This window comes from Stigmatopora argus, chromosome 1 (assembly GCF_051989625.1).
Source record: "Stigmatopora argus isolate UIUO_Sarg chromosome 1, RoL_Sarg_1.0, whole genome shotgun sequence".
NCBI lineage: Eukaryota > Metazoa > Chordata > Actinopteri > Syngnathiformes > Syngnathidae > Stigmatopora > Stigmatopora argus.
This window is the reverse complement of record NC_135387.1, coordinates 17,999,539-18,122,098: the sequence shown is the minus strand read 5'-3', so window position 1 is coordinate 18,122,098 and position 122,560 is coordinate 17,999,539. Positions and strand designations below refer to the sequence as shown.

At 39.8% G+C, this 122,560-nt stretch overlaps 9 protein-coding genes and 2 non-coding genes across 13 annotated transcripts; 7 read left to right on the top strand and 4 right to left on the bottom strand.

Moving 5' to 3' along the window:
- Window positions 1-925: 925 nt before the first annotated feature.
- Window positions 926-30,564, bottom strand: LOC144077667 (cilia- and flagella-associated protein 47-like). 2 transcript variants are annotated; one of them, XM_077605571.1, is made up of 67 exons: window positions 30,096-30,564; window positions 29,403-29,560; window positions 29,182-29,297; window positions 28,687-28,825; window positions 28,379-28,463; window positions 28,146-28,286; window positions 27,900-28,069; window positions 26,861-26,961; window positions 26,355-26,584; window positions 25,620-25,830; window positions 25,125-25,353; window positions 24,864-25,016; window positions 24,605-24,764; window positions 23,809-23,905; window positions 23,498-23,714; window positions 23,173-23,417; window positions 22,951-23,081; window positions 22,507-22,629; window positions 22,309-22,440; window positions 22,164-22,241; window positions 21,119-21,266; window positions 20,931-21,010; window positions 20,685-20,865; window positions 20,527-20,612; window positions 19,594-19,810; window positions 19,304-19,508; window positions 18,355-18,466; window positions 18,150-18,250; window positions 17,833-17,933; window positions 17,616-17,729; window positions 17,307-17,526; window positions 17,156-17,227; window positions 16,897-17,034; window positions 15,237-15,318; window positions 14,420-14,515; window positions 14,115-14,301; window positions 13,923-14,020; window positions 13,558-13,674; window positions 13,276-13,410; window positions 13,022-13,134; window positions 12,745-12,895; window positions 12,248-12,336; window positions 12,076-12,162; window positions 11,903-11,946; window positions 11,675-11,814; window positions 11,149-11,254; window positions 10,624-10,853; window positions 9,912-10,047; window positions 9,630-9,757; window positions 9,303-9,368; window positions 9,057-9,200; window positions 8,643-8,816; window positions 8,395-8,506; window positions 8,251-8,304; window positions 8,079-8,176; window positions 7,821-7,996; window positions 7,141-7,248; window positions 6,602-6,713; window positions 5,163-5,267; window positions 4,857-5,013; window positions 4,680-4,763; window positions 4,243-4,369; window positions 3,808-3,986; window positions 3,553-3,712; window positions 1,878-2,039; window positions 1,296-1,464; window positions 926-1,219 (listed from the first exon to the last, which is right to left on the bottom strand). In XM_077605571.1, the coding sequence occupies exons 1-67, from the start codon at window positions 30,237-30,239 to the stop codon at window positions 1,058-1,060; spliced, it is 9,123 nt and encodes a 3,040-aa protein (XP_077461697.1). In that variant the 5' UTR covers window positions 30,240-30,564; the 3' UTR covers window positions 926-1,057. The 2 variants fall into 2 exon arrangements, with proteins under 2 accessions (XP_077461697.1, XP_077461705.1); XM_077605579.1 differs by lacking the exons at window positions 27,900-28,069; window positions 29,182-29,297; window positions 29,403-29,560; window positions 30,096-30,564.
- A 353-nt stretch (window positions 30,565-30,917) lies between these two features.
- Window positions 30,918-35,297, bottom strand: nufip1 (nuclear FMR1 interacting protein 1). The gene is made up of 11 exons (XM_077605593.1): window positions 34,954-35,297; window positions 34,211-34,281; window positions 33,633-33,737; window positions 33,507-33,569; window positions 33,356-33,432; window positions 33,187-33,279; window positions 32,792-32,964; window positions 32,575-32,709; window positions 32,239-32,492; window positions 31,436-31,781; window positions 30,918-31,320 (listed from the first exon to the last, which is right to left on the bottom strand). The coding sequence occupies exons 1-11, from the start codon at window positions 35,276-35,278 to the stop codon at window positions 31,061-31,063; spliced, it is 1,902 nt and encodes a 633-aa protein (XP_077461719.1). The 5' UTR covers window positions 35,279-35,297; the 3' UTR covers window positions 30,918-31,060.
- A 379-nt stretch (window positions 35,298-35,676) lies between these two features.
- Window positions 35,677-40,366, top strand: nop58 (NOP58 ribonucleoprotein homolog (yeast)). The gene is made up of 14 exons (XM_077605549.1): window positions 35,677-35,862; window positions 36,471-36,547; window positions 36,856-36,908; window positions 37,152-37,276; window positions 37,366-37,502; window positions 37,696-37,760; window positions 38,050-38,330; window positions 38,518-38,644; window positions 38,831-38,994; window positions 39,077-39,211; window positions 39,516-39,577; window positions 39,657-39,802; window positions 39,893-40,005; window positions 40,074-40,366. The coding sequence occupies exons 1-14, from the start codon at window positions 35,818-35,820 to the stop codon at window positions 40,116-40,118; spliced, it is 1,575 nt and encodes a 524-aa protein (XP_077461675.1). The 5' UTR covers window positions 35,677-35,817; the 3' UTR covers window positions 40,119-40,366.
- Window positions 38,371-38,452, top strand: LOC144087360 (small nucleolar RNA SNORD11B). Its single transcript, XR_013304711.1, has one exon. It is a non-coding gene; the product is annotated as a small nucleolar RNA SNORD11B (small nucleolar RNA).
- On the top strand, window positions 38,678-38,760 carry LOC144087355 (small nucleolar RNA SNORD11B). Its single transcript, XR_013304704.1, has one exon. It is a non-coding gene; the product is annotated as a small nucleolar RNA SNORD11B (small nucleolar RNA).
- Window positions 40,367-41,262: 896 nt separating the features above from the next.
- On the top strand, window positions 41,263-44,916 carry wdr12 (WD repeat domain 12). The gene is made up of 13 exons (XM_077605561.1): window positions 41,263-41,472; window positions 41,647-41,741; window positions 42,136-42,230; window positions 42,308-42,414; window positions 42,488-42,603; window positions 42,982-43,136; window positions 43,204-43,249; window positions 43,321-43,406; window positions 43,486-43,626; window positions 43,732-43,837; window positions 43,916-44,048; window positions 44,547-44,619; window positions 44,715-44,916. Exons 1-13 carry the CDS (start codon window positions 41,432-41,434, stop codon window positions 44,790-44,792), a joined length of 1,272 nt encoding a protein of 423 aa, XP_077461687.1. The 5' UTR covers window positions 41,263-41,431; the 3' UTR covers window positions 44,793-44,916.
- Window positions 44,917-45,169: 253 nt separating this feature from the next.
- ical1 (islet cell autoantigen 1-like) lies at window positions 45,170-50,350 on the top strand. The gene is made up of 13 exons (XM_077611242.1): window positions 45,170-45,322; window positions 45,993-46,024; window positions 46,108-46,261; window positions 46,366-46,438; window positions 46,527-46,650; window positions 46,717-46,915; window positions 46,988-47,113; window positions 47,209-47,307; window positions 47,374-47,456; window positions 47,842-47,888; window positions 48,195-48,473; window positions 48,545-48,640; window positions 48,716-50,350. Exons 2-13 carry the CDS (start codon window positions 46,017-46,019, stop codon window positions 48,829-48,831), a joined length of 1,404 nt encoding a protein of 467 aa, XP_077467368.1. The 5' UTR covers window positions 45,170-45,322; window positions 45,993-46,016; the 3' UTR covers window positions 48,832-50,350.
- A 515-nt stretch (window positions 50,351-50,865) lies between these two features.
- On the bottom strand, window positions 50,866-59,818 carry fam117ba (family with sequence similarity 117 member Ba). Of its 2 annotated transcripts, XM_077605522.1 has the most exons (9): window positions 59,625-59,818; window positions 59,358-59,445; window positions 55,625-55,868; window positions 54,143-54,226; window positions 53,731-53,841; window positions 53,349-53,492; window positions 53,062-53,272; window positions 52,515-52,635; window positions 50,866-52,423 (listed from the first exon to the last, which is right to left on the bottom strand). In XM_077605522.1, the coding sequence occupies exons 3-9, from the start codon at window positions 55,643-55,645 to the stop codon at window positions 52,198-52,200; spliced, it is 918 nt and encodes a 305-aa protein (XP_077461648.1). In that variant the 5' UTR covers window positions 55,646-55,868; window positions 59,358-59,445; window positions 59,625-59,818; the 3' UTR covers window positions 50,866-52,197. The 2 variants fall into 2 exon arrangements, with proteins under 2 accessions (XP_077461648.1, XP_077461640.1); XM_077605514.1 differs by having other exon boundaries at window positions 59,358-59,818.
- A 733-nt stretch (window positions 59,819-60,551) lies between these two features.
- Window positions 60,552-80,154, bottom strand: LOC144077614 (bone morphogenetic protein receptor type-2-like). Its single transcript, XM_077605489.1, has 13 exons — window positions 79,180-80,154; window positions 70,704-70,886; window positions 69,994-70,161; window positions 68,223-68,330; window positions 67,964-68,055; window positions 66,986-67,216; window positions 66,199-66,313; window positions 64,878-65,038; window positions 64,643-64,790; window positions 64,397-64,533; window positions 64,075-64,247; window positions 62,674-63,998; window positions 60,552-62,257 (listed from the first exon to the last, which is right to left on the bottom strand). Exons 1-13 carry the CDS (start codon window positions 79,259-79,261, stop codon window positions 62,004-62,006), a joined length of 3,177 nt encoding a protein of 1,058 aa, XP_077461615.1. The 5' UTR covers window positions 79,262-80,154; the 3' UTR covers window positions 60,552-62,003.
- Window positions 80,155-84,773: 4,619 nt separating this feature from the next.
- On the top strand, window positions 84,774-112,516 carry LOC144077646 (dedicator of cytokinesis protein 9-like). The gene is made up of 52 exons (XM_077605535.1): window positions 84,774-85,022; window positions 86,953-87,069; window positions 88,313-88,402; window positions 88,769-88,851; window positions 89,575-89,644; window positions 89,927-90,022; window positions 90,424-90,558; window positions 90,868-91,042; window positions 91,306-91,355; window positions 91,510-91,584; window positions 91,653-91,793; window positions 91,891-92,238; window positions 92,319-92,401; window positions 92,608-92,730; window positions 92,805-92,884; window positions 92,978-93,165; window positions 93,519-93,584; window positions 94,069-94,161; window positions 94,307-94,418; window positions 95,259-95,377; window positions 95,539-95,625; window positions 95,834-95,923; window positions 96,012-96,127; window positions 96,211-96,280; window positions 96,368-96,493; window positions 96,755-96,826; window positions 96,911-97,057; window positions 97,170-97,253; window positions 97,332-97,443; window positions 97,513-97,688; window positions 98,282-98,386; window positions 99,328-99,409; window positions 99,781-99,899; window positions 100,046-100,160; window positions 100,672-100,738; window positions 100,815-100,862; window positions 101,254-101,390; window positions 101,847-101,962; window positions 102,555-102,692; window positions 106,575-106,757; window positions 106,841-106,954; window positions 107,418-107,633; window positions 107,724-107,781; window positions 107,906-108,012; window positions 108,300-108,422; window positions 108,802-108,915; window positions 109,089-109,235; window positions 109,429-109,639; window positions 109,972-110,162; window positions 110,467-110,567; window positions 110,663-110,801; window positions 111,608-112,516. The coding sequence occupies exons 1-52, from the start codon at window positions 84,906-84,908 to the stop codon at window positions 111,704-111,706; spliced, it is 6,171 nt and encodes a 2,056-aa protein (XP_077461661.1). The 5' UTR covers window positions 84,774-84,905; the 3' UTR covers window positions 111,707-112,516.
- On the top strand, window positions 110,663-121,297 carry slc15a1b (solute carrier family 15 member 1b). The gene is made up of 24 exons (XM_077605501.1): window positions 110,663-110,801; window positions 113,629-113,753; window positions 113,894-113,922; window positions 114,081-114,165; window positions 114,314-114,455; window positions 114,532-114,651; window positions 114,723-114,822; window positions 115,452-115,542; window positions 115,625-115,708; window positions 115,901-115,983; window positions 116,079-116,165; window positions 116,383-116,472; window positions 116,601-116,645; window positions 117,748-117,780; window positions 117,859-117,947; window positions 118,423-118,504; window positions 118,601-118,717; window positions 118,792-118,932; window positions 119,016-119,062; window positions 119,134-119,241; window positions 119,328-119,442; window positions 119,532-119,669; window positions 120,381-120,488; window positions 120,571-121,297. The coding sequence occupies exons 2-24, from the start codon at window positions 113,747-113,749 to the stop codon at window positions 120,808-120,810; spliced, it is 2,181 nt and encodes a 726-aa protein (XP_077461627.1). The 5' UTR covers window positions 110,663-110,801; window positions 113,629-113,746; the 3' UTR covers window positions 120,811-121,297.
- The last annotated feature ends 1,263 nt before the right edge of the window (window positions 121,298-122,560 follow it).

Here is a 122,560-nt window from a genome sequence, read left to right as displayed (position 1 = left end):
GAACAGTTCAGACATGCTTCATTTGGCTCCTGCACGTGCACGTCAAGGACGGCAGGTATTTTGATTTAACACGTGTGTGTGTGTTTGTGTGTGTGTGTGTGTGTGTGTGTGTGTGCGTGTGCGCACACATCAGTCGTCTGATATCGTTGAAATTGTAACAGCAGGATATGAAATATGTTAATGAACTCAAGTAATAAAGTAATAATCAGATATCATCTGGCGCTTGCGCTCTCTCTCTCTCTCACACACACACAACAATCTGTTTACATGCCACCTGTAGTTACATCACCTGTTCATTTTATGATCTCATCCATACATACACACACATGAATATATATACTGTATAATACTATATGCTTATAGTGTACATAAATGCAATCACAGAAAAATTACACAAAAAAGAACTTCAATGAAACGGAATATACAATTCAATATGATGTCTTATTTGTACAAGGGATGACAGCTAAGGTCAAATTTTCTGTTTATTTATAGTCTTCAAATTCTATCAGTGATTTTCCTTTCTAACTGGTGTCACAGTATTAGTATTTTGGATAAAAAGATAGCCAAGGTAGCGACTTTTATTGAAGATGATTTTTCACTTCCAAAAGGTGCCAAGTTGCAAAAGGTATGATTTCAAATCACACAACTTAAGTGACTAAGTAAAAAAGCATTGCTGTTTATGTCTAAATAAAGGGCTCCCATCAATTCAAAGTCTGCGAGCTTAAAGCATCTTCAAAAGAATGATTTTTCCACCAAATATAAAAAACTGAAAAAAAATCAAAGCAAGGTAGTCAAATTATATTTAATTATTCATTCATCTCTCATTCTGACTATCCTCAATAACTGTCATTATACACTGCATTGGAATAGAACCTCCTGGCACCCACTTGCCAATGTGAATAAATCACCCCCCCTCCCTCCCCCCCAAAAAACACGTTCATTATAAGTAGTTATTACTATTAAAATAAGAAAAACTAACAGAGGTTCCCTTTTAAAAAGGTACTACATACTTAAAATTGACTGTACTTCCCCCACCGAAGGAAAAAAAGATTAGGAGTTATTTGCGAAATTTCAGCGGTGCCGAATTTGCCAGGGCCGGAACACGAATATTCCTTGCTACATAGTTGGTTTGGGGTACTGGAGCTGTGTTTTTGGGGCAGGATACTGAGGGGTGAGCGGCTACACCTCTGATGTCATACTTCCACTGCATGCCTGATGCCTATCGTAATGAATGGTTAGTTGAGAATCATTCAACTCTGAAATGAAAGTGGTTTGTAAATCCTGTTTTGGAATACCTGAATGATAAGTCTTGCGTTGTGCCTCTTATTTTTGATGGCGGGAGTGAAGAACACATTGATGAGGGCACCGTTGGAGTCCAATGGTGGCAACATCCCGGAGCTCGGAGTTACCGCAAACTCATCGCTGCTGCCTGGCTGGAACGTCGCAGTAAACGGCGCTGGCCTCCTGACAATTTAGGTTTGAATATTTACATTGAAAATACACAGATGCAAACACAAATTTATAGCCCTTCCATTTTCAACTTCAAAATAAAACATTCTGTATGTTAAATCTTATAATAAGCAGGAAAGAATAACAGGTTTTTCCTATTAATCTTTGTAAGTGGTTGCCTTTTTATATGATGACTTTAGCAACGTTAAAGATAAATCACAATGCCTTATTACTTGTGATTCACTAAAACAAAGTGTGGAATAGGTAAGCAATCAATAAAAGTAGTTAGCATTTTATATTTCCTAAGGGCAGGCAGAACAAAAATCAATAGTTTACAATCATAGACCTTTACCAGATGCTTGTAGTAATTCCTGATATACAGTGAAAAAGGACACAGTTATAGATGAATGCAGGCAGAGATATAGTACCTAGTGGTGCTGGTCAAGTAGAAGCCCACCGCGGATGTTTTGCCAAACTCGGTGACGTCTGTGTCGATGAAGTCATCAACCTGAGGCTCTGTGGCGATGACATCGAGAGAAAACTCCCACATTTGTCCGGACACATGCTGTACCACGAGAATTGCTGAGCAGCTGTATACACATACACAGAGAGGATTAACTCCCAAGGTATCGACTCCTGTCGGAGTATATTGCATTGTGCATAATGGGTTTGCAGATTAAGATTCAAGCCTGATGAATAAATTAATCTCTCAGCAGGAAGCGTAATGCAATGCACAAGATGAGCAGGAACTGGGCATTTGTGGCAGTAATGTTATTTGCAGTAAAATGCTTTAAGAGTACATAGACATTCTGTGCTACATGCTTTATTGCAGACAAGATCCTGGCTGGTTCTTAGATTGGATCTCTACAACTGTGATTTCAAGTTTTGAAAGGGGAAAGGAAGAACTGAATTTGAAAAACTGAAATTACCGTGTGCGGTCGATTGGTCGCCGGTCTTTTGGTCGCGGTCTTTTGGTCGCCGGTCTTTTGGTCGCGGTCTTTTGGTTGCGGTCTTTTGGTTGCGGTCTTTTGGTTGCGGTCTTTTGGTCGCACCGACCGCGACAACGGGCGGCCAAAAGACCGGCGACTAAAAGACCGACGACCAAAAGACCGGCGATAAAACAAGGTAAAACAACGCGGTCTACGCATCAATAAAAGCCAACAATGGCCATGAGCAGTTTCACTGAGCCGACGTGTGAGTGTATAAGAGTTTGTATGTACATGAGTTGTCCCCTTAGAAAGGGATGTCAGTCAGGGTCTTAACAAGTTCTCCAACAAAAAACAATAAAAGTCCGGGAAATTTGGAGCTTTTCTTTAGCCTAATAATTACTAGGGCATTAAGTATGACTAAATAGTAATTCACAGTTTATTATTTAGGGAATTTGAGCAACGATTTAAATGGTAATTATCACTTACCTTCCGGGCGACCAAAAGATCGGCGACCAAAAGACCGGCGACCAATCGACCGTGTACCGAAATTACAGGGGGCAAAATGTTTTTGCCATTGCTCTGTCATTGGTGTCCCTGACTGGTGCCCACGGTTGGCTGGGATAGGCTCCAGCACCACTTGTGAGGATAAGTGGTACGGAAAATGAATGAATGAATTAGTAATTCATTATTTTTTCTAATCACCTCTCAAAGGTTTTGCTATTTGTAATTAAGACGAAATTGGTGCTCCGTCCCTACATTTCTGCTTGTTGTCTCAGGTCAGCAAACCAACTACTTTTGGAAAAAACATTAAAACATAGTGCAAATAGGCTGTAACAAATTAATTCAGGCAAACCAGATGAGGCAAGAAAAGGAATGCTACGTTTACGGGGCGTGTCATCTCTAATGTTACAAAGATGAACACACTGAATGAACACTCGCCTCCTGCTGTATGTCTGTATAATGTAAATCTTTTCTGACTCCATATTTGCTTTCTCATGGAGGGTGTAGAATATTTTTTATCACATTCTGAAGGTGTTGATCCATTATGAAAATGGGTGATAAAATGTCAAGCTGTTAGCATTTATGAGATTGTGTGTTTATGTGTATCTGCATCAATCAAAAGTGCGCTTGGGTGCCTCTTGTCTATGTGCATGAAGCTTTTCTGTGCGAGCACCTGCATTGCTTGACTGGATTGTGGATCAGATTGATGGTAAGCGTTACAATGCCAGTTTCAGGGTCACTTTTTGCTTCTTGGACGCAAGCGGAAAGGCTGTCCTCAGTTTCACATTCAAAACGCACCTCACATTGGAAGTCTTCAACCGTCAAATTGGAAACTGGAATTAAGTAAAAAAAAAAAGTTGAGCAAATAGAACAGGCGTGATAAACACGTATAGAAAAATAGATAAAAATGCATGAATGCATGGCACACCTTTATGTTCACTTTGAGTTCCTGGGACATATCCGCTCAGCTGGACATCAAGTTTCTTCTCCTGCTGGCAGCCGGCCTCACACTGGAGCACGCAGAGTGGTAAGTTGTCCATAAGCACTCTCACGGGAATCCCAAAGATAGGGTAAGTCCAACAGAGGGTTGACAGCTTCTTTCTTGCCCTGTTTAGTAAAGATTAGGGGTCATACTTAACATTTTACTCTTAAAAAAATGTTGAAATAAGCCACACCAATAAGCAGACTGCCTGTCGTGGTAGCATTCAATTATGAATTTCTTAAATATACGAAACAAAAGATCCTCTATGTAATATAATGTTGTCACTTGCAATACTGAGATGGATAATTTTACTATCTGTTTAAAGTTGCAGCCAATGCAGAGTGCTGTAGAGACACACAGATGATTGAAAATATAACCCACCTTTTCCCGCATGTAACTGTGTTGAGGGGTGAGAAAGAGATGCTTAGCCAGACATATTGTTGGTCCATGGACTTTGGTGTGAATACCACTGGCACATCCAAACTGGCTCCCTCACTTATCTGAATACCTGCGATAAATGCATCACAGAAATATTAATTTTCCTTTGGTACGCATATCTGTCCGGTTGCTGAAGTAAGATGTATACAAAAATCATTCCATTTATTTCCAGCAAATAAACATGGAAAATAACTACCATCTAAAATCTGTCTACAGAGGTTAGATTATTGAAATGATGATCAAGTGATGCTCATAACTCAAATCACCTTGACTCTCATATCTTTTTCCCCACTGAAGTATATAATGAAATGACATGCATCCTCTCCAGCATATGAAAAAAAACTATTGTTTTTGTAAAGTTGTTTACATAGCAAACACACCTTCTGATTGGCCCAGAGAAAGGTAAAACACATCCTTGTCCGGAGCCACTGGAACAAAATCAGGGGAAGAACTTGGGTCCTTATCTATTAAAAATACACATAAGAATATGTGATGATGAGCATGTGTGTTTAGGAGTCACAGGGATGAATGTAAATGGACAAGTGGCACCATGTGACCTGTCAGTGTGATTGTCAGTGTGCCTGGGCAATCAGTAGGGTTTGTGAACTGTATGGTTAGGCACTTGCTGGAACCAACTGTGGTGCAGATGCTCAGCGGGTCCTCCCGTCCGGGCGCAAGACCCCGGCCAAATAACAACACGCTCCATTGAGGCAACTAAAGTGAGAATGGACAAGGTTGTCATGATGGCGATCGAGCTAAAATGCACCTATTTAACCAATTTAGTAATGACAAAATGTAGTCAGAATATAGAGAAATTCATCATATTGACAGTTAATTTGTTTTTACTGTATGTTTATAAACACCTGAGTGGAGGTAAAAGTTAACTTTCCTCCTTGGTTACACTCTCCAATAGAAGATGGAATAAAGAGAACCCCAAATTGGATGTCGGATTGGGGTTCCACTGTCAGCTGAAACACAGATAGGACAGGGTAGATCATCTGCAAAGTCAGTCAGTAGCGATTTACTAACTATCATGCACATGACCTGATCACAATGACTATACATCAGCCATATTCATGATGATAAATTGAAAGTTGTTACCAGTAGAGTTCATGTACTGATGAAAACCTAGACCTCTTGGCTCTGTTTTTATGTCTAGTGAAAATCCAGATTGTTTTTTGGGGCTCTGTATACAGAGTAACACTTGATTTAAAAAAATAAAATAAACGTAATTATGCTTATTCACAAAGTCAAATGCATGTTTTTTTGAAAAGGAATAGCAAGAGTGAAAAGGATGAAAGTACCGTATTTTCTCGATTATAACACGCAGATTTTTGCTATATAATTAATTCCAATATATGGGGTGCGTGTTATAATCAATAACTAAAATAAATTACAAATTTTCGATCGAAAAAAGCATTGTCAAACTCACTTTGACGCACGGATTTTACGTCATCTCGTAAAGCCGATCGAAAATCGGAAAGTCCAGACCACCACTGCCCCCCTCTAGCCTCGTACTCGTCTCAGTTCACCCTCTCTCAGTTCAGTTTTGGACATTGTACAAGCAACATGGCATCAAAACGAGCAAGTTATACCGCAGCGTTCAAAAGAAAAGTCATCAAAGTGGCAGAGGAATTGGGCAACAGAGAAGCTGGAAGAAAATTCGATATTAGTGAAGCTAACATCCGTGGTTGGAGGAAGAAGAAAGACTCATTATTGAAAGAAAAAGCAACAGCAAAAGCATCAGGACGTGGAAGAAAAGCAATGTTCCCAGAGTTAGAGAAAGAACTTCTTAAAACGATTGCTGAGAGAAGAGCTGCAGGGTGTGCCATCAACACAGTCGAGCTGCGTATCCTCGCCCTGAAAATCATGAAAAAAACCAACAAGGATTCCGGCTTCAAATCGTCTGCATGTTGGTGCTATAAGTTTATGCAACGGCACGACCTATCTGTAAGAAAGAGAACGTCAATTGCCCAAAGGATGCCGGAGGACTACGGGAAATTTTAGGTGCGCACTATATTCGATTACTGCGTTTTTCCAGATGTTTTTGGCCCAAAATTACCTGCGTGTTATTTTCGAGTGCGCGTTAAATTCGAGAAAATACGGTAGATAAACAAGTGAAAAAACAGGTTGAAAGGGCTGATGGACAATATAAAAGCAACATCAACAATAATAGTTGTCACATGCTCAATCTGATAAAATAAAAAGTAAATAGAATCAATAAAGTCATGTTGTCCAAAGAGAATTGCGAGCAGTGAAATGTGGGTAGGAGGAGAAAGAATAATAAAATAAAAAAACTAACAGTGCTTTCTGAACCGAGTTCTAGCGTGTAGTTCCTGGGATTATTGTTGGACACCATCACCTCAACTGTTTCTTCTTTGGGGTTGACCACTGTAATTGACTGTCTAGTCGATCTGGGGAAAACAAAAACATTAAGAAAACCCCAGAAAATAAAATTCGCTTGTAATGACATGTCAAATTGAACAGAAAATTTAAAAAAGGCTGATTCTGACTTAATAGTTAAATATTGATGTGAATTGTGTAACCTTAAAAAAATTAGAACTTTGGTAGTGGTATAAGTTTAATTTTCAGCATGACTTCAAAACAATGCTTTATTGAAGAAAAAGTACAAAATATTTTAAATAGTCAAAAGACTTGCTCTACATTATGTCCTTTATTAAATTATTTATGAATTCCTTACTATGGTGGTATTTTTAAGTGTGGGGAAAAAAGCACAATAGGTTGTAGGACAATCAGCTTTTTAACTGGCGAATGGTAAATATATAAGATATATACCTACAGTCTGATTGATGTATTGCATGTGTTTGTGTTGTTACCTACTTGCCCAATGGACAGCAAGTCTGTGGGAGTGTGACGACAGCAGAGGGAATAGCATAAAGATCCAGCTGGTACCAAAACTCTCCAATTGATGCAGAGTGGAACACCACGCTAAAACAGATTAAACACAAACCCAAAATAATGACAATACAATTATAGATTAAATTTTTTCTACAGTAACTGGCAAATGGAGGAAATCTCTTGCATCTTTATCCACATTATTTACCTGCGCACATTCAATCACTGGCACACTGTGCTCAGTCACATGCATACCATTGTTTTACAATTTTTCAAGAAATTGTTCCCCTTTGAGTATTGTTACACTTTATTGTCATTGGAAATATATTGCCCAATGTTTTGTGTTCAAACAGCCATCCAACCATTGCCTGTAGTGCTCATCCGCACCAGGGTTGCTGGGTTGCAAGAGCCTATCATACCTGACTATGTCAACCAATCACAGAGCATGAAGAGACCCCAGTTCACACTCACTCACACATTAGAACAACTAAAGCACCCAGTTATTCACTGGGCGGCAATCTAATCGAACATCTTAATGGTAAATAGCACAAACTGATAAATGGCAGGTTTTATTTTTGAGGTCATAACTTCATGTATTTCTGTGCAGTTTTTTAAAGTAGGAAATCCACAGAACAGGTACGGCAGAAAAATACAAAGTTTCTCACCCGCCTTTACGCTTCCCTATTTTTCCAGGGGAAAATGTCACTTTGTAGTTCAGTGTTTCACGCGGGGGGATCAAAATCCAGCCTGCTCCACATAAGTCATCTCCTTCCAGGTCCACAATGAGAATAAGAAGTTCTACTCCTGGGTTATTAACAGGGATCTCTATGGCAACTGAGCTCTAGAAACCGGTAATATTGCAAACACAATATCTGATTAGCAGATTTCTGGTTTCAGAAAGAAAAGTTTCCACTAAATCTTACTTGAACGGTGCACTGCACTTTAATATTCTTCACAGGTGTTTCTGGTTCACAATGTATTTCAAGCGTGTAGAAGACCTCATAGAGTCCGACAATATTTCCTGATTGCATATACAGTATGTACAGCATGGGTATATACGTACATATATAAAATATTAGGGGGGGAGTAGAGTACCTCTGTCACTGTCCCGCTCATTAGTGCGATTGATCTCAATAAATGATAGACAACCTGTAAGAAACATCTGACTTTCATTAGACCTATGCTTTAATTGCTTTCAATCAAATGCTAATCAAATGAACCAAAGGAGGTTAAAGTCACCTGATAGCATTCCTCGTCTCCGTGGCAACACAGCCATGGTGTACAGGGAGCTTTGACCAGGTTTAACCTTTAGCGATGCGATTCCACTGACAGAGGGCAAATCTGTGACCACCTATATGCACGTATAGTACATGTGGACAAACAAAAGCATGTACAAGAAAAGGTGCATCAAAAAAGAATCTCTTTCTTATTTTGAAATCCAGAGGAGCGCATCTTGCTTGCACTTAAGTGATGCCATTAAAACAAACCTGAAGTGAGAGTGTTTTCTGACTGTAGTTGGGTACACTAAATTCTCTGTGAGTGGTCTTGCCAACAGGACAGCGTAGCACTACGTGCTCCACAGGCAAGGGTCGCTCACCCACTCCTCGAATGGTAAAGACATGATCCACCCCGTTGTAGCTGTTATGCAAAGATAGCTTCCCCTAGAGGAGCAGTGATTGTGCTCAACATTTTATACCACATATTCAATTCAAACTTCACTTATAAAATTGAACTTGACTTATTATAGCATATAAAGTTATAAACAAATGAGCTAGGACTTTAATTGAGCCCAGTCATGTAATATACTTTACATATAAGTAAAACCTCATAGCATACCACCAAATTCAAAATGTCGGTACAGTACTTGACTTACAGTAAATTGAAGAACTAGGAAAACCAACCATGACAATGCCTTGTGTAGCTGGATGAAAAGTCAGAGGGTAACAAGCTCTTGTCCCGGCTGGCACAATGAGAACATCAGGACCATAAAATCCATCAGCACATAACTCAGCTTTCAAGGTCCAGTCATGGCTAGTCTCATTATGCTGCAAGAAATGGGGAAAAAGTGAATACCATTTTCCCTTTGTGTCTTTTGATTCAAACACATTTGTATATAATAAAGAAGCAATAGCCGATCAACAGCTCACCAGAGGTATATCTTGTGTGACTGAATGCTGAGCAGGTGAGCTAAAGTCCAAGTGATGTGATTCTCCCTGTAGAGACACGTTTAAAAATAGTAACAAATCACTACCTTTTATTTTACGTTTCTGAGCAAGCATTTCTAAAAAAAAAAACGGACAATCAAACAAAACAGAACATAGTAATTAATAATAGACGACAAATGACAGCTTTTAAAGATCTACTTTGAACACCATGTTGGGAAATATCTGGCTACACTGTCAGTGTTTCAGTAGCCAGAAAGGTAATATTACTAGTTTCACAGATTTGCAAAAGCGCCTTTGCATAATATGTACCGGTGAGGTAACGAGCGCTTCCATCAAGTAGACTCTGGTATCAAAGCAGGACTTTAGGACCATCTGACATGAGAACTGGCCCACACAGTCTGCCTTGAAGCGCAGAGGTATTTCCACACAATCAAGATCTACATGGGAAAATATGATGACATACATGGTTGAAGGAAACTTTTACAAGGAAATGTTTCGAAAAACTGTGTAAATAAATTTTGCAAGTTAATGTGGCCTATAACAAAGTTAACAATACAATCCATTGAGCTTTTACATCACAAATGTGTGTACCTGAAGGATTCTTCCATATGTTGGTCTCTTTTCTTATAGGCATTGTCACAGTGCTGGGTACAGTAAAGTATCGAGGTAATGAAACATCCACACTATATACTACCCCGTTTTTGTCGTCAACATCTTTCATCTGGCTCTATCAGAGGGAAACACATGAGGTCATTCAACAAAATGTTTTCTCCTGCCAAATACGGGAGCATAGTAGGGTTATTTTGATCAGTTTAATTTACAGTAAGCAGTATTAAACTACAAGCCAGCAAATGATTTGCACGAAACCTTGAGTTTGTATATCCAGATTAAATATGCATAAACTGGTGCTGCAAGAAAATATGAATAGCATTATTTTCTGTTCAGAATGAAACCTTTGCCCTCCATCCCAAAATGTAGAAACTAATTCTATCATGCATCTTCTGTCAGCCTCCAAAAAGTAGCATGTACTCATTTTCCTTATGATGAAAACAATTTCTTCCTGGAAGGGAACATGATACTCACATCTTCCCCAGTGTACTACAAATATTGATTGAATTGCTCGAGGTGAGCTGTGTGGGACAGTTCCGTGCTGTTATATTGTTTTATTGGATAGAATTGGTGGGTTTTATGATTGTGACTTAATATTGGTGGTGTTTAGAAGCAGCCAAGTCCCCACTGAATGCCTAGGTATCAAATTCATAGCCCACCACTGTTCCAACATGTACGCAGAGTAGATGTGTACCTGCTTTTTTGAAAGCATGCATGCTGCCATGCTCGCCCTCACACTACTGCTATGCAAAGTGTAAGTCATCATCCGTCTCTGAAGTTCCATGGCACTCATCCTGTGCTGAGCCCACAGAGCCAGGGAGTTTTCCCAGGATGAATTGATCAGGGGTAGGCGGATCAGCTCTTCACATGTCTCTCCGACAGTACAGCGCAGCCGCAGCGCTGATACGCAACTGCCAGGGCCAACTGGTGAGGAAAATAGTAATGCGATTATTGCACTAGGAGTATATGCAGCAGCACTTTTAAAAAATGCAATTAATTAACCTTGGCTAATCACACGTTTTGAGCACTACGCAAGTTCATTTTCACTAAGTACAGCTAATCTTGATTAGCTCCACTGGTCCATCATGCCTGACAGAATAAAATTGGTTGATGCAGTAATGAAGTCGTTTTTTGCTTTTCAAAAGTGTTCACAATAGCAAAAGAAAATGTTCTGCCATTTCTTATTTTGCCTGATATTAGTTGTCTCTAAGTCTCTCACCAGAGTTACCAGGGATGGCGAATATATTTGAACTGTGCCTCACTCTTAGAGGGGAAGGTAGAGGCAAATCTGCAGTAGCCTTCACCATGTAGACCATGTCACCGAGCTGGAAAAACACATACGCTTGTTTTAAATGACTACACAGGAATCTACCGTACACATTATCTATGAGGACATCAAGGACTCAATCAATAGAAATGCTATCTTTTACAGTAGATGTTCATGTTGCCTAATTTTCTTCTATGGAAAACGTTGTGGGAGGAAACCGAAGTTACCGGAGAAAACCCATCCAAGCCCGGGGAGAACATGCAAACGCTACAGTTAGGACCAACCTGGGATCGAACCCGCCGGGACACCTCTGTTCAGAGCTCCATCTCCAAAATGCAAAGTCAGGCACTAATAATTAGTAAATATATGTTGTTGTTTTTTAAAAGTGGTCTTCTTTGTGTATTTTTCTTCATCAAATTGAGAATTTATAGTCGAGTCAGTCAGTCTTTACACAAACGCATACAGGTACAATGCTGACCTGGGGACATGTGAGCAATACGGCACAGTACTTGGTTCCCGGAGAGAAGGGAAGAAAGTGAAGGATAAGTGTGTCTGACTGGCCAGGCTTCAGATTAACACTGATCACTGTGCTGATGAACTCGCAACCATCTCCTCCTGTAAAACACACAAAAACAGCCATCACATTGTCATACCCACTCACATTTGTGCACCCTGTTGATTGTGTCGGCAAACTATTTCTTTCCTGCCATCTCTTCATGACAGCTTCTCTCTAATGGTTTCTTCTCATTCCTGAAACAAAGAAGATTTTTTTAAATCACAGAAAAGAAATAACCACATTCGGATTAAATTATTTAGAAGGTTGAAAAAATAATCTCACGAGTCATCCATAAAATACCATAAAAAATATTCTATCATTACTTGGCTTTGAGTAACGCCTGTTGAACAAGTCTGTCGATTTCCTTTTCCGACTCCAATGGGTTGACTTTTGACTCTATCGTCAACACACTGAAAAAGCAGACGGGAGCAATTGTGTTCAAGAGTTTGTCTGTGGAGCCAATTTATTCAATTTTTTAAAAATCTAAACACTTACCTGAAGTCACCTTGCCCATTAAATGAGTTTGTTATCTGAACTTGAACCACTTTTAGCACATAGCAAGGAATCTTGCATGTGACACTTTTCTAAGAGAGATGGATACATAAAGTAAGAAGGTAGGAATAATATAAATATTTTGTTATTATAAGAGATCCTGTAGATTCAGATTTTTGTTTTATTTTGGATTGATCTACCAATTAGTCACAAACAAATGCTTGTGAGAATTTAGTTAGCCCTGGTGGTTCGATCAAAGATTTATAACAAAGACGCAGGTTCAAATTCTGGCCAATGCAACAAACATGTATGAGGCAGAAATTGTGAAATGGTTGATTCTAGTTCTAGTCACTGACTGGCAATAAAATGTGGGAGAAACCAAAAACCTCATCTTCCTCGAGTGTGGACAGACTATCAGTATTTTTTACTGAAATTCTAGAGTGTTGAGTTTCTCTTTTAACCAATGCCAGTTTGATCCGGTATAAAATGCTACGACTTACGGTGGGTGTGATTTGACTAACACAGGTGTTCACTTTGAAAGTCAAAGTTGCCCCTTGTCGGGCAGAAGTTGAGGTAGATATCAATAATAGAACAGCTTCCTTAGGCTGCAGGAATGAGGAGCAGTACTGGATAGTCAGATCAGTGCTTGCACTGTGAAGACAACACATGTTCTATTATAATTTGACAACAATCATTTTTACCGTACCTCACATTTTTGGGTGGGCCATGACTTTTAACACAAATCATTGGTGTGGGCTTTTGGGAGTTCATATTTACTTTGGAGGAATGGTGACAGTAGAGCCATCGGCAACAGAGAAAAGATTGGCATCCTGTCCTAGAAGTAAAGCCCGATATTTGACAAGGCAGCTGGACGGGTTTTTAAGATGCACCTGCATCACACAAATCAAGCAAACGCATTCAGCTCCTTTCACCTTTAAGCATTTAAATGTTTCTTTCTTTGACAAGACACAGAATCTGGTTATTTTGCAAGTAGTTTCCATCATTACACAGTCATTAAACAATGGTCTTACCTGTTTGCTCAAGGTTCTGTTTAGGCTTCCAGAGAACGAGATTGTATTTATGGGCTTGTATTGGGGAAGCCTCTCATATAGAAGAACACACAACATCAGCAGTTGCACTGGATTGGGATCTGACAAGTCTGTGGGCTGTACACACAAATATATAACAGGTTACATTGGATATAAAAGGTCAGACGCCTGTTCAAGTGTTGAGTTTGGCGATACAGTCAAAGGGAAATTGGGGATTACATCCAAAAGGAGGGGAGAATCTCAGTCAAATAGTAAATGTTGTACCTTTAGATCCATGTTGAGAGAAAGCATAGTTAACGCCTGGACAATAATAATGTTGTTGTGAAGAATTTGCTCCAGGGTGGTACTGGTTGGGTACATCCTTTGAAAGTGGCTTGAGACCTGCAATAAATACATCATGAAAAAAATAGGAAAAACAACCATTTTAGTCATTACTAAAACTTTGGGCAATTGTGATATAAACTTTTATATTATTATTATCACTGTGAGATTTTTTAATCAAGTATAAAGGTGGGGCTGTTTAGGAGGTTGAGAGAGACTATTTCATTAAAGTGGATGCATAAGTGACCTTTTGATAGACATAGCACATTCTAGCCTAAAAATGGGAAAACACATGCACACACACTGACCAGGTATGGGCAGTAGGCAGCAAGCAAAGTAGCAAGAACAAGACCGTCAGCCAAGTCCAAGTCAAAATTGACAATCCAGCGTGCTGGTGGGACAGTACCTGAAATCAGGAAAAACTCTCCAATCAATAAAACAGATTAAGGCAAATGATATGAGCGCTCCATGAGGACTGATTTGATTATAAATACTCGTACCTGAACCCCACACAGTGTCCCTCATGTAATGATAGTGGGAATTCAGCCAAGAGAGAATCATGAGCTCATGACGAGAGTAGAGGTTGCTGGGCAGTGACTGAATATTGGGAATTCCATCTTCACCTTTCTGATAGCTCACTTTATTCAAGTTTGGACTTCTTTCTGATACGCGACACAACACCAAGACCTGGGTGGACGCATATGCAATGCATGGGCACAGATGGATAAAATTGTTTGTTTAAAATCTTTCCTTTTAAATACTTCAACAAAAGGTGAGGAAATCAAGTATAAAATACTTTTTCCACCTTATATATTTGTAGGAGAAAATCAGTCCAACACCGTTTGCTCACAGACTCATAGTCAACATAGTTGAAGTCCACACCGGGCTCTTCCGTATCAGACTGAAATAAACAAACATATTAGTGGTGGCCGGAGCTTTAACAGCATCCTATGAGAAACAACATCTCCCTCAACAATGGTGCTGACGGCCCAGATGTACTGCACATAAACATCAACCCACACCAGAAAATAACATGTTATTGTTGTGGTTTAGTAATTTGACACCTAAAATAGTTTGGAACCATTGCAAAAGCATCTGCTTAACTTTGGGATTCACTAAGAAATTGATGGATCAAATCGAAAATAAGCATGAGTACAGTACACAAGACATTTTTTTCCACGACAAAATGACGTTCGGTCACAGTGCTTGTCCCACCAAAAAAGAAGGAGAAACTCAGCAAAGTTTGCTTAATGAAGATTTGACTCGCTCTTGGGATGAATGAGTACAAAAAGAATTTATGGCAGATCACATGACTTTTAAAATGAAGATTACAGTAAAATGGGAAATTTGAAAAAAAAGTGTTCACCACGATCACTGATGTCTGCAAGGACACAGCATGGCTGCACTATTATGCCTCGATTGACACAGACAGTCTGTCAAATTCCAAAATGTGTGGCTTGGGTCAAGAAAGGCATAAAAATAAATGGATCTTTTTTGCCAAAGTCCATGCGTGCATTCCACAAAAGGCTGTCTCATCTACAACGATTTTGAATTTTATTGTCAATTGAAGACTATTCTTATTCTTATAGTCATACTTTGAGAGCAAATGACTGTGTGACTACCTGTAGGGACCACCAGTGGTTGAATTCTTCTCTATCCAGTAGATACTCAGCTCTGATGTGACTCAAACAAGCTCCCTGTACACTGGGCAAACAATTAGAAAGCAATTTAAAAGACAGCTTTTACAAAATTGTGTTCTATGTGAACCTATTGCTATTCATCAGTTGAATGAAAACATTCATTCTCTGGCCATTGAATTGATGATGAGCTTGAACTGACATTCTAGGGTTTCATTTTTTCCCTCATTGAGCAATATCCACTATGCTTTTGCAGTCATGTTGACAGAACAGTCACGCCTTGCAAAAGAAACGTTGGTGCAAATCTTTCGCCATTTATAGGTAATTGGTCTAACATTGACGTTATTATATTTTCCAAAGTCCCAATTTGTCACGATGGTAATGCCTGATCTCAAGAGAGCTCTTCACACCAGACATTACAGAAATTTCAATCAAACGCAGTTTTGCAAAGACAAAGATCAAAAATTCAACCTGATGGTTGAGCATGTCTGATCTAATAGGGTAGATTAAATGTCTGTTAAAAGCTGTTGCTTCCATTGGAGGGTCACACACTTATTAAATCCAATTTTAATAGACTACAAAAAATGTACATGGTGTGATGGATTATTTTAAGGGATTTTGTTAATCAGAGGACATTTTATAACAAGGTTCCGTAAAAAAAGAAACAGAAGAGTTTACAAACTTTTTTCTCCCACTGGACCTTTAATTGTTTTATAAACATTATCAGTGATCAACCTTCTGATGCAATCTTTGATACATGGCAAGGTTTTCGCAGGATGAATACAGTACAAAACATTGCCTTTCATCAAACTCTTGCACAAAAACTCACCCTATTTTTTCAAATTCAATCGTGAATGATTTGATGGACCAACCTTGAAACACATTTCACCACCAAGGTTGCCATGAGGAATTTCCTTATTTGCAAATCAATTATCAATTCATTTGACAACCATAGTTAGATCAGCACAGCCAGGAACATCATCGGGGACCCATACAACCCTGGTCACAATCTGTTCCAGCTGCTGCCCTCTGGCAGACGCTATAGGTCCCAAAAAGTACGGACAAATAGGCTTAAGGACAGTTTTTTCCCCACATCCATCAGATCTCTAAACTTGTGGTAACACAACACACAATCCCTTCTGTGTAATAACTTCGGGGTGAGGTAATATGAAAAGATGTTTGGGTGGTTATCTGCCTCCTACTGGCTGACTGAAGGTAAGTGAAAGACAGTGAGAGGTAAGTGATCCGCTCGGGGGGGTGATGCGATGTATCCATAATGGCAGAATGCCAAATTACGAGTCCGAAACAATCACTTAATTAGGTCTTTTAAAACGCACCTTATGGAGAAGCACTATCAATTTCGTCATACGCAGTTTCTGGGTGTGATGACAATTAGGCGTTTGTTGTTGATGATGACGACAGGGCCTATGTCCGATTATTATTATTATTATTATTGTATTCATAATCTAACTTTTGTCACTATATAGGTTTTGCTTCCAATGCTCTGAAAATAACTTCAGCCGATTAATAAACTAAATCAAACGATAATTGTGATTAATCGACTCACAAACTTATTGTTTGTGGTAGTCCTCCCCACCACATGCTCAGTACATGGGACATGAATTACAGTGTTAGACTAGTTTACCTCAGAAAAGCAAATATGGCTTCATATTGTTGGAGCAGCTGGACAGTGCGCTTGTGTAAATCTGTAGAAAATGTCTGACAGTGAGAAATGTTGGGAATCCGTTTGCCTGCCAGATGAATAATCATCTCCACTGCAGATCTAGGCAATGGATTAATAAAGAAAAAGGAAAATGAAAAATGCAGAAATAACGTGAGACAAAATATGACTTCATGATCCATAACAACAGTCCTTCAGTTTTCTATGCTTAATACTTGCATACCTGGGGTCTTTCTTTTGGCTTACCCCCTGTGCCTGTCCTTTAGGATTATTTACAATATCTTGGGACACAATTCTGAATTGACAAAGAGTTAGGCAGAAAAAAAATCATGATCACATCTAATGTGACTTAAAAAAAAGGGGAAAAAAGATACCTTCTGAGTGTATATGGTATTTTGGTGGGGTTTGGCCCATTGAGCCAACCAAAGAAGCTAAACCACCTCTCCAATGCTATTAATACATCCTGATAATATTGTCCCTCCGATGCGGCTGCAGAGGGGAATAGTGGCACGCCGGTGTCGGTCTGTGGAGTGTCTGTGTTACGAAAACTTATGCTGCTGGTCTGACTCCCACTGTCACTTTGTGAAAAGGACTCTAAATAAGAAAATTCATGCTAAGTTTTAACAAAACTTCACACCATCACATATATCTGATCATCTGTGGTACCCAAGACTTTTTCTGACCCGATGATGAGTTCTTGGGTGTCGCGCTGGTGGGTTCAAACAATGAGGACGAAGAAGTTGGATCAGACGGATCAAGACTGGGTGTATATGTAATTGTTTCAAAAAGAGTGGCCCCTAATTGCAAATCAGACAAGGACAAAAAATGTGCTTAGGTAAGTAGAGGTTGGAAACTTTTTCCCATCAATTTGAGTATGTGTTTGTGACTCTTGTACAGTACCGTTTTTGAGAACTATCTGTTGCATTGTGCGTTGACTAGCCATTTGGGGCCACACAGTCAACAAACAGTTGTCACTTGTGGCGCACAACTTGATCTTAAATCTGTTGCAGGCAAATAAAAAAAAATGATTATCTTTTAAATTGACCAATAAAACAACAGCTCCAAATAAATAACTTAGATTCAAGAAAATATCATTTTTGGAGCAACTCAGCATCACCTATTTTTAAACTACTTAATACTTTTTCGTTAAATTCCTGACCAGCCCTATTTATAAAAAAAAACCCTTCAATTATAAATTGTTGTAACAGGCTGTTTACCTGTTGTCTAGATGGTCAGTGAATGTGATGGTTGTGCAAATGGACTGAGTCCTCACAGAATAAAAAGACACTCGGCAAATCAGGGAGGTCACGCGAGTTGTCTGGTTTGGATAAAAGACAAATTAAATATTTTAACAAAGATAAACTAAAATTTACACAGGATTGAGGACATGTATATCCACATCATAATCAGTCAAAACTCAACCTGGTCTTGTGCAGGGATGGCTTTACCCTCCGGAAAGGTGACACAGATTGGTTGCATCTTGGTTCCATCCACCAGATCCACCTCATCTGCTTTGGCTGTTAAAGTGGTTCCACTGCAAAGAAAATAAAAGACACGGCAGCAAAACTTGCCTTATGAGAGCCTGCGTGGAATATATTATAGTTAACATGTTACATGCAAAGCCCACTGCAAATCCTTCAGCTTTCACCTTGTACACCTTGAGCTAACTAATTGTTGCCACTTTTACATTGTTGTGCAAATTGCTTCAAAGCTTTTACCTCACTTCAAATTTCAATTCCTCATCCCAGGAAGTTTGTAAAAAAATGACTAATCAATTGTGATTATGTCCATTTGTAACTCTACACAGCTGGTAAATAAGCACTACCATAAAAACATAGCAACTACTAAATGTAATATATTATCGCAATGGCAGTAAAAGCTTCTAAATAGATGAGGTCGGGTGCAAATATGAGTCATCACCATGATGAATTTAATTGTACAGACAAATGTGTTCTTGTTAAATGCAAAAACACAATAAAAAAACAGTGGCTCTAAAGACCTCTGTTTAAATGCCAAGGTCTTGTTATTTATAAACTAAGGGCAAGGTTGATCATTTAAAAATATTTTTACCATCAATGCAACTTGTACAACTCAATGGATTAATTTATTTTATTTGGGAATCAAATTTACTGAAATAATGTGATTGTAAACATATAGCACGTGGCAAACTTCCCTGTTAAAAAGTAGTAAGCTTGGTTTCATTGGAGCTTAACAAAACTTTAGTGAGAGTTAGCAAAAAAAATCCTTAATACAAATGTATTTTGTAACAATAACAACAGTTTGAAGCCAATTCCCATTTAACCTGAGTTCGAATGTTGTTGTTTTTTCTAAATATATTTAAGAATCCATCACTAACTGTTCATAAACAAACCTTGCATATCCTGAGGCAACCAATGTCAGTTTGGCGGTTATGCTGCTTTCCAAGGGCACTGGGGTCAGGAACATTTGTGGGGGGTTGAAAGTTATCTTGGGGAGCTGGTGGACAACAGTGATGGGAAGCTTTTTGTATGGCTGCCTCATATTGCTCCCTTGTTTGTTTTCCAAGTAAAGAGAAATGGAAATACTTGTCTCTTTGTCTACCAGCAAGAAAAAAACACACACAACATGAATGAGTAGAGAATGTCTTTTAGAGATGAATGTGTGCTTCCTGTCATTTCTCACATGTTCCGAATGCCTCTGGCGTAATGCTGATTGCCAAGCAGATGGACTGACCAGGCCCCAAACAACCTGATGATGGTGTCACGGACAAATGAAGCTCATCCTCTTTCCTACCCTCTGGCAGTGTTGTAGCGCTTGGCTCAAAAGACCAGTGCACAGTCTTTCCTCTGATGTTGTGCCAACAGACGCTCTCTTCACGTGCTGCTTTAAGCTCCACTGTCTGACATAGGAAATAGAGGAAATAGAGAATCATATTCAATTTTTTCCCTATACCCACAAAGTCCACTTGAAAAGTATTCTAGGCATGAAGGTGTCAGCTCGTCGGCATGGCAATATCATTGGTCATTTTTGCATGGGACGAACACCACAAGACTCAAAGTAAATTTAGATTGTCTGCGAAAATTTGTTGTATTGTGTTCAAATATACATTGCATAAAGCATTCTAACACTCCACAGTGCCAGGATTTTAAATTCAATAGTTTCCTATATTCATTAGATAGAAGATACTGAGCTGCTGTTTATGCTACACAACATATATGTTTTCTGTTGGAAAGTAAGAAGTCCAAATAAAGCATGAATCCTTTTCCCCGTATTCAAAATGTTATTATTTTACAGGTACTATGAGTTTCACAATTGCTTGTTGGGAAGTGAGCTGAGTGAATTGAGATGTGGGATCGTTTAAAGAGATATTCATTATGTTGATATCCTGTTTAAGCTAAGTATGTACAGTACAGTGACAGCTGTTGATAGATGTAAATAGAATAAAATAAAGTAAAATACAAAATAATTCAGTCTAAGAGTGAAATTTTTTCGATGAGCGGATTCAGTCTTATTTTTCCACAATTAAATGTTTGACTGCCCCAAGTCATCTGAATAATATGTGGAAATCTAAAGGATATTCCTTAAGAGCAGTGAAAATTATTAGGAAAAATGTACCTTTGTGTAGCATTGAGAAGGTTGTGTAAAAGACTCCACATGGAACTGTAAGCTTGGTGGGATCATTTCCAGTGGGGCACAGAGCACTATTTTAGGAAAGGCAAAGCATTAGGCAATAGCATGTGGTGACATTCCCTTTATCCTATGAGAGAACCCACCTGTGGCTTGTATGTGTGGCTGTTGCATTGTCATGGTGATAGACCAGGGAATCACTTTGAGAACGCACTTGCTACCAGATGAAAAGAAGGGAGAGATCGACGAGGGGGAGGACGGTAGAGAACCAATAGGCCATCTCATTCCATTAACCAACAACACCGGGTAAAAGTCATATTCACCTGACTGCAGAAGGACATTTAGATTTAGATGTGACCTACTGTATACGATACGTTTCCTGAGATTCTTACCTCGGTAGGACAGAATACAAGAGAACAGTTGACTTTCTGGTGGCCTTGGGCTTCAACAACCCTCACAACTGAATGATTTTCTTCGTGCAAAAATAAACGATATTTTCAAAGTCATCAAGAACACTGATAAAAGTTGAGTCAAAAACAAATGTATCATTCAGTGTGAAATCATTTGCACTCGGACATACTTGCAGCAGGCTGAGGAAGCCGCAGAGAGAAGTCTGGATATTGAGACAGGTCGAAAGTGAGCCGAGCTGCAGCTGGTGAGTGGTTAATTACAGTGAAGGGTACGGCTCTCTCAGAACCAATATGGACGCCATAGAAATGGAAGAGGGACTGGGGAAAAGGTAGTGAGTCATCTCAGGGACATTCTATTTATTCCATGACAGTAAATTTGGTAGCATGCTGGCTTGCTATGGTAATGGCAGAACCTAACCAATTTATTGATGATAGTAGTTTCTTTTTTTAACGTTTAATGATATATACCTCATTACCTTTGAGAGAAACACTGATAATAATATAATAATAATAATCGGACATAGGCCATGTCGTCATTACCACAACACAAAAAAAGCATACTTGTCATCACACGCAGAAACTGCGTGTGACGAAATTGATGGTGCTTCTCCATAAGCTACGTTTAATCGGCAAAAGACCTAAATAAGTGTAAGTTACGGACTTGTAATTTGTCATTCCGCTGTTGTGGATACAGGTCGCTTACCTCTCGATTACATACAGGTCGCTTACCTCTCGATTACCGCACACTGTCTGCCACTTACCTTCCTTCAAGTCAGTTGTATAAATTTTACTTAGGGTGTTCAAAGCTTTTCCTCCAAGTGCTGCAAGTACGAGAACCCAGTGATTGACATTCTTTACTCTCAATTTCTCAGACATTTATGCCATTATTATACAGGAAATGCTGATGTAGCATTTCCTGTATAATAATGGCATAAATGTCTGAGAAATTGAGAGTAAAGAATGTCAATCACTGGGTTCTCGTACTTGCAGCACTTGGAGGAAAAGCTTTGAACACCCAAAGTAAAAATAATACAAATCCCAATGCACACAATTCTGGGAGGGATTGACATATGATTTGAAGCTACAACACAGTACAACCCATCACTTCTTGGTACTGAATTGTTTAAAAATGACATTAAATGCATTAGGTATTCGCTTTCAGATGCAGCATTTAATCACCAAGCCACCGAATGATATTTAAATCACGGCGCTTACCATGCTGATGTCGACATTAGGAGGCTCCACCGAGCCACCCAATCGAACTTCAATGGGCTTCATGTTTTTGACAGCTATCTGTAATAAACGCAGCAATTTACATAGACAAAATAATCACTTTGTCTCACTTGCTCTTCAACTTTACCGCAACTTTAGTGTCAAATTTGATGACACAGTCCGGATTGAAGTTAATCATGAGAACAGCCTTCCCCCAACTCGGCACCACTCCCTCACATGGGGTGACCACCATACATGGCAAAGGGCACACATCAAGTACCTAGAGCAGTTAAATTTTATGCTTTGAATGGTAGCGATCAGGAAAAAATTATGACAGTGTGCTTACTCGATAGAAGGCATGGTTCTGGCCATTATTGTGTAAGGTTATAACCCTGACAGATGGCATGTTGAGAGGTACAGACTCAAATATCAGCCGGTTCTCTGCTAGTCGGATGCAAGTTGATCCAATCTAAGGTGATAAAAACAACAAAATAGAGCCAGGTTAACACGTTTGTCTCAAATCTCAGCATACTGGCCATGGATGACCATCTTTAATATTTGTACTTCACTTGTAGTAACATTATGTATGTGGAAAATGATTTGCCCTGGCAAAAGAAAGATTTTGCATTATTTTTTCCCCCACAGAGCACAGGCGAATACTACTAAAATAGAGCCCATGGCCAATTTTTTTGTAACCAATAAGTTAGAGAAGCAAGTAACGAATGAAGTTCTTCCAGTTTACACCATATCCAAAACTACCGGCGTGGGAAGTTTACACAGTTTACGATACCTTAGCCTGACAGTGAAGACGTTTTGTGTTGCCATCAATGACACAGAGATCAAAGTCTCCTTCCTGAGGGGACGAGAAAGCCGCATGCCAGACCACCTCACAATCAAGTTCGCTGTATGGCTCTACTATACCTGGTGGATAGAAAGCTTCTGGTTAGTTTCAGTAATAATGGACGGATTAGTCAGTTTAGTCTCCTCTAAAGGCCCAGGACAGTGCGAAAACCTGCGGCTGGTCGAATAGAGAAGAGGATGCCACTCTCTGGAACTATGGGGCGCCAAGTGAATTCTGCTGGCTGATTTCGCGGGTTCCGAAGGGTAACTGAGGTTCGGTAGCCTGACGAGGCAAGCAAGTTTGCGTTTGGACAGAGTATCAGCAGGGAGGTGGACAATTCCAGGTAATTACGGACAACCATGGCCTTGACCAAAATCTGTCCAGGATGTTGCTGATTCACTGTGTAAGATATCGGTCTAGAGAGAAAAGAATATATTTTAACAAGACGTGTGGTTAAAAGTAAAGTACTAGATTCTATGAGAGTTCATCTTCCAACCTATAAAAGTGACCCAGCTTGTTGCTTTGAAATGTCAGGGTTACCGCACTGTCTGAAACCGGTGGCAACACGTGAGACAGAGGACATGAGCCTTCCAGCTCAGGGCAGTCCACTACGAATTGGACCCTCACAAACATTGGCAGCGGATTGATCAGCTCTACCTTCTGCTCACACACCGAATGTAAACACACCTCTCCAAAGTCCACAAATGCTGGGCCTAATGGAAGAAAGAGCATCAGTGATTTAATCAGGAGAATAATAATGCCATGTGTTAAAAAAATCATTATACATGGATATAGTGGGAAACTGACCAATGATAACCTGGTAAAGCTCCTGTGGGGTTAAATTCCTCTCACAGTCTGTTACTTCCTGGCTAGTTGCTGGGAATGCATGTGAGTCCACTGACACCTAGATGATGAGTATAATTATAACTATAATGATAATAAAAAGTGCGATAATAATCATTTATGCGATCAGCTCACAACCAATTGAAGACCAAGTGTCATGTATGACGGGTTCGAGCTTACCATTAAGCCTAATGTGGACCAGAATTACAGCAAATGACAGATAACTTTTTTTCTTTTATTGCACTTTTAAAATCAAATAAAACCCAAATATATCAAGTTTAAACGCAGGAAGGTGCAATTCGCAATATTAAGTTATTTAGAAAATACTGGAAACCTTCATAGTTGCACATTGGCACACACTATTCGTGAATAGTGTCAATGCGATTCTTATTCAACAAAAAATGAAAATCATTGCTACATTGTAAGAGATCTAATTTATCATGTATACATGCGTAGTCATAATGATTGTTTGAGCAAATGTGGAAAACATGTTATAGTACTTGACTGCAAACTCCGCATTGAATTAAATTCATGATAATTGCATTGTAATATACAATACACTAAAGGCTAAGGTTGCAAAGTGCTGGCTCCTATCCTAGCTGACTTCAGACCTTCGAACTTGGTTCCTAGTCAGCCACAGAGCACAGAGACAATCAAACATTTTCTTTCACAATGTCTCTGAGCAGGATATGAATCTACTGCCTGCACCGAAATCAGGTGAATGTACTACATGGTGATTATTGCCTAGCATGGAACTGACCTGCTTGGTGCTGGTAGTCCTTTCCTTGTGCTGGCCACAGGAAGTATAGTTCAGATCGCTACTTGACCTCTGATTGACATTCACGTCACGGTAGAGAAGTTTCGGTGGGTTGAGGCCTTGGCCAGATATAATCCCAAATTTGTCTCCTTGTTCTTCCAGTCTAGAAACCAAACATTATAGATATTCCTTTAAATCATTCATTCCTATGTTGTAGCCGACCTTTCGGTCAGGAATAAGATACCGTATATATATTTTTTACTTCGTCTTGATCTTATCCAGGCGTGTTTGTCTGAGTTGCTCGAGGAATTCGGTGTAACGCTGTTTATGTAATTGTCTTTTCTCCGTCTCTTCCAAAGTGAGACTATAATCAGGATCTAAATAGGTGTAACGTTGTACTCCTGTAAAGATGGTCCTGATAAAAGGAATAGACGAGAAGACAACGAAATGAAAGAGAATGGAATAGGAGAGCAAGTGTCATCTTTTCTGGTATCCGTTTATTGTATTTTCTATCGAACCTTACCTGAATTGTCTTTGTGGTGAGGACGGTCTGACACTGGTGGCTCGGTCATTCGGCAAAGCCAGAAACTCCTCACCACCTGGACTTTGATCACTCTTCCGATGATGCATATGGAATGTTGTCTTACGAGCACTGACGATGGCAGCACGCACCATTCCATAGCAGGAAGCTAATTCCTTAGATTGAACTTTTGGACGTAAACCGGTGGCATTGCTGATTATTGGGGTAATACCTTAAAAACAAAAGCATGTATGTCATCAAATGGAATGTTCTATGTTTAATGTCTATGCATTCCCAAAGTCCCAGTGTAACAGAAAATGGAAGTTTGGGCAAATCTTCATCTATTGGTGGTCCCTAAAGTTTCAGCTCTTGGACACCAATTTGACAACTGCAGTGCTCGAACTTAGCCAGGTTGGTCATTGGCTGTGCCGAATGCTCTGATTCACATTTTTAAAAATAACTAATTACCCTGACCAGTTGCAAAGTTTGTAATATTACCAGGATTTAATTTAGGAGGAGGAGGAGTCATCTCAATGTTGCAGATAGCTGATACGTGCAGTGAGATGGTGTAGAAGCTGCCAAGCTTTAGCTTGGCATCATCATCAGGGTTGCTTTTCGCCTTCTTGATAGCAACATATCCCAAAACATCAAGTTTCTGGCACATATGGAATTCCCCCTGCTGCCTTGCATTGAAAAACAAAGTGATGTCCTGAGGAAGCAACACAAAACATAATTATACATTTTATCAGTGATTCCCAACTACTGTTGTGACAGTGTGAAATGAAACAGATATAACAAAGGAAATGGTTAAGTTTCACTGATCTGGCCAGGGTATGCTGTTAGAACAATAAAAGCTGTCCCTAGGTTTAAGTGTGGTTGTTAGTCTCTATGTGCCCTGCGATTGGCTGGCAACCAATTCAGGGTTTATACCCTGCCTACTACCTACTGTTGGCTGGGACAGGCTCCAGCACCCCCGCCACTTTTGTGAGGATAAGTGGCCTAGATAATGAATGACTACATAAATGGTCAAAATATCATATCATCATCATATATTTACTTATTTTGCAATAAATATTAGTTCATCAATTTATCCTAACAAAGTAAAGCTAAAGGTACAATGATTAAATGCTTGTTCACTATATGGTAGTACTAAAAATAATAATAAAAACATTATTAAATATATATCTCTAAATGTTAGGAAAAACTAATGTATGCAGTGAGTGTTAATCTTACCTGACAACCTCCAGGAGCAATAGTGCCGGAGGAGGGTTGAGCGCCAAAATGCGCCAATTTACGGAAGCGGAAGTGGATAGGAAGATGCGGACAGAAATTCTGCAGCACACAAAGGTGTTCACCTCTCTGGCCCACCGCACAGGTAGAAAAGTCAAATGTATTTGAGGGGCTAGGAATTAGAACCACCGGCAACCCAGTGCCCGTTACTGCCAACTCTACAGTGCTGTTACCTGGCAAGAGAAAGTACTTCATGAGGTTTTTACTCATCTCAACATGTTTTTCAATTAATAATACTGTGCCGCAGATTGAGATTGAAAATTGTGAAACATACCAAACTAATTAAATTAAAATTAAAATGAGGATGCTCATTTTTACAGACCAGCATGCAGATCTGGGATGTTTGAAGCAACATTCCCTGTCAAATTTGCTCATGTACTAACAAAGATATGGACTTTACATAGATGCAATTAATTTTAGACAGGAAAGGTGTGTTGTATTCTGAGTACCATTTCGGTGCATGAAGCCATGTTTGCTTCTAACCGAGTCCAGATGTAGAAATAGACAGTAGTCCTGCCGACTGGGCTCACATTGAGACTTGACATGTAATCTGTATGGAAAGGAATGTAGCAATTTCTGTTAGTACCAATCCAGATGTGGCTCGAGATAAAAGTTCCATTTGTTTCATACCCATGCTCACAACTCATAACACACATACAAAATCACCTTTTCTCATTTGAATTCATGAAAATGCTTTTCATTTGTTCCAGCCTGTGCCCAAAGTAATTAGAAAATTAAAAAAACAGAACTCTATAATGCATATTTTGTGCATTATTTGTTATCATAAAAATACCATAATCATAGATGAATAAAAAGTTAGGAATTACATATTTTACACATATTTTTCCAATTCAATGGACATTTTGTTTTCTTTCTGGTGTGAACACGATCTACTATGAGGCAGTATTGTAGACATTATATATGCACAGCATCTGTCACAGATGCTCAGTAAATTAGTACTTGGTCATTGCACAGGATGAATAACACATGTTTGTGAGTTCTCTAATGTGTACATGTTACACAAAGCTGCACCACCGTTTGTGTTCAAATATGTATTCATACAGCATTATAGCAGAGAAGTGATGCAACTGGTAACATATCTAAAGTTTTTTGTTTGCAAATGAAAGCAAAAAGAATCTCAACAATGGCTTGAATCTGTAATACAAGTCTTTAGGTGGATGAAAAAAAATTGTACAGGGTTCGTATGCAATGATGGTCTTTAGGCCTGTTCGCTTAATAGGCCAAATGTGGGGTGACTGAGATTAATTTTTTCAACCCTGAAAAAGACAATTATGGGTCTTCCCATCATTTTACATTAGTTTTACATTCTCATTTAACCCAACCACGGCCCTTTTACTGCCTGTGGAGTCATTCTTCTCTCAACACTGCTATCTTGTTGCTGTTACTTTACATTAATAGCTGAAAGAATACCGAGATGTTTGCAACTTATTTATGACTTTCATACTATTCTTACAAAGACACATTTACCTATGGAAAATAGGGCTGAAGCGTACTGTCACAGTAGTTTTCTTATACGCTCCCAGTCTACCTTGGTTAGGAATACACTCCACAACAGGACATGGGCAGCGGGGGGCAGGGTTGCACGGCTCCATTTCGGAAACCAATGCAAAATCTGTGCTCTTGTCAAGATTTGCTCCCTGCAGCGTATCAATATCACCATGTTAATCTATTTCTTCTTCGTATGAACTGCCTTTTACTGGAGACTTCACTTACACTTTCGGTCCCAGCAGCTGAATCGTGAAGCAAGCACACCCAGTCACATGTTTGGGGCCCGTTGTTTGCAACGACCACACGCTCCACGCGGGACGTCCCATAGTAGACAGGTCCGAAGCACAGACAGGACAAATGGTTACCCTTTAGAAAGGAATCACAAGCTTATTATCATGGGTATCGTGCATAAACATTGAGTTGCATAGAACAGAGGTGGTGATAATCAGATGTACTACCTGTTTATCCAAGATTTCGAGCTGTTGTTCAACCACATCGGCTTTGATATTGAGAACCACAATGGAACTATTCTGAAGCCGGATCCTGGTGACATAGGTATTCCATGCAAAAAGTGGGCTTTGTAAAGTAACATGGTTAAGCTACACCAAATAGGAGATGCTTTTTCCTCACTTCTTTTAGTAATCAAATGGAAAAACTACAAAACCAATTAGGCCCTGCTTTCGATATTACGTGCAGATACGAGAAAGATGAAAGCTATTTTTTTTGCACGTGGATTTGACTTTGAATGTGATATGCACAAACTTACATGGCTTTTTCATCAATTTTTCTGGGTTTGTCAGCATGCAGTTCAACCTTTAGCCTCCTCGTAGCACCAGCCCCGACGACCCCACTGCCAGGTGAAAGTCGGATCAAAGAGTCTTCGCAGTGCAACACCTTGAACAAACCTGACAAAAAGGCGTGCCGACACAAAATTTTAAAAAAAAGTGGACATTTACTCAAACCTAAGCAACCCTTAAAGCAGGGGTGGGCAAACCGGTCCTCGAGGGCCGCTGTGGGTGCAGGTTTTTGTTCCCATCAATCCAACACAAACAATTTATCCAATGAGGTATGTGCTGAACCAAGAAGCACCTGACTGCAATCCATTGATTGCACTTCTAAAATACCAGATTGGTGGAAAGGTTTCTCTTACAGGTTGGAACAAAAACCTGCACCACTGCAGCCCATTGTGGAATAGTTTGCCCACCCCTGCCTTAAAGAGACGAAGAAAAATGCATGGCAGATGGCAAAGATGTCGAATCACCTGATGCTGTTCCACGATTGGTGATGGGAACAAATCTAGTAATGATTTGTCCACTGGCAGGAAGAAAGCCAAAGTCTAACTTCGAGTCCATGGATAAAGAACAAACCCGGGGAGAACTACATGAACATATTCATACAATCAATTGTTAAGAAATACACAGTCATTACCCGACTTGGACAGTGACAAAAAAATGAATGTCTCTGGAAATAATTTGTTCTTACATATGGAGTGGGACCTCAATTTTTTCTGTAGCATCTATATGAACATAAATGTAGTCTGTGACTTTCTCCTCTTTCTCGGGGATAAACTCCAGTACGCCACTCACAGACAAACCAGGAGCCACATTTTTAGCAACTCTGGGTGCTGAGAACTTAAATACCTGCATGAAAAAACAAATCCAACCACATATACAGTATAAAGTATGCAAACCCTTTGGCTTTTTGCAGATATTTATCATAGAATATGCTCTGATCTTTATTTAAGCATACTTTTAAATCTGACATTCAATCATTACATATATCTCAAATGTGCAAAAAGAGGACTCAACCAATTTCGACTCACTGGCCGACGTTAATAGCGATAGACGTCCAAATGAATTGAGACATTGAAACTCTCCCTGACAATCCCAGGCAAAAACCCACTGAAAAAAACTACCTTTACAATTAACATGTAGCGATGAATTATGTTGTAAATACACTTTCATGACAAACTAGCGTAGAATATTATTGCGCCCTCTGTTCTCGGGGAAAAAACGGAGCTGTATGTTTGGAGTGTAATGAATAGATCAATAAAAAACAGGTATCCAAACCTCGAGATAATGAATAGAATAATAGAATAGAAGAAGCCAAGAACTACCAGTGTTTTATTGGAGGCAAGTGTGGTTTGGCAAAAAAAAAAATCAAAATACACTTTACCTTTAACTTTGGGCTTTCGAAAAAAATTTCCCTGGTGATTCTGCCAACATTAATGGCTGTGACGACAGTATTGTAGACTTTGCCAAGTTGGACGTCTTTAAATTCGACGAACGGTGGGTCGACTTGAATGTAACTGGTGGCCATTTTGAAGTTTGTTGGCACTTAAATCGGCAACAAGTGAACAAAAAGTCATCAAAATTTCTCATCGGTGTTGTTACAAATGTCGCATTCAAGTTTCTGTCCGGATCATGCGTTGCTATAGTGATATGACGTAAATCAATTGCCACACGTGGCACAAATTGTTGTTACGCAGCGGTACGTACAATACGTGATATGTACGATATGTACGGGGGAGTTAAATGTCTTCTGACTAGTTTAATCAAATGGAAAACTTGGAGTTAAGAATCTTGTCGTCGGAATCTTGTTACCCTGACCTAGCTCAGACGCTATGCGTGTTACCATGGCAACATCTTTATTAATTGATGGTATAAAACAAACACTTGAACTTTCTACTCCTTTCTTGGCAAATGTAGGATGACTTGATCCCTCTTCTCAGAAGAATAACTGTATATCAGGATACTATAAGGGAATAAAACTGCACTTTGTTTTCCCTGTGCCAACATTTCAACAATTTGTACTCACTGAGGTAATGATATTGTACTTATTGTTTTTACAATAAATTTAATGTGCGTGTTTTGCAGTCTAGCTCAAATACTTCCCATACCTGGTGTCATGTTTACGGTGGGTTAAACAAACTACGCACCACACTTCACCTTTGGCAACAATAACCCACCTTGTATGTAAAACCCAATTCTGCACATTTTAACTATATTTACATTTAATCAAAATGAATAACACTGAAATTGATTTTACATTTGTCGCTGGGGAAAAAAATAATTGGCAAATTGACATTTTCATCATTACCAACAAATAAAGTACAGGCATTTTCAAACCCACAGCATAAATCAACTTGGCATTTCCCATATTTCGTCATCATTATAATTAATGGTCAATGTACTTTCATTAAGTGTGGTTGAACCATGGTTGTTTTGGTCACTGGTCACAATTTCTTCCCTCTCTTCTGCAACCTGCTGTGCACTTGCCAATTGGGCATTCTTGGACTTCTGGTCGTTGGGGAGCAAAGTTTCGACATCTTGGAAACCAACTTGGTGGCCTGGTGATCCACACCTTGCTCGTTGACATGGCGAACCCGCTTCGTCACGGTCTGGATGAGTTTCAATGTTTTGGGAAATAAAAACAGCATTTTTATTTGATTCCTCCGAGCCTGCCTGGTCAGCTGGCATCAGAGACATTTTGAACAACAAAGCAAGATTGATCACCGTGTGTGCCCTCTGGACGATTCTTTGTCAAGTGGTTCTCAAAGGCGTTCTTAGACAGCATGTCAGCTGGACTTTTCTCCATATTTTCCTCGATGTGTATTGTTGGACTAGTGGTCGTTCTGTTGGATTCAGTCTCACTCTTGATAGAACACCCTCTTTCATCCACTGTAGAATCTGACAAAGTCCTACTCTCCTTCTTAACTGCCTCTTCTGAACTGGCTTGCTTTAGGCCAACCCTGTTCTGAAGTTGTGGCTTGCTACCAAGGCCAAAAAAGTTGTTGCACACCACGTATCGAACACACTGGAGGAGTACATTTCTTTCGTGCCTGATATCCGGGGCAAGTAGCTAAACAAAACAAAGCAAAAACAGATAATCAGCGTTCTGTTTAAACAGGAAAATAGCAAGCCATTTAAATTGTCTTTATGGCGCTCTTTGTATGTGCACCCTGGCTTCCTCTAACATCTCAAGATTATGCATTATAATTAAAGCTAAAAATAAAATAGTTGTTGCTATTGTAAATATAGCTTTGAAATAAATTGATGACAAGAAAATGAAGAGTCTCTAAAAATGCAATCTACCGGATTAAAAAAATGGTCTCAACCGCTGTAACTCGGCACATTTTAAACGGTTAAATGAGTCATTGGTGTGCCACAGCCTCACTTTGAGAATTGTTAGTTTATATTGAATGTATCTGGAAAGTGACACTGCTGTAGTTGTGCACCAACCACTTCCACTTCAAAGTCGAAATGGAAGATTGTGTCTGGATTTATATCATATTAGATGATCTATATCAACTCCTCACCATTTCAAGGAGAGTGGCCCGTCGTGTCTGCAGAATAGCATTGTGTCTGTGTCGACCACGACCACGACCACGACCCCGCCATCCTCCTCTTCCTATTTGGCTATTTGACGTGTTCAAGCCTGACCAAGGACCTGGCAATTTAGAAGCTTGCGCATCCTGTTGAGAGGTTTTAGAATTCCTTAAGGATTCATTATTTTTCTCAAGCAAGACCTTGTTTTCTTCAAGAACTACTTTGACTGTTTGGATTGGAGTGCCTAAAAACAAAACAAACTGTTAAAGACCATCTCAATGAATATAATTTTTTTACTAAATAATCATATTATTCATTTTTCTTACCCTGTACATCCTCATCATTTTCACTCTCACTCATGGAATTATAGTTGGCTAAAAGAGAACCCAGAGCGCTGGTCATCTGTTTGGGGGCCACGGCAAGGCCAGTGGTCCTGGGCTCAGAGTCTGCACCGTCAGACTCTGACAAGAAGACATAGGAAGAAAAAGGGATTAAGCACAGAATTAGTTTGAAGAATTATGAGGGATTCGTGCACTGACTCACCATTATCACTTTTGGCCAACACTCCCAGTGGATCGCCGTTCTGACTGGGCTGGGCGAGGGGTGGTGGGCTCTCGTTTACAACGCAAGTGTTTGATTGAGGCGGACCATGTTGGTTTTGGAAGCTCCTACGACCTCTCCCACGCCACCTGCCACGTCCTCGGCCTCTCATTCGTCTTTACATTAGAGCAGAAAAGAATGGTAAAATCCTCTTTGACATTGAAACATCGGTTTTCATTTATAACCAGGCCAAGGCCAAGCAGATGAGTCATTTCATATTAAAAAATTGTTAGTTTAGGAATCTCCATTTCCAATCCTCAATCTAATGAGGCTTTCTCAGACCATCCATAATGTTACAGTATACAGAAAGTGGTTAAAATGTTCCTTGAGTCAAGTACCCAAACTGAGCTGTCTCCAGAACTGCGCCAGTCTTCTCACGTTCCTCCATCAGTTTTCTTTTTTTCTCAACATTTTGCAGTGTTGGAAAATTCCTGAGAAGAAGAATAAAAGCTCCCATTGCAGACTACCAACTCAATATCTCTATGCGTCATTTTGCAATTCACTGACTTTTGCCTCTCTTCTCTCCATTTTGCAATCTCTTCAGCTGTGTCCAACTTAATTCTCTTCCTTCCAGGTGCATGGGTCTGCAAAACAGCATTGTTTATTCTTAGCAAAAGGGCAAAACAGGACAGGACAAATAGTTAGGGCTTTGTCTTACATTTCTCCAATGAAAGGCCACGATTTTTTCATGAGCTGTGAAGTTGCACTCTCGGACAGAACACTGTATGAGGAGAATCGGTATTGGTGAGGCAGTCAAAAGTCCATGCACTGTAAAATAAATTACCTTGACATGTTGAGCCAGATGCTCCTCATACTTCTCTAGGTCTTTGAATCCCCGGTCACAAGTGTCACAAAAATGTGAAAAATCAGGTTCTTTTCTTTTCTTATTCTGAAAGAAAACACATTTTTCATATTGCACAAATGGAGTGTTTTTGTCGAATATTCTAAGGATTTTACAAGGCACATTAGGCGTCTATACAGAATTCGTTTCAATGGCCTTACGTTACAATTTCAGATAGACAAGAAAATAAATTGTTACTCCAGAATTTCATGGATAGTAGTAGAGCTTCTTTAAATAGCATGTTTTGAATGAAAAGTTATCAATCATTTAAATGTTTCCAAACACGGTGCTGTGAACACTGAAAAGTGCAATTAACAATCATCAAGGGTTCCTTGTAAAAAAATGTTTTAAAACTATGTGTAATACATTTAAGTGAACGTTTTTATTTCCCATTTGGAAATTGAAAGAGTTGGAAAATATTTTCTTCATTAAGGGATCTGTGGGCCCAAAACTGTAATGTGAAGCTGAGGTAAAAATACATAAATAAATATATAAATTATATGTAATTTGGTCACACTTACCTTTTTCTCATGATTGCCTGCTGGTCCAGAATTTCTCCACCATTGTTGTCTGGGTTGATAACATTCAGGTCCTAAACCAATTTACAGTGTAAGTCAGCGGTGGGATATAATTCCACAAAATGGGTCCTAATCTTTGTTCCAACCGCTAAGATTTTGGCTGAAACAAGGAGCATTTGACTACAATTAACTCTTTATATTTGTAAGACACTGGATTGGTGAAAAGGTGTCGTATTGATTGGTTGGACGAAAAACCTGCACCCACAGGGCCCATCATCTCATTTTATGAAACACTTCATCTTCATTAGGGTTGGGGGGGGTGCTGGAGCCTATCCCAGCTGACTTCGGGCCAAACCCTAAATCGGTGGCCAGCCGATCGCAGCCCACAAGGCCCCTGTGTAGGTCAATATTACTAACAAATGGCTATGGCAATCCCCTATGCTAGGTTGTCAGTCTCTATCCGCCCTGCGATTGGCTGGCAAATGGCAATCAATTCATTGTTTGCCCCGCCTACTGCCCGATGTTGTCTAGGATAGGCTCCAGCACCCCCGTGAACCTTGTGAAGAGAAGCAGCTCGTAAAAATGAACGTATGTACGCTTGCGATTGAACTATGGAAATTTAAAGGAATATCTCACATTTTAGGTGGTGATTTGATTAGTCAAATGGCTGTTGTGCAAAAAACATTCTATTCGTGACTTTTCTTTAACTTGTTTTTATTCTTTGATTTACGAATGATGAAACTCACCAGATGGCTGGGAAACAGGTCCTGTCGCCGGTCGGTGAGTAACGTTGGCATGGCCGCTGTAGGCCCATCTGTGATCGAAAGATGCTTCTGTTTGGCCCCAATTCCACATGCTGGGTTGGAAGTTGCTCCTTGAGGCCGACGTCTGAGGCCATGACAGCTGGATGGAGTTCGTAGGAGGATAATCAAAGTTAGGCGAAGGATATGAGCCCGGTATATCCATAATGGACACCGAATCTCGATTTGACAGAAAAGGGTTCAAATAAGAACATAAACCATCGTCGGCGGCACATGTGCTTATTTTGCCTGAGTCTTCTTCGCTTGACATAAATGCGTTGTTCGCTACCGCCATCTATTGGTAGGGGGTCTGCTCATTTACAAGCGTACGTACATAAAAAATAGATTAAATAAATTCCGTGGGAGTGAGCAGACCCGTTTAAAATCATTATAATAATTAAAAAAAACAGTTTTTTTTCTTACAATTTCTATCAGTTTGAGTAAGACAAATAATCTTGGATGTAAATATAATTAAAAAATGAAACACGTATTATCTTGTCTGTAATCAAGATGTAATTTTGACTGCCTTCATATCCCTATTTTCCCTGCAATTATGTATTTTATACGATTATATAACAACAGCGCCAGGGTTGAATGACGAGACATCGTGCCGTTCTATTTTTGTCCTGCAGGTGGTAGTAATACAAATTGCCCCCGTGCGTCTATTTTTCAATCCAAAGAAGAAGAAGTAACGCGTGGCGTGCATTTGTCCAGTCAAGATCATTGCTGTGAAGTAATCTTGGAGAGCATCGCATCGAGAATCAAGACCTAAAATACGAAGAAAAGGGGTGACCCAGACCTGTGGTCAAAATGCTCGTCTTGTTTGAGACGGCTGCAGGCTATGCCGTTTTTAAAGTACGTAATCGAACCCTTTTTTACTTCTACTTCTTGAGCATGTGGCAACGTGGGTTAGCTTACACGAGCCATCTCAGTAGTTACAGAATGGGATCTCTCTTTGATATTGTATCCTAATAAGTTGCGTATTTTGATCTGCACGATTATGCCGTGTCTGTAAAACAACGTTGGCGATTGGAACTGCAATCCGTCTTTAGTCCAGTATGTGATTTTGTAATTTCCAACGCGCTATCGGTAGGCCGTGCAACCACGTGGTTGAACGCATATGGCCAAACTGCATTCTGACTATCTTATTTAAACAATTCTCTTGGGGATAACGTCAACTAAACTTGCTCCTCCGTAATTCGTGGAATGACCAAAATTCAAGTATATTCTAGGCATCGATCCTCGAACACTGATTTTTTTTCTTCTTTGAGGGTTCGATATTAAAGTTGTTACGCCATAATCATAATGAAAATTTGTATATTCCAGATATGTATACACTTGAGGCTTTTCATTTTTTATATTTTTCTAGAGTTGGCTAATTGAATGCCATTTTCCGTTATAGTGGTCAATTTCATTTGAAGTTCGAGTGCTGGCAGAAAATTTTTGATATCTCTGTTTTTTAGGTTCTTGATGAATCCAAACTGAAGAAGGTGGACAGTTTGTACAAGGAGTTTGAGACTCCCGAAAAGGCAAATAAAATGTAAGTGACGTTGCTGTTTGACATAACTGGAATAGTCGTAGTGCTTTACAATGTTATTGAACCAATTAAAAATATCTTATGACACACCAGCAAACAAAAATGACATCAAACAATGGTATATTCTTTACTGAAACGATTGTTTCTCTATCAACGCCTAGCTGTCTCTTAGCTTAAGAGTTTAAATTGTTCTTTTACTGTACACAACTCAAGGTACCACTGCAATACAGCAGCAAATCGTGTTTTTTCCATGTCATATTTTTTCCGTGCAGTAATGAAAGTTTTGTTAACATTCAGTCATTGTGTTGCAGTGTGAAACTTAAGCACTTTGAGAAGTTCCAGGACACAACCGAAGCCTTGGCAGGTAATTGGCTCATCCTACTATAAAAAGCCATAGCATGTCACATTTGGGTCTGTGATGCATTTCCATTATTTCTGAGTTCCTAGTGAAGTACATCTTGTTCGTCACTACCCCTGAGACCACAAACTGTACCTTTATCGAGCAATTGAACCGAATAAAGTGTGTTGGCACCATGAACAATTGTGTATTTTCATGTACCTTGTACATCTTTTCACTGATGTAATTTTGATCGCCTTCTCTACCCAGCTGCCACCGCCCTTGTTGAGGGTAAAATTGGCAAAAGTTTGAAGAAAGTGCTGAAGAAGGTGGTCGCTAAGGAGGCGCATGAGCAGTTAGCCATCAGTGATGCAAAATTAGGTGGTGTCATCAAAGTAAGTGACTTAACCATTTTATGGAAGTTGTAGTGGAAGGTATGTCGTAAATAGAGGATTGTTGGTAATCAGAATTTTCAAATTTTCAGGAAAAAATGGACCTGAGTTGCCTCCACAGCCCTGCGGTTGCGGAACTCATGAGGTGCATCAGGGGCCAGATGGAAGGCCTCATCTCGGGACTTCCACCGAAAGAGATGAGCGCCATGTCCCTAGGATTGGCTCACAGGTGGGGATATACAAATTTGCTGTTGACTTTGGATCCGCTGTCTATGATTATACCTTGCTGTCTGAAACTCCTGTAGATTTTTCTCAGCATTCGTCACTACCACTGAGACAGCAACTTCCCTCTCAGGAGAGTTGATTGCTGGGTTTTGATTCGCACTAAAACGTCACCATTTTTCCCCCCAATGTTTTTCCAGTCTTTCTCGTTACAAGCTGAAGTTCAGCCCGGACAAAGTCGACACCATGATTGTGCAGGCAATATGTAAGTATTGTTTACCAAGTTACGTCCATTTCTTACCAAGTAGGACAGTTTCGTCTGCAGATAACAGATTTTGTGTGTTGGTCACATTGTACTATAGAGGCCTAAGAATTTTTGTGTAGTAATCCAAGATGGGGTAAGGGAAGAGGATATTGTATGGTTTTTTTTTTTCCATTAAAGTTTTAAAAGTTTCTGGGACAAATTATGAAAAATGTTGCCGGCCTAGCATTATTCATTCGCTTAAATGTATATGTGCATAATAATGACGTTTTTTTTTTTGAATTCTCCACAGCTCTGTTGGATGACCTTGACAAAGAGCTGAATAATTACATCATGCGCTGTAGAGAGTGGTACGGTTGGCACTTTCCGGAACTTGGGAAGATTATCACCGATAACTTGGCCTACTGTAAGTCAGTGTGCCACATAGGCGACCGCACCAACGTAGCCGGCAGTGACCTATCAGAATTGCTGCCTGAGGAAATCGAGGCAGAGGTCAAGCTGGCAGCTGAGATCTCAATGGGAACCGAGGTGTCTGAGCAGGACATTAGCAACATCCGTCACCTCTGTGAACAGGTATAAATCCACGGCAGTATTTGGTTGGCGGCGATTGAAATGGCTTTGGTGATGATAACGACAAATGTCTTTTACACAAACAATCGTGTGTGTTTTCAGTCACTACCTCATCTGAATGGTCACGTGACTCAGCCTTGATATTGACTGGGACTTCCTTTTTCTTAAAAGAAAATGTTTCTTTGTGCAGGTGATTGAGATTACAGATTACCGCGCTCAGCTTTATGACTACCTGAAGAACCGAATGATGGCGATTGCTCCCAATCTTACAGTGATGGTGGGCGAGTTAGTTGGTGCCCGTCTCATCTCGCATGCTGGTAATTCATGTCATATTTAAGCTTTAAAACGAAATTGAGCGCTGATGATCACGGCATAATGTCATTTTCCTGAACATTTCTGATGCTTTTAAGTCACTACCTCATCTGAGCTCTGAAGGTGGTCTGATATGGGAAGTTTGACACCAGAGCCAGACAGGTTGTTTATTTCCTCTTTGTGTCACACAGGTTCCCTGTTGAATCTGGCAAAGCACCCAGCCTCCACAGTCCAGATCCTCGGAGCGGAAAAGGCACTGTTTCGGGCGCTCAAAACACGCAAGGACACACCTAAGTACGGTCTGATCTACCATGCATCTCTTGTGGGCCAGACCTCTGCCAAGAACAAGGGCAAGGTAAATTCAGAATAAACCAACCCATACACCCTTTAATGGTGGCATGGTTAAAACTTTTGTTATTTTCATTTAATTTGTCCAGATCTCCAGAATGTTGGCAGCCAAAGCATCCCTTGCCATCCGCTACGATGCCCTTGGGGAGGACACCAACGCAGAAATGGGAGTTGAGAACCGGGCCAAGCTGGAGGCCAGGTTACGATACTTGGAGGAAAAAGGAGTAAGCACTCAATATTAAATATATTATTTGCTGTTGCTGCTGTTACACTTGAATGATCCACATTTGTCCAGATGTCTTCATTTTAAAGGCAATGGCTTCAGTCTCGCAAACGATAGCTTTATTTGTTTGTTATAAGTTTGTATATATTATATTGCAGTGGATAACTGGAGCCACAAAACTGAAAGAAAAAAAACTGTTCTATCTGACCTGAGTTGTAGAGAATCTGAATTGAAGTTCACTGTTATACTTCTATGCAGTTCCCGAAGATGTAATGGTCCAATAAACCTCATTTTTTTCCCCCCAGATTCGAAGAATCAGTGGAACGGGAAAAGCAATGGCCAAGGCAGACAAATACACACACAAAAGGTAAGTCTTGTAGTCAAAATCAACAACACATCTTATTCTCTAAATATCTACATGAGCAATGCAAATCTCTTGTCCCCAGTCAAGTGAAATTATATGACCCATCTGGTGATTCGACAATCCCCTCCACTTCAAAGAAGAGGAAGTTGGAAGAGATGCAAGAGGAGGAAGAAACACCTTCAAAACCTGCAAAGAAAGCCAAAAAAATTAAAAAGGAACCTGTATCAGGTAGGTTAAATAAATGCCAAGTGAAATGTGATTGACTTTTTTTTTTTCTTATCAGTATTCAGTTTAAATATAATCTTTACTTCCATTCAGAGGAAGTAGGTGAGACGTCCACAGTTTCGACTGAAGAGACCCCCAAAAAAAAGAAAAAAAAGAAAAGCATTGCTGTAGAGCCAAAGGAGGAAGAGGTCCAAGTGGCAGAGCAGGTAAAACATGTCATTATTGCAATTAAATTATGTGAATTTTTAGTAATTTTAATTCTTAATCCCTGTAGCCAAAAGAGAAGAAAAAGAAGAAAAAGATTAAGGAAGAAGACTGAAAACCACACCGTATATATAGATTGTTTTCTTTTATGTTTGTTTTTAACGCCTGATAAATCTATAACCATTGTCTCCATTATACGTATCTGAAATGCCTCAGATGTTTGTATAGACTGTAAAAGTTCAATGTGAATGAACTCCATTGATTTAGGCTTTTCCTGTGTATTTGAACTTTTGTATAAAAATCATTTTCATTGCAGACATCCCAAATCTGAAGACTGCAAACTCAATAAATATTGCAGCAAGACAGTGTTTTCTCATGGTTTTCAGTTAAATCAACAATTAATGCAAATATTTCCCATTGCAATGGTGCTGACATTTCGCTATAGATATGATTTTCATGTTGATATTCAGGATTCACTGTTTGCCACATTTTGCAGCCTCAAAGGCTTCTAAGAAATATTTGCCATGCTTGCTACATGTATGTACCTGGAACTGCTTTCGACAAATTCCAAACATGCCCACCAACAATTTTCAGGTTTTAATTTCTAAGAGTTTAAAAAAAAATCTCATCATGGGCCAATTTATACTGGTAGAGTTACAGGAAATCCGATTACAATCGTAAACGTTTGTATTGTTGTAAAATGTACTATATTAGATGGTATACTTGTGTGTACCATTTATAGTAAGGGGCTGAAAAAAGCTTTGGCATATTCAATTATAAAATTAAATGATTTTGAACGAGACTGAAGCAAAAGAAAATCATCCAGGATGAAAAATGGCCAATGAGTGTAAGTCATTTTTACCCACATTGTGCATCATTAGTTGCATGTATTTTCTGTGTAGAGGGTTATAACACTATCTACATATTGTCAAACTAAAATCATTGCCTCGTCAATTTTTTTTCTCAGTGACATTTCTGCATGTTAAGATCTAACCACTAATGCTGTAACTGTCCTGAGAATTGCTCAAACAAATACGTAGGTGTAATATCAATGTGCTTTCTTAAAAAAGACCCCACCCTTCTTGTTTTTGCCAAATTACGACCAAATGAGTCATTTCTTAGAACGTTATACACAAATTGTATACAAGAGAATCATTTTAAAAATATATTTCTGATCAATATTCATTGGGATTGCAGTACTTTTTTTGTTTAATTTTGTGGCGTTTTTTTCCCACAATCCATTTCGTGGTCCGCACCAACGTCATGTTTTTTCTGCATCCGTTGCTCTGAGATCGACTGCTTTACCTTGTTGCCACCACATGGCAAGACGGCGACACGCTCTGTCCGGGAAATGTGAACTAGCCTTTTTATCTTGATTTATATTAACGTAAAGATTCATGTTCATTGAGAGTCAAATAAGTATTAATCATGTCGCAGTTACAAGCAAGGTTTTTCACGAAAAATCCAAGGTAAGCATACGATTAACCAAACTGACCAGACATGGATAGCTAAGTTTGTATAGCCTACAATAATGTACAGTAAATAAATGCGTTGGTGGAACAGCCCCGAATTGATACTTATGTTCCCCCCGGTAATGAATACGTTACCGTGTATTTTGGATCTTACAAACCATTTCATTGTAGGTATGTCACAGAAGATGTTCCATTCTCCATCCCAGCCACTTCTGAAGCCCTTGACCTCGGCAATCTCATCAACAAGCTGCTGGAAGCCTACAATGGTTGGATGAAGTTCAATTTTACTCAGCATTAGTCACTTATTTGTTTTTATGTCACCGTAAAGTTGCCTTTACAGCCACCATAACATGCCCCAAAAGTTTATTTTTCATGAAACTTAAATATACTAAATGAATGACTGGCTGCTAAAAATTATATTTAAAAATAGAGTTGTTTTTGTATTTAATTATTTGAAACGAAAACAATTCTTCTGAAACCATCTGTGGTTTCAATATATATTGAAGATAAAATGCCAGGAGACACAGAATGCCGGGAAAACCTGAAAATGTTACATTTGCTTGTGAAAGTAGAATAGCAGCTAATCAAAATGCCTTATTTTATCAAATTCATCTTTTGCAAAGTGTGTTTGAAATCCTCTGTTGGTTTTCATCGCTACAGAATCTCATACCTGGGTCGACTTTGACTTCCTGGTCAGGGGTCAATTTCTTCAAACATCTCTGATCAGTCACGTGGAAACAGAAGGCATATCGACGGTATGACTTGACTTCAGTGTTCATTGTCCTACATTTACTATGTTTGTCTCATGTTGCATTGTGTGTTTGTGTCACAGGAAGATGTCGTTGAGATTGAGTACGCTGAGCGGATCACCGCGCCACAACCTGAGGAATGTATGATGCACGATGACTGGATTAGTTCTGTAGAGGCTGATGCTGAATGGTAAGGGAACGGATGCTTCCGAGTCCTGGCTTCACATGAAAACCATACATATATTTGCCTTGTATTTTGAAAGGATCCTGACAGGATGTTATGACAAGACGGCCAATATCTTGTCTTTGGAGGGGAAGGCTATGACAAAAGTGGCTGGACACACCGACGTGGTCAAAGATGTCGCCTGGGTTAAGAGGGGTGAGAATTGTTGAAATGTTGGAAATGCATACAGCATATATCTTTAGCTAAATGAATAGATGAACGTCTCACATAATTAGAATATATTGCATAGAAAAGGTCAAAGAAAATTTGAAGAAATATTTTTTCCTCAAGGGTGAAAATGTTACTGCAGACTGATGTACCAGATATGTTTGAAAATGGCAGTGAGCCAGGACTCATAATCACATGAAAGACAGAATCTTCAAATGTTTGGATAGTTTCACACTTAAAGTTGACAACGGTCAATGTGCTTAATGAAAAGTAGAACAGGCTTCCACAACGGAATGTGCACAAATATGGGCAAAAGGGCATTCTTTCTGAATGTGCATGGTCCATGTGTAAACTATGTTTGTGCAGATGGCCTTACTTCTCTGTTTCTGACTGCTTCGCTGGATCAAACCATCCTGTTGTGGGAGTGGAACTCTGAGAAGAACACTGTAGTGGCTAAGCACTGCTGCCGGGGACACACAGGGAGCGTTGACACAGTTGCCACGGACCCCACTGGTTCAAGGGTATGCCCAAGTTTTGACAATGATGAGGAAAGAGCAGGAGGAGGTTTTTATACTTGCTGCTTTTCAGTTCTGCAGTGGATCCTGGGACAAAATGTTGAAAATATGGTCATCAGGTATGTTTAAAAAAAGAAGTCTTGTAGCGCAGAAATGAATTTGATACTGCAATAATTGCTTGCTGTTCTAGTTCTCTCTGACGAGGCGGATGAGGTTGAAGAACCTGCCGACAGGCCGAGGAAAAAACAGAAGACACAGCAGCTGGGCCTCACCAGGGTTTGTACAGATTTTGAAGAACTTGGTTGTTGGTTGACCACAGCTGACGTGACTTGTACCCATTCCTGTTTCTCCTCAGACACCTATTATGACCTTATCCGGGCACAGCGAGGCTTTATCCTCAGTGCTGTGGTCTGACAGCGAGGAGATTTGTAGTGCATCCTGGGATCACACAATCCGTTTGTGGGATGTTGAGACGGGAGCGACGAAGTCAACTTTGGTAAATAAAAAGCTATAAAGAATATTAATGCTATCTACACCTTCCAAGATGGCATTAACAACTTTCGAAAATGTTTCAAATGTGGTTGTCTTATTCAATCCGCAGACAGGGGCAAAAGTGTTTAACAGTATTTCCTATTCGCCCTTGTGTCGTCGCCTGGCTTCTGGGAGCACGGACCGACACATCAGGCTATGGGATCCTCGTTCCAAGGGTAATACTGATTTTATTTCATTTATTTTAAATACACCTCCATCTATGTTCTATACAAATTCTCCTTTGCCTCTTTCAGATGGTTCATTGGTGTCACTGGCCCTGACCTCCCACACTGGCTGGGTCACTGCTGTCAAGTGGGCCCCGTCAAATGAGCACCAGTTGATTTCCGGATCGCTCGACCACCTAGTGAAATTGTGGGACACCAGAAGGTCTGAAACGGATCTGTTTATTTACAACCACTTTTATTGATGACAAATGCACTTTATTTAGTGTACACTACAAGGTGCAAATGATCCCAAACGTGGTCTTTTGTGAAGTTTGGCAGGTTGTAATTACTAAATAGTGCAAAGTTGCGCACAATGTTGCATTACCTGATGAATTATTCTTTGGGTTTAAGCCATACACATTTTGAAAAAAGGAATAAATTAACATATGCAGAATAATGGGGGGAATTTTTAGCTAAACATTTGTGCAAAAAGCCCTTTATGCACTGAATATTGGTATTCTCTTATTCTCAGGCGATAAAAAAATTCTGTAAAAGGCAATGTAATGTAAACCGTCATCATACCAACCAAATGTAGTCAGAGCCAAGTACATACGTTTTTGTAGCAACCATTAATTATGTACTCAGATTGTGTTAGATTGTATTCTATACATAATGGGTTGAATTTAAGAGTGGATTTTATTTATTGTTTTCTTTCTTTCAGCTGCAAAGCTTCTTTGTATGACCTGGCAGCCCATAAAGATAAAGTGTTTTGTGTGGACTGGACAGAAAGTGGGGTAAGAACATTAATGATGCGTTTTTTAAAAACATGTTTGGGGAATAAATGTAATCCTTTTCAATGTTTTTGTCCTTTTTGTGTTTCTTTGTTCAGCTAATGTTGAGTGGAGGAGCTGATAACAAACTGTACACCTTCAGAAACTCAACTGGTCTGACAGATGCGGGCGCATAATCTCAAAAGAGACCTTCTACCATCTGAATCTTGTCATGTGCAAAAAAAGCCTTTTGTGAATCATGAACGTTTTGATTTTTCGTTTTCCAATAAATATGCAATTTCCATTACAATCATAAATGAATTTAGTCTCCAAAATGTTGTCTCTATCATTTATTTATTATTCTGTTCGGGTGGTAGATGTGTAGTATACTAGTGTAATTTTCTTTATACATATCAATATATTTTCAAGTATTGAATGATTATGAAGATGTTTGACGGGCACCGACGCAAAATAGCCGACTAGTGTACCAGAGATCTAGCGTGGTAAATACGCTATCTATGGACATCTGTTTTGTGTACGTCAAGACAAATTTGCATATCCGGTTTCTCTGACTCACGCAACGTGACATGTCGCGAGAAGAGCGAAATCCACCTTCTGTTAGATGCGATCGGCGAAGGATCAATTCAACATTAGAGTACCACTTCTACCACCTCTGCCCTTACTGATGTCGCGCATATAAGGAACGAGTATTTCCTCCGTGTCTATAGTAAGTTGACAAAGTTTCGAACGTAGCAAAACCCCAGTCGTTAACTAGCTAGCCCTTGTGCTAAGAAACAATTTCTGCCAGACGTCAACAACTTAATTAGTTTATTTCGATATTTAGCTGTCGACGTGGCTTTATTATTGTGTGTGTTTTTTATTATCACAATAATGATGTCGGGAGGATGACGTTGTGCTCACTTTTTGTGTCCGTGAGCGTTTGCTCGAAGTGAAAACATGCTTTGACAACCAGCTGTTATCATTGCTCTCTTAGCTGATGCTAAATATTATAAATAAACACATTTTTATGTTGTTGTTTTTTGTATATAACTGCACACGTGTCCATTTTATGAAAACTGAGTTGTGGCAGGACTAAGAACCGATTTGTTTCCTGAAAATCTAAAGAAGAGCAATTGTTCAGTACATATGTATTTGATGGAGTTTTTAAACATTTGTTAATGTTTTAGGTTTAAGAGCAGGCAGTACGTAATACAGAACAGTAATGAAACTGAATGGTTGAATCTCACAAGATTCCTCTTATAGTCCCCATAATTCGAAAGTTATTTTACTTAGAAATAAATATCTACTCTGCTGAACAAACTATTTGGATCTGCACTTTGGTTTCATTGCCGCCAGTAGCACCAATGAGTTAAGCCTCATATATTTTTTACTTGCAGAGTGGAAAAGACTGACACCCAATCATGGATGGGTATGCATCTTCGTCTGCATTTGAGGGCGTCATGATCGTGAATGAAAATTCAGTAGAATAGCGGTAACCCTCTATCCCTCCAGGTTTGTCGGGGAACTCCTTGGTGAGGACAGCTCTGTGGTGGCCCGCATGCAGAAGAAATTCTGGAAGACCAAGCAGGTGTTAATCAAAGCCACTGGGAAGAAAGAGGATGAATATGTCGTGGCCTCAGATGCCGACCTGGATGCCAAGCTCGAGGTATAAAAGGGGTGGGAAGCCAGCCACAGATTACATTTGTTTATAATTCACGTATAACAGGCTGGTTGTCAAAGTCAGCTATCTTTCTCCTTTCCTCCCTGTAGTTCTTCCGCTCAGTCCAGTCCACATGCACAGAGTTGCTCAAGGTGATCGAGAAGTACTTGCATAGGATCACGCGTGAGTCGAAATCCCGACATCTGTAGAGCCTTAGTTCTATTCAAACTTACCAAAGCAAAAGACACTCAAAGCTTTTTTTCCCGTGCAGGTTTATCCCAAGAAGAAAACGAGCTCGGCCTATTCCTGCGCTTCCAAGCCGAGCGTGACCGCACCAAGGCTGGCAACATGATGGAAGCCACCAGCAAGGCTCTCTGCACCTCTGCCAAGAAGAGGTGTGAGAGGGATGAGCATGGCGCGTTATATCGAACATTTCAGTAAATTGTATTTCCACTTCACAGGATGGCGCTCTGTGCACCGCTTAAACGTTTGCACCAGGAAGTGGAGACGTTCCGACGGCGTGCCATTGCAGACACGCTCTTGACAGTCGGACACATGGAGAAGGCCCGTACGGAGTACAGAGGCGCTTTGCTGTGGATGAAAGACGTCTCACAGGAACTTGACCCTGACACGTATAAACAGTTGGAAAAGTTTCGCAAGGTAAACCCGTGTTCCCATTCTGGTTTTCATCTGGAGATGGAGCTTAAGCTGATCGGTTCGGTCTTTTGGCAGGTTCAAGGCCAGGTGAGGTCAACTAAAACCCAATTTGAGAAGCTCAATAATGATGTGTGCCAGAAGGTAGACATGCTAGGTGCCAGTCGCTGCAATATGCTGTCACACTCACTTTGCAACTACCAGGTTTGCTTAACTACTTTATATATATATATTCAGTCCAGTAAAGTGGGAGTGCACTGTGAACGCACACAGTTATTCATGATTCCTTCTCCTCGTAGACCACTCTGCTTCAATTTTGGGAAAAGACAGCCCAGGCCTTGTCTGGCATTCACGATGCCTTCCAGGGACACGTTCCGTACCAGTTCACCACCATCAAGGTGGGGCGATGGTGCTGTGCCAAAATTCCATCGCTTTAGCTTAATTACTTATCCAAACTTTGTCAGGATCTTCGGGACCCACTGGACCAAGTAGGTGCTGTAGAACAAGGAAAGGAAGAAGAGAAAGAACTACAGGGAAACACTGACAGGTGGAGTCACCCACTCACATTAGTTTTTAATCGGAAAAAATAAACACTGCTAGCAAAAATTCCCTCTTAGTGGTCCGTAATCTGATAATGTCTAGTTTTGATTTCAACTCAGGGAGATATGAATTAAGTGAGTATTATGGCTAATATCTGACATTTGCATTTTTTGGAACACCAAAAGATGTGGCAAAATCTCCATGAATTGCCCAAAAAATGATTTTGGTTGCGTTTATGACAATGACATACATGCTATTACTCAGAAACCCCAACTGGAGATGAAATGTCATTTAATCGTGTATGTGAATATTCCAGTGTTGTTCTTAAATATGCATGCTCGAAGCTTATTTAAAATGATCGTTTTCATCATTCTTGTCTTTTTCTTATGCAGTCTAGTGTGCTTGGATGACGAAGCATCAAGAAGTGATGCTGAAACAGGTATGGGACTAATCCTTTGGTGGAAAAAGTTAAACAAGTGGTTGGATCGAAGGTAGCTGGGGTTAATATTTTTTGTCTGGAATTAGGAAAAGACACTTGAACAGAGCAGATAAACAACATAATAATAGACGGCAAAATTCAAATACTCCCTCATGTGCTAGGAGTAACGGTGGTTGTCGCCACAGCAGTGACACAGATAACTTGTATATCAAATCAATTCTCTGGCTGAAATGAAATGTATTGGAGCTCCACTCATTCTGGCTGTATCAGTAACGTACCCACAAATGACTTTTCTTTTACTCCAAGGTGCCTTGTTGGACCCCACCGGCAGTGCGCCAAGAGCCTGTGATGACGACGGTGAGCAGGGTGACATGGCTTTTCTCAAAGACCTGCTCAGCCCTGGCCCGGGGACGATCGACGACTTCACCAGAGAGTGGCAAGACGCATTCGGGCTGTTCGACGCCCCCGTCGACGGGCCGCCGCCACTACAGCAGGGCCATTCTGTCCCGCCGCCGCAGGGCACCTCTCCCAGCCCTACTGGTTTCCTACCTTCCCAGCTACTGGATCAGAGTCTGAGTTCCACAGGTGAGCCGTGGCCCTCCTTCAGGCAGGACACTGACACCACTTCCCACCCTCACCGTGTGTTTGTCCATTAGGCTGGTCGACCCCACCTATGTTCCACGTCCCACCCCTTCAGCCACCTCCTACACACAACCAGTCAGCTACACCGGCCCGAGCTTCCGTAGCCAATGGTAAACTGCAAATGAAGTCATTATTTGTCTAGTAGTCGTGATTTGTTATTAAAATGTGAACTCATGTGGGTGTAGCTACTGCAGGCGGAGCTCGAGATATGTCTGCTTGGTTCAATCTGTTCGCCGACCTAGATCCGCTCTCCAATCCTGATGCAATTGGACGTTCGGCAGACGAGCTCCTCAACGCCTGAACGCCTCCGTGATGATCCAAAAATCATAATTACACACACAGGAAATTAATGACTGTTAACATACTACACCAGAGTTGCAGATGGCTGGTAAATTTACATGGGAAGTTCATTTGGGGACTTGTTCTCATTGGAAATGTGGGAATGGGAATTTTAAGAATTAAAAGGTATCAAGTGGTTATGTAATGCACAGGAATCACATTTAATTGTTTTTGTCGATGCCCACGCTAAATGGGTAGCTCTCCAACCAAGCAAAGGCTCGTAAATTGGAAAATTTATCAGTTACAGTCAGGGTTAGGCAAAGAATAAGTAAATATATTCAGGATTTCTGGAATGCACCAATGTGTGTGAACCAGAAGCAATCAGATCTTCACAAAACAGAGAAATGTGACATTCAAATTTGCATGAAAATACCAACCAGACCACAAGACCACCAGGAAGTGGAGTCCTTACATGGTTTTGCCAGTCCTGTATTACTTAAATTTTTTAATTTCTGCTCTTCTATGAATCAGTAAATGATATAACAAAAAAAAAACATGTTTTTACTCCAGGAGGTCAATGTAGGCAGACCAATTTTTGTGTTTGAGGAGCAGCAGTAGATTTGTTGTAGTAGGAAAATATTTGTGTGTATTCTTCTGTTTTGGTTATACTGTTAGGTTTCACCTGAACCTTTGCAGGTTCCTTTTTGTCTTGTGTGATTGTTTTATTTCAGAGCACTGGTTTAATACCAAAAGATCCCCACACAAGCCACTTCCTATGGCAACCTGGCATTTAAAATAAAAACCTTTAAGACAATAGGTGTGACCAACTGGTTCAGTAACAGCTAATTTAAGTTAAAAAAAAAGACAGTAGGTCAGAGCAGCATTGAAAAAGAATTCGATTCGCCACACTAAAGATGTTGCACATACCTAGGCCTTTTCTGACTGCACCTTGTGTGCCTCTTTTACTGTAAGGGTGTGCCATCACATCACTGAACTTCCCTTGAACTTGGGGAAGCCGTTCAGCTCACGAGCTGCCATTGACAGCGGTCTACGTCCCATCCCAGTTCAAATTGATTGGTTGTACAAGGGCCGCAAGTTAATATTCACAAGCCACCACCTCAAAATACTTGATAAGCTGTGAGCTATGTGTAAATAATGTAATTTTTCATTTAGTGACAATAGACGATCGTCATTTTTGTCCAGAAGAACTAAGAACGTCTTTTGAATGAAGATAAATATGTATAATATGCTGGACTGAATGAATTTGTAATGTTGGGTGGGCAGGACCTGTGGGGAGAAATACTGCATTATTATTATAAATGTATTTTAAATACTTATTATTGTATTATTGTTTTCGCCTGCTATGAGATCACCACTTGTTGCTCCAATCATCGTCAACACTGAAGGTGGTATTTACACTCTCACATGCTTAACATTGTTGACTCTTAATGAATGTATTTATTTTTATCAGCAATTCATTACATCTAGCCTACAGGATTTACAAATGGAATCAGGTAAGAATAAACTGGAGGAAAAAGGTTGGCGTTGTGTGGTTCCTGTTTGGTCATTGTCGTCTTTCTCTTTATTATTATTTTTTTAAATCCCAGAAGTATGATAAAGTAATGTCGCTAAAATGATGGGTTCTTCTTTGTGACAAAGTGTGGAGCGTGGACATAATACGGCCAGTGTCCTCGCAGGTGTGTTGACGATCTACAAACCCGTTGCTGATTGGTTGTAATCGACAGAAATGGCTTGAAGCTGCACTATGAGACCTAGTTTTAAACCCGATTTTGAAAGCCTGAACCTAGCTTGACACCTCCCTGGGCTTGCGTGGGGTTTCTCCGGGGACTCCGGTTTCCTTCCACATCCCCCAAAACTGCAGGGTAGGCTGGTCAAACACTCGCTGAATGAATCGTCTTTTGGGGCCTTGCGATTGGCTGGCAGCCAATTCAGGGTGTCCAGAGTTTGCTGGGACAGGCTCCAGCACCCCCTGCAACCCTTAAGCAATATGGAAAACGAATGAATGAATAAATAAACCCAAAAATTGGAACGTCAATTCTTTCATTTTCTGGAACAAGACAATTTATTTCTTGCTTAATTAAAAAATGGGGAAAAGTATTACAAAAAGAAATTGCATCCAAATCAGGTTGTTGAACATCTTTCAGTGTACATTTTGTCTGTAACACATTCTCATCGTTGAATGTCGACCCGTTGCAGCTTTTGCTTGGTTTCCACTTCAACCTGAGATGGACGATGACATTGTCTAGTCTTAATTGGACTCCAGTCTGATAAATAAATACGTTACTATTCACAAGAATGATAACATGTAATTCACAGTACTCAGTCGCTCAAATAGATGATAAGGGGGTTGAATTGTATATCTGTTTTCCACTCAAATCAGATACATGTCTTTGTCAGCTGATACAATGCGGCGTATATTTACATCCCAGTACATTCCTATGGCAATTAGAAAGTGTTTTAAGAACATCATGAATTGGATCGTTTTGTTGTTGTTGCGTTCTGCAGTTGTTTGTGAAGCTGCAGTCGTTTGCTAACAACGGGAACCGTTATCAGGATTAGGTCAAGGAGTTTTTCTTGTTGCCGTGGTAACCACTGCCATCTGTACTATGGAAACGCGAAGTGGGCGTCTTTGGGCTCAAAAGTCACAAGCGGACCAAAGAGAGAGGATTCAACTCAATATTTGGGCTGCACATAGAAGAACTAGTTCACTGGGGAAAATAGAAGTCGACATAATCATGTTCTAAACTTTTGCACTATTTTCAAAGGTTTATAATTCATATGTATGAATTTTCTTTTTCACATTGCAGTGATCATCACTCCCACTTGAAAGGTTATCTTAGCAAGGGTGTTTTGACTTTTTTTTTTTTAAATATCCTCTGCTTAGCCCAAGAATGTAAAAAAAAAAAAAGGTGACAAAAGGGGGGTGGCAAATCTAGTTTTAGCCTTTAAATACAAACGTACGAATTTGGGTGGCACCGCCCTTTGCAACTAAAGGAGAAAGGTGGAGGCGCTACATCACTTTTGGGAAATGGAGCTCTGTCCTTAAATTATCAGGCACATTTTTCTTCCACCCCTTCAAGTTTTGCTACAATCTGGCAGCACCGTGGCCTTTTTGTAGTAGGAAGGCAATATTTGATAGAAAAAAAAGATATGTCTGCGGAAAGGCGTCATGGTATCATCAGGTAAAACAAATGAAATGCTTCTGCCCTTTTTTGTACAGAATTATACGAAACAAATATGAAAACAACAATGAGACAGGTGATACAGAGGTGAGGCAGTGGGAAGCGTTCGTTCAAACAAAGACATCAGAGATTGAGCATGCTGAAGGCCTTTTTTTTTTTTAAATCTCCGTTTTGGGAGGCGCTCGTCAGAAGCTCTCGGGCTCCTCCAGGAGGCAGGGCTGGGTGGACAGAGGCAACAGCGATGGGGACATACTACGCAGGCCCACCCCGGAGCGAAAATTAAGCTCCGGGGCCGGCAAGAGGGGCTTGAGGATGCTGACGAAGCAGAAGGCCGAGCCGCTGTTGGGGATGAAGTTCACCTTGTTGCGGTCGGGACACAGGAATGGGGGGACTTCCTGCTGAGATTTAGGCCTGAATAACCACACAAACACACATTTGTGGCATTTTAAGCTTTAGCATAGTGACAGAATCCAAAAATAAAAATAGCAGATTTTCTACGTACAGGGAGTCCTCAGACACTTTGACTTTCTCGCAGCCCTCCGGAGGTTCTCTCTTGAACGTGTAGCTGTTGTTGGGTCGCGGAGAGGCGGCGTATTTCGGCAGCGGGGAGTAGGGGCCCAGCTCTGAGAACAAACGGAGGACATTTCAAGTTGAAAAGCCAGTGAGAAGTAGCTGGTTTCACAACTAAAACTTTGGCACAGTGGTACCTCTACTTACAAATGATCGATATTTCACCAAATGTAGCTAATTTCAAGTTGTGTTTTTATGTGCATGTTTACGTATATTTTCTCAGCTGCCAAACGCTTGCCTCCTCCTCCCTGCCTCACTTACCACCAACTTCACTACACTACACACACGCCATTCCATCTTAATGGAAAATGTCTGCATGTCTTATTCATTTTAATGGCTTCATACATCATTATGGGGTAGTATTGGGAACCGTGGACCAGATTAGGGCATTTACATGTAAAATGTGACGCTACTCATGAAAAATTCAGGTTACAGGACCACTTCTTAAATCATTTTTTTTCCAAATCACTCATCATCACCTTTGTCCTCCAAAGGGCTGCCACCCCCAACAGCGTCGTTGAGGACAGTGAGGTAGGAGGGTGAGATGGAGTCGGGGCGGCTGCTGCTGTTGCTGTGGCTACCACTTAAGCCGCCGCCCGAAGGGGTCTGCGTGTCAATGCTGCGGGTGCTGCTGCTGCGCCGCGGGGGGACGGGTGGTGGCGCGCGGTGCCCGTCCGGGACGTCCTGTGGCTGTTACGCCAAATTGTTTATTCAGAATATTAGAGGCGAGGGGAAAAAGAGCACGGCAATGAATGATGTCACCCACAACAATTGTCTCCTCCTTTTCAGGGGTGTCGCGGATGATGATTCGTTCGATCTCCTGGTTGAGACCCTCTACGCTGTTGCGGAAACGAGGAGCGGACGATTTGGATATGGGGATGGGAATCAGTATGGTCTTGGGCAACGGCGCCTGTCACACACACACACGTTAGACATTCTTCAAAGGGTGCAGGAATTAAATTAATGTACAATAATCATGGAACTAATTGTTTTTTCACATTGTTTTTATCAATATCTCATTGGGTAGCATTGTCGGCGATAGATTTCCCATCCATTCTGACTGCCAATGAGATATTTGTGCTCGTCTGTAATTGATTCATAGGATTTTGCACGATTCTGGTGAGGTGACTTCCAATATTATTGATCACCTGCGAAGACATGATGGTGTGGCTGCCATTGAAGGGCGACTTGCGCTCTTTGTCCCTCCGGTGGCGGCTGCTCCGCTTGCTGCGCTGGAGTTGCTGACGCAGCTTGGCAATCTGAAAAATGGTGAGCACGGGCATGTTTTCAATGTGCGTATTAGCCGATCTTCAATTTTGAATTAACAAAAAAAACATTTCTGTGAAATTCGGATTTGAATCTAACAGTCAAGCACAAAGGCTACTGAAGTGCTGACAGGCTCCCATGAGGCATGCTTTTTTTTAAAATTATGGAATTGACACTGATACAGATACAATATTTTTTCCATTTTTTTCATTTTTGATTGCCAGTAGAAAATTGAAATAAGTCAACGTTGCAGTTTATTTTCTTTAGAGTAAAAAAGAGGGTGAGCGAACTGACCTCCTTGAGCTGGTCGGTGCTCCCGCAGGAGGCCGAACGCTTATGAGAGCCTCGCCTCCTCTCATCTGCCCAGGCCCTGGGGGTCTGACACATAACCACGCACACACATACACACAATTATTTAAAAAATACATGTTAGAGTGTGTATACAGCACTCAAATACAGTGGTACCTTGGCTTTAGCTTTTTTTTTTACTGTGGATGATTTAAAAAATATATTTAGATTTTTTTTGTTTTGCATAGTTTTTTTGCCTGCTCAAATAATGCTTAAATATATTTAAGACCCGTTTTACATTGTCGACATTTTATTTCGAGTCTCGTTTAGGTTTGTACAGTGGTACCTCTACATACGAGCTTAATTCGTTCCGGGACTGAGCTCGTATGTCGATATTCTCGTAACTCGAACGAACGTTTCCCATTGAAATGAACTACAAACAAATTAATTCGTTCCAACCCTCTGAAAAAACACCAAAAACAGGATATTAGATTGGATTTTTTTTTAAATTTCTTCTAATTCGCCATCTATTAACAAAGTAACACATAACTAGTGGTTTAATAGTAATAAAATGTGTTTAATAGAACTAAAATTAGACGGATTTCGCGGAGGGCACAGAGAGGGGGGGGCTTTTCCACGGCAACGCACTCGTAACAAAACAAACAAATTTAAATGAACTTGGATTAATATATACAGACACACTCAAACATATGTTTAATGTAACTTTACACAAAACTGAATTCTTTTACATTTTTATACCTTCTCCTGGCCGGGTTAGCTGTTTGCCATGCCTCCACGCTCACGTTCGCTATCAACGGGCTGTTTGCTGTTGTATTACCTTCAAAATATTCCGAAAATGATGCACACAAATGTCCTCACAATAGGATAACGCACGACCACTTGCCAACGAGAAGTAGTCTTGAATTAGCGATCGCTCCCCTAACGGGAGCTAACAGACTAAGGGGGGGAAAAACACGATCAGTGCTCGCAGAGACGTTACAAAAAGGTAGTTTCGACCAGAGATATTACACGAGGAGTTGCGGGGGAGAGAGCCAGTGCCTCCGATGTTCTTATGAGCAGCCAACGAGAAGTAATATACTATACTGCTTGTATTAGCGATTGCTCCGGCATTCGCACTGAGTGACGGAAAAAAAACACTGAAAAAAATGCAACGCTCCGCCCAGTGCTCGTAGATATCTGTTATACACTAAAGAGATGCGGCAAAAAAGACAGTGAGCTAAAATCATAAACAGCCTCTCATTTCTTCGCCACCTGGCTTTCTCGTATCTCGAAATTTTTCTTGTATCTAGAGATTATGATTTGCTCGAAATTTTCCTCGTATCTCGAAATGCTCGTATGTAGAGGTGCTCGTATGTAGAGGTACCACTGTATGTCATTTTTTTGTGGTTTTATGATTCAAAGTTATGCTTTTCTCCTGTTTTACATTGTAAACCAACAAGAAAATTGATGAAAAGTATTTGTATCTACCTGTGTGGCCTTGTCCCTCATGTAGGAAAGGTTTGGTTGCTGGCAGTCGTCCTGAGGCCAACGACCTTCCAGGTGAGCGCCAGCGGTCGCGCCCTGCGAGGGCCACAGCTGGGCGAGATGGTGGGGGGCGGACAGAAGAATGAGGGAAGCTCTGAGGGAGGGTCCGAGGGCGGCCTGGGCGACAGCGGATTTAGGATGAGGCCGCTGGTGATTTGTGAGGAAGAGGAGGGAGAGGAAGGTCGTCCTGGAAACGTAAACATGTCAAAGAGAGGATGAGCCCGCTTAGGAAGTCGCCTGGTACATGGCAGTACCAGATTGATGTTAATCCCTGCCGGCATTAGCACTGTTTACTAAAATGGGTGGCGGGGCAGACCTAAGGGAGAAAGGGAGGGGGGTCATGTCGAGGAGCCTTCTGCTGGACCGACCCCGATAGGAAACCCCTGGCGCTTACAACTTCTCATTGCGTCCACAACTTGACATTTGAAAGGGCAGATGGGCAAAGAGCACATGTTCCGATTGTGGATCTAAATTTGGTCCGGGTCTTTGACCGCTACGTGGACTGTTGCGAGGCAACAGGACAAACAACTTCAGGCTAGTTCATGAGAGTATAAATTCAACACACCCTTGTTAACTCATGGGCTGCCATTGTCAGCATTAGAAGCCCATTCCATTTTGACTGAGAGGGCTGGCAAAATAGGACAGGCTAAAAAAATAAGTTTCATGATTCAATTACACTACTTAACGGACGTCCACTGCCATAATGGGTTGATGGGTTAACAGCTAGCATTTCACAAGTATTAGGGATGGAGATGCAGTGCTAATATGAGCCTTTTCTACTAATGAGCAGAAATGTCCTAAGAACAGTGGGACAAAGTAACAGCCTTATTCTCATGCTAACAAACCAAACAGCATCTAGTAGTGACCTACTTGTATTACTAGTACATTTTGGATTAATATGACATTATTTAATCCTGTATCTGGAGAGAAAATGAACAGCATACTTTTGACTATAAATGTGTATATATATACTGCAGTGGCGGTCCGTGAATTTTCTGGTAGCGCCTTCAGCGAATCAATCCAACCCTCAAAAACTATTTTATGGCTATAAAACCTCTACTGCAGCTACTGTCCAGCTTTTTTTCTTGAAAAGTCTGTCTTGAAAATGGCTTTGACAGTAAACAAATCCATTTCTTCTCCTCCTTCAGCCATTGCGGGTTGACAAAACCGCTATTAAATCAACAACAATATATTTGCTTGTGCAGCTCGCTCCAGATACAGTTTGGTAGCTCTGGCTAGTCCACTCTATCACTGGCCAATCATAGTTGGTGAAAGCGATGACGTATCCCTACGCCTGCGAGAAGAAAATGACGTATCCCTACGCCTGCGAGAAGAAAATTACGTATCCCTACGCCTGCGAGAAGGCCTTGGTGTCACCAAATCGAATTCTAATTGGTTGAAGCAACAGTATTATCAACACTTGTTTAATGCAGCAGAACCTGCACAACTGATTGTGAAGGCCTTGAGGCAGATTTCTGATCCCGGCAACAAATAATGGCTGAAATGTGATTGGTTAAATGCTTCAATATGAAAACACACATCTGGAAGCAGTGAAACCAGGGGGGAAGCAATGAAAGGAAGCTGACAGACAAGTTGGAATTATTTAATAAGTATTCATAGACAAAATATAATTAACATCAGTCTGTGATTCAGATATTTCTTAGGCCAGCAGAGAAGGCCTTGAAGGCCCTGACGGTACACCACTGATATACTGTATTTACTCGCTATAAGCCGCACCCTTAAAATTGTTGAATTTTACAATTTCTCGCGTATAAGCCGCCCCGATTCTCAATTTTCACCTCCATATTTATGGTTTTAATAGGGAGTACAAATATGTTACTTTGAAGGGAAAATGTTAAGAAAAATCATCACACGTGGTATTTTTTAGATACTGTATGAATCAAAAGCATATTATTAGGGTCAACATCATAAATTAAGTTGTCTTTGTAAATGCAAAATATCAAATTATTCAATTTGAAAAAAGAAATGCGTCTATCTTGATGAGAACTCAATGTTTTTAAAGACATAAATTACAATTTTCTTACCAGAAGTTTAAGATGTTGTGGCCAAATTGCTTCTAATGTCGAAATATCTCGATTTGTTCGATGGTTTATATTACTGCAATAGTTGTCACGTTTGAACAAGAAATAAAAAGAAAAAGAATCAAAGCGTAATTTTGTTTTATTTCATAATCACAAATGTATAATCATTTCCTTTCTGTGTTCCGAAAGGGAGCGTGTTGACTAATTCAAAAAGGAAGTAACGTAAACACAACCAGGAAATATGCCAATAGCGCTATACGTGGTGTTCACCAAGTCTCTGGGTGCAATAATAGCATAGACCTTACGTAGGTATCAAGGTTTATATTTTAATGATTGATCGCAAGCCCTTCAACCAGCCATAACTATTGTGATGTGCTGACATGGTAAAATCTACGGCCAGAGCACGTTTAACTACAGTAAAATGGCGGCGCCCCGAGCGAGCAATAGCAGACACAAGTAAGTGTACTCACGTCTAGCCAGTCTGACCATGTTTAACTATGGTAAGATGGCCGTGCCCCAAGCGAGCAGTGACGGGAACGTGAGTTTTTTCACGTTTTATGCAAGATTCGGTTGATCTTTTCCTTGAATTATATTTATAGATGTCAAAATACATTTTGTTTAGCGTTTTATCTTTTTACCTTTTCTTTATTTTGATATAAATGACCGTATATTGCCGCATTGTCTTGCGTCGTGATGTCACGACGGCGCCATTTTGTCGTGACGTCGTCGTCGTCAACTTGCAGTTTCGTGCATGTCGTGTTTTTATGCGCATATAAGCGGCATATTTTTGCCCGACTAAAGCGGCTTATATGTGACTAAATAAGGTATGTGGAAAAAAGCACAGCCAAGTGTTATTTTGCCTCAATTCGATCGATACTTTCCTAACATTATAGCCAAATAATGCATTATTAGCACTGCAGTGATTTCAACGAAATGGAAAAAAAATTCAAATATCCTTCTTACTTTTGCAACCGTTACGCAACACCAATTATGGTTGCAAAGAAATTCCAGTAAAATGTTGTTTTTCACATCAATAAACAAAAAGAATAAAGTTGGTCATCCAATGAAATAAAGTGATCCATCTTAGTTGTTGTTGTTTTTTTACTTTTTTGCATACACTAGAGATTTTCGCATTGTTCTTCCAAGTTTTTCTTTTCCATTAATATAAAGTACTATAAATAAAGTATAAAATTTACTGTATAATTTTTTTTCCTCTAAACCTCTATATTAACTTGTTGCCTGTTACTCATATCTCAATATATACTTGTATAATAACAATAAAAACATCCGATTCAATTCACTATCATTGACAGTTACAGACATCATATCAATTTCAACTGGGATGGCTGGCATTTGGTGATCATGTTTCACTGCCATTGACGGCGTGAGACGTCCAATCCAAATTGCCTGAGTCAAAATGGATTGGACGTCTATCACCGTCAATGGCACTGAAATATGCACATTCACGGCCACTCTTCCCAGTTTACATGAATTGGACTTGCATCCTTGTCAGGTCAGGCAATGAGCAAGGCAAGGACAGCAAATAATTACACAATTCAATTACAACAATATCCAAAATTTCAATAGCTAGTGGTGCATCGATGTTTTATGGACGATTGGGTAGCGTGACTTACCTGCAAAGGTGAGATGTTTTCCACTGGCGTGCAAAGCAACATGGGAGCTCGCCGTCCACCCGACTGATGCTCCAAGCCTTGTGGAATGCTAAAAAGGGTGAAAAACACGAGGATATTCGTGGACATCAAAGGCGAACCAGGGTCAAATTAGAGACGCATGCGGGGTCAAAATAGGCGACGACGCTGCATGGGTGTTTGTGTTTTTTTCTGTCGCGTTTCGGGCGGCTAGCAAGCACCAGCCAAATGATGAAAAAAAAAGCTTTGCACCTGAAGACTAAAAAAGGGACGGGAAAGAAAGACGCCTTTTGCATTGGATGGGGTCCGTGAAATGTCGAAAATTGCCCGAAATGCAACAGAAGGCTTCGATAGAAAAGACAGAAGGGATAGAAAGAGGGAGGGCGGTGATGCTCGACTAGCTTCGATTGGCACGACTGGTGGAGGACCACAGTCAAGTTAGAGGAAATGCGCGTAACTTCCGGCAGTAGCTTGAAAAATAAGGCGTCATGATATAAATATATAAATTCATAACTCTTATAAATAGGGAAATACTTAGCGTGACCTATCAACCAGCATCTACCAATTTTGATATATATTCGACTGGTTTCAGTCGATATAAAAAAATACTAAATGAAAAATAAACAACTTGAGGGCGCACTTGAAAAATGGATATGCAGTATTACATGCATCGTATCAACGACCACCCCCGGATTTAGGGGTTGTCTGAAGCCTTGTCTGCATGTATAGTGACGTGTACTTTTATTTTATAACGTTAAAGTTTATTTCCGGTTGGTCTGCTCTAAGGTTGTGTGACTTTAATGACGTCAAAGGCGAGCTGACGTAGATCACCGACGCTCGTAGCTCGTGCTGATGCTGCAGTTGCTAAGGCGCGGGAGCAGAGAGCAGAGAAATAGTAATAAAAAAAATCTCTTTTGGGTAGAGTGGAGAGGAATATTGCCCTCGTGTGGCCGGTTTCATAATGCTCGAATACCAGATGGATGGGTGGTTGGATAAATTTACGGACAGACAGATGATTGACATAGATTATCCCCCTTTCAGGGTACAGTATTTAAAAAATAAATTATTATTCTTTTTTTTAATTATTCATCGTTACGACATTTTTATAAATATGAATATACATTGACAAATGAAATGAAATTAATGACATTAAAATGAATGAAAACTGAAATACATACATTTTGTTTCACAAGAGGCAGAGCCATGTTTTATTTTTATATTGTAATATTTCCCTTGCCAGACCCACCCCAAACAGACAAAAAACAAGTTTTCATACATTTGAGAATTTTTTTCTTCCATAGTATCTTAAAAGGTTTATGGAAATTGTATCAAGCAAACATGAAGCAATGGAATCCAAGGTCCATTGAATGCAACACAGAATCCCATAAAAATATGCAAATAAACGCAATAATATTTTCTTCTTCTTGCATACAAATTACAGATTACAAAATTTAAATGGGATATTTTTTTAATTAATCCTGAATTGGCGCTGGGAATACAGAATGGTTACAACAAACATTGAATGTACAGCGCTGCACTTCAGACAAACAAATTACTCAAAGAATCACACACACACAAAGTAGAACCACCCATTCAGACATTAAGCAATGTGACCAGTACACGCACAAATATTCAGCGTGCTTTGAAAGGAGGTGAGGTTATTCTTTCTGCCACTTTTTTTTAAATATATATATATATATATATTTCCATCACAATTCCCAAAAGTGAAAATGGGACTTTTTTCCCCTATTAAGTCCCTCTGAGTAGTAAATTCAGTCACATAGATGAAATCAAACGTAACGTTGTGTGGCAATTAGACAAGTGTCTTAGATTGTGAGCATTACACAAACATATAATGTATGGTGAGATTCTGTGGAAATGGGGGAGGTTCAAATTTTCTTGATTGTTGGTGCCCCGCTTAAGAGAGATGGAAAAAGAAGGATTGTCATTTGATTTTCCTCTTCCATCGGGGCTTGAGAGGGCAAAGTTGATGATTGTGAGTAATCATAAGTGCAAAGGAGATTGACATATTTAAAACATGATTGATGGTTAAAAACAATAAAATATGAAAAGCATCTAACAACTAGTACATCCTATTGCACAATTAAAATAGTGTGATGAAACAATACATGGAAAGTCCACGATAAACAGGTCTTGCATACAAAAATCAAATACAAATAAAAATGAGTTCTTTCTGTCTTTTTAAGACCATTTCTTCTCTTCAACGGGGCCTTGTGCTTGAATGAAGCAATAAAGCAAGAGCACGTGATTGAATTCCGGGCCGCGTCGCGATCGCCACGGGCGGGGCGGGACCAGATACGAAGAACTCGTCCGCTCAAAGTGCACGTAGAAAGAGAACACTCGTACGAACGTAAAGGGACAGCGGCTGCAATGAAGGAAATGGTTGAGCGGGAAAGAACGCTGCATAGATTGCGTTTAAAGCACACGACGCCATCGGAATAGACAAAACAGCAGCAAGACCTTAATTACTGTATTGTACATGGGACTCGACTCTTAAGCCACCGTTCCCCGTAGCTTCCTCTTGCTGACTCTGAGCTGACACCCCTCAAAACAAAAAGTGATAACCTCAGTGGGTTTGTTCAGTCTTTGACAGAAGGCCGCCGGCCGGGCTCAGACGCGCGTGTCGTCACGCTCGCCGACCAAGTCTCCACCTCGCAGGTAGATGGCTGAAGTGGACTTGGGCCGATTGTGGCCTTGGCCCCGACCGGAGCCGTTGTTGTTGTTGTTGACTTCGAGCCCCCGGGCGTCTGTGGAGATGACCCACGTGGTCGGCCGCCATTTCTTCAGGGAGTATGGCGTCTTGACGCGTTTCTTGATCTTATCGCTGGTGCCCAAAGCGCTGTCAGGGTGCCCCAAACTGGCGCCTGCAAACAGGAAATGACATGGATTTCTGTTGCCTGAAGGGTGGACTTTAAGACTTTGTTACTGCTGTCCAATGTGAACTATATGTACACTGAATCCAGATTAGCATAAGAAAGTGTTCATTTACAGACAGCATTTCATGTATGCTAGTTTAGCCTATCGCCATTTTTAGACATTATGTACTCCAACGTGAGCTGGAAATGATTCGCTTGGCCGCTTGCAGATGCAGCGTAAAGACTAAAACGCCAAAACATTATGGAACTACAGGGTATGTCGGAATGGGGCTTTTGATTGATATTTTAAACATTCAATCAAACATCTAAACTCGAAACTTTCTAAAGTGTCCGACTCTTAAATCAAGATACCAGTGTATAGATTGAAAGTCAACGACATACAAAGTGAACAGTTGCTGTCTCACCTAGAGAAGCCAGGTCTTGTGTGGTGAAGGACAGGTCCAAAGAATTGGGTCTCTCTGGTCTGCGAACTTTGGGCTGCCTGAGCAAGGACTCATCTCGCATGGTGACCGTCACTGGAAAGTCCGAAGCGGCGGAGCCGGGTCCCGTGCTTTCGCTCGGAGGCCCGTTAGGAGCCTCGCTTCCTGCTTCCATACTCGAGTCCTCGTCTCCACCTCCGTCACTCTCGCCTCCGCTGTTGCCGTCGCCGCGGCCGTGGCCGGTGTTGCTATTGTTATTGTTGGTGTTGGGTCGGCCCGAGCGGAGCGCGGCCACGGTGGAGGACGAGTCCCTGGGATCCGGTTGCTCACGGCTCAGAAGAGGCTCGTGTTCGTCGGGGCTGGCCGTGATGACGCCGAGGCTGAGGCGGCTATCATCCGACCGTATTGCTCCGTTTCCATTGGGGATGAAACCGGAGCCTCCAAAACCCATATCTCCAGCCGGGGCCACGGAAGAGACAATGCCGCCGTTGTGACCGTTAACGGTGCCATTTACACTGCCGTTAGCATGCACGTCCCGTAGAGCGGGTATATTGTTTATGCCCGCAGCCCGATGAGCTTCTGCATCCAAGTTGGGGCCCGTCACGGAACCGGTGTTAATCTTGGAAGCCTCCACTTGCCGCAGGTTTGACTTGCCCGAGCGTCCGAACTTGAACCTGAGGGAAGAGGATGACGACTCCTTCTTGGGGGGCTTGTTACGCAGAGACAAGCTTGATGGCCTTTTGGGCAGGTTCTGTTGCTTGGGCAGTGGGAAGACAGCGGCGGGCATTGGAGCAGCGGGTTCCGACGTACCCGAGGCCTCACTGGCCATCTTGATGAGGGGGTACAGCAAGCTTGAACTTCCTGGGCTCAGAGGGTCCGGCGAGCAGAACTGCTTTTGAGAGTGTTCCATTAGGTTCTCATCTGAGCTTTCCTTCAGGTTCTTGTCCACCTCTTTGGGGTCAAGCTTGGTGGTCTCCAGGTCTTCCTGAGTCAGGTGAAGACAGACTGGGACCGCTGGGCCTCCTGCCGGCCCCTCGGACTCAGAAATGATGGTGGTGGTTGTAGTGGAGGCCGAGGGACTCCCCCTGAAACCCAGGCTGGTGCTGCTACCCTCGGGGGTGGGCAGCCGGGCGTTTGCTTGCTGCTGGCGCTCTTGATTGATCGAGTTCCTGTTCCTTTCTCCAGTTCCAACTCGCCCCCCCGCAGAGCTTGAGGTATCGCCCTGTGTGTTTTTAGGCATGCCCTCCTGCTCTTCGATATAAGTGGAGGAATGATCCGCATATGGGCCAGACTTGGGTGTTACGCGGTTCCTGGATTCAAATGTGGGATGAGAATATTTACAATTTTAAACAGCAGACATTATTATGGGTGAAGATCCCTCCTTACCTTTCATTGTGCAGAGTGGTTGACATGGGGTTGAGTGTGGGGCTGACCGATTTGGAGCGGTCCCAAATGAGGAGCAGCTCTGCCAGACGTTCCTCTGCACATTGGGCTGTGAGGCGGGCCTCTGCATCCTGGTCCCAGCAGTCGTCCATAGTTTCTTTTAAAGAACGAACGGCCTGCCAGATAAGAGACACAGGTCATCGCTCGCAAACACTTTCGACAGCCAAAAGACTGCTTTTTTTTCAACAGATTCTGATACTCTGGCACTTCTGTTGCTCCCCTCCTGTTTCTGCGCTCCTGTACGCCCGCGCACACACACACATACCAAGCTGTTCTCTTTCCAGGCCTCTGGGAATTTGGGCCGCTGCTTCTCCCTCGACACCAGCACTTGCATGTCCTCAAACGTCGGGTGGTTTCCGGCTTCCGCCTGGAATGCCATCTGGTACTCTGGTACAGATTCACCTAGAAAAGGTTCATTGGGGGGTAGGGATACAAAATTCAGCAACCAGTCTTATGCACCCACTCTAAAAGATGTGAATTTTCGCCACTACATGCGTGTGCTAAGTCTCACCGGGGAAAAGATCTGTGCATCTCATGAAGGTCTCCCAGTAGACCAGGCCCAGAGCGTACATGTCCACCTGCTTCAGTGCAGACTCACAGTCCCTTAGATTTACTGCTCCCTCCAGCACCTCTGGCGCCATGTAACGGATGGTGCCCACCTATAAAGAGGTTAAAAACAGGACAAATTCACTGCTATTCCTCTGACTAAATTCTTTGAGTATCTGTAACTAGAGGTCTCGTCTCACCTCACTGATGGCAGCGTTTTCCTCCTCGCCGTGGCGTGCTGGTCGGTTACCCGTCAGCTTCATGGACAGGCCAAAATCAATGATCACACAAGTGCCATCGGCCTTGACAAGAATATTCCGACTATTCAGGTCCCTGTGGGAGACCGCTGGTTTGTACATGTCTTTGAAAGAAGGAAGAAGAAATATTTGATAAAAAGAAAATGCAAAGAATATATACTTTCATATGATACAGGGGGGGTTAAACTGATTCTAAAATTGACTATCATAACAAACCCCAGTATAGTACATAAAAACTGAGAAGAAGAAAAAATGTAAATCACGTGACGAGGCAGATTGTGATATCGTTCGTATTCCTTGACCTATGAGTCCCTTGATTAATAGTTTTTTTTTTTTTTTTTTCGCGCCGTGCAATGTCATGCGGTCGATCTTTTTGCAGTTTAAAACACTCCATTAATTGAGTTACATTTACTTTTATGGTTTTATATTTATAGTTAAAACAGAGATATTTTCTTTACTAAAACCATAAAACCCTGCGTTTTACTGGATGTGGCTGAAACAGAGTCATGCAATTTGAATTTACATAGCAAACATTTTGCCTGCTAAAAAAAATGGTACAAACTTGTGCATGAATCCAGTTAAACCTGTAAGTCAAGGTACCAGTGTATATTGGTACTTAATGATATATCAAGCAAATCTCTTCATAAAAGTCCATGCTCCCCTCTCAAAATTCTACCAAAACATAATGTACTTTCCAGAGACTGCTAAAATGTTTCTTCTCTCAACTCTCCCAAAATAAGATTATGAATATATTGCCAAATATTCTCTGCATGTGCAAACTTACTGCTACAGAGAGCGACAGTTGGAGCAGAGCTGAAAGTACACCAAACAACTCTTCTTTCCCTTCCAATTCTTCGCGTGTCACTTGCTCATCCACTTGCCTTTTACTCCCTCGCTACTTGAAAGCCTCGCTGACTGCTGTGATGAGTACATCGACTGATTCAGATAAATGAGGAGGGCCGAAGGAGTATCGCTCACTTTAGTCGTCAGTTCTGCCTACGAAGAGTGATTTTGCTAAGCCTCAAGAATATTCATATCAAGTCACGTCATCCTTCTAAGCAATTTTTGATGACTTGGGTGCAAGCAAGGGGACTTTTTTTAAATAGGCCATGCTGCACAGGAAGAATGAAAGTGTGCGTTTCTCGCAATGCAGTGACGCGATGACCCACATATAGTCGTCCTGTGCGGCGTACAAATCATTTTAAACTTCTGACTGAAAGACAGGGCTTTCAGAATATTTTCCCCCCCAAAATTGGTAGCTGACCTCCTTTGAAGAGTTCTGTGTGCAGATACGCCAAGCCACGAGTGACGGAATGAGCAAGCCGGCAGCTGTTGACCCAGTCGTTGACCTGAACGCTCAGGTAGCGGCTCAGGGATCCCTAGGGCAGGAAAATGTAGGATGAGGAAAAAGGGCCACTATCGTAAGATGTGGAGTGGAGTTGATGAGGCGGCAAAGTCAAATGAATCACCAGCATTGCTCTTCAAGTCTGACAAGAGAACAAGTGATGTGTGCGAGTGGGGAAAAACTGCTGACTCTTTATATGCACCTACAATTGCATAATCGACAAAGGCCAAGTGACATACTACTAGTTTCATCGAGTCACCTAAATAACATTCAGGTGATCCAGGTTTCATACTTAAAAATGATTGAAAATAATTTTAATTATATCATGCTTCTACCTCACATTGACAAAACACTTTTTTAAAAATTATTTCATCACAAATATATTTAGTATCTCAACTGGACCTGGAAAAAGTTGATTCGAAGTAGTAATACAATGGTGTATAGTGTGCCAACTATTTGAAAATGTGATTGTATTATTAAATTACTAATAAACAAAAAGCTTTAAACTAGTTAAACTACTCATACGTTTGTAAATTATACTACTTAATGCACTTTACGTTCTGAAAATCACATTAAGTAGAATGCACAGGTGTGCCATGCTCGACGTAATACTACAGGCGGCTATGACAAAGACATTGTATTCAACCACACTAAGAGTGCATATTGCCCTGATTGCCAGTAGACATTTGGGAATCACATCACTCACGTGTGGGTAGTAATCCATGACCAGCAGGTACTCGGTACGCCCCTCTGAGCCTATCCGCTCATCGGCAGCCACGAAGCAAGCGATGTTGTCGTGCTCCAGCAATGGCAGCCGGTATATGGAGCATTCATTTAGAAAGTTTTGGCGGTTGCTGGCAGTAAAGACCTTGACGGCAACAGGTCGCTCATCTAGGGAGCCGCAATAGACAGCGCCGTATCGGCCCCGGCCAATCAGCTAAAAGGAAGGGGGAAATGGAAAAAAGGCAGAGAATAAAAAACCCTAAAAGCCTCATTCATCTAGTCGTTGGTAAGCACAATAATTTTCAGAATTGTGAAGTTTAAGCTCTTCAAATGTTTCATCTCAATTCACAAGATATTTTTTGGTTTGGAGTCAGAGTAGCAACATTTTTTAAAGAAAACATACTTTAGTAAGTATAAATCTAATAAACAAACAATTTTGTGTTTTGCAGAACAGTAAGCGTAGGAAAGCATCATTCTAAAAGGAAACTCAACTTTGTCAACCATATTCTGACATGTACTTGTTTATGTTGAGCACTGTATATGTAAATCTCTGTCCTTCGAGCAAACTCATCTAATGTAAGAAAGATATAAAATCAGATTGAAGGTTTAGAGAGTTAGGCTGCAAGTAGAGAAAACAGAACCAAATGAAAGGCAGATGAGAGGCAATCGGGCATTAAAAAAAAATCAAACCGTGGGCATGAAATTTAGTTAGGGTTATTGAGTTGCTCAGAACTAAGTCATTAAGTTAGTGGTGACCTTTCAAATAGACATCCAACAAACTTTAACACAAAATGCATCACAGGCACGAACATTCTTTAGCCTCGCTCAGTTAAAGTAGTAGTGTAGTAAATGCTGGGGGTGAGCTGCATTGTACTGTATATTGGCCTATTTAGGGGGGAATAAGTGATATATTTTCTTTAGGAAAGAAAAATGGGACCCGTCATATTTTGGGGGAACATACCTCAAGCAGTTTAAGATTATCTAGGTCCAAAGAGCTCTCTGAGCCAGCAGCCTCCATCATGTTCAAATTGTGAAGACCTTGCTTACGGTCTCCTGTAAAACAAAGAAGAAGGGGTTGAGTGTCCACAGAATGAAGAAATCAATTAAACCATATTCTCGCTAATCTCGTTTATAACAGTGATTGTGACCCCATCATTAAAAAGACTGAGCTACTGAATATGGTCTTTTCTTCTTCTCGCCAGCGCACCATGGAAACTCACCACGCATCATGCGATAGCCAAAGAAAGCAGCTACAGCGACGATGACCAGCACACCGACTGTTGCCAGGGCAATGATTATTGTCACTTCGTAACTCAGAGTATGAGGGTCTGTAGGGAAAACAGATAATAAAAAAATAAATAAACAAGAGAGCAAACGGTTAAAACATACTTAGAGTATTTCTGTTTTCATGGTCTTCAAGTGATTCATATATAATGATGTGGTTTGCTGGAAAGCTAATAGTAAAATGGTGAATGGGTTTCCACTTGTATAGTGCTTTTCAACTTTCAAGGTGCTCAAAGTGCTTTAACCCCATCTCCTCATTGCCATTTAACAGAATCAATAGAAAATCTATTATTACTTATTTTTTTACCTGAGTTTTTCTGAGTGTGCGTACCATAATTCTGAGTTGTTAAATTGTGTGTGCACGTGTAAAAACACAGATTTGTAGAATTGTTAAAATTGCATTTATTTGTTTTGTTTGGTTAATGATTAAAAAAAGGCTCAGACCAAAATTACATTTAAATGAGAATACATATTTATTTAGGTGAATATTACATGAATGATCTCTGAAAGTGAGAGGTGAAAATGCTTTGGTGCTATTATTAAATTATTAGGACAAAAATACACTGGTCCGGCTCACTTGAGACATACCTAAATGTTGTGAATGAGGCCCCTTTGAACCAAAATGAGTTTGACACCTCTGATCTAGTTTGAGTATCTGTGATCGGGCTGAAACCAAGCTTTCTGATGTAGAGCAGCACATACTGCTCCTGGATGTCTTGAATGTTTTGAGATTTCATTGTACCCTGTAACCAAAACACCCTGTACTAGGGCCAAGCCACATTAAAAAAAGTTTTCAAGGGCAATACTAGTAGCTTGTTTAAATGTTAAGAATTAGAGCAGTATAATTACACACAGCAAAATTAGTTGGTAAAAAATGTGTGGCCTGACATAGGGATCTCTTGTAGCTATTGAAGTGTGCCACTGCATCAGAATACGAATGTCAATACCGAAAATTGCTGGTAGTATAATAATAATCATTTGCCCCAAGTTCTATCTGACTTACATTTTTATTTTTATTCACCCAACCATTTTTTCGAGAACTACTAAAAACGGTGCCCTAGCTACAAAGTAATTGGAATCATTGGATGTCCGTTCGTGTTTAGAAAACTTTGTACCCTCAATAGTGGCTATGGAGATAATATCATGTTTAATCCATTGTCCAATAAACATGGCTTTCTTCCTTTCTGCTTTCCATGTTTCCCTTGTCACCTGTTTGCTAAGATCAGTCACTAAGCCACTCGCAGACAGACTGATAATACAGACGCCTTGAATTCTGAGGAATGTGGAGTGGCAACATAAAAAGTCATGTGTGCGTGTATGTATGTGTTTTGTCACCTGCGCATGTCTACACATAGAACACACACTGCATTTAAGTCATCTCTAAACCTTGAAGAAGGAACAATTGACAATACACGTGTCTACTTTTCTGTAACTGGGGAACTCGTATCTCCCTACAAAATTTTACCAGGAACTAAAACCTCAATGTACAAGGAAGTAATGTATGTCTCTGTTATCAAGTGTAAACCATAAATATTAAAACAGCCTGGCGTAATAATGTTTACCCCAACTATGGTTGTTGTGAAAGAACGATAGCAAAAAGTTGAGATTTCCAGTGTTTATAAATTATGAGTGTGCCTCAGTGTGCCTGTATGTGTGTGTGTGTGTCTGTGTGTGTGTGTGTGTGTGTGAGAGTGTGTGTGCACGTACAGATGGGCTGTGCAGTAGTGGGGCTCGGAGGCGGGAAGTCTTCTGTGAAGTTGACATTGCACATGTCAGTCCCACAACAGCAGAAGTGGTATGTCGCGTTCTTCATAGTCTTCGCTTTGCAATGGTCATCACGACAACCTTCGTAGTCACCAAGCTGGCGCCAGCAACCTAATCGAGATTAACCACACAGATATTGAGAAATTATAAGGTCTGAATTTAGTGTCCAATATCTGTTTCCCCCCCAAAACCACACACAACTAGGAAACGTTGGACTAGGAATACTATGTCAAGTCCATTCCCATTTATCTATATAGCTCTTAATCACGACAAAATTCTTAAAAGGGCTTCAAATGCCCACCGCTGGCAAACAGTGAGATGAGGACATCCCTGATCTGAACCCCCAAAAGAGCAAGGAAAAGCACAAAAAATCCATGAGTGTAAAAGAGGAAAACTTTAGCTTCAGTCAAACAGGAGAAAATTCAAAGCACTTTAAATTATATTACATTTCAGGAATTTCCATGGATTTGCAGAACCCGTGCTATCAGCTAGACAGCCAACACACACAAAGTGGCCAAAATAAAGGGAAATAGCTTAATGCTAACAAAATTAAATCAAATCAATGGTCCATGGCAAAATAGAGTAAACATGCATCATGCAAACTACATTAGATACATTTTAGTTGGTCTTCTATCATCTTACGCCTATCATACCTTGTTTGACTATTCGGAAATCGCCTGGTGTACTTTTCTCCCACAAGCCGAAGCAGTGGTTACCCTTGGCACATCGGATGGTCGTATTATCCGGAGAGACTCGGCCCTCGCCCAGAGCAACTCGCTCAACCTCCTGATGTTGCTGGTCGTTAAAAGCACACTCCCGCTCTTCGCCCTGTGCCGCTACAAAAAGGATGAGATTTGGGGTCTTTAGTAAGTAACAATTTATAAGTGCAGTACTTTTGCTGAGCATCTAATTATTACCATAGTTATGTGTTTTGACCTTTCACCCACATTTCAACACTGTTGACAATAACAAACTAGAAATATACTTTCCTCATCGCGAATGACGACGGCATCAAGAGTGCCGTAAAAACATATTTAGCAACAAAATAAATTGAATACAATTAAAATGTTAAAATGTTATTGATGCTTTTCAATAAACTGGAAAACAACTGTTCATTCCTACTCGTCAAAAATGCATTTTTTGGTGAAACAAGAAAATATTGTTTGTTATTCGCGAAAACAACAAGAAATTTTACTCCACCCTTCACTTGTAGCCCACAAGAATGGTTTTAAATCTTGCCTCTTTCCAGCTAATCATCAATATAAATTCAATTCAAGTGTATCTTAAAACTCAAAACGCCTACGGAATGCAAAGACATAGGGACATTACAATACACGATATTTGTAAGCGCAAATGTACAGTCGATGCTCATCAAAGAACTCAAAGCACCTAATGTTGGAATTTTTTTTGGTTTCAATGCATTGTTTATGGAAATAAAAAGGGTCATCAGTATTGCATCAAAGGAAACAGTTTGTCATACTCCATTTTTTTAAATTGATGATCTGCAAATCAATCCACCAGGGATTATTGGCAGACAATAGTCTCTCTGTCAAAAACAATGATGTGAAATCTACAATGTGCCACAGCAAAACTTGTTAATGGATGTCCATTTCAATAAAGGAAGTGACTGGATTTGGAAAAACTGTATATGTGTCTGTCTACATAGACAGCATCATCTGAGATAAGAAACATGAGAATCTATATGGCATGTCCTCTAAACATTTCCCCCCCCCCCTTCCTCTGTTTACAGGGGCTACGCCTATTATACACGCAAGAGTGGTTGCGTTGTACCCAAGGTCAAGCGAGCCTGCGGGGGCAGAGTGGTACAAAGGGTTTTCTCACAAATGCTGTTTCGTTTTTGTATGTATGGCCTTTAAGAACTCAACTCAAGTTAAGGTTATTTATATAGCACTTTAAGATCAATCCAAGCTGCAACTAAATGCTGTATACCACTACAACTCAACATAGGACACTATAACATGACGTAATTCGGAAACAAAGCAAAATTAGATTTGAAGAGAAGAAATCAGGGGCGTTTTTAAAACACTTCATTTTCAGTTGGTTCATAATGTATTAAATAATATCAAAGATTTTACCCCCGAAAAGATTTACCAAAATATTTGTTCTTTTCTGTGAGTACCCATGACTAATTCTGGAATATTATGAAAAAAAAACAGGCCTGCAATTACCACACATCAGTTGCCTTTACAAAAAGCAAGGGCAGACAAAATAATTAATTTTCAAGGTATTTGTTATTTCCACAGTCCAGCATTAATTGAGGCCTGCTGGCCAGCATGTGATTGTTTCAGTTTCCCACACAAAATTCACTGACTGTGTTTCAGACAGCGAACATTGGCTCAACTTGGAAGGGTAAATACGCAAGTGTATCACGCGGTAAACTGATTTTGGGTTCAAACTGTCATGTCAAACCGCACTTGTGTTAGTGCGATAAAAAACACTAAATCCTCCCTCTACGCTTGGTCATGTGACATTCACGTCACAACTGCTCTGAGCTGTTTTGACATTAATTTTGGCTAACAGCAGAGGGCGGTAATGAGAAAAATAGTGGCTCCGTGGCAAGAATGAAAATGGAAGAATCAATCGTTTCATTTTATTCCACAAATGCAACAGCAACTAAAACCTGTTTTTTTTTTGTTATTTTTACTGTACACAAAACATTTTTTGGGAAAAAATATTTTGTTCAATTTACCTTTAAATAAAACAAACCTCAAAATCCCTAGGAGTCTTAGACCTGCACATGCAATTGTTTTCCTTGTGGAATCCACTTCCTTGAGTATATTCGGATATTAATGGAAATGTCGTGCACAAGGGAGGGGTGACGGACATCATCATACATGCTGCAAGGGAGGAAATATAGAGGGACAATAGAAGGAAGTGCACAGTCAGTGACAACACCCGAGACAGTAAAACAAACAGACTTGACCATGAAGGCCACAGATAGTTTGACATAAGAATAACCCATCTTTGTATGAATATCCATGTTTCTACCGTCTAAACTTGAAAACAAATCACCACTACCAGCAGACTCTACTGTGACAGAACTTATGAATTCATACAAGTAACTGAGACACAACCTGGCTAAGATAAAACACATCACTTAATTTTGTTCTCTGCATTTGACATTTTGAGCAATTATATTCCAACATATTTAAAGAATTTAGAAACTAAACTCTGAATTCACGTCACAATTTCGAAATCAATATCTTTAACAACACTACGTTATTGCAATTTTAACTCTGAGAGAACTTTAGTGGGGTTTTGGGGGGATTTTTAAAAAAAAAAAATTACGTTGATTGTTTTGTTGACTAAATTCTCCCAATCGCTTAAGAGCATTTATGGCTGGGAGCTAATCTCAGAGTTTATTTCTGATTGGCCATGGCTGACTCTTGTTCCTGATTCTTCTCGGTAGAGCTTGTGCTCAACTCCTACTGCTACACTAGATAGTTGGTTAGAGCATGAAGACAAGCGCAGTTAAGCGTGATAAGAGACAGACGGAGAGAGAAAGAAAGGGAGAGAAAGAGAATGAGAGCGAGAGGGGGAAAGAGGCAAAGAAATATCAAAAGGCTGGAGTGTAGTGCTCTGCTGCAAGCTCTCTCATTGGATAATGGTGGGCACTTTAGTGGTTGCCAGTGGCCCAGATATTTGTTAATACCCCGCCCTCTCTTCTAACCCCCACCCCCAGTTCCAGCATCTATCCCCCACTCCAGCCGTGTAACTCTCTTCCCTGGTGGCCCTAGGTGCCCCCACCCTCCCTCTCAAACTACCCCCTTCCCCTCAGCCTCATTGCTGAACAACAACAGATCTAATCTGTCCCTGTTGCCCAGTCCCATAAGAGATGCAAGACACTGCAGTGAGAAGAGGACAGTGTGCCAAGCATTGAGTTATTGCAAAATGCATCACCCTTTCATTACAAATGTTGTTTGAAATCATATTGGATTATTTCCTAATATTCTTATTGAATAATGTGGCTTGAAATGTTGTTGCTTGTTATGCTTTTTTTTCTTCAACTTTTATGGACACTTTGTATTGTTCCAAAACACCAAACAATTTGTTAAGGGTCAATACTATTTGTACAAACAAGGGGACAAATGAAAACCTTAATTTGAATACCTTTAACTACATTTTAGTTCTTTTCATAGTATGCTGGCCATCATCTCGTTCTTTTCCCAAACACAAAAAGGGAAATTATGACTCTAACATGCAAAAAAAATATTCACTCCATAACTAGATGTGCTGAATATACCTATGTAATTATTTATAACATTTCAAATTCCCAGAAATAAAATAGTTTAGTTTACTACAACTACAATTTGTAATTAAAATATCAATTGTTGCGGAAAGTCAAGCTATTTATCAGCCCTAATCTACCTGCTATGGCTGTTGTTTGGGTGCTTTCGTGTTGCTGAGGTGGGATGGGTTGGATTCTGGGGCCTTTGCTGACACCCCCAATATTCCAAGCCTGTTTAAAGATGAGAGAGATGAAGCAGGGGCAAGTAGGCTTTTAATCCGTCCCATCTGTTGCATAACGACTGCCACCCTCTAAAAACACCGCCACTACTCAGTCTGTGTCTGTCTGGGTCTGGTACAGTTATGCTAATCCTTGGGTTTACACTGCCCTCAAACCGTAGGGCCACAATTACTGACCACAATGCTTTTGTATCATATCCTGGTTTCCACCCCCCTTGCTAAGCCACCCTCTTGACCCTAACTTTCCCAAATATGTGATGAAAACACAAATGACTGAGTGACGGAGGTGTTGTGCTATTACACAACAATGGGGGGCACAGGAGATAATCTTAGATGAATTATGAACAAAGCACATACACCAGATAATGGTCGAATCAAAATGCTGCAAATGATTTAGATTTCTTGTTATCACCCATCTTTTAAAATTTTTACTTTTTCAAATTTGAATAATTTTTCAACATGCAAAAAATAGGTCGAGTGCAGAGATTTTGCCTTGATAAAATTCAAAGTGTCATTGCAGGGTTTACATGGCAATTCAATCACATCATTAGATTTCCACCACTTCGATGTCCGTTAAAACTAGAGGTAAACTTACCAGCTTTATGAGGATAAAATAAGGATTCTTTGGGCAATAATAAGATATTTGCTTTTACTAAAGTCTACCGATATTCTACCGTTTCAAATAGTGAGAAATGTAAGAAATGTTTTGCGAGAGGCAGAGTAAACAGCTGGTTATTTTAGAATCATATAAATTTATATGTTTTGAGTGAAATTGGTTGTAAGGATCATTTTTGCCCTGGCTTTGCACTGGTAAGGCATTTGTACATATATTACTGTATGCCCATTTGAACACCTCAACACCCATATTTTGTGTAGCTCTTGAATGTAATGATAATGTTCAACATTTTGAGTAATATACAATCAACGAGGGCGGTAGCAAGTCATTTATCGGGATGCTCATGTTAAATTTTGTGACCTACAAAATATTTACAATATGGAAATAATGGAAAAAGCTGTTGCTTTAATATCCAATCATTCGCAATCATTGAACAACTGGACCATATATGGGCAGTTAGCTCACTGTAACCGAGTCATTGTGTGGATGGGTGTAGTCCCATCTTCTATTGGTGGCATCTTTCACAGACACGTAAGCACGGCTACTGGCACCATTGCAGAATTCAGTGTTTCAGTTTTGGTGCTCTGAAATCCAGCTAATAATTCTTGCATGATCACAAAAACAAGAAATGTCAACAATTAAGTGGAAGATGCAATTTTGCTGAACATGAAACATGCTAAAACTATATACTCAATTCATTTATAAAGGTTTGTTTGAGGAATTATTAGCTCTTTACTCTTTCAGATTGGTTTACACTAGATTAAGGACCAAAACAAGTAAAAACTAAATTTGCTGGGGTTTCGCATCATGCATATTTTGAAATGAAGGAAGTGTAAGATTTTCACTTGGTGAAGGCATTATTTCATCTTTTTTATGTTTGAGTTGACAGCAGCACAAGTGTGATCCTTTTAAAGTGGTAAAAAAATAGCCAAATTAAATTACAAACCCAACAAGGAAACTGTAAGAGACTCAGATGATGAATACTTTAATTTTCGTCTTAATTTGGACAAGGTAATTAAATTAAGTATGAACACAGTCTTATATTACATTACTCATGTCCAACTGAAACTGCATGTCATTTGGCTCCCAATATGCTATATGCTACATTCTTCAATGCCAACCAACCATTGAAGCGAGTCGAAAAAGAGTTATTTGCCTGAGTTGTCGATTTTGATGCTGTATGCCCATCCTGACTCAATCAAACCCTGTTTTGATCCGGGCTTGTTACTGGCTGTGGCTGGGGAATTGGTGCACTGTAATTTCTTATGTGAATATGAAATATCATGTCGAAATGTTAGAATGAAAAACCTGTCTGAAAAGGATAGGAGATGCATGTTCTTTTTCTTGCTAGTCAAGGACACAGGATTGCAAGCATGCAAGCTGATCCAATAAAATCTTTAAAAAAAATCATGTATGAACAAACAATCATAGCTTCACAAAGCTAGAGATCCCTTTTGTCCCAATTATTATTACCAATTTCCAACATTCGATTGAGTTACTCCATTAAATCTAATGTTTAGGATGTACAAGAAAATTCAATGAGCTGTTCAAATTACAAGCAAATAATTTTGCTTCGGTTTATCTTTCTGTAACTTTGGTAAAATAAAGAGCTGTATTTCCACTACCATCCCAGGTGTTTTACGGAGTCTCACTTGTTTAGATTTTATCTTATCTTTTACAACACACAGTAGTAACCACGCTGAACAGTTACAATAGGTGATTATTTTTGATCACGCCTGCAGAGTAACAAAATCACTTGAGGAAAAAAATCCTTATTCAGGTTTTCAAAATGTGTGCATGAAAGAGTTAATAGACTTTTCTGCTTTGATGGAAACAGAATGCAAGACAAAACAAGCTGTGTGATATAACCCAAATATTGAAACCCAAAACAATTGGTGCATTCATATCAAAATAGAAATTGCATTATGCTGCATCATAACAGACATCAGTGAAATGAAAAATTTGGTAATTAATCTAATCTGCGTTCTTTAGAGGACTCCCCCTAAAACATAATAATCCAACACAGAATTATGATGGCATGTAAGGAAAAATGCATGTTTTAGTTGAATAAAAAAAACATGGATAAAAAACATTCAGAAATTAAAACAAAATAGCAGAATGAATTAACAAACACATTTTGCAAAGAAAGAACAAATGTGTCAAGAAAACAACTACAAGTATGAAATATGATGCTAAATGCAAGGACGCTAAAAAATGTCAATTAAGTAACCCATCTAATACATGTAGTATAGTACATGATCCCATGTACTGTATATGTCATGGTCAGAGGCTGGTGCATAAATACTACGCTTCATCTTGTTGCCTACATATTAAAGCTTAACTTTAACTTTTATTTTATTTTCTTTAGACCAATTACAAGCCCAGCTGAAGAATTACGCATTTTTGTTGAATTCTGTACCATTACATATAGAGAAGCTGACCGCACAGAATGCAAATACTCAAGGAGAAATGAGCATATTTCCAGGGAGTTTGCTCAAGGGCACAAATAGTATAGTAGTGAAGATTCACACTCTCCAAAACATGGTTGCAATTATTTTTACTTTTATTCTGCACCAGGTCCCTGCACTTCGAAAGCACTTACACACAGACCAATCCAGGAGATGCCAAAGACACTCTTTTAGCAATAATTCAAAATTGAAAGAGAAATACTACTCATAAGGTTTATAAATGTTTTTGGGAGCAGGAAAACATGAAACTCTAGGTTAGCTTCTCAGTTGAAGATGCTGGTTTTGTGTGACATATGGCCAGTCCAATGATCGTAAGAGGCTATATGCATTTTGAGTTAAATGAATGATGTGACAAAGATAGTCATAGCACTTAAATGGAAAGTGCTATCATCCAAATTCCAGTGGAAACAGTTTAAAACGTTGATTGAGCTTTTCGTTTTCCTAAAAAAATGCTCTCTTAATAATAATATGATTTTACGTTTTGCATATGTTCAAAGTAGCAACCATACAGTCTACATGAGTATTTGGTACAATTTTAAAAAGAGATTGCAAGAACAATTCTCTATTTTAATTAAAACAACAACAAAAATTATGTTTGAGTCAAAAATATGCCATGTTCAAAAGTGCACTGATTGTAATAAAACACTTATTATTTTTAAAAATCAGTCATCAATATAGGTGACAATAAGAGTGAACACTATTACTTTTCTCAGCCGAAAGATCCATTCTAATGCAGGTCAAGTTCGTCTACAACTCATTCTCCATGAATATATGACAAAAATACATTTGGCACTGGCCCGATGCACAATACAGTAAATATTCCTTGGGCAATTACACACAATTAATCACTGTCCATGATTCAAATTGGAATGGATAACCACATATCTATTAAAGGTTAGGCACAACCATGGCCATATTAATTACACCAGTGTGGATTTTATTCAACCTCTACTTATAACACTGGTACTAGAAACCAGAATTATGAAGAACATATGGGTATTTTTACATTTATAATAGGAACCCAATAATCTTAACACAGAGGTCCAGGGCCATAGGAGGTTGATTGTTTTCTCTTGCAAAAAATAGCTGTCCCATCTTCCCACACATTCCCTGCATACACTGTTCCTCCATCTCTGTGCAGCCCCAGTATCTTATCTCAAGCTCAAGGTCTCACAGAAGCCTGGCCTCAACCCAGAGCCTGGAAAAGGGGGGTTGGGGCACCATTTGGCAGACAAGGCCTGCAGTATGTTTGGCAGTGTTTTTCCAGGCCTTTGTACACAGAACGATTAAAAAGAAGCAACTGTGGGTATTTGCTTGAACATTCAAGATGAGTTATCTGTGAAGGTTACTGGACATTGTGGATATCAATGAAATGAGTTCCATACAGCAAACATTGTAGAAATCAAGGAGTGTTTATCATTTGAGAATCCATCTCAATTGGGAGGGAGCTTTGAGAAAATCCAATAACAGAAGCACATTCGGTGATATCGGTGTGTACACTGTACTAAACAGCATTCAATATTTACAAGACAATGTATAGACGGCCAAGCAACTTACCAGCCACCGGTGTAAGGAGAAGCGCCAAGCAAAAGCCGAATTTTGCGAGGTACTGCATCGTTGTAGTTCGACCCAGAGGCATAATCGTACAGACAGACTTTGGTCTTTAACTTGGTGCTAATCCACACACTTGATGTACTTTCTGTTTGTCTTCTTTTTGCCTCTACCACATCAGTGTTTCTTCCTTCGCAGATCCTCGGATCAGCTCAATTTGTCGAAATGCCCTGTCTGGCTGGTGGCTATACATTTGATGCAGACTAAAAGTCGCTCATGTGCCGTCAAAAAGAGGGTCAAAACAACAACACTAACGTCGTCCGGTGATGCATTCCCGCATAAAACCAAAGCGATCGGCTTGTTTGGCGTATATTAAACGCAATTGCGAAAGCAAGCCATCCCGATAAGCTGACATGCTAGCATCTAGACGCCTGTCTCCTGCAGGGAAACTTCACTAAAGCCGGAAAAGGGTGACGCAAAACGACAAATATGTCATTTGATTATCCGTTTAGCATTCTCACATGTATAACAAATGATTCCGCCCAGCGTCTGCGTTGCAAACAGGACGTTCCCATGTAATTACACGTTAGCCAATTAGCTCGCCTAGATGCTAAAGAAACGCTACCGAAAGCTTACAAGCGAGTTTGTCCTCCTCCTCCTCCTCAACGTCCTCTCCTAGTTCTCGGTCTAAAAGAGAGGAATTTGTCCAGGCGCCGCGACTTTTCTGCCTTTGCCAGAGAAAAAAAATAACATCCCAGAACCTGCTCTGCTTTCCAACGGCGGCGTCGGAGGGGGGGCGGTATATCTCTGGAAGTGATCTTTCCAGGGGCGGTCGACTGCGCTTGTTCTAGACGCTCTGGTGCTCCGTTAGGCCGACAGGCAGACAGACAGGCTGGGCGGATGGGAACGCCTCATTTATTTGCTGGCTTGTTTGGACCGCTTGTCTCCGGTGTCATGTTGCTGTGGGTTGGCGTCGGGAGGGCGGAGGAGGAGGGGGTAGGGGGGGATACAGTACGGTACAGGAGAACCATGGAACAAACTGGAATGTTGCAGCGCCACTGTGCCGCAGACTGTGCGCACAACACACGTGAAGTGGAAACGTGCTATAAATTGCCGAAAATATTCCAACAATTCACGTTGGAACCCGAATGGGCTTTTCCTCGAAGTGTATTCATAACGTGTATTCATCTCATTTTTTGAACCGGTTTATTCCTCATTAGGGTCGCAGGGGGTGCTGGAGCCTATCCCAGCTGTCTCCAGGCCAGAGGCAGGGGACACCCTGAATCGGTGGCCAGCCAATCGCAGTGCACAAGGAGACGAACAACCATGCACACTCACACCCATACCTAGGGGCAATTTAGAGTGTCCAATCAGCCTACCATGCATGTCTTTGGTATGTGGGAGGAAACCGGAGCACCTGGAGGAAACCCACGCAGGCCCGGGAAGAACTTGCAAACTCCACACAGATGGGCATGACCTGGATTTGAATCCAGGACCCCAGAGCTGTGAGGCCGACACGCAAACCGCTGGCACCACCGGGCCGCCCCAATAAAAAATATTATCATGTTTATATGATTCAAAATTGCTCTCCTAAGATGTAAAATGACATTTTGGTCAATACTGATTAACAATTTTTCTGGGCTTTTCTAGTTTTTCCTATATCCTCCTATGACTTGGCGTCCACATGTGTGGACATCAGATTTCTGGATGTCAAAGACTACAATGTTAAAATTTGGACTACAAGGGCCTGGCATCCATTCATGATGTGGACATCATTTTTCTCAGAAACTACATCATGTAAAAAGATAATTCTTAGTTTTTTACACTCGTCAGGTCCCAATTAGCCTAAATATCAAAGAGAAAATAAAAATGCATGCCTTGCAAGAGTTTGTGTTTTAGAAGATTACGTTTGTTTGCGCCAATCAAAGCAGAGTTTCGGGGTGGGGAACAAGTTAGCCACAAAGAGCAAAAATTTGAAACTGGGAGTCAGAGCCACACCACACAGTGACCTGCCAAAACAGACAGATACACACACAAAACACACAATTAAAACCATATTATTCACCATAAAACTTTCTTCCCTTTATAAAACAACAATGTGTACATTTCAAGGTAAGTGTCCACCCTCAACACACACATCAAATGGAACTTAGCCAGAGTACATGCAAAATATGATAAGCATTCATTTTGACCGGGAGCCACATGCAGATCGAGAGCCGCGTGTTCGTAAAAGTATGAATGGGTTTGGTTGAGCGGACTTAACAGGTTCCTGACCTCCACCCAAAAAAAACACCTTAAGCATAAATTAGAGCAGACATTTAACCAAGAGAAAGGCTTGTCTTCCAAAATCAAGGCAGGAGTTCAGAAATGTGCTTTTGAAATAATTTGTCCAACATTCCTATAACACATTCCTAAATTGTAGGCATTAATATTAGATTTTTTTGTGGGATCATACAAAACAAGACAAACATACACGCACGCACAAGCGGGACAGACGTGTTGAGTTGACAAACCAATCAGAAAACATAACTCTGAACATTGTAGGTCAAATCAATGGCGTCCTGAGGCAAATGTAAAATCTCATTGATTTGATTGCTACACACACTAAAGCACCAGAGTATTTATTTATTTTTAAACCAAGTATACCAATTAAAACTATTTTCTTCGCGTTCAACAAGTCACCAAGAGATTTGATTCTTAATTTTTTTAAATCGTACATTTAAGTGTAATGTAAGCCATTGTAAGATTATGTACTATTTGGACACTTGAATGTGTGCTTTAATATAGGCAAACATGTTTAAATAATGATTAATTTTGTATTGTGTAATTTTTACAGTACATTAAAGTTAAATAAAAAATGCTTCATTATGCTAAACATGTATGGATTCCAGCAGGTGGCAGCAGATGTATAATTAGTAATTGTAAAGTACAAATGGGGTTCTGATCTGCTATCCACTAAGGATGAATAAGAAAAAAATATATATATATATTTTTGAAAGAGCAGGTTTTTGTAGTGAAATGAAGGGCCATGAATTTAGTACACACTTTTTCTATAGTTCCAATTTGCTGAAGCTAACATTAGTACATAAAGTAAGCCTATGCCACCCCATGGCGCACATTGGATAGGTTAGATAGAAGGATGCAATCTTACTATTTGATTATTGTTGCTCACAATAAATGCTAACAATGATTAATGATGTCTACAAATTCTAATGATCAAGTTGACCTGATTCTTAGAAATTTAGTCTCATAACAGTTACAATTTATTTTGAGACCAGGCCTGTGGGTTACTCATGAGGTGTTTGGGTCAGCCAGCGGGCATCACATTTGTAATTTGACCTCATATCTAAAGTTGTCACATGTCAGATCATGATGATTGTGAATCGGAGATAAGCAATGCGCAATTCATTTAAGGCATTACAAGTGCTACACTACCAAAAAGCCATTCATGACAAAAAGCTCCTGAGTAACCTTTAATTTTGTTTTATGGTTATGTTGCCTATATTTACACATCAGAATTTGTTGTATAATGTACAACTTATTTTATTTATACTGCAATATGTGAGTACTACATTTGTGTCACTTCAAATCACTGTATGTTGAAGAAGAAAAAACAACAACTTTAAAACAAAAATGAAAATCAGTGCCCAAAAAGTTTTTTTTTACATAGTATCGGCATGCATGCGTGTAGCTGTGTGTTGAGTGGTACAACCGATGTAGGATCACAATATATCTCTGGGCCATATTAAATAATGTATACACTCATGGTAGGTGTTCAGGTTATCATATCTTCTGTCATTGGATGTTATACTCTGAGCAGCCAAGGTACATCAATTATGAATATTGTACTTGCAAACAGCCAATGAAAAATGACACAATAAATAGCCACCATGGGGTACTATAACTGAATGATCTCATTTGCAATAGAACAGAACTGTAATGCATCAAACAGAGGAGTTTCCTTCAGATTTTTGCGAAATAACATAGAAGGGAAACATTTGTTTAACACAACTTTTTTTATATGATGCATCGCAAAATAAAATACAGTAACTAAAGTAACTGCAGACTGCAACTTTAATTCCAATATCATATCTCTCAAACATTCTCACCCACAACTCTTATTTAATATGTGTAATTGCAGAACATTTCATTGAGCTCTTAAAACTGTGTTCAGTAAAAAAAATCGTAATTGGTAAACACCATTAACAACATTTTTTGTTTAATGATCAGTCTCAATTTCAGGAAACATATGCTAATCAAATCAGATTTTTTTTCTTTTTTGTCTTCCTGTTATTGTGTTTGCTCCTCCAACCCATTACCTATAGTACATCAAAAAGAACCCACTCCACACCCACACATTAGCCAACAATCCTTGCATGTGTGTTTGTTTGTTGCTTGTTATGAACACACAGCTTTATTCAAGAGGATTTGGTTCTGTTAGAGTGTAAAATAACTGCAAGGTATAATCTGCAGCTTTGTGAGTTTTGGTATTAGGATTCCACCATGTATCTGGGTCATTACACAGGACCAAATACTGATGTTATTAAAATTCACGATGCGTCAGTCATTTTAGACGTCTTCGTACTTCCCTCACAATCCCATGAACATGCTGAAAATAAACAAAGCAAACATAAAAGTTTTCTCAAAATTCTCATCCATCCATACGTGAATTTATTTTATTTTCTGTTATTAAAGTAAAACTGAAATCATCTTTTTCATACCACGGTAAACATGCGTATAATGAATATAAACAAATGACTGTATTTAATACCTTCCTAATATGTTTGTTCAATAGTCGTTTTAATCAAAACCTATATAAAATTAGATTTAAAGCACAATAGTTTAGTTGGAGGCCGTTTTTGTATTCTTCTTTTCAATTTTAATATTCTGCTGAAAATTATCACATTGCCATTTTGAGCTCTGTATAATTTGACAGAAGAGTTTATTTTTCTTACAACTTACATTGTGTTACATAATCCTAGTATTTTTTTATGTTGACATCAATGCACAAATAGTAGTAAATCTTGGGCCAGTTAGAATAAAATAATAATTTAAGCTTATATATTTATTTTGTTTTCAGTTCAAGAATGTGCTGTATGAAATTGGTCCTCAAACACAGAAATCTGTCTCCAAAGGCCATAAACACCATTATAAATTACATCAGAGGAACTTTTATTGGAGTCTTGGGCTTGACGCAGTGTTAGAATATGATCTGTTGCTTTTGACATTCTTGTAAAAAGAGATTAATATTTTGTGAGACAAATAGGTTTTGCCCAGTAAAGAAAAACAGCCCTACCTACACTTTGTAGCCTACATCTTTTGTTTAATTGTTATGAATTCATCTGGAAGATGGTAATGTAATCATCTGTAAACACTAGTTGAGAGAAGTTTGTGTACATCCTGATAGGTGTGAGCCACCCAGAAAAAAGTGTATGCATTTGCAGGAGAGGTATACAGAATACATCATGACATTTTAATATATGCAGGTGGAGCTCCACAGCAACAGCTTTTAAAGGGGTAGAGGCATTTTTTAGCTCCTCCCATTTACACACAACATACCACACAGACATCATTTCAGCTGTCAGGGTGGGAGGAACTTTTTGGTGAGAGACAGGGCAACTTAGTCCAGAAGGAAAAGTTCTTTGGAGTTCTCTCTATCCACCTCACAAAATGACAGTGTGCATTGAGGTTCAGAGCTGATCACTAGCAGGCAGCACTGGTCACTGAGCGGCATGCAGGGCCGGGCAGGAAAAGCCCCCAAACGGGAGATGGTGATAGAGTCACCACAGAAGTATAAAAGCTTGGCTGACATTGAGGCAGCGGCGGAGACAGGGTCGCAGGTGGCATCGGTAAGTCACCGTTGCTACCGCATCATTCTCTTCATTTAGGCAGTTGCATGCTGGATAGAAGCAATTGAATTATTTTGTTTAACAAGTAGTACATGATCTACCAGAATGGCTTTTAAGAGCAGCTTGGAAGATTCCTTCTAAAAGGAAGTGGATGGAAATGGGAAATAGCACCTCCAGGGTATACCTCTGTTGGGGGTTGAATGTTGTTATTTTTAGGAACTAGAGTTCCCTTTCTTGACTTTTCTGGAATTCTTGACGTTTGATTAAGTTGACAAATATGCATGTTTGAGACCATAGGTATAAAACCAACTCCAGAAAGAGTCTGGTGGATGGAGGATTTCGCTCCAACCGATACAACATAGAGAATGTAATTAACATATTTTCTGCTGAAACAAGCACAACATGATGGCAATCAACTGATTACCCTTGTAAGAGGTCAAAAAGATGTGTCTTCTTCAGTGGTTGAATGGAAACCTGCACCCACCTAGTCCTTGGTGGAATTGGTTTGACCTTTAGACACATGAAAAAGCAAGAAATGCCAGAAGCACACTTTTATCCATTACTCTTAAGACGAGTCGTATTGAGACAACTCAGAGGCAGTGAAGTAGCAGCGTGAACCTGTCCTCAACACAAATTAACATGCTTAAAATCACCATCTACAGTTTGTCATTGTGTTATGTAAAAAGAATCAACAGTTTAATGACACTGATTATGTTGAGGCTCACAGTCAATCACAGCCAAATTGTGGAGGAAAAAAAACATCCTACAGCCTAAAATGATGGCTGGGCACATTTGATTTTATTTCAGATTACCTTCCTAGAAAATAGACAAAACTTGCTAAAGTGCATAAAGATGCTGTGGTTTTGTCAGAGGCACTCATAACTAAGGGCAATTTAGAGTGCTCAAACAGGGGAGATCATGCGAACTCCGTAAAGTGAGGACCCACCAGGGATCGAATTGTGAGGCCGCTAACCACTCATCCACTGGGCCGCCCTAAATACATATATTAATTTCTAAAATAGCTCCCCACCCTCTTGACTTCCAATTTAGTTTTCCCTTCAGCCTTAACATTTAAAAAAAAATTCTTCCATTTCTTTCAAAATTTCAAAATGATTTTCAACACATTTTGCAGATTAGTCTTCATGAATTAATTTCCGATAAAGCAATTATTGCAAAGTTTCTCTTTTTTACATAAAGTGATTTAAAGTAAAAAATGTCAGAGAAATAAATAGTCAATTAAAGTACAGTCATCTGAAAACGTCTACTTAAGTATTTGTTCATTTGACTAAAAGTTTAACCATTGCCATCATTACTTAATCCAGTTTTGCATTTTAGATGCATTTGACATCACAAGATAGTGTCTGGTACAGTCATACGCATCACACGCTCACACAAATGAACTCCACGGTCAGCCTTCCACTGCTTCCTTCATTTATTGTGCTGCCCTAACTGATGACCTCTTGTGAAAGAACAATGGCAGCTTGTCCACACAGCTTTCGTACCCCCCTGCTCCTGACAACCAATTCTCTTATGTATTTTAAAGTAAGGCGTCTCGGTGTTCAAGTGGTTAGCAAGTTTGCCTCCCAGTTCTGAGATTGGTTCAATCCCTGCTGGATTCTGACCTTGCATGTTCTCCCCATGCTACATGGGGTTTTCTCTGGGTTCTTTGGTTTCCTCCCACATCCCAAAATGCGTGGTATGCTGGATTACCATGCAGGATGATTGTTTATCTCATTCTGCCCATCGACGGCTGGCAACCAAATCAAGGTGTCCCCCACCTACTCCCCAAAGTTGGCCGGGATGAGCTCCAATACCCCCACCACCCTTCTGAGGATAAGCAAAATGAAGAATGAATTAATTTATTTTAAAGTTACCAATCACAAGTTTGTTCTGTCACAAGTTGATTCCAAGCTATTGTTGACTTTTATAGGTCAAGTCCAACATCATCGAGCCTCTGGACTATGAAAATGTGATCCTACAGAGAAATATAATCATAATCAGTGATCCTCTGAGGGACATGTTGCAGTTCCCTCTGGATGACTTTCAGGTAATTGTGTATTTTGCAACATCGATTGTAACAAACAAACAAACAAACAAACAAACAAACAAACAAACAGAAAAAGGATAAGAAACATTTAATTACGTTTACAGATAAGTTTAAAGGACTGTTATGGCTTTCTCTTTTCATGTTTGCAAACATGTTGCCTTCACAACACTGGTATTGTTACACAGCTGGAAACATCCTATTTTCTCATTGCTGCATATATTACTTTGGTGTATGGAGATGAGGATTTGCTTAAGCAGTGCAGGAATCCTCAGTTCCTTTTTTTTTTTTGCTCTGTGTAGTTGTGAATGTATTTTTACTGTGGCATATATGAGAATGAGTGTTCCTTACTTGCAATATAAATAAAAAATAAATGCTGCAGCATTTAGCATGCATTGGGCAAGTTGAGACAGGGTAAATATTTTGTTGACTGATGCTGCTCAAAGCTATACATAGTAGGTAAGCTCGGGCCCATTCTATCTGAATTTGGATAAGAGGAAGTGTACACCTTGAACTGATCAATCAGATCAATCAATCATAGGTGTTTTGCCTTCACCATGGAGCAGAGAATCAATTTTGAAGGTGATTTGAACTTGGGAACAATGAATACAACAAGCCTCAGTGCTCTTTTATGACTGCTAGTTAATCTGTGAAAAGGTTAATATAATATAAACATTCCATAGTTTCCGACTTTGTGTTCAAGAATACCATAGAGGGGAAGATTCTTATTTTTTATTTTTTATTACCAAGGACTACTGCCAATTAGGAAGAGAAATGAGAGTGAGGATCCGAGGAATTTCATACATTCCGCCCTCACGCAAGTGCATGTGAGCACATGAAGTAGCTATGAACGAGAGTAGTATCTTAGCCTGCCTGGAGAAAGTGTTCATTTGTTTATCTGCTAAAATGCCACCTTCCACTTTCTTGTTTTATCAATGAAGGATTACAGGCAAAGGCCAAAACAATATCCATCACAGTAAAACAATGTGTGGAGGGATTTAAATGATGTAGAGCAGGTGAGGGGACTAAAGGACAGAGATGGAAATATATCGATTGGTGCCAACAGTAGCCTATAAAGTTGGAAAGTAATATTTTAATAAGTTCAAAATTAAGTACGACTGGCATACAAATCCGCGCCAGACATCACTGGAGTGCAGAGTGGGCTGGCGGTTTATGGTAGCTTGTAATATGACAGTGAAAAATTGTCTAAAAAAGGCAGTTATTAATTCTGTGCATGTCTCATCAGATCTGCATTTTGATGCGCCAGAGCCGGACGGTGTTTTCTTCTGTGCCAGAAAATGCTGAACAAGAAGCACAGTCATTGTTTGTGCAAGAGGTAAAACCGTAAAGCATGTATCCTGCTACGATTGTGCTTACAAAGTCTGAAAAACAGTGGAACGGAGTTAAATCCAAAGCAGATGTCGTTTTTAAAAAAAACAATTCTGTAGACTGTTCTGCAGTTGGTTTGGGTGTGCCCTTGTTGTTACTGCTAAAGCACATTCTCCCCAAGTTTGTGCCAAAAAATGACATCATGAGCTGGAATAGCTAACATGATATGGATGGGAATACTTCCAGTGGTTTTGCCCTCTTCTATATGTTATGAATTTCCACTATAGATTCTTCCTCTATGTAGCCCTTTGCATATATTTATTTTTGGTTTCAATTTAAATGCAAAATTATATATATATAAATATTTCTACAGTGTATGAAAAGTTACATGTCAGAGTGGAATGTTGTCCATTACAAGTATGAAGAATATTCTGGGGACTACCGGCAGCTTCCCAAGTAAGATTTTATATCTAAAACTGGATGTTCAGTAAGATCTGGGATATCATGTGCAGATGCAGACAATCTCATGTTTTTTTATGTCCTGTTAATATTTTATCCCAAAGGATTGAAGCACATACGGACACTTGTTGTTTTAGAGCTGTAAGACAAAACACAATAGTGTTTGCATTGTTTATCTACCACAGATGATTTGTGCTCTTCTGGGATCATTATGGATAACATTAATTTTAGTGACAATTTGGAGAAAGGACATAATCCCTTAGTGTAGTTTTTGACAACCCAGTAGGATTGTGAAATGATGATCAAAGAATATTTCAGTTAATGCAAGAGCTTTAGACCAATAGTGGTTGCTCTGTATATTGTCAAATGTTAAAATTAAAGTAAAATTATAAAATGCAAAACGGTTTAAGAATGAATAAGACCTAAATAACTTTTTGCATGAGTGTCGTACAGTATTTGATTCAAACAGTCTATAAGACCAGGCAAAAACTAGCCTTGGCTTTCACTTTGAGAGACATTGGCTTTTGTAAACTCAAAAGACAAAATGTCAAACACTAAACAAAATAACGACACAAGCATTCATACTCAAAATGCATTTGAAACGGTGAGAAGTATCAAATATTTTTGTATGTTAAGAAACTAATTAGAAATGTAAGTATACATATCGAAAAAAAAAACTTGCGTGTGTATTAAAGCATGTGAAATTGTCTCTTTCTTCAGTAAGGAATTGAGGCTCGAGAAACTGGCCACTCATTTGTTTGAAGTGGATGAAGAAGTGGAAAAAGATGAGGTAACACTTTTTAAAATCCTCTCCCTTCTGAGACGATTACCCAAAGAAAAGTAAAATAGGAGGTACATAAATTAATTAATATTCACAACGTTATCAAGAGCATATTCAGCAGATTTGCCCAATAACTGATTATAGAATATACCTAAACTGTGGAATATTCAGTATGAATACAATGTGTGACTCACATTGTTATGCCTTTCAGCAATATAACATTGTTTTCTCGTCGTTTTAAGATATTATTGTAAATGCCTTCAAGTGTTTTATCAGTGCACCCTCCTGCAGGACTCAGACTCACTTGGATCTCACAAGGGAGGAGTGTCTAAACACGGCTGGCTGTACAAAGGCAATGTGAACAGTGCAATCAGTGTTACTATGCGTGTGAGTATTACAATGTCCTCTATTCCGGGCACCACACCGTTCAATGTCACCATGTACATGTTATGGCGCTATGGTCAGCTGGCTTAGTTCAGAGGCATCATAGTATTGTGTACGAGATGTACACAACAATATGATGCTATATCCAGAGTTGGCCAATTTGTCTCAAGACTAATCCAGGTCTTTATTTCCTTTCTATGGACGTATATAAATACCCATGTTTACATTATTAATGGACTGAAATTTTGTCCCAAGAGCGTTGGTTTTAGATAAGGGGTTGACTTTGATAATGCCTAGGTAAGGGTAACAACAAGCTGTTCCCTTAAGTTGACTTATACTGCAGATAAAATATTGTGTAATGCAAAGTTGACATTTGTACCATACCTCTAATCATCACTCTCCAGTCCTTCAAAAGGAGATACTTCCATCTAGCCCAGCTTGGTGATGGTTCATACAACCTGAATTTCTACAAAGACGAAAACACCTCCAAAGAGCCCAAAGGAACGATTTTCCTTGACTCATGCATGGGCGTTCTTCAGGTTAGAATCGGGAGAGGGGTAACACACACACACACAGAAAAACACTAATGCAATGGCTTGATGCTCACTGTCGTGCTAATAAATGTTGAAATTATGAAAATGTTTGGATATAGCCAGGATGCCCAAACTTTTATAGCCTGGGTCTGCTCAAACCTTTTCAAATTGGAGGTATAAGAAAAAGGTTTATTTTATTTTTACAGATTTTAATAATCATATCACAGTATCAATTGATAATTGTACTTATAGCATATCCAATTTTTAACCATGAAGCCCCTTTCACTGGTGACAGTTCTTTTTCTGGTTTTCCAGAACAACAAAGTAAGACGCTTTGGTTTTGAGCTGAGGATGCAGGATAAGAGCACATTCTTGCTTGCTGCAGAGAGTGAACTGGAGATGGAAGAATGGATTAGTACTCTTAACAAAATTCTTCATAGCACTTTTGAACAAACCACGCAGGAGAGACATCAGAGGGACATACAAGATGGTAAATGATTTTTAATTTTTTGGTACACATTTGTCAGTGTGTATTTATTAAGACTGCATAGATAATACAACAATATCTATTTACCTGTCTGTCTGTGTATTGGTCTTCCTGTTTGCTTATCTGTCTGTCACTCTAACCATAAATCAGTTCTAGTAATAAACATAGAATAATTATTCCCCAACGAAAATGTGATTTTTCTTGTATATTCTACAATTGAATTTAGATTAGAACTTCATTAGAGTTCTGCTTGGTCTTTTCCACAGATGAGGATGATGGTAGAGCTTTGCCTGGAAGTTTTCAAGATAGTTTTCAGGTGAATTGCTCTGTGCACTGTTAAGGATTTCTACGATATTTTATTGTTAGGGAATTTATAGAAAATAATCATGTGTTTAAAACAAGCATTGAAGCAATCATAAACATGTACGCTAAAGCCAAAGTGTTTTGTGACATTTCTGTATGTGTTTTAGTCAGCCAAAGACGTTGAATTTAATATGAGGAGTGATGCCAGGTTCAAACTAATTACATTAGACCCTGATGCACAGGTAATTTCTAAAATTAAGATATTTTGCCATGATTAATGGCTGCCTAACAAAGGTGCTCATATTCGCAGAAACTGGATTTCACAAGCATTGAGCCAGATGTGCGTCAATTCGAGGAAAAATTCGGGAAGCGGATTTTGGTTATCTGTCATGACCTTTCGTTCAACCTACAGTGCTGCATTACAGAGAATGAAGAGGGACCGATAACTAATGTATATTCTCTCCTAAAATCGCCACGAAAGAGTCATTTTTGTCCGTTGTATGCTTTTTTACAGTGTTGCAATAAATCATTTCTTTCTTTCATGAAAGGTGGAACCTTTCTATTTGGTTCTGTCCCTCTTTGATGTTCAGAACAGCAGGAAAATATCAGCCGATTTCCATGTGGATCTCAATCACCCTTTGGTCCGACAAATGACACCAGGCTCTGCATGTGGCCAGAGCTTGCACATGAATGTTTGTAAGGGTGAAGATCCCTTTAGTAGAAGAAGGCTTGCCAATGGCTTTCCAGAGACACTTCTCCAATACACCAAACAAGCAGTGTTTTCAGTCACGTGCCCCCACCCTGAGATCTTCCTGGTGGCGAGGATTGAGAAGGTCCTCCAAGGCGGTATCACACATTGTAGTGAACCCTACATGAAGAGCTCAGACTCCACAAAGGTGCCCACATAACAGTGACATGTTCCAATCTACCTGCTCATGTTATTTGCTTCTTTAGAATAATCATTTCCTCCTCTTAGATGGCGGAAAAGGTACTAAAGAATGCGAAGATGGCCTGCAACAGATTAGGCCAGTACCGGATGCCATTCGCTTGGTCTGCAAGGTGTTTTTATTCCCATTAATATCTGACCACATTTAGCTACACTTCTCAAAACAACAGGGATATTCATAGAAATTCAAGCTAAACTAAAATGCACAGTAACCTTTCTAGATGAACTTGTGCTCTCTGAGATTCATACCGTAAATGTTTTAAATGAAAGGATTGAGCAAACACATTATTTATGTATGTATTTATGTGTTTTCTCCCAGACCTGTGTTCAAAGATGCATCAGGAAATTTGGACCAAAACGCTTCCTTCTCAGCTCTTTACCGACAAGATAGCAGCAAGTTGTTGGATGAGGACATGTTCAAACTGCTCACTGACTTTAGAAAGTAAAATTTCCTCTCAAAGCACGATATACCTACAGCTCTTTTTCATTCAGTGTTTCATGTTATTTTTCCCACAGACCAGACAAAATGGCTAAACTTCCTGTGCTGCTAGGGAATCTGGATCTAACTATTGAATATGTGACCCCAGATGTGACCAGTAAACCTACTACACTATAACGCTGAAACAAAAATACAGTAATCCTCTACCTGAAGCAAGTTTAAATAATGAACTCTTGTCTCTTTTCTGCAGATTGCTTCACTTCCTCCTATATCCCTTTGAGGAACTTTGAAATAAATGAGTCGAGTAGCCCTGCTCTGGAGATAGAGGAATTTGTACCCTGTATTGCCAAGTGCTCCCAACCTTTCACCGTCTATAAACACCATCCTTATGTTTATCCAAAGCACCTCAAGTTTGATGGTCAGAAATCTTTTGCTAAGGTTTGTTTTGTGCAGGCATAAAACACAATTTTACTTGGTAGAAAGGTTTTGGGCTCATATTTAGCTATGCTCCCTAAGAAGAAGCACAGCCACGTATCATTAAAATGTATAACGTAATGTATTACAGCGTATGAAGAGCCTGAATTGTTTCTTTCCAACCATACTTTGTATTTACATTGTTTTTAATTGAGGCATGCAAAAGGACCCCCCCCTCCCCCCCAATGGTTTGACATTGTTTACTGTTGATTTCCATTCATTCTATCTGTCTGTTGGTATTTAGTATAATATGTCACGGACGAACCCTGTTGCTGTTGAGCTCAACTTTTCCAAATGAATACTTTCTGTCTACTCAGGCCAGGAATATTGCAGTTTGCATTCAATTCAAGGATTCAGACAAAGAGGAAGCACAGCCGCTTACGGTATATTTACTTGATTGTTATTTGTTGATCTAATATTCAAGTCAGAAAGACGAACACACCAGCCCTCCAGACAGTCCTGAATTTTCCCATAACATTCGACAGATTGCTAGTATTAATTTTCATCTGTAACTGTAGTTTATTTTAAGGTCCCGAAAATTTACATTCGGAGATGCTGTGTTCTTGTTTTTTTTTTAATTCAAGTTTGTCTGGAGCTCAGAAAAAGGAAATGTATCATTATATTAGTGATTTCAGTTAAAATGTGGACAGTTTGGGATATTCGAGTGTTTGTAAATGTACACGGTTTTAAAAATAGTTTTAAGAAAAGAAGTACATTGGATACAGTGTGTGCCATTCAGAATGCTATAATTTGTTAATTCAAGCTTCAAGCAAATTGCAAGTTTCTGTGTCAAAATTATAAATTTTTAAGAGGTTTTATTTACGGAGTTTGAATCAAAGGCTCATTTTTTCTTCCTGTTCACAAAAGTGCATCTATGGCCATCCTGGAAATTCTCTTTTCACCAAGCAAGCATTTGCAGCTGTTATGCACCACCAACAAAACCCCGAGTTCTATGACGAGGTAACATTTGCTATCACCACACTTGGTCAATACTCTAATCTTTGTGTTTTCATGTGACGGAATAAGATTTAAAAACAAAAACAAAAATTCTAGTCTTTGCTGTCATTTTATATGAACCGGAATACCATTGTCTTTCACAACTCAGATCAAGATCGAGTTGCCAATTCATCTGCACCAAAAGCACCACCTACTTTTTACCTTCTATCACGTTAGCTGTAACAGCAGCAAGAAGAAAAAAGATCTCGTGGAGACCCCAGGTAGGCTGGCCAGAATAGATTAAAAACTGAAGTGATGAAGACATAGTCCTTTACATCTGTTTTATTGATTTTTGTAATTACGGGTAGTTCAGGAAAGGGTGGAAGTGGTACTGAGTGCTCCCCAGTACATTAAAGACTATGTACGCAGAATGACTATATCTCACAATGTCCTAGAGAAACTTTCCAATTGATTTGTGACTCTTTTTAATTGGTATTTTATTGATCCGAGTAGTAAATAACGATGGACAAATTTTGCCGGTGCAACCCAATGCAATGCAATACAACCCAGTGGGAGAGTCAGAGGAGCGCATCAGTGAATCCGATGGTACCTTTGGCCTATTTATGTCCCATTCAATGAAGTCAGTATCTCATTCCCTTTGCAAAGAGTTGTAAGTCTTTGCTCCTGCGGCTTCTATATCGAACACAACTGCATCTTTTTTTATGCACTGGATTCGATTACATTTTTTGGGGGGTATTAATTTTCAGGTGGCCTGATGGTCCAGTAGGTAGCCCATTGGTCTAACAGTTCTGGGGTCGAGGGTTCGATCCCAGCTGGGGCCTCACTGTGCGAAGTTTGTATGTTCTTTCTGGGCTTGTGTGGGGTTTCTATGGGTACTCCGGTGCCACTACATAGGTACTATTTTGCCCATCTCTTTGTGCCCTGCGATTGGCTAGCCACCATTTCAAGGTGTCCCCTGTCTGTTGTTTGTGTTTAAAATTAGCACTCAAGTGAGGTATAATATTATTATAATACTATTCCCCCTTAGTCAGAATTTTGCTTTTATTTTCAATGAATTTGTCATTAAGAGTGTTGGTTAAAGAGCTGCATTTTTTCTACAGTGGGCTCATCATGGTGGCCTCTGCTAAAGGATGGTAGGATCAACATGACAGAAGAGCAGCTACCCGTGGCTGCTCATTTACCCGCAAATTACCTAAGCTACCAGGATGCAGTCACTAAGGTAAAAATAACATAACCTAATTATTAAAAAAACATGTTGATCAATGTAACAGATGGGGCTTTCCATTTATGTATTTGGAAAATTCCTTTAGGATTGTACTGAGTCGTTTTACAATACATAAAGCCATTTACTGCATCTCAATCCACTATTTGCCTTTGCAGCATTCTGGCTTGGGCATCAAGTGGGTTGATGGAGGAAAGCTTCTGTTCAAAGTCTCAGGGCATCTGGTTTCCACAATTTACAGTCAGGTATCATGTAAATAATCAAATACAAACTTCACAAAACACTATATAGGGACTAATTTAGTTGCAAAGAATTCCAACTTTAAGTTTTGTGTTCTACTGTAAATCTCAACAATTCAATTAATTCTCCAGAACATCTGTATTGTTCAAGGTTTTCAATATTTATATGCAGTAAAGAAATTGCACTCTGTGGTTCTGAAATGTGTTTATATAGGATCAACATTTGCACAACTTCTTTCACCACTGTGAAAGCACCAACATGTCAGAGCAAGGATCAGAGGGCGAGCTGGTGAAATTCTTAAAGGTTACATGTTTAATAAATATTTACAAAGTAGAACCACTTTATATGTATGCCTCTTCCGTTAAATGGTGTCATCTTTGCACCTCACCAGAGTCTCCACGCGATGCAGGGACATATCATGGTGAACTTTTTGCCCACCATCCTAAACCAGCTGTTCTGTGTTCTCACCGGAGCCTCGCATGAAGATGTGGCTGTCAATGTCACAAGGCGAGGCCACAGCAACCAGCATAATAATCTTCTCTACGCCTTTGTTTGACATTTAACAATATGGTCTGTCCCTTTTGCTTTAGGGTAATGGTGCACATTGTAGCACAGTGCCATGAAGAGGGACTTGAGCATTACCTGAGGTCTTACGTCAAGGTTGCCCCTTGTCTTGTTGATACAATTACTTCAATAAAATGCGTGATTTACTAACGATATATATTGTTTTCTCGCCCCTTTGTAAAGTTTGTGTTTAAACCAGAGCCTTATTCTTCGAGCAATCTAAAAAATGTTCATGAAGAGCTGGCAAAGGCCATGACAGCAATTCTGAAGCCATCCACCGATTTCCTAACATGTAACAAGCTGCTGAAGGTACTGTTAAATCCAATTTTTTTGTGATACTTGGTCTCCCATTACTTGAAAGTTGACATTCAAACTTCTATAAGTATAAATGATAATTCAAACATCTCTAAATGTGTATAAAACAAGTTTTGTTATATAGTGTATTTGTGTTAAAAACATTTTTTTCATTAGTTTGTCATGCTTTGCCTGGGAATTTTTAACCTTTTAAAAAATCAAGGGCTTATCTCATAGGGAATGTTGTTTAAACTATATTAACATTTTACGTTGCAGCACTCGTGGTATTTCTTTGAAGCGTTAAGCAAATCAATGGCTCATTATCTCACAGAGAGTGGTAAAGTCAAGGTGGGTATTTTTTCAGTTCTAACAGTCTACTTCTCATGGTCCAATGTCAAACCCTTGTTCTTTTATTTTCTTTTCCTGGACCAGGTACCAAGAAACCAACGTTTTAATTCCTCCTTCAACTATGCAGTTGAGATCTTGGTCAATACGCTGATGCCTCACATCACCCAGAAATACAAGGACAACCTGGATGCTGCACGCAATGCTAATCAAAACCTGGCAGTTTTCATTAAGGTTAGTTTCTCACACAGAATCTGCAATGGCGCATCACCTTCATCTGTCAGTGTTAAGAACAATGCATTTTGTCATACTACATGGACCAGCACTATTTGTATTTTTCCATTAGCGCTGCTTCACTTTTATGGATCGTGGATTTGTGTTCAGGCAGATCAATAACTACATGAAATGCTTCATACCTGGCGACCCCAAGGTTTTTAAATCAGCCTCTTCTGATTTCAATATTATGCACTACCTTAAAACAATAAATGGACAATTATTTTTCTTTCAGACTTTGCATGAATTTAAATTTGAGTTCCTTAGGATTGTGTGCAACCATGAGCATTACATCCAACTCAATCTCCCAATGCCATTTGGTAAAGGCTGCATTCATAGGTTCCAAGGTAAGCTTGATTACTTATTAATCTTGTGATCAAGATCTATTTGAGCGGAAGTTCCATTGCTCTTCATAGATCAACTGGAGTACTCACTGACTGATGACTTCTGTCAAAACCACTTCCTGGTTGGTCTGCTGCTGATGGAGTTGGGTAGTGCCTTAAAAGAGAACCAAGAAATTCAACACATTGCCATCCAGGTGCTGAAGGGGCTGATGATTAAGCATGCATTGGATGACCGCTATGCTGCCAGAGTGAGTGTATAGCTTTGACATTATTCATCTGCTTTATAAAGCAATTTATACAACTCATACAAGCTGATTCGTCAAGCTCAAACATAAAGCATACACTTTAATATGAATACCAATTCCATTTTGTATTTCTGTCTAAAAAGGCCTGTAACAGCTACTATTAAAAATATGTTTGTGACAATTTTTTTAAAGGAAGACATGTATACCAAAAGTTTAACTCAGTAATTTAATTTGTTACATTTGGGAAATCATTAAGAAGCGCTAACTAATAAGAGAAATATTTTAACAGGAGCAGATGAGTTATTTTTTCAATGTAAAATATTTTCTATAGAATTACTTTTACCACAGCCACAGTCATATTTAGTCTCAGGAAAACTACAATTAAACACAGTAACAAGTGCATTTTGTTGTAATGTGTGTGTGTGTGTGTGTGTGTGTGTGTTGTCTCAGGACAACTACAATTAAACACAGTAACAGGTGCATTTTGTTGTAATGTGTGTGTGTGTGTAGTTTGAAACAAAAATGCCTTTTCATAAAAAGGCATATAAAATATTGACAAATTGTGGAATGACTCATATGATTAACCTTTATTCCAGAGCCATCAGGCTAGACTTTCCACCCTCTACTTGCCATTGTTTGGCATCCTGCAGGAGAACACCAATAGGCTGAAAAACAAGTTCTTTCCTTCAAGCCATCGCAATGTAAGCCTGACATCTGGTGGTCGTCAAGGGCAGCAGGAGACACTAATACTCTGTTGAGCTCTCATTCAAAAAATCAATTTAATTACCCAGCCATTTTCCTTTTCTGCCTTAGGGTTGTGCAAACACTTAAACATTAATTTCATTAACATTTAATATTATTAGAACAACATTTAATATCGTGTGGACCATGATTTGTATTGCAAGAAATACGTTTATTTTTTCATTCATTCACTAGTTATATATCACTTATCCTCACGAGGTTTCACAGGATTCAACATACTATGCCAGCCGATGATGGTAACATCATTTTGCATTGGTATCCAGTGAATTTCAGGGCACAAACAGACAAGCAACCATTCACGGTCGCAATCACGCCTATGGAGTGTTTGGGGTGCCCAATCAACCTTCCATGAACGCTTTTGGGATTTAGGGGAAAACTCCGCAAACATGCACAGGGAGAACATCCAAACGCCACCCAAGAAGGGTTCAAACCCTTGATCTCAGAACTGTGAGGTGACAGTCAACCACTGTTCAACTTGGGGGGGAAAAAGTGCTTTTGTGCTTCTACAGTCTGAAGGTTCTGTCCTGACTAATTGTAATTTGGCAAATTCCTAACACAAAGAAGACTGTTATTTTCCACAATTAATGAATCAACCCTGAGATATTTTGTAAATCGAGCTTCAAACATAGATAGATACTGGCCCAAGATACATGGCTTCCTTACCAAATTGATCGGTTCACGAATGTTAGCAGAGTAGATTTCAAATTTAGTGTTGGGGAGAGGAAAAACAAGAACCTAAGTGATGACTTAATAGGCCTTCAGCTTGGACAAAAGGAAAAGGAAAAAAATAATCTCTTGTTCGGTTAAAGAAAAGACAGCAAAATATTTCCCTGAATGTTTTAAAAAATGTGTTCCCTCTTTTGTTGTTTTCTTTTGCCAGAACCCACAAGAGGATTTGCTGGTAACAAACGCTCAGCTGAACCTCCAAAAGCACACCACTTGCAAAGATGTTAGTGGAGCAAGTGAGTGTGTTCAATTTACCTTCTGGGTGTTATTTGGAGTTCACTCAAGGACATTACACTTTTAAGGACCACTCAAAAGTTACAATGTGCCTCATAGCATCTGATGCAAATGAGGACCCTCAAGAGGTTTACATAATGGGGGAGTGGCATCTCAGCCATATGCCCAAGTGCCTCATTGGGTGCCGTTTTATCCAATGCTTTTCCATTTAGTCCCTTAATGTTTCCCTCCTGTATGTTAATGTTTTCACCATGTCGAATATGTGCTTACATTTGATACCTTCATGACGTGTGTGTTAGCTGGTAGGCCTAAAGGGCTGATTTTATAACGATAAAGCAGCTGTGCCCTAACCCTGATTTAATTGTCACTGCAGCTTCTCCATATAGTGCAATTTCTAGTTTGGGATCGGTTCACCTGGCAGACTCCAGAGGCTCCTTGGTCTCCACAGACTCTGAGAACAGCCTGTTAGACAAGAGTTATGAAAAGGCACAGGTAATATTTTTGGAGTTGTGCATGTTTCTTTTTCATGTCTAGTTTTGTGTTTTGAGGATTATTCTTTAGCCTTCAATTTATAGATTTCCTCACTTTCTCACAATTATTTGAATGCTAACTTTACTTTCTCGCTCTCTACCTATCAGAACCAGTGTATATCAACTCTGGGGCGTGCCTTGCTGGATTGTAACAAACTGGACCGAGATGAGAGCAAAAGCCTGCTCATGTGCTTTCTGCATATTCTTAAGAATATGTCAGAAGGTATGCATATGTACATACTATATACATGTATATATGCAGATGCAGATACAGATTTTTTTTTGTAATAGAAATTAAACTTCCCTAAACATTGTATGGGGTAGCTGATATCCCATGTCCCTTAAGTCAAAGTTGCTGAATACACATGATCACATCCATGGGCAATGATTGCACTTATTTACACATCCACAACACATTTACAGTTGAAAAACAAACGAACAACAGTGACCTCTAAACAAACATTTCAAATCAATCCATAATGTAATATTGATAATTTCACTCATTATAGTAGTTTAATGATTCGTATTGTATATATGGCATTCATGTACCTATTTGCCATGGGATTTATTAAAAATCATGCTGTAATTGACTGGCAACCAGTTCATGATGTACAGTAGTTCCCACCCTAAAAGGTTGAACCACTTACTACTCTAAACATCAAATGAAGTTTTAAGCATGAACACAATAAGAACACTGTGTATACAGTTTGACACCTTGCTTTCATTTCCCTAAGATGCCCTTTGTACATATTGGAAAAAAGCATCGTCATCTGAGCTGATGGACTTTTTTACAGTACTGGAGTAAGTATATAGCCGTGGTCCTTAATACTAGGTAACCTGAACTTATATTTTTTACTTGACTTTGTCCAACCTGCAGAGTCTGTCTTCATCAATTTAGATACACTGGGAAGCGAGTCATTGTCAGGTGAAGTTAATGTGTTTTATTTTCCCAACTTTTCTGATTCGGCATTTTCTTTGACGCCTTTATTCATTTTGCTTGGACTGTCAAAATTACTGCTGGCAAATACAGTAATGCTTTGGCCTTTAACCACTGCAACTTTGTATGATGCTTTTTTTCCTTCTTCTTTTTTAAACATCATTTCACCTTCTTGAAATAATTGTCAGTCATTTTTCATTAAAGAAAATTAAAAATGTCAGTGAACATCAATAATTTAACAAATATTTCTATTTTTTGTGTTTCTTGAAAAATCCCGAAAAATACTTTGTAAGTTGTTGAAAATTTCTGTCTCAAATCAAATGTATTATAATCAGTGAAAGCAAGCGTATTGATGACATATTTGTTTTTCTGCCAATAGGAATCATGAGGCGGCACTGCCTCTTGGTCAAGACAGAAAGTCCTCCACTCTGCCTATGTCTCGTAACAGGGCAGGGATCATGCATATCCGCTTACAACAGTTTGGGACATTGGAGAATTCACACACGGTTAAAAACAGTAGGCTTCTGCTGCCTTTTAACAATACATAAAATTCAACATGACAAAAACAACAACAAAACTCTGTATATACCAAATATGTCACTTTTTGAGGGAGTTCAATTTTAACAATGGGCAAAAACGCAACCCAATTTTGTTTGAAGGATTTCAGAAAATTACTTATGGAGTTAAATAAGATATTTTATTTTATTTTAGGAAGAGCAGTATAAAAATACAGCGCTGTAGCATATGGTTCAATACCAAGTAAGACAAAATTGGAAAAAAAAGGAAAGGTCCTACTGTATGTGATGGTTTCTTTCATTGAACAACCCATTAAATAATCACATGAGCTGCAAGAAATTACAATAACACTGTCCTCTCTAAAGCAACAGTGGTTAATCAGGCAATATATCAGGGCTATCACATACAGTATATGACGACAATAAATCCTCTAAGACTGTGTGTTGTTTCCATCAGTGTACTCTCATACAGAAGCCGAACTGAGCAGCCAATGTTTGTTGGAGGCAAACGTGTCAACAGAGGTGTGTCTGACTGTGCTGGACACACTCAGCATCTTCATTATTGCATTTAAGGTACTGTATTTCTGGTGATGACTTTAAAAAATAGCCTCTTTGACTGTTCCCTTTTTACTGTCTATCCATGGATAAGGTTGATGACGCAAATGTCGCACTGTGTGCACTGCTTGGTGTTGTGTTCATCGTGAGCGATTTGTTCAAAAGAACACATCTTTTGGCTGAGTGAGACCAAATGCATCACTTTGTGAATTGACTCCATGTCACTTTCCTTTCATTTTAGATTTCAACTTGATCCTGAATGAATGGAATTACTTGATCAATCACTCAGTGATCCATTCTGCAATGTCACTTCCTGTTTATGCAATGACTGGTCAATAAAAGAGCAAAAACATGGAACAACTATTTTTGAAAGCAGCTTTTTACTCATTCAAATGATTCCATCACTAGTGTGCAGGGCTTAACAACTAGATGATTGCTTGCCAATTGATTTTGCTAGCTCGATTTGTAGTTGCATCCAAAAATTATTGAATGAAAATTCCCAAATACTCTGTCTCACTTGTACAATAATTCAAATTTGAGGCTCAAGGGTAAACGATGAACTCGGTCATATATTGTATGCGTCTATAACACAAAGGTTTTCATCCCACAGAGCCATTTGAGCTCAGATATGGGCCACAACCCATTGATGAAGAAAGTATTCGAGGTGCATCTATGCTTCCTGCAGATCCCTCAGTCTGAAGCTGCTCTCAAGCAGGTTTTCACCTCACTGAGAACCTTTATCTACAAGGTGAGCCATCTTGATTGCTATTGGTATTACCAATAAATTACTGTAACACTGTGAAAATGAGTCTAATGAATGAATCAATGATTGGCTAGTCCGTTACAGACTTCTTCTGTCTGTCTCACTACCTTTTATGCAAAACTAAATCCTTCATTTATGTCAACTCTGACCTCAAACTTATTGAAGACTTTTGGGTTCCTCTAGAACAGGGGTCTCAAACTTGCGGCCCGCGGGCCAACTGCGGCCCGCGGGACGATAATTTGCGGCCCCCGTCTTAATATGAAAGATCGATTTTTTTTTTTTAAATTTTTTTTTTTTTTTTTTTTTTTACCCCTTTCCCCATGATGGCGCCGTTTAAGTGGCAGCCAGTGGCAGTAGCTCTGTCCACTCATGTTTTTCTTGTTTTACAGCATGTTTTACATGAAAAATTAGAGGGAACATTGACATGCACCTGCTTGTGGCAGGTGTGATACTGGTGTGCCGATAGCGAGCAATGATGATGTCGTGACCGGATGATTCGCCTAATAACGTTTCGCCGACGGACGTTTGACAGACGGACAGGTCGTACTAGTATTTGTTAGTTTAATGATTAAATACAAATACTAGTATTTGTATTTAATCATTAAACGCTGTTTTCAGCTGGATTTGACCAAATTTGAGAGCATTTTGAGCCGTTTGGCAAATGGACGTCTATAGACGTTTTTTTGCCTCCATCGCGATATCATCCAGTATTTGTATTTAATCATTAAATGCTGTTTTAGGATGGATTTGACCCGATTGCTGTCATTTTACGGCTCGGTTCTGCTACATCTGCCTGCCCAAGAGTGCTTATTCCCGGACTGCCATTGATGGTAGACGAACATTGATTTTTACTATAATTTGGACAACACCGGCGGCAGGCCGGATTAAAAATCCTAACGGGCCGTATATGGCCCGCGGGCCGAGGTTGAAAAACTTGTACACACACGATCCGGCGGGGCGAGCGTTCGAATCCCGTTTCGGTGAAACCTCCGTTCGGCCGAATGAACGTTCGGTGGAACGTCCATTCGGCGACCTGCCCGTCTGTCAAACGTCCGTCGGCGAAACGTCTTTAGGCGAATCATCCGAGTACCGATGATGTCGCTCACACTGGTACTCAGTGCGCTCAGGGAGGTTGTCTTTCTGCTCAGACCAACAAAAAATTAGAGGGAACTTTGGTTCGGAGCTGAATGAACCAATCACGGTGAGGTATACGGCTCTGGAGGGCGGGACATCGGCCGGGCTGTCCAGTGCCTCGCTCACTCACTCATTCATTCCTCCAATCAGCTGGGCGGAGGAGAAGCCGTGAGGCCGATCACTCCGCTCGGCGCGCACACTCCTCCGCTGCTCTCAGCATAGAACTGAATGAGGCGCTATGATCCGTGATCCAGCCTGTGTCAGTGTCTGTAGCCATCTCCGCGATTGAAACGGAGAGCGAAAGTGCACATGCGCCACAAACCCGCGCGACTGAATGTGAAAGATCAACCCGAGACTCATTCCAAGTGGAAAAACATATTACGGAGCCCCAGAGATGTCTCTTTCAAAGCCTGCCGTGAAGAGAAAGGTCGGTGATGAGCACAGACAGTTTCAAGAAAAGTGGGGAGTGCAATATTTCTTTGTTGAACACAGGGGCACCCCGACGTGTCTCATTTACACTGAAAAAGTTGCGGTGCACAAGGAATACAATTTGAAACGTAATTGTACTATGAGACATGCTGAGGAGTACGAAAAATACCAGGGAGATGAGAGAGCCAACCAGGTTGCCAGTCTTAAAACACGTCTTCTGAGGCAACAGGATCTCTTCAAGAAGGCTACCAAAGACAGTAATGCAGCAGTCAAAGCTAGCTACGCCGTTTGTGAGTTGATTGATCCTGTGCTAAGTGATCCCAAACGGCTCATGGACTTGGCTTTTCTTGTTGATATCACACATGAGCTTAATGTACTGAACAAGAAGCTACAAGGCCAGGGGCAACTTGTCAGTGCTGCCTATGACAACGTGAGAGCATTCTGCACTAAACTTGTGTTATGGAAAGCCCAGCTCTCTCAGACAAACCTTTGCCATTTCCCAGCATGCAAGGCTCTCGTGGATGCAGGCACACCATTCAGTGGTGAGAAGTATGTTGAGGCCATTTCGAAGCTACAGGAGGAATTTGATCACAGATTTGCAGACTTCAAGACACACAAAGCCACATTTCAAATTTTTGCGGACCCCTTCTCCTTTGATGTGCAAGATGCCCCTCCTGAGCTTCAAATGGAGCTCATTGACCTGCAGTGCAACTCTGCACTCAAAGCCAAGTTCAGGGAGGTGAGTGGAGAAGCAGACAAGCTTGGGCAATTTTTGAGAGAGTTGACCCCCAGCTTCCCTGAACTTTCCCGAAGGTTCAAGCGGACCATGTGCCTTTTTGGGAGCACATACTTGTGTGAGAAGCTCTTCTCCACCTTGAACTTCAATAAGTCCAAGTACAGGTCCAGACTTACTGATGAGCATCTTCAAGCTCTACTGAGGGTCTACACTGCTTCCTCCCTCAAGCCAAATGTGACTATGTGAGAAGAAGCGCTGCCAGGTCTCTAGCAGCAAGGAGTAGGCAAAAGAAGCCATGTTCAGAATATTTCATGTTCAATGTTCCATTCAAGTTCAGAAAGTTAAAGGTTAAAGAGCTGTTAATACAGACATTTGAAACGGAATAAAAATAATTCATTTTCTCTACTTAGCCAGCCAGTGTATATCTACTGTATGCTCATTAGTATTATTTGGTTTTATATTACTGATTGATTTATTTTTTATTCATCTTTAAGTTAATTTATTTAATTCATTATTTTTTGTTAAAAAATAAAGATATTTGATAACGTTGGAAAGTTTTATCAGTGCTTTTCTTGTGGAAATCCTGATGCGGCCCAGTCTCACCCAGACTCGGCCTCTAGCGGCCCCCAGGTAAATTGAGTTCGAGACCCCTGCTCTAGAACATGTGTCAAAGTGGCGGCCTGGGGGCCAAATCTGGCCCGGCGCATCATTTTGTGTAGCCCGGAAAAGTAAATCATGAGTGCCGACTTTCTGTTTTAGGATCAAATTAAAATGACGAGTATAGATGTATATTAAATTTCCAGATGTTCCCCCATTTAAATCAATAATTGTAATTTTTTGATCAATTTTTTCTGTGTTTTTAGTTCAAAAATAATTCTGTAAAATCTAAAAATATATAAAAAAAGCTAAAATAAACATTGTTTTAGATCTATAAAAAACCGGAATATTCAGGCCCTTTAATCCAGTTCATTTAATCAATTTATAAAAAAAATCTAAATATTATATCTAAAATGGTCCGGCCCACATGAAATCGAGTTGATGTTAACGCGGCCCACGAACCAACCCGAGCCTGACACCCCTGCTCTAGAATTTAGATTGGAGGTGCTTTACAATGTGCATCAGAAATTCTCCATTTCGAGTGTTGCTAGAGTTATACAGTACTTTGTCATTCATACCCAAAATACATACACATTTTCTTACTTAAAATACTCCCCCCTGAATCACAATTCTTTAGTTTTTGCTGCCGAACATTCATGCAGTATCGGAAGAATATTTCCAGGATTTTTTGCAGCCATGACAACACGGCTATCTTGAAACTGTCTTATGTTCAGGGTCTTGAGTACTAATTCAGGCAGACATGAGTTCTCCTGCTACACCTCTCAGATCTGTGTGTTGAACAAATGAAATGCGATTGGACTGTTCGTTAAATGTGCTGGTTGATTGTGTCTGAAATTTAACTGGTTTATAATTTGTAATATTTTTTTTGACGCAAGTCCTGTAACGTTTCTGACAAACTGTATTTATGAAAATCCTGCAAAGTGTAATTTTTTCACTCTTGCATTCTTTAGTTTCCCTGCATGTTCTTCAATGGCCGAGCAGACATGTGCGGCTCCTTATGCTATGAAATACTAAAGTGTTGCAACTCAAAACTGAGCTCCCTCCGTAATGCCGCCGCTAATCTCCTTTACATTCTCATGAAGAGCAACTTTGACTACACCGGACATAAATCGTTTGTCAGAAGCCATCTGCAGGTATCTGTTTCAATCAAAAATGATTCTTGGTGTCTCCTCACAGCGTTTACATGTCAGAGTTGTTTGCTCTCTATTTTGTGCAGGTGATAATTGCTGTCAGTCAGCTGATTGCTGATGTCATTGGCATCGGTAGCACGCGTTTTCAGCGGTCTCTGTCTATCATTAACAACTGTGCTAACGCTGATCAAAGCATCAAGGTCAGCGGTTCATTGTTTGTGATGTCTGACATTAAGCTCATTTTTATGCAAGACAAAATCATTTTCAAATGCAGTTACTTAATCACTCGTTCTTCATACTGTACATACTGAAAAGATTCCTGTAAATAATGAGTAGCATTCAGGATTTTACACCATGAATTTCCATTCATTCATTGATTCTGTTAGCTTAATTCAGGCTCCAACTCACAGCATTAACAGGGATAAGTGTTATAGAAAACCTAATAGAGAGGTGGATGGATAGTTTACATCACATTACTTCATTCGAGTTGAACTGAAAACATCAATGTACGTGTCTGTCCAGTTAACCGAATGATAGATTAGTTCCTTTCGTTGAGACAAAAGTGGACAAAAAGCATATTTTGTTCTAAATGCAGTTGGGTTACTTTATTTGATTTCGGTTTACTTTGCTGTAGTTGAAAAATGCCACTGCTCTATTTTATAGCACACTGCATTCCCATCAGACGTGAAGGACCTGACCAAACGAATCAGAACCGTGCTGATGGCCACTGAGCAAATGAAGGAGCATGAAAATGACCCAGAGATGTTGGTGGACCTCCAGTACAGTTTGGCCAAGTCATACACAAGTACACCAGAGCTCCGCAAGACCTGGCTAGACAGCATGGCACGGATCCATACTAAGAATAGCGACCTTTCAGAGGTGCTTGGCACGAAAAGAAATACTGAGATGAAGAACAACATATTTGATTATTATTTTTAGGTTTATCTGTTTTGTCATCTTCACTTTTAGGCCGCCATTTGCTATGTGCATGTTGCCGCTCTGGTAGCCGAGTACTTGTGGAGGAAAGGTGAGCTCACTCTTCCTGCGTCTGCTCCAATATATTTTGTTTTACTTCACACCACATGAGATTAAATAAGTACACAAGGACTGGACTGAACAGCCTTTGGCTTCTGTCTCTTTGTATTTACAAGGAATGTTCAGGCACGGTTGCTCCGCATTTCGTGTCATCACTCCAAACATCGATGAGGAGGCAGCCATGATGGAGGACGTAGGGATGGAAGATGTTCATTTTAACGAGGTTCGCCTTTTACCTGCCAATTCAAAGTCCTGATGCAGCATTTATTCCTTCATTATCACACGTGTCACCTAATGCCTATTTAGCATTGCCCTTATCTCTTTCAAGAGTGTTAAGTGTACTCTGAAGTTATGATGGGAAACTCAAACAGACTTTGACACAAGGGTTGGTTCAGTGTTGTTGCAAACACTTTTGCAGCTGTGTCACTGAACCACACCTTATTGGGAAATTCAGACAAAGATGATAATAACCAGGAGAATTAATTGACTGCAAAGTTTATGTCCATACAGGAAGTGCTGATTGAGCTGTTGGAGGAGTGTGCTGAGGGTCTTTGGAACGCCGAGCGCTATGAGCTCATTGCTGATATCTATAGGCTCATCATCCCCATTCATGAAAAACGCAGAGATTTTGAGGTAATAGTTCATATTTTTGGTAAAATACATATACTATGGTGTGGCCTGGTGAGCAAGTGGTTAGTGCGTCGGCCTCACAGTTATGGGATTGAAGGTTCACTCCCAGGTCAGTCCTCACTGTGTGGTCTTTGCATGTTCTCCCTGGGCTTGCATGGGTTTTCTCCGGATGCTCCGGTTTCCAGCTGGTTGAACACTCTAAATTCCCCAAGATATGAGTGTGACCGTGAATGGGTGTCTGTGTCGTTGTTGTTTTTTTGGTCTTTAAAACACACTTTGATCTTTCCAGGCTCGCAATTTAGACTTTTCATTTAATATTTTAAGAATTATTATACATTAAAGAGTATTAAACCAATCGAATATTTGTGTTTTGGTTATGCAGAAACTGACACACGTGTATGATACTCTCCATCGTGCCTACACCAAAGTTTTGGAAGTGATGCATACTGGAAAACGTGTGCTCGGCACATACTTCAGAGTGGCATTTTTTGGACAGGTAAGGGGCTTCACTTGGTATCTTACACCCATACACATCCCTGTGAGTCATGATTCACAATCAACCCCCGGCCCTCCGCTCGGCCGCCCAAGCCAAGGGGTTCATTGATCTTTTTTGCACACGGGCCCTGTTAACATTTGTTCCTCACTGACTCTTAACATCTTTCATTGTAGAGCTTCTTTGAGGATGAAGATGGCAAAGAATACATCTACAGGGAGCCAAAGTTCACACCTTTGTCTGAGATTTCACAAAGGCTCTTGAAGCTCTACTCATACAAATTTGGTCAAGATAACGTGAAGATCATTCAGGACTCAGGAAAGGTGGGAATGAACACATTTGTTCCTACACAAAGCCCTATTTTTTTAGTATAGCGTCAGGAGAACGTGGAATATTTTGGTCAAATTCTTCCTGTAAAATCCTGTGACTTCAACATGTTGTACTAGTCCCGATTGGTGCTACTATTGCCCTAGTATTTTGTTTTTGATCAGTTTAATGACTATTCCATATTCAAAGGTGAACTCAAAGGACCTGGAGTCTAAATACGCCTACATCCAGGTGACTCATGTCGTACCATACCTCGATGACAAGGAATCGGAGGAAAGGAAGACCAACTTTGAGAAAAGCCACAATATTCGGCGTTTTGTTTTTGAGACGCCTTTTACTGTGTCAGGCAAGAAACAGGGTGGTGTGGAGGAGCAGTGTAAACGAAGGACCATTCTAACCAGTAGGTTTATATCGGTGGTGTCTTCAGACTGACTTGCAAAGAATCTGTGTTTTTGTCAAAATAACATTATTTTTTTTAAATTTAGGGCAACATAAGCCACACAGCACATATTGACCAGTCACTGCTAGTTTTAAAAATTTGAATCACTGGTAAAAGGCATTGCATATCATTTTCGATGTACCTTACAATAAAAAATGTACAATAGCTTGGAACACCTATATATTGTATTGTACATGTTCCCAAGCTATGCCACCCAGTACAAATGTCGCTCATTGGTTTTTTTTCCCCCTTATAACATTGTACTCTACTTTATATTATTGTTTCCTCTATAGCCACCCACTGTTTCCCATATGTGAAGAAGCGTATTGCTGTAATGTACCAACATCAGAGTGATCTTAGCCCCATTGAGGTCGCCATTGATGAGATGAGTGCGAAAGTTACCGAACTGCAATTGCTGTCTTCGGCCTCTGAGGTGGACATGATTCGTTTACAGCTTAAATTGCAAGGCAGCATCTGTGTCCAGGTACATCTTACAATGCTTTTTCTCTAGTGAATAAAAATTCCAAAGGCGTACAAGGCGTTGGACTATTTCAAACTCGCTCTTGAACACTAATACCAGTATTCCATATTAAATGTAAACAAAAATACCAGAAAGTACATTTTCAAAAAAAAAAATCCAATAATTCGGGTTATGCTACAAAAAAAAGTCATAAAATATAAAGGTCAAAGAATATCTAAGTTTTTTTTTTAAAGTGCATATTGGTATTGTGAGCAGGCAGCTGCTAGAAAAATAAAATGTACTGTTATAATCAATTCCGTCTCCCCAGGTCAATGCTGGCCCACTTGCGTATGCCAGAGCCTTTTTAGATGACACTTGTGCCAAGAAATATCCAGACAACAAGGTCAAACAGCTAAAGGAGGTTTTTAGGTTGGTACAAAAGCATATTTTTGCCTGCACGTCTTCACCTATCATTTTATTGTGAATCGATTATTTTTTAAATTTCAACTTGCATGCTTTGGTAGGAATTTTGCAGAAGCCTGTGGCCAGGCACTGGATGTAAATGAACAGTTGATTAAAGAGGATCAGCAGGAATACCATGATGAAATGAAAGCCAACTACAGGGATCTGACTAGGGAGTTATCAAATATCATGCATGAGACGGTAGGTACTTAGAATGTCAAGGGTGAGGTGACATTTAGATGATGTGATCTGATAAGTTGAATTTCCGCTGAATTAAATAAGGAAAGATAATTTGAATTAAGAGGGTGCTCTTATAACGAAATAGACTCATATCAAGGCACAACTCTACTGTACAAAATTGTTGTTTTGACAAATATTATTTATTTGAATACCCATTCAGCTTTCTTTATTGCAGCGATCACTGTGCTCTCCCGATAACTGCAAGGACACTATTTTCATTATAAGGATGACTAAGTACAAATCCACTGCTTTCTGTTTTTGCCAATTTGTTAAATAATTTTTCGCATAATGACAATTTGGTGGCAAAAAAAACTATAAAAACAACACTCCTGGTAAAACAAGGCGCAATATACTACTGATCTGAAGCGAACATTTTAGTTAATCAAAGCTGAGAATAGAGAGAAGGCTACTGGGTTATATTATTGAAGTTATCAATGGTTTCCACCTGTTCCTGTTATCTGATGTATGCCTGAGCAGTGAAATGTTCCTGTGGCGCACATATTTCTGGGAAGCTGCATTATATCCTCTTCTGCACAAAATGTCTCAATATAGGACTGAGTGCACCATATTTGAAGGGAAGGAGAGAATCTGCTTGGTGGTGACTTAGGTCAGATGTCAAAAGCCCCACATTGACGCAGCCCTCCAATCCCACCCTACAATACAATTTTGTATTGTACAGATATTGACAATTGGAAAGAGGGCTTTTACTTTCATTGATTTGGATTTTTGAAAAACATCTGACCTTTACATTGTACTATTTCTTACAGATTAACCCAGTGAATGATGGCAGTGGGGCCTCTTTGTCCGATTCACTAGGCCTCTACAGTACAATTAGTGGCACACCAAACAGTGCTATGATATTCTGATGTCTTAGCATCAAATTTGGCTTTACCATTTTTGTTGATTTATTCCCAATTCATGCCCAAATAAGTAGAGCAATTATCCAATGCTATTTATTTCTGCTTCTTTCTCCAGCTGCTAACACTAAGTGCTATTTGACGTCAGTGAATCATTATTGACATACATACTTTTAAATTGTCACCCCATTACCATTGAATTTAACTTTGTATTGAAGCACTTTAACAAGAATCTTGCCTACTCCCTACATCAATCTTCCAAGAATTGCTTTGTCTCTTTCTGGAATACATTGTCTGTGCCATTTCAGACCATAAAATAATTATCACTCACTTTTAGACTGAAAATACAGTCACAAGTCAAACAAAAACCTGTTTTGTGCATTATATTTTATGTGTAAAATACTTCACTTACCATGGCAAAAGAGAATATGGGGAATTGTTTTAAGTACTTGCTGTATTATTCATGCTTTTTGTTCTGCGTGGTCATTTTTAATATATTCTGTATGTACATAAGTTTACCATATTTTCTTGTCTATAAGCTGCAGTGGACTTTTTATATATAGTGTACCAGGAAAAAAAGCTGAAAGGGTGCACATTGTCATTTTTAAATCTATACATTGAAAGATGTTACACAAAAAGATTTGATTGGTAATTAAAAATCTTTTCAACATTATGCACCCTCTTTATTCATTGATGTATCCCCTCTGGGCTAACGGTGTCACAAGTGTATTCACAGCTGATCTGAAATCACAAAAACACTTTAACATTGTTGTAAGTGTAAAAAATACAATAATAATAATAAACCTACTTTATCTTGAATTGCCTGTAGCAGAGCCTTCTTAAAAAACCTTGTTGTTGATGAATGTCTAGCAGGATTGTTGGCGAAAGCATGTTCATCTTAGCACTTCGCGGTTATGTGTCCTTTTAAACCTGTCAGATAGCACTTGGTGAAATCGTTCTTGTCCAGTGACACCACGGTTCTTATCTCAAAAAGATGTCGGCATGAACCCGTAGATAAATCGCATAAAACTTTGCTTCCGAAATACAATAGCAACACAAAGGAAAGGGCGAGTTATGACTGACTCAGACTACACAGTTTTTAGTTTTTTCACGACTACAAGACCAGAGTGTGTTTGATCATTGCATACTTGTATTAACAGTGTAATCCGATGGCTGATAATGTTAGGAGGCGGGACAAGCAGCTGTCAATCAGACGTAGTGATGGAGGTATTTCGCAATATAGCAGTGACTACTGTCATCTTCTCTACTCAGAAAAGGACAAAAAATGTGACCAATTTGTCAAACCATTCACTATAACCAATAAGTTATAACGGAATTCGTTGATTATTTTGTCTGCGTGGGGTGGAGAACCACAACTGTGCATTCCCATCCACAGTCACAGGCAATCATACGCTGGCATATAATTGCTTTATTAGAACTATACATTATTGAGCAGGCCGGTGTGTTTGTATTATGGGCATCTGTAAAAATATTTGTAATTTCCTGATACCAATCAGATCTCTCTATCCTTCATTGGGACTTAGCTCTCTTATGCTTAGTTTCCTTTGTCTCTCATATAATTTGAGCGCAATCTCTGATAATCGTAATAAAAACAAAGTAGTGTTATTGTTTTCAAGAGTTCCTTACAGGCCACCCTAACAGTTTCATTGAAAACTTCCATTCAGAATTTGCCACATAGTATTTTATTTTTTACACTCAATTATGTATGTATTTTGAAATTGATTATCTGAATAATATGTTAGGTGAGGTGCTAAGCTACGTGTTCATTACATATATAAACACTTCTGGCTTGCACACTCATACTGCAATAAATCAGCCAGTATATAACTGACCTTATCTGAAAATTTAGCCTTGATAAGGAGAATACATGGCTCATCCACGTGCATTTTCACTTTGTGATTTGCACATAGTTGATGGGAGGTTATAAAAGCTCACCTTGCTTCAGCTGACTCTTGAAGTTTTAAGAGACTTGACTTTGTGAGCGATTTGAGCAGAAAGAGGATACAATCTCACGATTCACATTCAGCCATGGCAGGTGAGTCCAATTTAAATGGTTATTGATGTTTATTCAGCAGCATAAATTGTTGTAGCATGGTAATTGAATGGGTAAAATTATAATTGTATCCTTGCCCAAATTTTACGTTAAAACCTTCTTTTTTTTTAAATTTATCACAGGTAAAGGTGAAATGGGGAAGTCAAAGAGTGTAAGTAATGTATTATTTGTTACATAATATGCATTTAAAAATAATTATTTCATCCTTCACATTTTATACTCAATTGGACAAATGGTTTTTAGTTTTTAGTTGGCACATGGCTGGCATTATTGAACTAGTAATAGCAATGAAATTGTTACCTTTTACAGGCTTTGGTATGTGGCTTTCCAATTAGCATCTTTTTTATTGTGGTCAACGAGTTCTGTGAGCGGTTCTCGTACTATGGCATGCGAGGTGAGTTTTTTTTTTTGCTGACAGATAAATCTTAATTTAAAATATAACATTCTCATGCAAGATATAATTAGACATAAGTGCTGAATGCAGGTGCAACTTGTCTGTGTTTTAAAGTCATTTGCATACATCTCCCCTTTCCTCTGAGCAGCTGTGCTGGTGCTTTACTTTAAGTACTTTCTGAGGTGGGATGATGACTTTGCCACTACAATCTACCACACTTTTGTCGCCCTCTGCTACCTGACTCCAATCTTGGGTGCCATTGTGGCCGATTCGTGGCTCGGAAAGTTCAAGTGGGTCTCATGGATACTCATCTAATCCCACTTGGATTTCATGTTCCATAATGTCCTCATTCTCCCTTCCATGCAGAACTATTGTGTACCTGTCCATTGTATATGCATTAGGACAAGTGGTCCTGGCAGTCAGTGCCATCCATGACATCACAGACACCAACAAGGATGGCACACCAGACAGCATGACCGTCCACGTGTAAGTCGCCGGGTGAGGTTTTGCAAAGCTGCACAAACACATGAAAATGACCAGTTGCATACTTCGCCCAGAGCTCTCTCCATGGTGGGCTTGATTCTCATAGCTGTGGGAACAGGGGGCATCAAACCTTGTGTTGCAGCCTTTGGTGGCGACCAATTTGAAGACCATCAGGTAGAGTTGTTTTTAATCATCAGACTAAGCCAGATTGTCAAATCCTTATCTTCTAGTGTAGTTTAAAATGCAACATTCAAACATTAATTTTCAACACCACCTATCATACTCAGGGTTGCGAGATGCTGGAACCTATCTCAGTGAAAGGCACACTACACCCTAGACTGGTCGCCAGTCAACCCTAGGGCACGCATTGAGACAACCATCCAAATAAATTATTTGATATTTCTGTGTAATGCAGGTTATATATTCTTGAGATATTTAGTGCGTACTGTTGGTGCTAAAAGGGACAGCGTATCATAATTAGCAGGCCTTTTTAAAATTGTGGACACACTGATTTTACTTCAATTATCTCGAATTAATTAGGCTGTGTCATTTTTTATTGAAGAATCATTTAGCCTTAAAAACTGTCTAGTGTTTATCAACATGTTATCATAATTTTTATGATAGGTTTGGAGAGAGGGTGTGACTTATCTTAACTTCTCAGCAATTTTGCTTTCAGAGTTGTTAATTAACAAATATGAACATGTCTCATGGGCTTGTGAACACTGTCCAAGGCCAAATACAAAGATTACTGCTTGTTGCGTAAGAATACTTCTTGACCTTTTCAAAATTCTGTCTTTCCACAGGAGAAGCAGAGGAGCACCTTTTTCTCCATTTTCTACCTGTCCATCAATGCAGGCAGTCTGCTGTCCACTGTTATTACCCCAATTCTCAGAGGTACTCATAAAAAGTAGAGGAGAGGAGACATTAGGGTGCTGAATTAAAATATAATGCATTTTGTTTTTGTGTTGGATTGCAGCTCAGGAGTGTGGGATTTACAGCAAGCAGAAATGTTACTCACTAGCTTTTGGTGTCCCCGCAGCCCTAATGGTGGTTGCTCTGAGTAAGAACCTATACATTTGCTCATCTTGAGTTAGGTTATTCAACCATTATTAGTGGTCACTACTTGTGACAAAATTTAATCAATGTTTTTAACTTGGGCATTTGGAGATTGTTTTGTAATTTGGAACACATCTAATAAGACGTCTCACTGAACAATTATTCTGTCTTCATAATGGCATGTTTTTGCATGCAGTTGTATTCATTGTGGGAAATGGAATGTACAATAAGACTGCTCCTCAAGGAAACATTTTAGTGAAAGTCTGCAAATGCATTGGGGTATGTGCACATTCTACAAGCCATAACATTTGACTAACTGGTTCAACACATTATTGTTGACTTTAAATGAAAACAAAAACATTTCCTCTTTGCAGTTTGCTATCAGTAACCGCTTTAAGCATCGTCATCAACAATACCCCAAAAGAAATCACTGGATGGACTGGGCTGAAGAAAAATATGATGTAATATCAGAATGTTTGTATATAAATCACCATATCAAAATGAAAACGATTATACTTCCTGAAATTGCATGTTTAAAAAAAAAACCTGAAAACTCCAATGAAAAAAAAATGGTGTATTGGACGGCCATGACTTTTGAGACTACTCACTATGTCTGAATAAATACAGGTTTTGTCATAAAATGCCATAATAACAACCTTCTTCTGTTTGTGGTTGTAGAAACTTCTGATTGCCCAAGTAAAGATGGTAGTGAAGGTGCTGTTCCTCTACATCCCCCTTCCAATGTTCTGGGCTCTCTTTGACCAGCAGGTGAATAATACTACTTATCCCCCTACACCCATACACACTCCCTCTCATTCCTGTTTTATTGCAAAAAAAGTAGTCATGGAAGGTCTGCATGCCTATAGTGTTTAAAACATTATTTGTGTACTTAACAGGGATCTAGATGGACGCTCCAGGCGACTACCATGGATGGTGACTTCGTAAGTGGTACTCAGTGATCGGCAGTGGTGGGCCGTCAGGGCCTTCAAGGCCTTCTCCGCTGGCCTAAGAAATATCTGAACCATATATTTATATTATATATTTTGTCCATCAATACTTATTATTCCAAATGGTCTGTTAGCTTCCTTTCATTGCTTTTCCCCCTGGTTGCACTGCTTCCAGATGTGTGTTTTCATATTGAAGCATTTAACCAATCACATTTCAGCCATTATTTGTTGCCAGGATCAGAAATCTGCCTCAAAGGCTTCACAATCAGTTCTGCGGGCTCTGCTGCTTTAAACAAGACTGTTGCTTTTAACCAATCAGATTTTGAGTTGGCAACACCACAATGCTTTTTCAGAGGCATTGCCATTTTGCTGGCTGGGATACGTCATTGCTTTCACCAACTATGATTGGCTAGCTATAGTGAGTAGGCGGGCCAAAGCCATAGTGAGGCAGCCAGAGATCGCAAACTCCACCCACAATGGCCGACAGAGCAAAACAAATGGATTTTATTGCAGATTTGCTCACAAAGCTATTTTCCAGACGGACTTTTCCAGTAAAAATTGGACATCATTAAGAAAGGGCGGTCAACTCTGAAGCTAGCAAGCCTGTTACAGCCGGGAAAAGGGTGTGTGCGCCAGTTTCAGTGTGCTAACTACAAAGAGCTACCAAACTGTATTTGGAGCAAGCTGCACAAGCAAATATATTGTTGTGTTGATTTAAAGCCATTTTCAAGACGAACTATGTCAGAAACACAACAGGACAGGCTCAACTTTCAGCATTAGCTTCGATGCCGATAGAAAAGAAGGAGGAAAGAAAGGAGGATGGATATTGTGTACAGTTGAAAAGGATTTTTGGTGAGTTAAATATGGCTATTTTCCTAAATAATATTTCAATTTAATGAGGTTATTATTGATGATTTTTTATGTGTCGCAGCTGTAGCTGCTGTAGAGGTTTTATAGCCATAAAATAGTTTTGGAGGGTTGGATTGATTCCGATAGCAGAAGGCGCTACCCCAAAATGCACGGACCGCCACTGGTGATCGGAATACCCGCTTTAGTACCCACCAAATAACGCTTGTGACTGTGTCTGTTTTGGTAGGGAATCCTTATCATCCAGCCTGACCAGATGCAGGTGAGCTTTTATATCGATATTCTAGTTTAAGATTTTGTTGTTGTAACAAACTAAGATAGTGTAATATGTTCCCGGCAGACTGTCAACCCTATCTTGATTCTGGTTTTGGTGCCCATTGTGGACAGCTTGCTATACCCACTCATCTCCAAATGCAATTTAAACTTTACGTGAGTGTCGCTGTTATATTCCATGCCTATCACGTCCCACTGGTGTTCTTCCTCTTTGAGAAGAATGATTGTTTACTCCATGGAGGTTTTTGTATATAAGGCCAATGACGTAACATTGTTCTAATTTGCTGTCATTTATTCTACTACTACCGTCCATATAAACATATACATGTACAATGTACACTTACCCAACTCACCCTCAAGAAAATTTGTTTTTATCATTCAAATGTTTCTGGGTTATTTTGCAAAATGTTCATGTTGTGTCAAATTTTGACTTTTTACCGACCTTAAAAGTTCAAAACAACTGAACAGCATTTAGTTTTTACTCAATGACCACTAGAGGGAGCCATGTAACACAAATGATAATGATGATTCTTAACATTTTGAGAATCAATTTTTTTAGCTTGCTAGTGGTCATGAACAGGAAAAGAAGATGGATGACTATGAATGTAATTAATTTGTCACATTATTGCAGGCCGTTAAAGAGGATAACAGTGGGGATGTTCTTTGCTGCTCTGGCATTTGTTGCTGCAGGCCTGGTCCAGATCCAGATTGATGTAAGAATGACACTTGACACAAACATAGGGCACAATATATTTTCCAGGGCTGCTCTCACACATACGTGTGCCCATATTTTCCCTTTCTGCTTTCAGAAAACGCTGCCCATATTTCCTGCAAGTACCGAGAGCCAAGCAAAGTTCCTCAACATGCTGAATAGGCCATTGGACATCAGAGCTGGGTCACATTCATTTAAATTGGAGGCCTTCACGGTATTTAAACATGCAGATGAGGTGTTCCATTGAAAACGAGCCACTTGACCAACAGATGCTTTTAACTTTACCAGGCCAACAATGATTACTTGACCTTTGATGAGCCATTTATTCTTGAACTAGCTGCCAAAGATAATTATGCTGTCAATTTGAAAGACGGATCTCGGAATACAGTGGTGATTCTCCACAATGGGACCAATCACTTACCTATACCGGTAAGGAAAACCAGCAAAGAAGGCAATCACTTGAATGAACAAAGTTATCCAATCTAATGTATAAAGAAACCTACTTGTTACAGTTTTATGACATCACAGTCAAACCGGAGCAAGGAGCTAATGCGATAAGGCAAGTAAATGAGCTCAACCTGAGATATTAATATGGTCATGTATTGAAATTAATGTGATTGCCTTCTGCAGATTTTTCAACGGCCTTGACTCACCTTTAAATGTATCCATTGGTGATGTCGATGTCAAGGATGTTACTGCTTCAAACATGTCAGAATATTTTTCTGTGCCACAGGGAAAGTATGTGAGAAGTTGTACTTTCTGTTTATTTCCGCTCATGCAAGCGTAAATGCCCTTATTCTTGCTTTTTGTCTTGTCACAATCAGTGCACAATTCTTGATCAAGAACATCACAGGAGACCAGTGTGTCTACAACAAGCATCTTGGCTTTGGCAGCTCGTACACCTTGATCATCCCACCCAATTTTCATTTTGGGCCAAATGTAATAACATATTTGATGGCACACGTGCACTTGGGAGACTCCTTTTCCACCAAGCTCGCGCATCAGAGTGATGTGTTTGTGTTCTCCAGTGTGAACAGGAAATCCGTCAAGTGAATGACATCAGAAAAAACTCGGTGCATATGGCCTGGCAGATTCCACAGTACTTCCTCATCACAGTGGGAGAAGTGGTCTTTTCTGTTACAGGCCTGGAATTCTCCTACTCACAGGTATTCTTCCTTGTGTATATTTCCAAAGCAGCTCATGTGTTACATCCAAGCCATACAAAGGAAATAAAATGGATTGCATTCATGATGGTCATTAAACTAATATTTAAACATGATGGCAAAACTTAAGCCAAGTGATGGATGGGTGACAAAGAGGAAGAAAGATAAAACCTTGGTGTTAATGACGCACCATGCATAATAGTGGTTTAATTAGATTGCATTTTAACCCAAAACATTTTAGTTTTACAATATATTTTAACCACATTACTGTTTATTTATCATCATTATTTGCATGGATCTGTGCGCGTAAACCTAAGCTTTGTTGAACTCACTGAATCAGCAGCACTCTGTAAACATTTTTTTTCCAAAACCGGCTACAAGCTGATTATTGCCAACCCAGATGAAGTTTACAGTCAAAATAAACACGAAACAGCAATTACACAATGTGTATTTCAAACTAACACAGCATTGCCTTAAGAAAGCAGGCTTGACTTAAAGCAACGGTCATTAGCGGTTATAGCAGCAAGGGATATAAGAGGAGCAAACACAACAATATTCCCAGGCATCCAGAATATTATGTATCCTTTTTGGAAAATAACTACGTACTAATAATAAAGAACCCGAGCGAGTCCCTTACTGTGATTTCATGTAAAGAGTTTATAGTTGAAAGCTTATTGTTGAAATTAGAATGATGAAACTGTAACTTCTTACCAGGCACCCAGTAACATGAAATCAGTGCTCCAGGCTGGTTGGCTGTTAACAGTTGCTGTTGGTAATATCATTGTGCTCATTGTTGCTGAGGCAGCAACTCTTGAAGATCAGGTGGGTGTCTTATTATGTTGTCTTAAATAATTAATAATAATAATAATGTATTCACCGCACTAATATTCATTGTATTGTTCAGTGGGCCGAGTACATTCTCTTTGCATCCCTGCTGGTGGCGGTGTGTATCATTTTTGCCATTATGGCTCACTTCTACACATACACTGATCCAGCCAAGATTGAAGCTCAGTTCAGAGAGACAGAGTCTAATGATAAGCAAAAGAAGATGGACAGAAACGACTCCTTAGAATGTAGCAATGGAAAGAAGAGTTACGATTCCGGTTCTGATGTGGAGGAAAATCTTGCACAGACACAGATGTAGAGAAAAAACAACTAGTCAAAACAGAGACTCCGACCCACAGTATTTACCCTCTTTGTATTTCAACGCTTCTTGGTCCTGTGTTTCTTGTTAAATGTTTGAAGCAACTTTTGATTTGTGTTGGGCAACATGATTATTAATTGATAAAAGGTTGGTTTCCAAGCAGCTGTACAGACTGCATTTTTTTCTGTTACGGTTAATTCACGATCAACATGGTTTTTTTGCACTATGTTGATACAAATTGTTGCCATTTGTGTTTTTGTTTGTAATAGGCGGCGTACAGGGTTGTAGGCATGACATTATGTTGTAATTGTTCAGAATTCATGGTACTAATTTATTTCTCAAATTGTCTTTTTCAGTAGAGAGAGTTTTTTTTCCAATATGAAGTGATTCATTTCTTTTATTTTTATTTTTTTCAAACAAAAAATAATTTGTGTTGCATTTGTATATGATAAAGTAAAACCCACGCAATCCTTGTGAGGATAGGTGGTATGGATAATGACTGAATGAATGAAAATAAAACTCCTTTTATTGCCGCCTCCCAGCTGTCTTTAAAACAAAATTATCTTTAATATCCACTCTGCAATTGTGTGATTGTATGGAAGAATGAATCAGCACACTGCTCTTGTCAGCTTCAGAGGAAGAACCTGATCTTTCATACAAGCTCACGGCTTTTTATGGACCCACGAAAGCAGGAAACATCTGCAATCCATTGTCATAGTTTTGGCGCAAACACCACTTACTTTTGGTCAGGTACGCAGGATGTTTACAAGATTCACGGGGGCTTACATAAGCGAGTTATACAGTTCATTTTAGGGCATTAGACATCACTTATATTATGGATTCATTTAGGCATAATTCCACAATATTCCCTCCTTTTTATAGTTTTTAACCACAAACCCAATAATACAGTTCCAACATTCGAGCACATCACACAGTTCAGTTGTTCTTGACTTCCGATGCTGGTCGATCTCGATGAATGTGTCGGGAGGGATTTTTCCACTTTATCGCCACCCAGTGGATTATTGTGCCTCTGTAAGACCAGCATCTGGGGTCCCCACGGTCCATTTTCTTCGATCACCCGCCGATGATCAGTTCAGTGTCTTAATAATTGTGGCAATCAACACTTTCTATACCAGCTGCCGTCAATAACAAGGTAGGTATCGTTCAGCAAGTAAGAGCCTCAACGTTTGATTTAAAATAATAATAACAATGTTTACTTGCCATAGCATGGACATAACAAGAGACCAATCACTACTTCTTATAAATAGCCTTGTTTATAGGGTCAGAATGTAATTTATTAGCATTCTAATGGGCCTGCTTCCCTGACTCAAGTGGACTCAGTAATCAGGGAGAACAGCAGGCTACTCAGCACATTTTCCATGATAGATCACAACGATCAGAGTGTTGAACCTTACTTTCCTTTTATCAGGACATTCTCTTCTGTGCCGGCAACATAATTGTCATCATATGTACAGATATTATTCTACAAATAATAGAGTGGGCTGTCAAATAGACTCATGCTCAGTACACCCCCAGCACATACACTGTCAATGAAAATTAGCATTATTGTTGATTTGTCGACTTTTCATCTACAGTCTTTATATCGTGGTTCTAGCCTCTGTGCACGGTAATTAGGTAGGTTCATCTCTTCGCACTGCTTCTGCTTGCTAGTCTTATGCCTGGCAAACGAATGTAGGGTAGTTCTTTATCAAGACCTCATTGGTCACGCCGCTCATGTCTGGTTGGTGTA

Coding starts and splice junctions, on each gene's coding strand:
- wdr12 (XM_077605561.1), top strand. CDS start 41,432: ATGTCGCAGTTACAAGCAAGGTTTTTCACGAAAAATCCAAG. Junction 41,742..42,135: donor GCTGCTGGAAGCCTACAATG/GTTGGATGAAGT, acceptor TCATCGCTACAG/AATCTCATACCTGGGTCGAC. Junction 43,627..43,731: donor GAGCGACGAAGTCAACTTTG/GTAAATAAAAAG, acceptor TTCAATCCGCAG/ACAGGGGCAAAAGTGTTTAA.
- LOC144077667 (XM_077605571.1), bottom strand. CDS start 30,239: ATGGCCACCAGTTACATTCAAGTCGACCCACCGTTCGTCGAATTTAAA. Junction 8,817..9,056: donor CTACACAAGGCATTGTCATG/GTTGGTTTTCCT, acceptor CTGCTCCTCTAG/GGGAAGCTATCTTTGCATAA. Junction 6,714..7,140: donor ACTTGCTGTCCATTGGGCAA/GTAGGTAACAAC, acceptor TGTTTTCCCCAG/ATCGACTAGACAGTCAATTA.
- LOC144077646 (XM_077605535.1), top strand. CDS start 84,906: ATGCAGGGCCGGGCAGGAAAAGCCCCCAAACGGGAGATGGTGATAGAG. Junction 95,378..95,538: donor ACCAGGATGCAGTCACTAAG/GTAAAAATAACA, acceptor TTGCCTTTGCAG/CATTCTGGCTTGGGCATCAA. Junction 100,161..100,671: donor TCTTAAGAATATGTCAGAAG/GTATGCATATGT, acceptor CATTTCCCTAAG/ATGCCCTTTGTACATATTGG.
- nufip1 (XM_077605593.1), bottom strand. CDS start 35,278: ATGTCAAGCGAAGAAGACTCAGGCAAAATAAGCACATGTGCCGCCGAC. Junction 33,570..33,632: donor ATCTGGCTCAACATGTCAAG/GTAATTTATTTT, acceptor CTCCTCATACAG/TGTTCTGTCCGAGAGTGCAA. Junction 32,493..32,574: donor AAATGATGAGGATGTACAGG/GTAAGAAAAATG, acceptor TTTTGTTTTTAG/GCACTCCAATCCAAACAGTC.
- slc15a1b (XM_077605501.1), top strand. Junction 114,166..114,313: donor CTCGTACTATGGCATGCGAG/GTGAGTTTTTTT, acceptor TCCTCTGAGCAG/CTGTGCTGGTGCTTTACTTT. Junction 115,709..115,900: donor CCTAATGGTGGTTGCTCTGA/GTAAGAACCTAT, acceptor TTTTGCATGCAG/TTGTATTCATTGTGGGAAAT.
- ical1 (XM_077611242.1), top strand. Junction 46,262..46,365: donor ACCTGGATGCCAAGCTCGAG/GTATAAAAGGGG, acceptor TCCTCCCTGTAG/TTCTTCCGCTCAGTCCAGTC. Junction 46,916..46,987: donor AGTTGGAAAAGTTTCGCAAG/GTAAACCCGTGT, acceptor GTCTTTTGGCAG/GTTCAAGGCCAGGTGAGGTC.
- nop58 (XM_077605549.1), top strand. CDS start 35,818: ATGCTCGTCTTGTTTGAGACGGCTGCAGGCTATGCCGTTTTTAAA. Junction 36,548..36,855: donor CCCGAAAAGGCAAATAAAAT/GTAAGTGACGTT, acceptor ATTGTGTTGCAG/TGTGAAACTTAAGCACTTTG. Junction 37,761..38,049: donor CATGATTGTGCAGGCAATAT/GTAAGTATTGTT, acceptor AATTCTCCACAG/CTCTGTTGGATGACCTTGAC.
- LOC144077614 (XM_077605489.1), bottom strand. CDS start 79,261: ATGCCTCTGGGTCGAACTACAACGATGCAGTACCTCGCAAAATTCGGC. Junction 67,217..67,963: donor ATAATCTTAAACTGCTTGAG/GTATGTTCCCCC, acceptor CCTTCCTTTTAG/CTGATTGGCCGGGGCCGATA. Junction 64,534..64,642: donor ATGCACAGATCTTTTCCCCG/GTGAGACTTAGC, acceptor AACCTTTTCTAG/GTGAATCTGTACCAGAGTAC.
- fam117ba (XM_077605514.1), bottom strand. CDS start 55,645: ATGAGGGACAAGGCCACACAG. Junction 53,273..53,348: donor AAAAGGAGGAGACAATTGTT/GTGGGTGACATC, acceptor TTGGCGTAACAG/CCACAGGACGTCCCGGACGG. Junction 52,424..52,514: donor AAAGTGTCTGAGGACTCCCT/GTACGTAGAAAA, acceptor GTGGTTATTCAG/GCCTAAATCTCAGCAGGAAG.